Source organism: Acartia tonsa, chromosome 12 (assembly GCF_053477335.1).
Source record: "Acartia tonsa isolate MP-2025a chromosome 12, ASM5347733v1, whole genome shotgun sequence".
NCBI classification, from domain to species: Eukaryota; Metazoa; Arthropoda; class Copepoda; order Calanoida; family Acartiidae; genus Acartia; species Acartia tonsa.
Window position 1 is genome coordinate 39,601,488 of NC_137271.1, and position 144,179 is coordinate 39,745,666.

The following is a 144,179-nucleotide window of genomic DNA, read 5'->3' on the forward strand; positions in this document are numbered from 1 at the left end:
TAAATGAGACAACCATCTATAATACAAAGTAGAACGATGTCTGTCTGTATGTTTGTCTGTTTGTCTGTCTGTATGTTTGTAGCGAAGGATCTCGCTAACCGCTGAACCGATCGGGTTCTCCTTTACAGGGTAGCTTCTCATAGGTCCCGGGAAGGTTTATAACTATTTTCTTAGGGGGTGGGACACCCCGAACTCCCAAAAAAAAATTAAAAATACCCCCCCTCAAATTTTTTTTTCTTTTTAAAACTAAAATTAAAATAGTGGGGTCGATCCGCCCCCCCCTAAAAAAAAAATTTCTTCCCCCAAAATTTTTTTTTAAATTTTTTCTTTTAAATCTAAAATACGAAAAATCGGTTTGATCAAACCTCTTGGGGCAAAGCCCCTAGAGGCTAGGGGCGAAGCCGCTAGTTAGAAATAAAGAAAACAAATCAAAGGATATTTTCCAGGGCTCGGCAGCTGCGTGTCAGTCGCATGTAAGCCTCAGGGAAATTGTCATATTATAACTTTAAAACTCAGCTGGATGTCTTAACCTGTTACTAAACAGACAATCCATCTTTTCATAATTTTTTTTTGCACACATGCGGGTTTTAATTTGAGGCTTATACACGGCTGAGACGCGGCTTTTGAGCCCTTTAATTGTCATTTGCTTAAATATTTTCAGTTTCATGCTTGTTTCGGTACGCATGCCTTGCCGTACACGAAATCTTAATCTCCAAGCCCTCCGAATGACCAACATGTGAATGTTTACAAATGTGTATTTATTACCATGAAAACGGTGAATCTAAAACAAAAATATAAAAATTAATTACATAGTATTAATGGTTTATTATTTTTGTAGATCGAGGTTGCGTGATTTCAATTTAATTAAAAATATAAAATTTCTAAAAAACTTTAAATTGGCACGAAACATATTAAATAGCATCAGAAATTGATAATTTTAGATTCAAATGATCAATAAAATTAAGGAAAATATTCGTATGTCAAAAGTTAGCAGTTAAATGGTCTATTTGTTGAAAAATTAATGTTTTAAATTTCTTCGTAAAAATATACCATACTACACTTATTATTAAGAATTAAAGATAAATTCTTACCACATTATGATGTCAAACTAAGCAGAAGGCTTATTTGAGATATTCCACACATCAGAGCACATGTATATTCAAGCAATACATTATTTTCAATCACGTAGCTCTTCACGTGGGACTAATCAAAGGATAAGTGCGCGTTTCTTTGTCCGTTTACAAGCCACGCGCCGCGCGGAGATAGTTAGGAATGCCGTGTAACACACTCATTCTCTAGGAAATTTGGTGTAAGGAAACAGGGATTAATGGGTTCGAACTTGACAGGGAATACAGGAAATACATACCGAAACACACCCGTCTATTCACTGGGAATCGAACACAATACCTCATCTTTGCAATATGCGTGCAGACAGTGTCCACAAAATCACAATCTCACAACACATAAACCACAAGAGTTTAAAATGTTATGGCCATAAGGCCTAAAATTAATTAGGGTAACTCGCGAATACCACAATAACTCAAACCGAGTCCACTACCACATAAGGATAGGAATAAGGAATGGGAAAAGCATTCAACATTCATGAATTGCACATTTACCACTCACACATCTCATTAATCATGGCCTCATAATCTCAATTAAAGTTAGAATTACAGACCATGTAATTGCGAATACATGAATTAATAATCAATAGTACCTAAACTTTGATTAGGTACCTACATAATAATAGGCAAATGATTTTTATATTAAAAATCGCATCAATAATTAAATAATCAACTCAAACTTTTAATCAAAAGAAAGAAAGATTAAATAATGACATTTTTTTTCTACTAAATCTTTTTGCTAGAAAAGAAAAATAGAATTTTCATAAAAAACTTCTCAAAATTAAGCATTTTATCCAGCGGAAAAATACTCGGGCTTACATCTAGACATTCTTAGATAAAATAGGTAAATCCTTAAATCTAACATGTTTAATAAAATAGATACTTAAATCTAAATAAAATATGACTGTGAAAAAATCATCAAACATCGGAAAATTAAATTTCATAATTTTAAATCTTCGTGAATCAAAATTGCGTAAAATAAAATTGCAATTGAAATATGCAATTAAATTACCAAAATAAAACAAAAGCTCGATATAAGAAAAGAACTTTAAAATGCTGAATCTGCAATTTCTCTTTAGGTACATCAGTTCAAAGGTAAATAGTAATATTTTAATATGCATGTTATATTAAATTATTTATGTGATTATAATAAATCATAAAGAAATATTTAAATGATGTAAAACTCTCATTTTGTTAATTTCTTATCATATCAAATTTCAATCCAACAAGGATAAAAATGTTTATATCTGTGCAGGTACCTAGGAAATTTTCCGCGAAAAAAATCCCTGGTCCCGAAAAGACTTAAATCATTGAAAAAACTTGCGTAAACGTATAAAAAACTTAAGTTTGCATTTCAAATGAAAAAAATCTTGCATTGATCTGAAAGTTTAAACGAAATTGTATCAAAATTTGCGTTACTTATAAATCTTAAGAAATGGTTAATTTCTTTTTAAAATAAATACATTGAAGCAGTATTTTAATATATACGATAAAATGAAGGTAGAGTTAATTTAAAATATGCATAGTTTATCTTAAATTAATTCTGTGGCATTCAGATAAAATAATAATCAATATTTTAATAATACCATACATCGTGTTCGTTATTATAAATGCTAAACATGAACGAAAAATATATATACCTAGGAAAATAATTGCTATAAAATACTTTCTCAAGGTTTAAAATTGTCCGAAATCGCTAGGTACGTATATTACTACGAATCTCTGCTCTCGGAATGAAAAAAAAATCTTTACGCGTGGATTAGTGGAATCCCAGCTTCCGGAGTGAACAAAAAAACTTTGTACATGAATTGTTAAGAATCTCTGCCTCCGGAATGAAAGAAAATCTTTGATTTGCTTACAAATTTAAACAAATATCTTGATTTTTTGCGACAATCTTTTAAAATAATAATGAGGAATATCTTAAACATTATCATAATAATATTACATGTTGTGTTCTTTACTTTAATGCATTATTTCATATGAGAATCTGAGAAATAACATTTTTTAAGTAGACGTGAACCATAAAAAATACATTTTTCGAGGTATTTTTATTCTGCAAAAATCATTTGGTAGTTAATATACACGAACTTTTGCTTTTCAAAATCATACTTAAAGAAACAAAATCTTTTTAAAATCTGCTTTAAAAGTTTAAACAGTTTTGTAGAATTTTTGTGCTTAGGTATGAACAATAAAAATTAGTTGAATAATGAATACTTATTCTTTACAGAACCGATTTAGGTTCCTTTCACAAGCTCAACATAAAACTTGCAATATTTTTTCTAAAAAGATCATTGTCACATAAATAGTTTATGTTGTGGATTAGATATGTGTGGTTTGAAAAATTTCAATGACTTTCTGGCGGCAACACCCGCCATATTTCCAACCGCCATTTGCAGGCCTCTTACCCTGCGTCGGGCGGCCAGCTTGGCAGCAACCAAGTCAATTCTTGATTCATAACACCACCAGGGCACGTAATAAAAGTGTGGCTGTCATAAAACTTAGAATCATCTACTAGCTTTTGTCCGGCCGGAACCGAAACTCCCGTCGGCTCTTGTCCGGTCGAGACCGAATTTCTTATCGGCTCTTGCCCAGCTGGAACCGAAACTCCCGTCGGCTCTTGTCCAGCTGGAACCAAAACTCTGATCGGCTCTTGTCCAGCCGGAACCGAAACTCCCGTCGGCTCTTGTCCGGCTGGAACCGAATCATTCAGCGGCTTAACACCCGCCGTAACAAAGTTATCAACGACTACAGTATCGTTACCAATATCATCAGGAATAACTGTAGCACAACTAACATCATTATCAATATTAGCCACGGCAACACCCGCCGTAGCCATGTTGTCAACGGCTGCGGCACTAGCAGAACCAAAAGGTTCATCAGCCGCGTTAAAAGCAGAACCAACAGGTTCAATAATAGCATCACAAGCAGCACCAACAGTCGGCTGCGGCTGAACATCTGAGCAGACAACATACCTACTCTTTGCTAAACCATTAGCACTAACAGCAAAATATCCAGATCCAAACAGGCTGGAGTAAAGCATGGTTTCTCCTACTGAACGTTCAGAGTAGGGAAACATCGATGGGTGCAGGTGCCCTACGAGCAAATCAACCTGCCCATCAACCAAAGTAAAATCTTCAGGTTTCATATCAAACAAAACAGCTGCCTCCACAGGATTTATGGAGCAGATCGCCTCTTTTGGACCAATGAGAGGCACTACCACAGGTTCTAATATGTGATAATTCTTGTGTCGATCAATTAAACATAGCTTGACCGTCGGGAGACGTTTAACTTCACCGTCAGCTAGAGAAATTCTTGCTGAACGTCCAGTAAAAGGTAACTGAAGTTTATTAACAAGTGACTGGGTTACCATTGTGGTAGTTAAACCAGTGTCCCACATAGCGTTCACTGGGACCTTCTGGCGATTAATGTCAACGACGTCTAATTGTTGTAACATTAACATTAGGTTCGCCTCAGGGGAAGTATGTACTTCATAGACGGCGGCAGCCATATCAACACTCTCATGCAAGAGGTTGTTATGGGCCTGACCACAATTGTCCACTTTGCAGCCGCCTATTACATCTGCCTTCGGGCAATCCACAGATTTATGCCCTTTTTGCAAACAAATCCAACAGCAACCAGCACTCTCCACAATACTCTTCCTGTCTGACACTGACAGGTCATGAAATTTTGGGCACTTGTAAAGTAAGTGCATCTCACTACAGCCATTAACAAAACATGACTGCTTCATCTTAGATTTACCAGGTTTACCTACGGCGGTAGCGGCTGTCGCAGGGTTACCTTTCTTCTTAGAGGGGGTGTCCATATCAGTCGAACACCTCATTAAAATGGCGCCACGCTGTTCTTCAATAATCTTTAACAGCTTTGGGACGTTTGGGACATCCATCGAGCCCAATGATAAATTGAGCTTATCTTGAAAATCACGTGGCAACTTCTTGGATAACATCTCAAGAAGTATCACAGTCAACCACTGGCTAGTGGTAACTTCATCATCTTCATCATTTTTAGTCAGCTGCTCCAGCTGGCTAACTGCACCGCCAAACTCTGCTAAGACTGTCACAATCTGGTTGGAGTCCGACGGTTTAGACTTCTTCTCCCATTGGTTGAAAAGGCAGAGCATCTGACGTGTTTTGGACTTAAAACGTGCGTCAAGGTAGGCCCACTGAGATTCATGCGATTGAATCTGAATTAACTGGAGTCTCAGCTCTTTATTTTTACAGACCTTTTCACTGCTTAACAATAACTGTAAATACGACGGGTCTTGTCCTACAGTAAGCTTTTTAAAAGTGTCTTTAAAACTTACATAGGAAGCTTCCAGGCCGTCGAAAGATGGAAGAAGACGTTCGTCGACACGATTCATATATCCTGGCGTGAACATAGAACCGGCGACGAACTGTGGTGTGCCAAACGGTGACACAAATGGCGATGCTGTCGAGGCACCCGCCGTCGTCGTGGGTGGCTTCACAGGTTCAAGCTTAACCTCAGCCAGACGTTTCATCAAAGCAGACAAAGTGTTTATAATTGCATCAGGCAAGGGAAAGTATGGCCCTTTAATAACTTTCACAATCTTCAAACATCGATCATAAAGTTCAGCCTGATGGTTAGGCAAATTATCACCAACAACATCAACAACACTTTGAATGTCACTAAGCTCTTCTATAGCATCAAGAGCGTCTTTCAAGGCACTATAGTCTTTTTGTACAGTAACTATATCAGAATAAATGTCACTAAACTCATCAAGCTCTTGGATTCTCAACCCAAGCTTGCTAAAACCGACCATGATGCTGTCAAATGTCTCGAACTTGTCATGGACAAGGATTGATTCCTTAGTGAGATGTCTAACATTAAGTTCTGAAGTATCACTGACCAACTTCATCACTCTATTTAGCTCACTGGTTAGGGCATCAACGGCTGGACGCAGCCGCTTACTCAATTGTTCACCTTTATTCTTTTTAGGACCCATAATTGTCACTAAAGTTAACTGTACTGATTATGACTATAATAATAATGTGTGGTAAGGTATCACAACCAACACATTCACAAAACTTCACAGAATGTTCTTAGCTGCATCTGTTCTGTCTCGTTTTCATTGTTTCGGTACGCATGCCTTGCCGTACACGAAATCTTAATCTCCAAGCCCTCCGAATGACCAACATGTGAATGTTTACAAATGTGTATTTATTACCATGAAAACGGTGAATCTAAAACAAAAATATAAAAATTAATTACATAGTATTAATGGTTTATTATTTTTGTAGATCGAGGTTGCGTGATTTCAATTTAATTAAAAATATAAAATTTCTAAAAAACTTTAAATTGGCACGAAACATATTAAATAGCATCAGAAATTGATAATTTTAGATTCAAATGATCAATAAAATTAAGGAAAATATTCGTATGTCAAAAGTTAGCAGTTAAATGGTCTATTTGTTGAAAAATTAATGTTTTAAATTTCTTCGTAAAAATATACCATACTACACTTATTATTAAGAATTAAAGATAAATTCTTACCACATTATGATGTCAAACTAAGCAGAAGGCTTATTTGAGATATTCCACACATCAGAGCACATGTATATTCAAGCAATACATTATTTTCAATCACGTAGCTCTTCACGTGGGACTAATCAAAGGATAAGTGCGCGTTTCTTTGTCCGTTTACAAGCCACGCGCCGCGCGGAGATAGTTAGGAATGCCGTGTAACACACTCATTCTCTAGGAAATTTGGTGTAAGGAAACAGGGATTAATGGGTTCGAACTTGACAGGGAATACAGGAAATACATACCGAAACAATGCTACAAGATATTGGCCGAAGAAACAGATTGGTTTACAGCCAGGGAAAACTGTGCCGCCTTGAATGCACATCTTGTGTATATTCGTTCTGCTCAGGAAAATAAGTTTGTTAAAGGTTAGTCTCTACTTAATCATTATATGTGGTTTAACATACATCATCTATTTATATCCTGAATAAGGAAATTTAAGAAGAAAATTTCTAGTTAATTTTATCAATAAAACTGATCTTAAACATCAAACACAATCAATTAGTTTTAAAAACTCATGTTTAAATACAAAGAACATGTACTAAAAGAAGTGAATTATAGAGTAGCTTTGCTACTAAAAAAAACAACATCTTGAATTTTAGAGTTAGTCATGATGCAAGATGGGTTTCTTGGATTTTGGATGGGAGGCAATGACATTGACAATGAAGGCACATTTCAATGGACAGATGGGTCTCCAGGTAAGATCTGACTGGTTCTAATGAAATGGAGAAGATAAAACTTTTGTGAAATATGAGCCCCCAGCAAGACCTAATTATATTTTTAAAAGCGAAGCTTTCCTATAATTATGGTCGGTCCGTCCGTACGTCCGTCCGTAATGGATAGCTTTTTTTCGTTAATTTAGGCATGTTAGAATTGTCCTATTGATTTAAAACTTTGCATGGTGATTCCTGTAGTAGTTTGGTACAATTTAGAAAGCGTGGCAACTCTATAAACACTACCAGAATGTCCGTACATCCATTTTAAACATGTTGATTTTTTTACTTTTTTAACAAAAAAAATTTTTTGTGATCTAATTATCCGATTGATCTGATTTTTGGTATACTGATTCCTGGGACAAAAAAAGGACAATATTATAAGCGAAGCATCTCTAAAATCATGTTCCAAAAATGTAAGTATGTCCATATACATTATCCTGAATCAAGCAGTTTTTCAGCAAATTTACATACAATTTGTTTCGATTTTGTATATCCATCTTCTAATTATTCAGTTCTGACACTCCATAAGTTTTAATGTTCGTTTCTCCATTTCAGAGCTTCGCTTTTGTAGATGTTGTCAATCTTGTGAAAGCATTGATTTTAGTTTTTTTTTTCTATTGCCCTATTACTCAAATAAGAAATTTTGTAGCTTCATAGATTTAAATTAAAGAATTTAGTAAATATCAATATTTATACTTTGTCCATCCGTTGTCTGTAACACTCTTAAGGATAAATAGGACCTTTTCACCGGCTTTGAAGACAAACAGCTGAAAATTTCTGTTAAGATTTATGACGAACCCTAATCTGTCTTACTTTGAGAAAGACGATTCCAGTGACGTCATATACGTTTCGGGAAAGAAAAAGGGAAGGGGGAAGAATATCTCTTCAAATGAGATGGGAGAAAAGGAAAGAGATTTTCTTCCCCCCTTTCCTAAACGTATATGACGTCACTGGAATCGTCTTTCTCAAAGTAGGACAGATTGGGGTTCGTCAGATTTCTATATTATCTCTATTTCTTTTCTTTGTTACGATATCTAAACATCACTTTGTCCCTATGTCCATCCCATAATTTATTGCCTGCTACTTATGGGTGTTATTATCCTTGTTTTTTATCTTTCTACCCATATTTTACCTGTTCTTAATAATAACACATACCTAGAAAAAAGTATTACTATCAAATGCTTTGCTAATATCAGAGTGTTTTAATTCATAAAGAAGTGTGGCTCCCCTTCGCGATATTTTAGGCTTGATCCACTCTGAAATACATCAGCCAATTAGAGATCAGTCATACATCATCAAATAAACATTTGTAATAACATCATGGATAGATCTACTGCCAATTTAAACTTGATCGTTATTTAAATCTTCTCTTTTATATATCTTGGCAGTTGACTATTCTTCATAATTATCTCGTCGTCATTATTTACATCAGCCATGATTGTGAAGGGAATCTTCTCTCCTTGTTTTCTAAAAATAAAAATATGTAGATTGGCGATGGTAACCAAGAACTTTTCTTAACAACTTATATTTTTATTCGCAGTTACTTTCACTGATTGGAATAATGGAGAACCAAACAATGATCAAAATGATGAGGATTGTTTAATGGTAATAATCTAATAGTTTTCAAACAAAACAAATTTCTTAAAAGCTTTTCTATAATTAGGGTCGGTCTCTCCGTCTGTACGTCTGTCCGTTCGTACGTGATAGATAGCTTTTTTCGTTAATTTAGGCACGTTAGAATTATCCTATCGATTTCAAATTTTGCATGGTTCAATTTGTTTCGATTTTTACACATTATATTCTGATTATTCAGTTATTACAGTTATTACACTCTACAAGTGCTAATGTTCGTTTGTCCTAACGTTTCAGAGCTTTGCTTTTATGGATGTTGTCATCCTTGTTTTAACAATTTGATCTAGCTTATGAAAATTACGGTTTTTAATTTCAAATCATGATAGTAGCAAAAATTGAATTATTAATTAGAATCTTTGAAGGATCTTTTTAACCAATAATTTTAATCTTCAGAGGGGGTAATTTTGTTTAGCATAATCATGTCCTTCACTTTCAGGGATATCGTACAAACTGGAAATGGAATGACAACCCTTGCAGGGCCCGTAAACCCTGGGAAAAACTTCCTGCCATATGTCAGAAGTTGTAAGGTATAGTCAACATAATTAAAAACATAAGAGTGCAGAAGGAGTAGTGTGTTGAAATTAATAAGGCTGTCCTCCGCCATTTTCCACAACTCAAGGCTTGAAACACAACTGAGATGGGGTTTTGAAAGAAGAATGCCGCGTTTTATTATGAAATTATGACTCATAGGATTTAAACAGAGTATACAACTATTAATTTAATTATTACGCTTTTGTTGGTATGGCTTTTAAAGAAGAAAAAAAAATAATCTTAAATCCATTTTTGCTGTATATTAATTAATGCATCTTTTAAGAGCTTTATTAGACATTATACAAATGGCTGAAATAATAATCTTAAAATTTTGAATTCCTAAGTTGTATACTCAACTCTGTTTAAATCCTATGAGGCATTTTCATAATAATTTCATAATAAAACGCGGCATTCTTCTTTCAAAAACCCATCTCTGGTTAACTACTGTACATCCCACTGCACTGTTAGAAACAAGGGTGGTTACGTCTATAAGCAGTGCAGCTGAACAACTTAGAATTTATTGCAAATTGCAACAATACCAAAAGTTTTATAACCACTTCATCTTATTTGTTGGCTCAAAAACTTAAACTTTAGGTACTTTTATTAAATTTTGATTATTAAAACTAGCTGTGTGCAACCTTTTCAACCAATAATTGTAATCTAGAGTTGGTGTGATCTTTTCGTCATAATTTGAGATGTATTTTAAATTATCATATAAAATTGAAAAAGTTTAAAAATCCTTAGGTATGGAGTAGTTTTGATACCAAAATGTTTACAAATTTTGATATTCATTTTGTTTAGAATCGATAAAAGAAAAATGGAGAGCAGAATTTTTCATATTTATTGTAGTGTGAGCTTTTAGAATAAAACTATTGATATTTTATTTTGTCCAAGATTAATGAGTTATTACACAAATTAATTCAGATATCTTTCAAATAACAAGATTTTTACGACTTTAGCTGTAATTATTAATTTATATATTTTTATAATATAATTGAAAATCGCAAAACCTCTCAATTCACCCTACTAAAACATCCCAACTAAATAAAAAAAATTAATAAAGACTTAAATTAGTAATATACTATTGTTTAATAATACATTAAAGTAAAACACTAGAGGGAGAAAGGGTTAAATAACTGTATCTCCCCATCGCAACCACCTTGTACAACCTTTCTATTGGGTCATTGAAAAACAACCAATGGTGTCGTTTTTATTAACACAGTCAAGTAACAGAAAATAATTTAGAAGCAGACGAAAGGGGTCTTTGAAAAATGAAATACAATTTTGAACAGGATTTTATGGCTATATGATATATGAATTACTTTTAATCGAGGCGGGGGCAGCCGGATGCCAGCGTAACTAAGTCTTGAATTAAAATACGATTGGTTGTTTTGAATTTTTTTGGGATTGCTTTTTTTAGGTTAGGTTTAGACTTCCATCTGATTTCAAAATGTATAAGGTTTACTTCCCTGTGGCTTAAACGGTTGACGCCAGGTATAAGGTATAACCAACAAGCGAAATAAATCTAAAATTATATTTGGGGGGCAAATGGAGAGGTCGTCAATTTTACGATGTGTTGCCCCCAAACGACAGCTGTTGGTATAAGCTGGGTTGACGCGCAGCTGGGAGCCAGCCCTTTTTTTATCATCAAATATCCTTGAGTTTAGGAAATACAACTGAAGTCAACATATGACAAATTAAGCTTAGCAAACAAGTCTTACATCTTAATTTCATTATTCGACTCATGGGGTGTATCATTGATATAGTTGTCTTAGAAATATTTCAATTTTCAACTTTCCTATTTTGATTTTTTTTTAATGCTTTGATTCGCTTTTGTGATTGTTTCAATCCTAGTTAAAAATTTGTAGCTTAATTAAGAAATAAAAACATCATTTTAAATCATTTATTGTACTATTTTCTTGAAAATTTTAATTGATAAATTTAACAAGTGTATAACATATAAAAATTTCAAACATAACAAAATAAAATTTTACAAAAAATTGCTGAAACTTTAACAAAAATAAATTATCCAAATTTTTTTCATATAAAAAGTGACTGAGATTGAAACTATTTAAGTCTTTAAATTAATCTATTACAATACTATTTATGTACAATTAGAAAGAATTACTGTTTGATTAGGTACTTTTTTATCCGATTTATTTTAATAAATCTTTTATTTTATTTTAAAATATATTGATTAAAAATCTATGAAATAATTTTAAAAAATGCATAAGAATTTAAAGATGATGTGAAGTGTTGTATCTATAGAGCAATATCTTGAGAACTGATCTGTGTTTGTAATCCTCTTCTGTCATTCCTTTAGACTTCAGGTTATCTTTCAGATCATCAGTGTCATCCTTCACTGTTGGTGTATGCTCAACCCTGATTCTTTTTACATTATTATTATCATTTGAGTTATCTTTACCAGCCTCAGTTGGCCTTTCTTGGGTAGATTTGTCAGTATCATCGTCACAAATGCCGAGCAGGCGCTTGCGAAGAATGTTATTGCTGTTGGGATTTGTTTTAGCTTCAGGTAACTGGAAAAATGATGGATTTGCTGTAGAACTCTGCTGTTGTACTGGGCGGCTGTTTGATGTATTTGTTGATGTATTACTTGATGTTGATTCAGTATTCTTTAGCAGTAAGGCCTTCAACAATGAATTATCACCACCAGCTTCAGTGGTCTTGGTAGCAGAAGAGTTGCTATTATTGGTCATATCAACTGGCGTTGAAGATCTTTCATTGTTGTTATTGAGAACAGCTTGAGAGGCTTGAAGATCATTGGAATTATTATTATTATTGTTATCCATATTGTTATTTTCTGTCAATCTTCTTGATAACAACATGGAGAGAGAAGGTGAAGCTACTCTAGAAGCTACAGGGGAGTTTACTCTAACTGTGGCTAATGCAGGGGAGTTTACTCTTGAGATTGAGGGCGAGCTTCCTCGAGTTGTAGCTGGGGAGCTTCCACGACTTATGGGTGAGGGTGAGTCAAGAACCATTCTGACATTATTGTTGTTTGAATCAATGTTGGGCCGGTTGGCAACCAGCAAACGAATGAGCTCATGTCCGCCACTGCTTGAGCTAGTTGTTCTTGATCTGGACTCAATATAGCTTGGTCGACCCCTGTCACTCTCTGTTGACTTGCGTACAGAATAATCAATGGCTCCTGACTCCTCTGTTTGCTTATGAATCTGAACTGTAGGAGCCATCAGATGTTGAATCTGAGCAGTAGGAAGGGACGCCGACAATTGCCTGCTGGGCAAAGACGATATTTGAGTATTGTTATGCTGGAGTGATGACGACAATTGGCGAGAATTGGACGACGACATTTGAACTTGAATTGTTGGCAATGACGAGGCAAGTTCCCGCCTTGGTTCCTGGGTAAGGTAACTTTGTACAGAGCTCCTCATTGCTAACACAACATCATTATTGTTATCAGCAGTATTTTGATTATGTTCACCAGAAGCAGTTTCAGAGCAGTCCATCGGCTCCTCAATGCTTTCAACTTGATTGCTAACAGCTATTTCATGAGCTGCCACAGTCATCTCAATGCTTTCATCCTTGGGAATAAGAGCAGCATCTTGGCTAGAGATACCATTACCATCCTCTAAGTGTCTTCCTAGCTGTTTCTTCCACAGAACTTCCTTAACAGAGGCATCAATCTCTGAGAACCTGTTCTTGACCAGCTCATACTTCCAGAATTCATCAGTATTCACCTTGTTCCGGTGGTACATCGACACATGCTGAAAAATATCAAAATAATAATCCTTCTATAAAAGTAACAGTATGTTTGTTTGTCTGATGTTTATGATCTCTTTACCCACTGGACTGGACCCATATGGCTTTACAGTGAATCTGCCTTGAGTACGTCTTGGAGCCTCTAGGATCGTAGCCGCCAGATTTATTGAAAAGCAGTAATGTTTAAGAAATGAAATATCAGCGAATTTTTATTCCCCCCCCCCCCCCCCCCCGGCCCCATAAAGTATTAAAATATGTGTGGAATATAAAAGTTTGTTTTTACCTGTTTCAAAGTTTGTTTCCAGCTGTAAGACTTCTCACAGAATGGACACTTGAACTGTTTACCAGCAGTTTGCTGTTGGTGGCAATTAATCAAATTGACAGCCGCCAAATTGCCGCCATTAGCCGCTGTCGATTGTTGCACAGCTGCTGCCGCCGATGTTGACGCACTTCCAGGATTTGTTGGGAGCGATGGAAGGGTGTTTTGAACTACAGCAGAGCCGCCGTTGACCGCTGATGCTGCTTGTTGAAGCTGTTGGCGGGCGCGGTTACGCTCACACATACGCTTCTTGAGATGCTGCTTGAGGCTGGTCTTGTACGCGAACTCTCTTGAACAGTTGGGGCACTTTAGAGGTCCATCTTTACCTAAAATAAAAAATAAAAATTGAGAGTGGTTTTAAAACATTATAACTAGGACTAAATTTAAATTGCATTTTAGATTGTTTGATTTAACCTTCCTATTCTTGTTAAACATTGTAATTAATGTACTTTAAGTAAACTTGCAATAATTAGGCTTGATATAAGTATGCTAAATAACAAATAGTAGAACAATGGACATCTCATAATTGTTATAAGATTTGCCTTTAATAGGGGTTTTGCCAGGGGGTTGCACACCAAAAAAGTTTGACACCTTCCTAATGATTTTTGAGACCCCCATTAACCAAAAATGATCAACATTTGATTTCCCTTTTCTATTATTAGAGTAAAACACTAGAGGGAGAAAAGGTTAATTAACTGTATCTCCCCATCGCATCAACCTTGTGCAACCTTTCTATTGGGTCATTGAAAATCAACCAATGGTGTTGCTTTTGTTACCACAGCCAAGTAGCAGAAGCAGACGAAAAAGGCCATTGAAAAAGGAAGGGAGGTAGTTGTCTGTTGTATATACATCTAAACTATAGATTTGTTGTTCTATAAATTGTTTATGAGAATACATATTTCTGTTCTTATATAATGCATCCTTGTTACAGTTCATTTCCCTTAATCTCCTATTTACACTTATATACATGCAATGCATAGACGTCCAAAGGCAAAGGATAAAGGGTTGTTTACCCACCTTGAAATTATTGAAAATACATTAGATTACCCCCCTCAAATCTTTAAACCCATTTATTTTATCCTCCTTTAAATAAAAAGCTTGGATGTCCCTGTATATATGAATTTATTCCTTTTTCCCTTTTTAAAAAAACAATGTGCAATTAGATTTTTTAATGAGTTCTTTTTTTCTTTCATTTTTTAAAATCTTTCAACTAAATAACTCTTTTTTTATACAAGAATTCTTAAAATTATCTTTTAATTGAAATTTCCTCACATAAAATTTAAATGGTAAATCTATAAATTAATTTACACTAATCTCTTAATGTACCATTTTCTTATTTGTTGGCCTAACAACTTTGAACACTTTTCATAAATTTAGTTGGTTGGTTTATAAAATTGAGTGTTCAAACGTTTAAACCCCTAATTTTTTTCTCTCAAAATTTTGTGTATTAACATGCATAGAAGATGTACATTAATTTATCGGCCATTGTCTTATCCCTTTAGTTCCCTGATAAATTTGTGTATTATAATTTTGTATCTAAACGCATGGACAATCGTACTTTTTACCATCCTAAGTCATTATAACTGTCCTTACAACTCTCCCCCCCCCCCCTAATCTCCTTGACTTGCATGCAGATATGAAAGTGCATGTGTTAAAAAACTGCAAGTCCTTGAAAATTTATCCTGACCTAGCCCCTCACCCCCCGCCCCCCCCCCCTGATCTACATACCTGTATGCGCCGTTTGGATGTGATCATTCAGAAACCGTTTCTCCGTAAAATCCTTCTCGCAGTGCACACATGCAAACGGGCGTTCTCCCGTGTGCACGCGAAAATGCACGTTCAGATGCGATTTGCGCGCGTACGCCTTGCTGCATACACTGCACACGAACGGTTTTTCGCCTGCAAAAATTTAAAAAAGAAATTAAACGGGGTTAGGAAAATAAAAGATATTATGGTATTAAGGATATAAGGTACAGATAAGGATATCTATTCCAGAAAATAAAGTAAAATAAATATGTCAACAAAGTAGAAAAAAGTCTGCCTGTCTGTATCTTGAAGCTAAATATCTTGTAAAAGAGTAAATTGACAGGGCTCATATTTCTCCATTGTTTTTATTTTTATCTTTATTAAAGGAATTATATTAAAGCTAAATTTATAAGAGAAAATAAAAAAATTAAAGAATTGAAAAATTAAACTCACTAAACCTCTCATTAATTAATATCTTTTTTAGAATAAATATTATATATATGTTCATAAATAAGGATTACAACTTAATAAATTTACTATAAAATTGCATAAAAAAGCCTTTTGCCAATAATAAGATGTTTGACAGTTATAGGAAAATAAGTTTGCTCTCAGTTAAAATATTTGAAATTTTTAAGTTTTCAAAAATCACCAAACCTTTACTTTCTATTTCTTTATAATAATATCCCATTCTTGAGTTTAAAAAGGAGGGTAGAGACAATGGCAGTACATTAATATTGCCCCCCCCCCTGAATGTATAAACTAGTTCTTCCATTCATTAGCTTAAAAACTGTAGGAAAATTAGGTTGTAAACATTAATAGTGACCTAACATTTCCCCAATTAACCTACAGAAGGGGAAATTTTGTTTATCATATTTAACATTCATTGTCCTATCCCCGAAAATATTTACTGTTCTGAGAGCCTCATTTTAGAATTTAACAGTTGATCTATTTGAAAAACAGTTTGTACCTGTATGCATCCTCTTGTGCTCTTCCAGGGAGTTCTTATCATTACACGCCTTCTCACACACCTCACACATAAAGTTGGACTGCTTGGTGTGGGTCGTCATGTGCGCCCGCAGGGTACTCTTCCGAGCAAAATCTTTGCTGCACACAGGACACGAGAATGCCCGCTCCCCCGTGTGGATGACCACGTGGGAGTTCAGATGAGATCTGGACGTGAACTTTTTGTCACAAAAGTCACAGGTGAGTTCAGTGTTGTTGTTAATATTGGCAACAACAATGCCAGTTGAATTGCCAACGGTGGTGGGGGCAATAATGTTGTTGGCTGCAGGTTTAACAGATTTGCTGTGAATGCCCTCTGAATGCTGTTGTTGTTCTACCCTCACTGATCCTTCCTCCTTGGCAAAGTCTCTGATCTTAAGCTGTTGCAACCTGTCACCTGGCAACCCGTGCTCCTGTTCAGCTGGCAATGGCAACCCTTTGCGGACCACAAGACTCAGCGGCTCTTCGTTTCTGGGTTGCAGAGGAGCATCAGCCAACTGCTGCAGCCGCGTCTCAAATGCCTCTTCTTTAGTTTCAAGATTAAGCGGTTCGTTGTTGTTGTTGTTATCACTTATAACAACTTCACTAGCTCCGATAGTTAATGCTTCGTCGTGGCTGCCCCCCAGCACCTCGTAGTCATAAGAGTTGTCCTCGGAGGTAGCGGGTTCGTAGTCCTTCCTGACTGGGGACTCACAATAGTTGTGGATACTCTGGATCAGACTGTATCCAAACTGTTCTCCTACAAAAACACAGAATGATGAATAATTTAATGAAGCAATAGATCTCTGATTTTAAAAAAATATCTTATTTACTTAAGAATGACATACTTTTAAGATTCCTAATATAACTTATATTAGATTGTTGTAGTAGGTTATTGACGTACGTACAAACATATTCATAGAGTAGTTGCGCTACTTTAGGACCATAGACATTCAAGGGTGGGGGATAAAAGGGTGTTTACCCTCCTTCAACTTTGAAACCCCTCGTTTTACCCCCGTCAAAATTTAAAAATGCATTAGATTACCCTCTGAATCCTTCAAAATCCCTCCTTTAAACCCCTTTTTAAAAAGCTTGGACGTCACTGTTAAGGATAGTAGATTTACTGGTAATACCTGAGCGATCTGGATAGGGTGGTCTTGTTAGGTGATCTGGCATCCTGATACCTGCAACAATACGGTATAATTAACCTAATATCTTAGAAACAGAACACTACAGGGCATTCAAAGATTTTTTATTCCTTTTTATACAGATGTAAGTTTTAGAGAAGGGGTATGATGTATGTTGTATAGTAGACATGCTACGCATATTAATCTTTTATTTTAATTTCACAAGTAGTTTTTAGTAGCAAAGCTACTCTATAATTCCGAATGTCCGTCCGTCTGTCTGTCCGTCTGCCCGTGATTAATGAATTGGGGGAAACGTGATTTTCTCGGCTCCTATTCAAGATAGACAGCTGAAATTTTTAATGAAGATTCCCACTATATATGCCCATCTAATGTATACATTGTTTTGTCCGTCTGTTTGTTATTTGGGGTGCTAGATTGATTCCTAGATCTTTTAGGTTTTCATGGTTTTCTCCATTCCTAATCAGGATTGACGGTTGAAATTATCAGGGATTGAATATGCTCATGTTTTACATATTTCCATTTATTTCATTGTGTCTATGATTAGATTTTAACTTTTGAAAGAAATTACTTTTTCGAATTTATTCAAATAACAATTTAATCCATTCAAATGATTTTTTAAAACCATAAATATTTTATCATTAAAAAAACGTTTCTAAAATATTTGTAAAAAATAATTTAAATACTTGAAGGATTCATGTTATGTTAAAAGCAAGTCAATTTTAACATAAAGCTTCACTGAGACTTATTTTTTATAAAAAACTTAAACCTACCTATTTTGACAAGAAATCACTTGTTTACAAAAGAAATATTTATAACTTTTCAACAATCATTAATGTTTTTTCTTAATATCACATATATGGTTAACTTTTTAACTAAAAGTTGTTTTTTTTTTAAATTGTCAAGCGGTCATTGACCTTAAATTGTAACCATCTATATAATATATATATATGAAATATATTATATATTAAAAAGAATATATTTTTTTGATGTTTTAGTGTGAGTGAATGGTTTGTAACTGGCAAGATATCAAGGATACTCTTTTTTCATTCTCCCGTTTTCTATCTTTTCTATCTTCCTAACTAACACACAGACAAACTGCAAAAATCCTCAATATATGTGTGTGTGTGTGTGTTAGTGTGTGTGTGTGTGTGTGTGTGTGTTTAAAAGTAGAGTTCAACGACCCCTTGAAACATATATTATATATATGAAATATATGTATATATGGTTGTAAGATCATATGTGGATGTGTGAAGCGCGCTTCAAGAGGGAAACGCGCACAAACTCTTTCCATTTTCCCCCCCTCTCTCCCTCTCTCTCCCTCTCTCTCTCTCTCTATTTCCCTCACTTTCTCTCTCCCTCTCTCTCCCTCTCTCTCTCTATTTCCCTCACTTTCTCTCTCTCTCTCTCTCTCTAACTGAGAAACTCAGTCACTATGTCAAACAATAACTCTCCCTTTCTTTCTACTTTGAGATATATATGTGTGTGCGCGTGTGTGTGTGTGTGTGTGTGTGTGTGTGTGTGTGTGTGTGCGTGTGTTTAAATTTCTCTAACGGTAAATTTTACTTTTTTTCTGGCTAACCAACCCTCACCACCACCCCTTCCCCCTCCATCCATCCCCTGTGCACGCCTCAAGGTCAAGTGTAAGAGGGATGGGGGGTGGGTGCAGGGGGTGTAAGGAGAAATTATTAAGGGCGGGTGAAAATGAAAAAAATACGTAAATAAAAAAATGCTAGCGGTTCACAGACAATCAAAATTTACAGTATATATGACATTATCCTTTTTTCTTTGTGATAAAAAGGCACAGAGCTACTCTATCAAATTTTTTTTTGTAAATCTATCTGTCAATAGCGGCTACGCCCCTAGAGGCCTTTAGTTGGAGTCGACCATTCACTTTTAGTTTTGGAAAGAAAAAGTATTTTGGGGGGGAAAGTTATTTTTTTCTGAGTGGTTTCTCTTGGGATGGTTGAGACAATCTCTCCAATGATAGTTGTAAACTTTTCCTGGACCTATAAGAAAGTTCACTGTAAAGAAAAAACAATATCAGTCCAGTGGTTTGCGAGATATTGAGCTACAGAGAGACAGAAATACATCCAGCTACTTGTTTACATTTTTTTACCAATTTATCAGTCAAAATTTTTAGTATAACCACATTCAATCAATAAAAATTGGCTCTACCCTAGAATCTTGGGGGCTCTGTATTCAAAGAGGGAGGGAGGGGTACCACAAAACTAGCCTAAAACCTTTCAAAAACTCAGAAATAAAATAGCCTAGAACCATTTCTTTATGCGAAGCTTCCCCAAAAAGAAAACTGACATAGTAATATTGATACTAGCGGCTTTGCCCGTAGCCTCCAGGGGCTTTGCCCCAAGAGGTAATTTGAAAAAAAAGGGGGAAAAAATGGAGCTGCAACCACTAATTTCAAACTAATTTTTAAAAAATTGAGGGGGATATTTTGTTTATTGAAAGGGGTTGGGGGGTGTCCCACCCCCCAAGAAAATAGCAAAATTGCAAATAAGCGTACTTGTTTTAAAAGGATAATAATTTTATAATAATGGAAAGAAAAAAGTTCCAATTGAAGGTTACAAACTTACAAGATGAAAATCAAATTATAAATAAACAAGGATCACAACATCCATTAAAGCGAAGCACTGAAACGGTAGGACAAACGGACATTAACAATTGTATAGTGTCAGAACTGAATTATCAGATATAAATGTATAAGAGTCGAAGCAAAATTGTAAGTAAATTTGTTGAAAAACTGCTTGATACAGGATAATAATTATGGACATACTTACATTTTTAGGACTTGATTATAGAGTTGCTTCGCTCATAATATTGTACTTTATTATCTCAGGACTCAATATACCAAAAATCAGATCAATCGGATAATTAGATCACATAAAAATTTGTTGTAAAAAAATTTTAAAAAATCAACATGTTTAAAATGGACGTACGGACATTCTGGTAATTATTATAGAGTTGCTACTCTTTCTAAATCGTACCTACTAACTACTATAGGAATCACCATGCAGAGTTTGAAATCGATAGAACAATTCTAACATGCCTAATTATAACAAAAAAAAGCTATCCGTCTCGGACGGCGGACAGACCCTAATTATAGAAAAAGCTTCGCTTTGAACATAGTTGGATATTTTTAATAGCGAAGCTTTTCTATAATTAGGGTCGGTCCCTACGTCCGTTCGTAACGGATAGCTGGAACAACAAAGTATACTATTATAAGCGAAGCAACTCTATAATCAAGTCCTAAAAATGTAAGTATGTCCATAAACATTATCCTGTATTAAGCAGTTTTTCAACAAATTTACTTACAATTTTGCTTCAAATCTTATACATTCATATTATGATTATTCAGTTCTGACACTATAAAAGTGTTAATGTCCGTTTGTCCTACCGTTTCAGTGCTTCGCTTTTATGGATGTTGTCATCCTTGTTGCTAAATAAGGAAGTTACTGTCCAGATATAACGCAGCCAAAGATTATAGATTGGGAAAAAATCTATAATACTAAGTAGAATGATGTCTGTCTGTCCGTCTGTCCGTCTGTCTGTCTGTCCGTCCTTCCCTTAAGATCTCAGTAACCACTGAACTTATCGGATTCTACTCTTCAGGGAATATACCTACTGGTCCTGTGGTGGTTTTTGGATATTTTCTTGGGGCGTGGGACACCCCTAACCCCCCCCCCCCAAAAAAAAAAAAAAATAAAAAAACAACTCCCCCCCCCCCATTTTTTATAATTTTTATGCGAATTCGCAATTTTTTTACGAATTTTGCGATCCATTCGCATTTTTTTCGGCTGGGTAGGTTATAGAAGATGTAATTATACCTCTTGGGGCTTCGCCCCTAAAGGCTAGGGGCGAAGCCGCTAGTTTAAATATAGTGACACCATAAAAATAAAACCCCCACCTCGGGGTACCACAGGCTCCAACACAAGTTTTTGGGGCTCTGTTTTTTTAGGGGAGGGGGGGGGGGGGTAAAAATTCTCTCCCACCCCCTCCCACAAAAAAATGTGTTCAATGGTGTATTTTTTTATATTTTATAATACCAAAAAAAACGGTTTATCCTTTATAGGAATCAGTATTCCAAAAATCAGATGAAAAGGATAAGTATAAAATACTAAATTTGTTGTTAAAAAGTAAAAAAACAGCATGTTTTAAATTGACGTACGGATCTTCTGGTAACGATTTTAGAGTTGCTACGCTTTCTAAATATTACCTAATTGTTTTAGGAATCACCATGCAAAGTTTGAAAGCTATAGGACAATTATAACCTATGTAAATTAACGCTTTGAAAAAATATATTGACTTATAGATACTTATGCTTTAAAACGTTTAAACGTACTTACAAAAAATCTATGGAAGTATTTGAATTGTTATTGTTTCTTAGAGTAGCTTCGCTCATATATATTGTTATGACATAAGCGCTTTGACGTTGGTCTCTAAGTCAATTCGTTTAGCCAACTTTACACACAAATTTATACACTTTTAAGCACAAATAAAATATTTTCTATTAAACTTACCTATAATCAGGAGCCCAAAGGTCAGTTTTCCATGTAAATTCACATTTTTATTGTCTTTGTTATGATTTTATCACTTTAAAGTGTTTGAGTATTTGCTTGTATGTAAGTTACCATAGAGAAATTCGTAACAAAACTGAGAAAAACCATTGGCATGGTAGCTAACTTTCATAATCGTTTCCCCCCTTTTTCTTATTTATTTATGCTTTATAGTTTGGATTTACAACTACGTTTTATATACACACTTTATCATATCAAGAATGAATCTTTTTATAGAAAAAAAATGCTTTATAAAATGTAAAAAAAACGTTATTCTTCTTTAAAAATCGTTTTTGTTTTTAAAGTGAAAAATTACATTATAATATAGAAACAATTATTCTTATAGTTAGAGTAGAAAATAATCAAAAAGAGATAACTTTAAGTTTTAAATATTAATTTTGCATAACCTTTTTCATGAAATTTTAATGTACATGACTTTTGAAAGGGGAAAACCATAGTACTAATGGTTGGTTTCCCTGTCCTAAGATTTGAAGGTCTCAGCATAACTGTATCTGTGCTAGAAGCGTACTAAGGGGATGTCAGAGAAATCAATTTAGGCAAAAGGAGGGGTTAGGCAACCCCCTCTTTCCACCCAAATTGTTTTTGTTGTTACGAAATAAAATTTTGTATTGTAAGAGGGGATTTACTTGTCCCTTTATCTGTTAAGGAATTTGAATACCTCCAAAATAGCCTAAAACATGACCCAGCATGTCTAAACAATTTATGGAGAGATATTTTTCAAGATGCTATATCTTTAATAGGTTGCGTACTCCCTATCTCCAAATAGCCTTAAACCTGCAACGAATCAATACTAAAGTTTTGATTGACTTTATAAGGATAAACATTCTACTACTTTATTGTACAGAATGAGACCAATGAAAATTAAACATAGATGTAAAATATTTTTTTTCTTCCAAGTGCTCTATCAATTTAAAATAAAACAAGGATGACAACATCCATAAAAGCGAAGCACTGAAACGGTAGGACAAACGGACAACAACAGTAAGAACTAAATAATCAGAATATAAATGTATAAGAGTCGAAGCAAAATTGTAAGTAAATTTGTTGAAAAACAGCTTAATACAGGATAATGTTTATGGACATACTTACATTTTTAGGACTTGATATTAGAGTTGCTTCACTTATAACATTATACTTTCTTGTCCCAGGAATCAATCTATCTCTATGTGACGGTCGGACGGACCGACCCTTCGCTTTTTAAAAAGAAGTATGTAACGTGATGGATATAATATATGTGGATTGTAAGAGATATTGTGAGAGATTCTTGCAAACCCTGCAAAAATGTGTCTCCCAGCTGGCTAATATAATGTTACCCAATATAACCCCCTTATGACTTTACCCTATATCCCCTCCCCTAACCATGGAGGAACGTATTGACCAATATCTGAGGACTATATTAGCCACCTAATTACACGACAAAAGTTTCTCTGTCACAATGTCTTATATATCCATTAGCGGCTACGCCCCCTAGAGGCCTCTAGGGGCACTTGAGGAGGGGGATGTCGAATTTGATAACCCAATTTATTGTTTTAGACTTTAAAAGAAAAAGTAATAACAATATTTTTGGGGGTGAAATTTTTTTTTTTTTTTTGGGGGGGGGGGACGGGGTGCCCTCCCATCATTTTTAATTTTAGTTAAAAAATGTAAAAAAAAATTGGGGGGGTTGGGGGTGTCCCACCCCCCCCCCCCCCCCCAAGAAAATAGTTATAAACCTTCCCGGGACTTATGAGAAGCTACCCTGTTAAGGAGAACCCGATCGGTTCAGCGGTTAGCGAGATCCTTCGAGACACACAGATACACAGACAAACAAACAGACAACATCCTGTTACTTTAGTATATCCATTATGTTATATTTCCAAAATAAAAGATCCAAATGCGCCCTGAGAAAATGTTAGAAAACCCTAGAGAAACTTTCACTTAAATATTGAGGGGTGGTAAAATAGGGGCTGAATATGTACATGTGTGTGTGTGTGTGTGTGTGTGTGTGTGTGTGTGTGCATGTATGTGTGTTTGTCGGTCTGTGTCAAAGGGAGGGTGGCAGGAGTAGTGAGTTGTGTTATTGTGTATGCCTAAAAAGACCTGAGTTTTTTTTCTTGGCGAATATATTGAGCGAGGGTTATTGTGTGTGTTATAAAAGGGATAGGGACCAACTTACTGGATATGGAAGCGAAGCTTAAAATCAGAAGAAGGACAAAAGGACAATAACTCTTGTAGAGTGTCAGAACATAACGAGCATAACATTAATCAATAAAAAAATCTAAACAAAATTGTGCATAAATTTGTAGCAAAATTAAAGAAATACAGGATATCGTAAAAGGATTTTAGTGTGCTTCGCTTTTAATATTGTACATTGTTGTTCTAGGAATCATTATTCCAAAAATAAGATGGAAAAGATAAATATGTCATATAAAATGTTGTTAGTAGCAAAGCTACTCTATAATTCGAATTAGTAGCAAAGCTACTCTATAATTCGAATTAGTAGCAAAGCTACTATATAATTCGAAATGTCCGTCCGTCTGTCCGTCAATCACGAAGTGCGGGAAACGTGATTTTCTGGGCTCCTATTTAAGATAGGCAACTGAAATTTTAAGTGAAGATTCCTATGATATATGCCCATCTAATCTATACTTGTTTTGTTCATCTGTCTGTTATTTTGGGTGCTAGATCGAATCCTAGATTTTCAAGTTTTTGTGATTTTCTCAACTCCTTTTCAAGATACAGGGCTGAATTTTTCAGAGATTAATTATTTTTACAATATACATATTTTTACAAAGTTTTATTAAGATTTGTTTATTTTTTGCGGTTCTAGATCGATTCCTAAATTTGTAAGTTTTTATAATTTTAAAGGTTGCGTGATTTTAAAGGTGTCGTGATATCCCTATTTTATCAAGTTTAATGCTTATTGTATGACACTGCCCTATAATAATTTTTTTCCCAATATCCAATCATAATATTTGAGCTTCGCTACTTATGGATGTTGTCATCCTTGTTTAAATATGAACAGTTTAAATAATCCTTGTCCATGTCGTTGTGTGTATGTTATATAGCTATAAGGGGTGAAATCATTATAAACATGGGGGAGCGTAAAATTATATGAGCCCCTAAAAACGCTTAGAAATTAAAATGCCTTTGTTAGGGCCTATTCTAAAGGCTATTTATATTGTATGCTAATTACTAGGGGCTTTAAACAGGGAGGGAGGGGTCAATTGGCTGTTTATTACAATAGTCCCCAAAGTTTTATAAAAAAAAAAAAAAACTTCAGGGACTTGAATTGAATTTTGATTAGTTTGTTCATAAAGTCGAGTGTCCAATTTCATTCACTGACTGTAGTCTACAGAAGGGGTTATTTTGTGTATCATCATTAGGGATGTACATAAATTTTTCAGCCGTTGTCTTATCACTTAAGATCCCTGGGCTTTAAAAGTTAGTAAAGGGTATTTTAAAGATTGTTGCGTTCATAGAAGTCTGGAAAAGTTTTGTCATTCAATATATATTTGTGCTTCCTAACTTGAAGAGAGAAAGCCACTTTTTAGTCCCCCCCCCCCCCCACTCTCCACTTTATAAAAATATATAAAACCACCATTGGAGCAGTAAAAGATTCACTGAAAATCATATTTGACAGACAGACAGACATCTAGAGACATGTATAAACAAGGATGACAACATCCATAAAAGCGAAGAACTGAAACGGTAGGACAAACGAACATTAACACTTGTATAGTGTCAGAACTGAATAATCAGAATAAAAATGTATAAGAGTCGAACCAAAATTGTAAGTAAATTTGTTGAAAAACTGCTCGATACAGGATAATGTTTAGGAACATACTTACATTTTTAGGACTTGATTATAGAGTTTCTTCGCATATAACATTATACTTAGTTGTCCCAGGAATCAGTATACCAAAAGTCAGATCAATGGTATGATTAGATCATATAAAAATTAGTTGTTAAAAAAGTAAAAAAATCAACATGTTTAAAATGGACGTACGGACATTATGGTAATTCTTATAGAGTTGCTACGCTTTCTAAATAGTACCTAAATACTAAAGGAATCACCATGCAAAGTTAAAAATCGATTGGACAATTCTAACATGCCTAAATTAACGAAAAGAGCTATCTCTCTGTGACGGACGGACGGACGGACCGACCCTAATTATAGAAACGCTTCGCTTATAAAAATATATTGACTTCCCTAAACAGTGTAAACAACAATATATAATACTAATGACATCTAGTTGCTCTGTATTCGGAGTTTGGAAGGCAAAATAGCCTTAAACCTTTCTAGGACGTAATTTTGATTTAAAGCAGTTTAAAAACCATCTAGCTTCATTAAAAAAATTCTTAGTAGTTATAGAGAACTTTAGCATCACACATATAACCTTATCATTTTATCTAATACGATGGATAGTTAGGTTAATATAGTTAAAAGATTCTAGCAAGCCTAAAATTTGACAGATAGAAAATATAAAGATAACAGAAACAATTTATGTTAATTATTTTCAAAACAAAATTATCCCGTGTTGATTATAATTAGTGAGTGTAACGTTTGGACACTTGTCTTAATGAACCAACCAATCAAAGCGCAATAGAGTTGTTGAGCCGACTTTAGGAACTAGTGTAATAAACAACTATAATGTTCCCTTCCTCCATGAGAATAATTTCTTAAATATTTAAAATGAGATAAAACTATCAGGACAGACAAAACCTGATTTTAGAATTAATAAAGGGATTTTTAAATTGGGCAAAAGAATCAAAAGTTAAACATTCGTAAATTTTGATAATAATTAAATTTATTAATTGGGGGGGGGGGGGAGAGGGTTCCATAGAATAGTTTTTCTTGTACGTCTCTTAATTTTTTGGTCATTAAAATGAATAATAGAGAAGTGAACCTTACTTTTTTTTCCTGGGGGGGGGGGAGGGGGTGGTTGACATCCCGCTACACCACCATTCCCAACGACCTTGCCCCATAACATAGACATTTGGTTATGACTTGGACAATAAGACATGATAAATTAATAAAATATTTTTTTTTTGCAAATTTAAATTTTCTTTATCCCTTATTTATTATTTTGAGGTCAACGTCCTAGTGTACTATAAAACAAGAAACATATAGAACCCAAAAATTCTAACTTCTAACAAGGACAATTGTTTCCTCTAATAGCAAAGCCGCAAATGCACTTATAGCAACGTCCAACGTCCAATAATACAGAAGATTTGTTAAAATAAGTGTGTCTGAGCCGGGAGCCGTGGAGCCGCCATATTTTGCTGGAGAACCGGAGCCGTAATTTTCGTTAAAAACGGCTCCGGACTAGATATATAAAGAGATTTTTTATCTATAATACAAAGTAGCTTGATGTCTGTCCGTCTGTCTGTCTGTTCCTTAAGATCTCGGTAACCACTGAACCGATCGGATTCTACTCTTCAGGGAATATACCTACTGAACCTGTGGTGGTTTTAGGCTATTTTCTTGGGGGGTGGGACACCCCCAACCCCCCCAAAAATAAAAAAAATCCAACCCCCCAATTTTTTTTTTACATTTTTTGTAAAATCTCAGTAACTGCTGATCAAATTGGGCGCTACCCTTCTGGGAATATACCTACTGGTCCTCTGGTGGTTTTAAGCTATTTTCTTGGGAGGTGGGACACCCCAACCCCCCAAAAAATAAAAAAAATTAAAATATTTTTTTTTATTTTAATTTTTGTGTATGCGAACAACCTAGGTCTAATTTTTACGAATTGAAATTTTTTTGTATACGGCAAACAACCTGGGTTTAATATGTACAAATTAAAATTTTTGTGCATAAAGCGCACAACCTGGGTTTAATTTTATCACAGAGTAATTAAACAAAGAATATTTTTTTGAATATTTCTATTAAGGAGGGTTGACTTCCCAAAACTATATAGGGCGAAGCCCCTAGAGGCTAAGGGCGAAGCCGCTAGTAAATTATATTTGGTAACTCTGTTTTGTCATGTGAAGATGCCCTTTTTAAGTTTTTCAAGTCCATTTTTATCAAAAATTTAACTTTTAAAATCTTCAAAAGTCAAAAATAAAAAATATTTTTCATGGGGAAAGAAAATATGTCGAGTTTTTTACTTGATTTTAGGTCGGAGCCGGAGCTGGAGCCGGAGCCGCCTTCATCACAGACGGCTCCGCGGAGCCGGAGCCGCACCAAAATCAAACGGCTCCGAAACGCTGGTTAAAATATAAGTCAAAGAAAACATCAAACGTTTATTGAAGAAAGTATTTTCCAGTATTGCTTCGAAACCGAATGATATCCTTTAGATTGGAACCAGTTTTCAGCCTTACTGAAAAATCATATATTGCATCTTACAATTTACCACTAATATTTAAATAAAAATCATTAATTTAGATGAATTAGCAACTTTTCTATAAATATTTTCCAGGTATACAAACCAACCTATGCAGATGACTTATAGGGTTTTAAGCTATTTTAAATGAATTTTTTTGGTATATTAAACTTCTTTTTCCCTCGGCAAAGTCTTTTATTAGTATGTCTACAATCTAAATCCTAAATTTATTTGATAAGCATTTTAATTTATATCGTTGTATTTTAAAATTTTACTTTTGTAACTAAAATTTTACATAAGGAAGCTGTAGGTTTATGAAAATCCATCTATCTATGAGTGTGTGTTTGTGTGTGTGTGTGTGTGTGTAGTGCGTAAAAAATGCGTACGCTCTAAAATGGTTGAAGTGTCATTGAACTCTTGTGACTCGCATACATACACACTTACACAAACACATACATACACACACACAAACACCTACTTTTACACAAACACTTACATACACACACACACACACACACACACACACACATACACACACACTTACACAAACACATACATACACACACACACACACGCACACATACACACACACATACATACACACACACACACGCTCACATACACATACACATACACACACACACACGCACACATACACACACACATATAAAGAGATAAATTTGAAACCTAGCTACGTCTAAATTTCTGAACAAGGGCAAATCAAAATATGTGTAAATCCTCTAATAACTGCATGAGAATAATGGTACTTCAAAATGAGTTAGAAAACGGCTGAATGCAATACGCAGCCACCAGTAGCCAGCTGCGGCAAAGATCAATCCGCCGCTGAACAGAGCTAGAACTTTTAAGTAAACTATGAACTATACATATTGTTATGAATTATATTTAGATTAATATGCTTGTTTTACAGTGTCAAAGCTACTCTATATTTCACTTTGTCTGTCCGTCCATCTGCTTGTCCGTCAGTGAGTCCGTATCGCTATTGGAAAATTTTGTATTTCTCAGCTGTTATTAAAGATAGACAGCTGAAATTTAAGTGAAGAATCCTATGGAAAATGCGCATCTAATATATACATTGGTTTGTCCATTTATCCATTTTTTGTTCTCCTTTACATATGGATGTTGTCATCCTTGTTTATTTTGCTAAATTATGTATCTAAAACGTATTGAAGCAGACAAAAATAATGCACAGATTTTTTAAAAAATGAAATGTCATCTATATTGCTATATTAAGTCATTTTTAGAGAATTCTTAGTAGCGAAAAACTGTCTAATACATTGTCTGCCCGAAAAGGAAATTAACATTTCTCGGCTGCCATATAAGATAGAAGGCTTATTTTTAGGTGGATAGATGTTGATAAACAATTTTCTCTATAAATCACTTAGTCTGTTGGTATATCTGCAATGCTCTATTATGGACACATTACAAACTTTCCCGATTTTGTATTACTTTTGAGGAACATGATTCCAGTTACGTCACATTTTTCTTTCCCGAAAAAGGGAAAGGGGGAAGATAATCTCTCCCCTTTTCTACCATCTCTTTTTTCTTCCCCCCTTCCCTTTTTTTTCTTTCCCCCTTCCCTTTTTCGGGAAAGAAAAATATGACGTAACTGGAATCATGTTCCTCAAAAGTAATACAAAATCGGGAAAGTTTGTAATGTGTCTCTATTATGTACAACATTTAAAAAAAAATGTTTTTTTCTCAGATGTTGTCAAAGTGTCTGCTATTTTTTGTGAAGATTATTTTGACCTCTTAGCATCTTCTCTAAAACTATTTATATCCATCATATGAATAATAACTCTATGCCTATGACACTAACACTTTATTACGCACTAGTCCCAATGGTAGAAAAACAAGGATGAAAACATGCATAAAAGCGAAGCTCTGAAACGGTATGATAGACTAACATAGACTCTTGTAGAATGTTAAAACTGAATATACAAAATTTGAATATATAAGATTTGACAAAATTATACGTAAATTTGTTACAAAACTTCTTAAATACAAAATTATTTTTAAGGACATACTGACATTTTTAGGACTTGCTTAAAGAGATGCTTCGCTCAAATATTTTACCTTATTGTAATAGGAATCAGTAATCCAAAAATCAGATCAATCGGATGATTTTATCACATAAAACATTGTCGTTAAAAAAGTAAAAAAATCAACATGTTTAAAATGGACGTACGGACATTCTGGTAATTTGAAATCGATAGGACAATTTCAACTTTAACACGCCTAAATTAACAAAAAAAGCTATCCATTACGAACTGACAGACGGACGGACTGACCGACCCTAATTATAGAAAAGCTTCGCTTTTAAAAACAGAAAAGTATCATCAATACGCATTACATACCAAATTTTTCCACTCTTTCAGTTATTTCACAATTTGAGTCATAGTAAAAATTATACGCAAAAGATGATTTAACCTATGACGCATTTATCAAGGACAGGCTGTTGTATTCTGAAATACAAATAATGTAAATGAAGATACAAAAATTTATGAAGTTATAGAGTAACTGCAACCCAGGTTAGGAGGGGATATTGGTATGTGTAAATTAAAGTGGTACTTAAAGTTTTATAGCAAAATATTTTTTTGTTAGTTCAAAATCTTTGGATACTTTTATTGATTTCTGATTGGTTAGATCCAAAACATCTCAATAATTTTCATCTAGAAAACAGGTAAATTTGTTTATAATTATTGGAGATGTATATCAATTTATCATCCATTGGCTAATCTCCTCAGATCCCTTGGAACTTGACGTGAAATAAATCACCCATGTTGGTCAGACTGCTGTTAAGCAGCTTTTTATTTGTTCTTCTACTTTGCTGCTTAATTATGCATGATGTTACCCCAGTTAATTTTTCTTTTATTTCCTTAAAGCTTAAAAATGAGAATGAACAAAATCTTTGTATGTTTTGTTTTGTTTTTCAGAATAATTTCCCTATTCTTGTGTATTACGAATATATATGAAGACTATGAATCATAACTTTTACTTAAATTTGAGAACCTCCAAAGGAAATTCCACAAAATATTTATTTGCTGTAAAATTTGAGGGATACGGGATATACCCTTACTTAACCTAACCTAAAAACCTAAATTAAGTAAAAAAAATACGCTTTTATAAAGCGTTACAATTAAAATTACGTTTTCTTTTCTACAGAAAAAGGAGAAATATAAGATTGAATTTAAAATACAATAATTGTTTAATTTCCTAAAACATGTTCAAATGTTGAAGTGGAAATCCATCGGGCCAGCACAAAGAAAAAAAAACTATGAAGAAAAAAATTCCTAATTTTGAAAGTATGCTTGAAAGAGAATATTTAAAAACCTATTTTAGTTCTTTTAATGTTAGCTATGACGTTCTAGCATTAAATATATATAGCGGCTACGCCCACCCATAGAGCCTCTTTCACTAGGAAGGTTAGAGTTACCCTCTGCAAAAATAGTTATAAACTTTCAACGGATCTACATGAAACTTCACAAAAAGCAGAAGCATATCGCTCTAGCGGTTAACAAGGTTCTTTCGCTACAGAGAAACACCTTGATACTTAAATAAGGTTTGACATTTGTTTATTTTCGAAGGATGCTTTTTTTCTGCTTTGGGTGATTTTTTTTACAATTCCTGTTATTTCTGTCAAAGAGTAAAATTTTGGGTTCAACGTTCTCTTTTTCTGTCTCTCTCTCTCTCTTTCTCTCTCTCTCTCTCTCTCTCTCTCTCTCTCTCTCTCTCTCTCTCTCTCTCTCTCTTTTGCATATTTTTTCTGTCTTAATCTTATCCCATATTCTACTCATTTCCTATATTCAAATCTAATTTTAAAATCTTTTTTAACCATAAAACGTTTTTTCCTACTTTTTTTAGTTTCATCAAAAAAAGTTTCTAATGTGTCATTGTTCTAATAAAAAAAACCCTAGGTTAGGGATATTTTTATATAATCTGCAATCCTCAGGGGAGGGGGTAGGTCAAAGATGATAATACTCCTTTCCCAAAAAATGATATTTTCAAAATACTTTAATAGCATTGCTGTTGAAAAAAAAACCATTTATATTTCAAAATTTATCTAAATTTATTGGATTTGGAAAAAGTAAGTTTAACTAAACAAAGAACAGTATCTGTTTCAATATAAAATTACTAGTGACTGTATTTTTAGCATCTAGAGAAGGAAAGGCAAGAAAATATATTAAAACCATCCCATGACGAGTAAATAGTCTAAAACTATAAAGCATACTGAAAAGGGAGAACTCAATCGATCCAGTAGTTAGTGAGTGGTAAAGAAAATTATTTTGTTGTAAAATCTTTTGTATAATAATCTATTTCCTATAAATGTAATTTTATTTTGTTCAAAAAAAGAACATAAAATTATGTTAATTACTCATTAAAAGTACATAAATAGCACCAATTTACCATAAAAAATCCGCAAAAAATACTTCTTTACGCAAGATTAAAAGCTGCTTGACATAAATAAATAAATATACTATATATATGAAAAGTTTAAAACAGAGGTTATTGAACTCTGGAAACTTAAAAACCAGATTTTCCAACTTTAAACATTGATATATATTATTATATATAGGCCTAGTATCTAGTATACAGTAAGGTGTAGGGTTACAGACAATCAGGGCTATAAGGATCAGCAAATTTTAAAATTTATAAATGCTAATAAACCAAACTGTGAATAATTAATTGCTGATTTTAATTTTTTAATATGTTTCTTGTATATGAAGTTTTGTAGTACCCCCCCCCCCTCCCTTTTCTTTACCTGCCAATGTATAATATGAAACTTTCCTGAAAACATCAGGTGGCTTAGAAAATAAAGGAGGGGAAGGATAATTCCCCTTGTGGGGTGTAAAGGGGCACGTGAAGTGAACTCTGAAATTCTTTATGTGTTTGGGAATATATTAGAAGCAACATTTTGGCTAAAAATTTACCTGATTTTTTGAAAACATCCAATTAAATATTTAGTAAACTTTTTATTTGTACAATTGTTTGATTTATTTTAAGGCTTATTTTAGATTAAGTAAAATTTAGAACAACCCCGCCATGATTATAACTCGTTGGGATAGGACCCCGCAACTAGACATCCTTCTCCAGTGCCTATGTTTTTCAAGTTAAAAGAATATGGTGGGGGTTCAAAATGTTTGAGATTGAGAGAAAACATCAAAAACAGAATATCTTTAATACAAAGTAGAACGATGTCTGTCTGTTTATTTGTTTGTAGCGAAGTATCTCGCTAACCGCTGAACCGATCGGGTTCTCCTTTAAAGGGTAGCTTCTCATAGGTCCCGGCAAGGTTTATAACTATTTTCTTGGGGAATGGGTCAAACCTAACCCCCCCCAAAAATTTAAAATACCCCCCAAAAAAAAAAATTTCTCCCCCCCCAAAGAAATTTTTTTTTTAGATTTATTTTTTAAAATCTAAATTACGAAAAATTGGTTTGATCAAACTTCTTGGAGCAGTTCCTAGAGGCTAGGGGCAAAGCCGCTAGTCCTCTTAATAAAGTAACAGGTTATTCGTTTTCTGTCTGTCAGTCTGTGCCAACGGATCTAACAGCTGAACCGATATGGTTCTCCTTTACAGAGTAGCTTCTCATAGGTCATGGGGAGGTTTATAAATTATTTGGGGATATTACCACCAACAAAAATCGCCACCCCAAAAAAATATATTTTTACTTTTTCGTTTAAATCTAAAATAAATATTTGGATTATCGAATTCAATTAATATGTTTATGTTTTATATTTCCTTATCTCTTGATTGCTGAACATAATAGTAGATGTATGAGAGAGAGTAAAAGTGACGGAAGAGAAACCACTTCTAAACCAGAAAGAAAGAATGAAAGAGAGAGAGAGAGAGAGAGAGAGAGAGAGAGAGAGAGAGAGAGAGAGAGAGAGAGAGAGAGAGAGAGAGAGAGAGAGAGAGAGAGAATGAAAGATAGTGAGAGAGAGTGAGGGAGAGAAAAGAAAAATGACCTTGTAAACATATGAGTGAGAGTTTGAAGAGAGTTACAGCGCGCTTACTCACACATACACACTCACACACACACACACACGCACCTAGCACGTAAAATTGAGTGTGTGTAAGATCAGGAAACTGAACAATTCGCGTGCGCGCTTCACACACACACAGAGAGATTTACGTGTGTGTAGATTTACTACGACGATACACACAATTTTTGAGGGCAATGAACTCTTGGCTGGTTTCTACACAAATTTCAAACCATAACACCACAAAATAGTTCTAGCCTATATTCCATTTATTTGCTGTGATGTTACAAGCTAAAAACCCAACATATCTCATATGATAGGGGTGGCACAATATATTACTAAGCTAGAGGTTATTGACCCATGCAAAATAAACCTAGGCCTTATTTAGAATCTAACTGCTTTAATAACTAACCCTTTGGTCCTTGGTTAAAAAATCAATTGTTGGAGAAAATATTGCTACCTATGGACAACTAATATTCTTATTTAATAAACTGGTGGATTCTCCCCTAGCCTCTAGAGGTTACACCCCTTCAGATGAGGAACTTAGGAATGTTATTTTTGTAATATTTTTTGGTGGGAAATAAAATTGCTGGAAACCATCTCAAGACCAGTGTCGTTCTTCCCTGTAGAGCATATAAGAGTTGCTTCATACCAGACTCTAAGATCTGCTCCAAGTGAGGTAAACCTAAGGTAAAACCCTACCACATATATTATTATTTCACTGGGACATATTTCAAAGGGGGAGGAAGGAGTATTTCACCCACCCTCCCTGTAGCATAAAACCTGCCCTTTACCAAGTTTTTGTTTGCTTGTTATTTATTTTAGGTCAGGTTAGGTTGTATATATAGGGTGTTGGGTAGCCATACAGGGTTAGAAATAATAAATCAACTATTTCTACTTTTTTCCTTATTTTCATATTATCTTAAAAAACAAGAGGATGGGGGATAATTAGTGCTCAACCGGCACTTTGTGTGAAACCACCAATAAAATGTCTCTTCCTGATTAGAAGAAGTATGTATTGTTCCACCCCTATAATACAATCCTTTACAGGAGTTTTCCAGGGTTCAATCCTAGGAACTCTAGTAAATATTATATATACAAATGTATATGGTTTTAAAGCACTCTTGCGTGTGTGTATGTGTGTGTGTCTTTTAGATACTGGGTTCAATGAACTCTAGTAAATTTATTTATATATACTCGGCTCAAAAAAGGCCTATTATGTTGTCTTTTTAAATCTTATCAAAAAAGTACAAGTTAAGCTGAAATTTCAACTTTTTGTCATCTCCAAGGTTAATCTTATTTGCCAATTATAGAATATCTTTTAAGTTTTTTTTTGTTTCAAAACTTTTTAAGATTAATTTTGAAATAGTGTAATTTGTAATTAGTGATTCTTTGCTAGATTTATCAAAGTCAAATGAAAAGTTTTTCCAGTATGGCTTCAAAACCGATTTATATCCGCTGGATTAAAACCGGTCTCAGACATACTAAAATATAATGTATAGCATCGTCTTACAGACAATTTTCCACCAATATTAAAATATAAATTATAAAAATTAATACCAGTTTTGTAAGCCTGGGCCGACGGCCCCTTGTGGCTTACAAAACTGTTTGAGATAATCTCACGGGACCTTTTGCCCAACCTAAGTCTGGTTATTTGTGAGGTCTAGGAAAAAAATCAGACTTACACAAAAGATTATAATTATAATCTTTACACAGAAAAATGGCACGAGGTGAGAGTTTGAGGGGGCAAAATGAGCCGACCAGCGATTTTTGACGGTGCGCAGAGACGTTGTGCTTCATCCAATCCGGGATTTTTTTTTCTTAGACCTCACAAATAACCAGACTTAGGTCGGGCAAAAGGTCCCGTGAGATTATCTCAAACAGTTTGGGCGTGACGGCCCAAAAACCGCAAAAAATGGCCTAAAAATTGACCGGCCTGTCATTTCATCAAAGAAATCCATCAAAAAATCACAATTTGAAATTTTAATTAATTAATAACTTTTTTCTCATAAGAGATAATGACACAAGACTTTCACTTGGTAAAAATTCAGCATTTTGGGCCGCCTAGACTTTATATTTGGTGACCCTGGGGTGACGGGTTCAGTGCCCCCCACACCCACGAAGTGGGCATACTTTTGAAAATCACGTTTTTTCAGGTTTTCCCCTTTAAGTAGGGGAAGGAGTCGTTTTAGAGACTTCAAGCATCTCTTTGATATTGAACAAATTTTTGAGGCGGACATTTATATATTTATGTTTCATTCGCCTCCGGCTGACCGTTTAGCCGTTATTCGCCGCCGAAGGCGTGATTTTTGCCGATTTTTGCCGTTTCCGAGGTTTTAATGGACATTTAGGAGGTGAAGGAGTTATCCAATCAAGTTGATGATGAAGTACATTTTTGTAGGCAATTGCATTGGCTAAATTTCATGTGAAGTAAAATTTTTTGTACCTTTAACCGGTTTTGCTCCAGCTGAATCGATTTACAGATACCCCCTAAAAACCGGAAAAAAACGGTTTTTTATAAAATTCACGGCCGGTTTTGGCCGGATCCGGCTCAAATTTTGCATGGAGTCATCCTTTGATATTCCCAACAGTTGATACTTGACACAGCAAGATCCCAGAAAAGTGTGGTATATCTATCCCACCCCTACCTGGCTCTAACCCATGTTTAAGGATTTGAGATTCTATAATAAAAGTAAGAGGTTTGGTGATGATCATTATTGCAGTTTTAAAATTTTGTAATCAGAAGTGAGGTACTTTGTTAAAAGCGAAGCTTTTCTATAATTAAGAAGTTTTGCAACAAATTTAAATATAATTTTGTGAAAACTTATTAATTCATATTTTGTATATTCAGTTCTGACAATCTACAAGAGTTAATGTTCGTCTGCCACACCGTTTCAGAGCTTCGCTTTTATGGATGTTGTCATCCTTGTTTGATGATAACTGGGAAATTAACTTTGATTTTCAAGACTTTAGTTCAATTATTAAATGCTGATGATTTATCACATTATTACAGAACATTCTAGTTACGAATATAGAGTTGCTACGCTTTCCAAATCGTACCTTATTATTACAAAAATCACCATGCCAAATTTAAAATCAATCGGACAATTCTAATATGCCCAAATTAATATTAATATCTATCAGAGCTGGATCTTTAAATCGTTTTTATGGTGCGCTGAATCGGGGCGATTCAGAGGTGATTTGTAGGTGCGCTGGTGGTTAGCCACAGCGCGCCTATAAAACATTGATATTTAAAAGATTTTCGGCGCGGTGTTGTTAAATCGCTTGCGACACTCAATAAAATATCGATCCGCGCCAGTACAACTTTATTACATAAGCCGTGTCAGTAAGGCATTTTATGTAAAATTCCGTGTCAGCATGGTATTTTATATAAAACATTAATATATAATTTATTTTAAAAATAACTATAAAAATGTTTTCACAATAGTTTTGCAATAAAATATTAAAGTAATTAAAAAAAAATATTTATTTATTAAATAAATCACCCCGATTTAAACCGGCAATGCCACTCGGTGAGTGGCGTTGCCGCGCCAGGCCCGCGCCACTGCCCGATTCAAATCGCCCATGCAAATTCGATTTAAAGATTGATATTAATAATTTGATGGTGCGCCAAATGAATTGCCCCGGTTTAAATCACCTATAAACGATTTAAAGATCGAGCTCAGTGTTGGTTTTAACTAAAGAAAGACCACGTTTTTAAGCATTATCTTTCACAACTTTTTATTTATTAGAAGTGTAGGTTTGGTGATTTTTTAAGCGAAGCTTTTTTATAATTAGAGTCGTCTGTACGTCCGTCCGTGACGGATAGCCTTTTTAGTTAATTTAAGCACTTTACAATTGTCCTATTGATATCAAATTTTGCATGGTGATCCCTGTAGTAGGTAGGTACAATTTAGAAACCGTAGCAACTCTATAATCGTTACCAGAATGTCCGTACGTCCATTTTAAGATCTAATTATCCTATTGATCTGATTTTTTGTATACCATGATTCCTGGGACAACAAAATTCAATATTATAAGCGAAGCAACCCTATAATCAAGTCCTAAAAATATAAGTATGTCCTTAAACATTATCCTGTACCAAGCAATTTTTAACAAATTACTTACAATTTTGCTTCGACTGTTATACATTTATATTCTGATTATACAAGTGTTAATGTTCGCTTGTGCTACTGTTTCAGAGCTTCGCTTTTATGGACGTTGTCAACCTTGTTGTAACACATTTTTAAGACAAATAATTACTTGGAAAGTACAACTTTTTTGTTTCAAATGTTAAAAATTACTTTGAATGTTTTTAATATTTATTTTCAAAGAACGTGTCCTACCGTTTGTGATTTTTTTAACCCATTCGTGACAAGCTCCAAAATTTCAAAGTTTTGATTCAACGTTGAAAGGGGTTCAACAAAATAGATTTTTTCAATAATTACTCAACAGAATTAAAAAAGTAAGGTGTTAAATTAAAGATCTTAGTATTTTTGTTCATGATGGCAATTTTTCTTTTATGTTGCGTTTTATTACCTAAAAACCAAACTTAATTTTAAAAAAAAACTTAAATTAAAACATAAATAAAGTTTCTTTTTAAATCTGGATTAACTCCTTTAACAAGGATAACAACATCCATAAAATTGAAGCTCTAAAATCAAACAGTAAGACAACTTGAACTATTCCACTTAAATGGACTTAAAAGAACGATAGTGTAATTATCAGTATTTGTATAGTACTATTCAATGTCTTGTATTTTACTTTTTTGACACCTTGAAGTTAACAATGCATTTGAGCATTTTAGACAAAACTTTGTTTACACTATTATTTTTTAGTAGCGAAGCTTTTCTATGATTATTTCCGCCCATGTGATCTATAAAATTCATTTAATGGACCAACAGAACATATTTTAACAGATTTTAACATGCAAATTATGTTTTTAATAGCAAAGTTAATCTATAACTTAGTTTCTCTGTCTGTCCCAAGATAAAAATGTAATTTACTTGCCTTGTGTTAAATTAACGGCTGATTTTTTGTGCACTTAAGGTAGGTGGGGGTTTAATTCTAACCCCCATTTTTAATTTTAGTTTTTATTTTAATTTAAAAAAAAGGGAATAGAAGCTTCCGCAATAGTCCGTAAAATTGTGAGCAAGCTTCCAGTCAAATGCGCTTATTAAGTCTAACTATTCTTAAGGTTGACAAAACGCATAGTATAAACGCATATTTATAAACAGATTAACCGAAAAAGCGCATTTGACTAGAATCTAACTAACAACTTTACGGACTATTGCAAAAGCTACTACTTCCTTTTTTTTGAGAGGGGGATTATTTTTTTCTATGGGCGATTCCTCTTTGAATGTTGGAGGTACCATTTAACAAAAATAGTTAAAAACATTCCCTGGATCTATAAGTAGCTTCACTGTAAAGGAGACCCATAATTATCCAGTGATTGGCGAGATCCTTAGCTACAGACAAAAAATCTTTCTACTAGAAAATATCATAATTAAAAAACAATAAAAATATCAATTACATAATTTGTATTTCATCACATATAGTCAACAAATACGACAAAATATTATCACAAAAATTTTTTAATGATTGCTTATGAGAGTTTTACACATCGTCAATGTCATTCTTAATTTTAAAACTTATTGATACTATCTCTTGATATAACCTATAGGTGTATATGATATCAATGATGGTATACAATTACTCTACATCATCCCAGTCTTCATCAGAATCTATATCCTCCTGAATAATAAATATATCCATTAAAGTGTTCCGCCCTGGAAAAATTTTGATAAAATTTTTGCCCCCCGCCAAAATGTGGTTGTGCAAAAAAATGACCAATGCAAAATATTTTTTCTGTGATGCAAAAATTGCTACTTCTCGAGCACTGCAAATTGTCCGTTTCAGAATATCTCGTTCCTAGCCTGAGTAAATCTTGAAAAATCTATATATAAAAATATAAAATAAAAAAAAATCTATAACGAGATATTTTGAAACAGACACAAGTTTCTGATTCTACTCAAGGCCTTTCCTGGGAGCACCATGAAGACATAGTTCTGATTCAATAAATTTCAGGGTTTTTTTTTTGCAGATTTTAAAAACTTTGCAGTGCTTTGCAATTTCTGCATTACAAAAAAAAATATTTTGAATGGGTAATTTTTTTTTGTATGTCCTGTAAGAGGAAAACAAGGGGTTCATTAATTTCGAATTAATTTAGTTGTCAGTTTAGCTTATTGCTGCCATAAAAAAATATCTTTGCAGGCATACACATTTAAACCACAAATAGTGTACTGTTTACATAAATTCTTTTAAACCTGTTCTGGGTGCCAGAATTGAACCTGAGCACCTACTTCCATAAATACTATTTATACCTGTTCTGGATACCAGAATTAAACCTGAGCACCTGCTTCCATAAATTCTATTTATACCTGTTCTTGCTGCCAGAATTGAACCTGAGCACCTGCTTCCATAAATACCATTTATACCTTTTCTGAATGCCAGAATTGAACCCTAGCACCAGCTTTCATAAATTATATCTAAACCTGTTCTGGGTGCCAGAATTGAACCTGAGCACCTGCTTCCATAAATACCATTTATACCTTTTCTGAATGCTAGAACTGAACCAGAGCACCTGCTTCCATCAATACCATTAATACCTTTTCTGAATGCCAGAATTAAACCTGAGCACCAGCTTCCATAAATTCTATATACCTGTTCTGGATGCCAGAATTGAACCCTAGCACCAGCTTCCATAAATTCTATTTATACCTGTTCTGGGTGCCAGAATTGAACCCTAGCACCTGCTTCCATAAATTCTATTTATACCTGTTTTGGATGCCAGATTTGAACCTGAGCACCTGCTTCTATGAATTCTATTTATACCTGTTCTAGGTGCTAGAATTGAACCTGATCGCCTGCTTCCATAAATTCTATTTATACCTGTTCTAGAAGCCAGAAATGAATCTAAGCACATAATTCTATAAATAATATTTATACCTGTTCTGGATGCCAAAATTGAACCTGAGCACCTGCTTCCATGAATTCATCTTCATCCAGTTCATCTAAAAATTATGGATCTTTTGTAGCAAATAGCTTCGAAAAGATACCCAATCCTAATGATTTTTCTTACCAAATAAATTTTTCCTATATGTGTTTATATAAAACTACTGTTCAAATTTTAAAATCTTACCAAAATCTTCTTGCTCAAAAAGCATATCAATATCATCAACAATAATATGTTCAGCAGGAACATCTTCTGCGTTATTTCCAAACTCCTTAATATTAAATATATGATCAGCATTATTTGAGGTAAACTGATAAATACAAATGATCAAACATTGCATAAATCACATAATAAAACTGTGCAACTTTGCAAGTGTGATGTCTGTAAAATTGAATTAAACTTTGCTATATATTATTTCAAACTAATAATCAAATTATATAATTTATTTATTATGAATTTAATTAAAAACGTACAGAATTCATTGCAACTTTTTATCCAGTTGTTATCTATTGTGTTGAGCTCTTAAACAAACCATATATGTAATGGCCTGTTTTGCTAAAATTTATTGTAAACTTGCTATCTGTAATAAATGTAATTTATAGACCTGCATTTGTTGAATTTGATTAAGAACTTGCTGTCTTTGAACACTGAGTTGTTGATCTTGAAGATTTCTTCTTTTTAAATCCAGATACTCAACTTTGTTATCAATCATTCTAGAAATTGGTTAAAGAAAATAATAAGAGATGGAGAATGTCTTAATCTATGTAAGATTCTTTTAAAAACAAAAAAAAACTATGTTTGCAGAAAAAATACTATTTTTTTAGGACATATATTTTATAACATCGATATTAAAACCATTTGTTCCGGCAGACGGCCAATCTTTGATTATTTTTATAAAATGAACGCACAAAGCTCGATCTCATATTTCCAAACATTTGCAGACCGAAAAACAATAACATGTCAAAGCCACATCACACATCTATCACTACATATAAAGATTTTGGGAGATAAAATTGCTTTTGCAATGGGACCGTCAGATAGCATAAAACCTGCCAGCACACCATAGATAATTACCTGTAAAATTCAGTTGAAAATGCCTTGGTAGGAACAGTGATTGTTGCCATACCTGACCTCCTGGAGGGGAGTCCTCCAGCCAGAGTCCACTGCTTGGATTCAAAGTCATACAGCTCTACCTGCTGATAATCAATAAGGTCTCATATCTAATCCTGTACTACAGGGAGGAAGGGGACATTGAACTGTTCATTACAAAAATCTCTTAAGTTTTATAATAACGTTTTCTTATTTGTTGGCTCGACAACTTTGGGACTATTATTGAATTTGGTTGGTTGGTTAATAAAGTTGAGTGTCCAAACATTTCAACCACTAATTGTAATCTAGAGGAGGGGTAATTATATGTAACTTTATTATGTATGAACATCATTTTATGGACCATTGTCTTATCCCTTGTCTTGTATTGTAAACGGCCAGACTACTATTCCACAATTTTAAATGAAGTACAAAGTTTTTTTTTGTCTATATATTCATCTAAATGTCTATCTATCTGTCTATCTATCCATTCATCTGTGTATACCTGAGAGGTAGCACCATCAGCATCATAACCTCCAACAACAAGAAGTTTTTCATCCACATACTCCATTGTATGGTGACTCCTAATAACAAACCTTTGAAACAGCGTATAGTGTCCAATACAAAATGACGTCATAAAATACAAATGACTAATGATAGGCCAGCATACAATTTACCGTTGGTCAATTACAATGTATATTGTATACTGGCCTATCATTGTTTATTTGTGTTGTAGGGCGTCATTTTTTACTGGACACTATACGCTGTTTACAAAGCTTTGCTATTCATTTTATATAAAAACTAGCGGCTACGCCCCTAGAGGCCTCTAGTGGCACTTTAAATGTTTTTGTTTGTTATAGTTAATTTTTTATGTACGATACCACCTTATTTGACGTTGAAGTTTCCCCTAAATTTTAAAAAATTTCGATTTTTTTGTCATTTCTCTTGGGAGGGTGGTGGTACCCTCCCCCAAAATAGTTATAAACCTTCCCGGGACTTATGAGAAGCTACCCTGTTAAGGAGAACCCGATCGGTTCAGCGGTTAGCGAGATCCTTTTGGTACAGACTCACAGACAGACAAACATCCTGTTACTTTAGTATAAGGATATATAAATAGACAAATCTTAAACAATAACTTTAGCCAGCTTTATTTGAAGAACCAACTCTTTGTTAGTGCGACCTTTATATGTAAGTCCTAACCAGGGATAAGGGATAGGAAACCTGGCCATAAATTAGGTCTCGGCCTGGTTTTGAAAGGGATCATGCAACTTTTACCATTTGCCTAATTTAATGACCTTACTGGCGGACGGCTCATATTGGCTACCGCTCTAAACCAATAGTGTTGATGGCGGAAATTTTAGAAGCAGACAATTATAGAAAAAATAATGATTTCGTCTGCTACGAAAAAATAAATATAAATGGTGTTAGATCACATTAGTTTAATTATTAAATCTGCTTAGAGTTAAACATTAAAAAAGGGCCACAAAGAAAAAACAAAAATAACGGGATTATTTTTTTGGAAAGAAGGTAGCTACGAATTTTCATTTGGTAGTTTATAAATTAGATGTTGTATTTTGAATTTTAAAAATTTAGTACGGAAATGATACAACACCTTCACCCTAATTTTTGTACAATACAACACAGTACAGATATATCATTACATTATATCCAGTATAGTATCCAAAGAACTTGATAGAATGTTACCCAAGTGCATATTTATTTATTTATTTTGAATTTTAATTAGCAATGAAATTTTCAAATAAAATTTTTACTCATTAATAAAAATGCAAATAATACAAACTAAAATCTGTCTGAGGGAAACCCAACGATAGCTTTCTGACAGTTCAAATTACCAAAGTAAAAGATAAAAAATTTTGGGAGAGAAAAAACTTCATTTTAACAAAAGCCATTATTATATAGGTTTATAAAAAGCTATGTTTTTTACTTTAAACTAGCTACCTGAATTTGATTCTATACTTTATCTACACACACACACACACAGCTTTTTCATTAGCATTTTATACGAACCACTGCGCTATCCCAAAACTGGTTTATTAGGCTAGAAATAGGCCTAGGCTTGAAATAGGCCTGAAATAATATTTTCCTACGTTTCCCATCCCTTATCCCTGGTCCTAACAGTGTATGCTAATAAGTTATAAAGTCTGCTTTGGCCCAAAACATATAATCTATTCTTCCTACTTCAGTCGGAGTGCTGCCACTTCTACCACTAGCAAATATACAGTCACTGTGTTTTTGGCAAAAAGTAAATGTGTTTTTGTTTTCAATCGAACCTAAGATAAAATGGTACTTATAAATATTATTACTAAAGTTTTTATTAGAGTTTGGCTAAGATTCGAACCCCTGACCTCCTAGTGCTACGTGATATGCTAGACTCAAACATGGGCATAACATCTAAAATAAAGATATTATTTCAAGCCAAGTAAAGATTTTAAAAGCTCAATTAACATACATAGAGTCAGAGAGCCTTATCTTTATAAAACATGCTTTGTTTCTCAAATACCTTGCGATGTTTAGTGGAGCCATGCTTGTCCATGTTCCATACCGAATATCAAAGACTTCGCATGAATTCAACCTTCTAAATATAGAAAAGATTTAACAACTTATCAGTCTTTAAATAAACCAAGTAGGACTTTTCATTTAGATTTCTTGGACTTTTATATGAATAATGCAATTCTAGACCCGCAGCTACATGAAGTTACTGATTGTAACTGGGTGACAAAAATTAAACTACTGCCAAAAATATTTGCAGCAACACCCGTTTTATAAATAAATACCAAGCTGCCATCATGTTAATTATTTATAGAAAAATATTTATCATGTTACACTAACAAATAAGACTAGTTATTTATCGCATTTTATTATACACATCTTTCCGCGGATTATATCAAAATATAAAATTATAAGATTAGAACCATTTTTTTTAAGCTGGAGGGGCTGAAGGAAAGAGGCTTACAAAACTGTTATTAATGTTATTATCCAGCGAATATTAATCTGTTTCGAAGCCATACTGGAAAAAAAACTAATTTACCTGCCACTACACCATCCTCCAACGACATAGATTTTTCCTTATTATTGATTGACAATAAACAACATTTATAATAAATACTGTTGAAAAAAAAATTATTTTAACTAAAATTATAATAAAAGAATTGAAGAGTTAAGACTTTTTTCAGAATATTTGTGTGCTTTTAATTATGAAATCATTTTTTTAAGGTCTATAAAATACTGTGTTCTTGCAAGTTCCCAAAGTTTTATAATAAACTTTCATTCGTTGGCTTAACAACTTTTGGTTGGTTGGTTCGTTAAGTTGAATGTCAAGTCGTTTCAACCACTCATTAAAATCTACAGAAGGGGTAATTTTGTGTAACATCATTTGGGACGTGCATCAATTTATCGGCCATTGTCTTATCCCTTTAGATCCCTGTAACTAATATATTATGTAAGTAGATTATTATTAAGAACAAAATTTGTCTATTGTAATTTCCTGCAAGAGCAACAGCTTTACAAGCTGACCTCTGGCTTCTCATCCTATTTCGTAGTTTCTTCCAATGATTGGTCTAAAATTAAAAATAGTAGGTATTATAGACATCTTTCCGCGGTTACAAAAATAAAAATCATAAGATTTAAACCAGTTTTGATAGCCCCGAGGTGGCACAGGCCACTAGTTTTAATTTATGATTTTTTTTCTAACATTCGTATAAAATTGTCTGTAATACGATGCGGTACACGATTTTTCAATAGGGCTGAGAACCGGTTCTAATCCAGCAGATATTAATCGGTCTTAAAGCCATACTGAAAATACAAAATATCGAAACTATAACACCAATACTTTGTCACATATCAAGAATATAATAAAATAATAAAGGGAGTAAGGGAGGGGACAATTGAATTGATCGAATATTCAATTTTTAGGAGTCTCAGACTTTGGGTACTGGCTTAAAGGGAATGTGAAAGAATTTTGCAGTTTCTGACTGACTTTGGGTACTAGCGCATGAAATGCCGCTACTAGCTGTGTTAGTTTTGAATATAGCAGACGGAAGAATTTGTTATGACATGGTTGGGTTAAAAAAAAATTCTCAAAAAAAACCTATCATTTCATAGATAAAAACTTTATTGTGATATTTGTGTAATAAGCAATCTAAGAACCCTAATCTAACAACCTAAATTTAATTCTTGTGTATAGTGGCATTTAAAATCTAGAAATATTGGTTGAACTAGTTTCAGGGAGATTTTTCTAGTAATTAATTACAGAATGGTTACGTCAGTCTGATATACTGGTAATCTGATTTTTAAATTATTGAATTTTTTCTTGGAACTTTTTTCTTATTTTATAATTTTCTAAATCTTATTAATACACCCTTTACAATTTCCTCCAAATTTTCTGGATTAATCTGGATTTCATGGCCTTTCTTTAAAAACTCTTAAATTGAATTAATTGCCCATTGTCCCCTCCCTTACTCCCTGAAAATAATATCAATAATTTCGTCTATTTTTCTGGATATCTATATTTTTCAATTTTTGCAATAAAAAAAATTCCACATTTGTTGATGTGTTACATAATCTATTTGTGAATCTAAAGATGGTTACCTCCGTATTGAATTCTTCAATAGAATCATGAGTTTGAAACCTGCCCATACCACCAATAGCATACATAGTACCACCATACACCACTAGAGCATGGTCAGATCTTTCAACTGTCATGGCGGGGGATTCGAACCATTGGTTTGCGTGGAAATCATAGCGCTCACAGCTGCTCTTCTCTACATTCTAGGTAAATTTCATTATTAAGGTCATATATTGTTGAAAATTAGTTATATGAATTCATTTACTTATCTTTTTCATGGCATTGGCCAAAGTTATGCTAATGTTATGGTTAAGATGATAAGCGCCACGCCTATCTTTTAAAAAAGGATTCAAACATCCATAAGTAGCGAAGCGCAAAAAAATCATGGTTAAGAATTCGGACAAAGAGATTTAAAGATAATTTGTTAAAGTCAAAAATATATTTATTGGGTAAAAATTCTCAAAACCTTTCACATCTTTTTATTCAGTTTTGCAGTCAAAGTAAATTATATAGTTAATGATAAGAACAAGGGAAAATATAACTTTGATACTATAATCTAAAAATTTTTGAAAATTTAACCAAAAACAAAAATGGTATTAAGGGGTGGGTGAAATGTGAAAGATATAATAATAGCCAAAATCCTCCTTAAAAGCAGTCCGACCGCCATGGATGTTTAATAGTTAATTATGTTATGCTCCATTACAATGGAAATGATGACAACAAGTTCCAGCCTTCTATCTTAAATAGAAACCGAGAAAATTATGTTCCCCCCCACTTCATGTGTTACGGACGGACAGACGTTTGGAATTGTAGAGCAGCTGTGCTACTCAAAAGCTGATAATACCTGAAAAGTGCCACCAACAGCATACAAGCTTCCATCCAGATAAGCCGCAGACAGATAATTTCTAGTAAACCTCATATTGCTGAGCTCACTGAAGGTCAGACTGGAGAGGTCAAATTTGAGGAGCTGGGTGGAGGGAGCGTGGCCAAATGATCCATGACCACCAACAAGGTAAACACTTTTCTGATAAGAATTAATAATGTTTAATTTTTATAAATAGATATGATATTCTAAAATTACCTAATAATTATTTCAGTATATGCTTCGAAACCGATTAATATCCGCTGGATTAGAACCGGTTCTCCTCCATATTGAAAAATAATGTATGGCACCGTATTACAGACAATTTTCCACAAATAATAAAATACAAATCACAAAGTTAAAACCAGTTTGCTATTCCAGACCTATCGCCCCATCACAGCTAACAAAACTGTATAATATCTATCTAACCTGATGATAAACAGCGCCCATATAGGCTCTGGGAGATTGAAGCTTTACATCAATTTCTATCAATATATCTATCTATCCATCTAACTATCTACTAAATATCTATATATTCATCTGACAATCTATCTATCTAACCTGATGGTAAACAGCTCCCATATAGGCTCTGGGAGATTGAAGCTTGACATCCATTTCCATCCAAACATCAAATTTTGGATTATACACTGAGATGTTGTCTATTAATGTGCCTAAACATAGAAATTATTCTTTCAGTTAGTTTTAGTAACTAAAGGGATGGGACAATGAATCTAAAATTAAAAATTATCTTTGACTTTGGGTTCTGGAACTAACGCAACTTTTCTTTTTCTGGCTAATTTTAAAGACGTTGGGGACCAGCGCACATAATAACGCTAAAATTCATCTGAAAGCAGACCAAACTCAATGAAAATAATCAATACAAACACAAGCACTATAACAAAATTCATATTGAGCAGAATTACTTAATTTGGTTCCAACATGAAGGTTTCTTAAATGATAACTTGAAGTTACAGATAACCACACTCTTACGGAGTTATAAATCATAACAATAAACTGAAAGAAAAATAGTTTCTAGTGGTGCACTATCCCTATGCATAAACCTAATCTTTGGGAAGCTTAATCACCCTGACCTCTTAACATTTACTTGTTATAATTCAATAGTCATACAATTTAATAATACCAGCGACTTCGCCCCAAGAGGTTTAATTGTGATAGTCCGACAGACTGTCGCTTCCTAGAGCATGCTTCGCTCCTATTACATAATCAACCTATTTTTGTGTTATGTAGATTTTAAAAGAAAAAGTAAAAAAAATTGGGAGGGGGGAATTTTTTTTATGGTGGGGGGGGGGGGGTATTCGAACTTCCCTTTTTTTGATTTTAGTTTACAAATTTTTTTTTTTGGAGGGGGAGTATTTTTCATTTTTTTAGGGGGTGGGGTGGCGGTGTCAAACCCCTAAAGAAATTAGCTTAAAACCATCCCAGGACCAGTAGGTATATTCCCTGAAGAGTAGAGCCCAATCGTTTCAATGGATACTGAGATCTTAAGCTTCAGACAGACAGACAGACGGACAGACAGACATTGTACTACTTTGTATTATAGTTACTGCTTCTCAAGACAGGGTGTAATCTGTCACTGAATAAATGTTTTCTTATGTTAGGCTAATTAATTTACCTACTCCCCATCCACCAAAAGCTAGGACTACATTCCTGGCATCTCTGGGCTGCGCATATGAAGGAGTTCTAACACTCTCCTAAAAATTAAAATTTTAGATTATTTACAAGTACAATATTTTATGATGCAATTCATTATACTTTTAAAAGAATATGTAGCTGGATCATGGACAGAAAACGTGAGTATTTTCACAGTAGCTTTAGATATGTTATATTTTAAATTAGGTAAATGTTAATGATTACCCCACTGCTACTAGAAATAGGAGAAATGCTACTGTGAAAAAAAGACGAATCCAGCTACTTTTTTTTCTTCCATTATCCGAATAGCTTATTACAAGACGTAGAAAACTTTAGATAAAAGAAAAAATAGGAAAAAACATGGTATTTTAGGCATAAAGAATAAACTTGTAAACAAGGATGACAACATCCATAAAAGCGAAGCTCTGAAACGGTAAGACAAACGGAAATTAACACTTGTATAATGTCAGAACTGAATAATCAGAATGCGAATGTATAAGAGTCAAAGCAAAATTGTAAGTAAATTTGTTGAAAAACTGCTTGATACAGGATAATGATTATGGACATACTTATATTTTTAGGACTTGATTATAGATTTGCTTCGCTTATAATATTGTACTTTGTTGTCTCAGGAATCAGTATACCAAAAATCAGACCAATCGGATAATTAGGTCACATACAAATTTGTTGTTATAAATGTAAAAAAATCAACATGTTTAAAATGGACGTACGGACATTCTGGTAATGATTATAGAGTTGCTACGCTTTCTAACTCGTACCTAACTACTAAAGGAATCACCATGCAAAATTTGAAATCGATAGGACAATTCTAACATGCCTAAATTAACGAAAAAAACTATTTAAAAAAGTAAAAAAATCAACATATTTAAAATGGACGTACGGACATTTTGGTAATGATTATAGAGTTGCTACGCTTTCTAAATCGTACCTAACTACTAAAGGAATCACCATGCAAAATTTGAAATCGATAGGACAATTCTAACATGCCTAAATTAACGAAAAAAACTAATTAAATTTTTTTTTAAAAATCAACATGTTTAAAATGGACGTACGGACATTTTGGTAATGATTATAGAGTTGCTACGCTTTCTAAATCGTACCTAACTACTAAAGGAATCACCATGCAAAATTTGAAATCGATAGGACAATTCTAACATGTCTAAATTAACGAAAAAAGCTATCCGTTACGGACGTACGGAAGTACGGACGGACGGACGAACGTACGGACGGACCGACCCTAATTATAGAAAAGCTTCGCTTTTAAAAAATGAAACTGTAAAATGTAGTTATACCTCGAGCTGTACAAGATTTGGTAGGAAATCTTGAAATCTATCAATAACTTCTTTTATGTCTGAAATCAAAGAATATTCTAAAATTTCCAAGCAATAATCCAAATCATTCTAGCAAAATATATATATTTAATAAGAAAGACAACATCCATAAAAGCGAATTTCTAAAACTAGATGGAAGGACAAACAAACAATGACTCTTGTAGAGTGTCAGGACTAATAAGTAGAACATTAACATGCAAGTCATTATCATCATCGCCATTTATCTCTTCTTTTCAGAACATATGCCAAGCACAATGGTTCTCCATTTTTCTTTGAATTGGGCCTTAGTAGCGGCATCATTGAAAGATGATAGATTCTTCTCTTTCAGTTCATCCAGGAATTCCCTCCTCCAGGTTGTTTTTGGTCTACCTGGTTTTCTCTTTCCCGTGAAGGGGTTCCAAGTCAAGGCTTCATTGGTTAAGTCATGCCCTTTCCTTAGAGTGTGCCCCAACCATCTCCATTTTCTCTGTTAATATGCAAGTGTTAACAAAATTCTACATAACTTTGTTGCCTCAGGAATCATTATTCCAGAAATCAGATGAATAGGATAATCATAACATATGATAAGTTGTTGTCAAAAAATATAAAAATCAGCATGTTTTAAGTGGACGTACTGACTTTCCGATAACGTTTATAGAGCTGCTGCACTTACTAAATAATACCTACTAACGGTTTTAGGAATCTACATGCAAAGTTTATCTTAAATTTTTTTACCTGTTCCCTTGAGAAAAGGATGCAGAGCTATCTGTCTACGGAAAGTTTGTGTCTGAATAATACCAAATCTAACAGTAGAAAGTAGAGGAATGCTGGAACCACACTTGTTATAATCACACCAGGATAAAACCAGGTTCCATACATTAACCTCATCAACCTTCAAAATTAAGTAGGCTCATGGAAAGAAAACGAAGTAGCGGGATTCGACGGTTTTTTTTACAGTAGCTTTTGAAAGATTATTTTAGGTCAGGTTATTTAAATGTTAATGAGTGCCTCACAGGGTTAGGAAATAGGCCCTGCAGGGTTAAAGCCCCCCCCCCCCTACAGGGGCTAGAAATATGAGAAAAACTACTGTAAAAATAAAAACCAAAATAATATGTTTAAAATTTTATATAAAAAAAAACATACATAAATGGATATATTATTACTTGGATCTTATACCAGATTTCATGTTCTCTAATAAAGAAATACAAGCGGTGGGCTTACCCTCCTACTGGATGAACGTACTGGCCAATAAATCAGTTCAATGTTTTTTATATCCAAGTATATTCTACATACATTCATTATACATATTAAATGACACCCCCAACCCCCCAAAAAATGAAAAATCTCCCCCCCCCCTAAATTTTTAAATAAACTTTTTCCTTTAAAATATAAAATAAGAAATTGGGGTATCAAATTCGACTCCCCCCTCCTCAAGTGCCCCTAGAGGCCTCTAAATATAATCCATCAAATAAACGTTATGAACCTGTAGCCCATCGGCAGAGAGAATTTGGATAAGTAAATCCTGTGGAACCTCCAATATTTCTTCTTCAGAGCATATTTGCCTAAAGAAATATTAATTATAAAAACTAATAATCAAGGCCTTGTACATAATTTTGGGTAAGTTGGTAAAATGGCCATTAATTCTAAAAATAATATTTGTCAGATGAAATGTAAAACTTTTTCTGTTCTTTGGGTGTTTGTTGACTAACAGGAACCCTCCCTTCCCCTTGTAGACGGGACATGTACATCTACGGACCCAGGATTATTTGCATTTTGACCTTCGGTAATGGTGTACTAGTACCCAACCTCTCCTTGTGCTCGCCTTCCCAAAAATAACACCAGTTAAAAAAAGATACAGATAACTACTAAAAATATCATGATGATAAAAATTTTTTGTTTCCGAAGAACTTTTAAATTCTTCGTTATAATGTTATCTTCATGCCTAGCAGACCTAATGATCAGATCTAATTTAGAAAACCTTTGCTACTATGATAAACAACCCTTAAAAACAATAACACTACTAATACCTGAAATGTGTAAAAAAAAAATCTTGAGCAGCAGGGCCAAGTTTCTGCAGATTAAGATCTCGAGAAAATCTAAACAGAAAAGTCTAGTGTGAGCAAAGCTAAATCATTATATTATAACTTAAATTCGGATGTATAAACCTGTTCCTATACAGACAATGCATCTTTACAGAATTTTATTTTTTTAACACAGGCGGGTTTATGTTTGAGGCTTATGCGCGGCTGCCGAGCCCTGGTATTTATAATCTAGATATCAAAATATAGTGTGGTTATGTTTGTTAGTAGCTAATCAGATTCAAAAGTCGAACTATCGACAAGAACGGGAAAATTAAATTTGATAATAATTCTGGAGATATGAATTTCAAGTTTTTTCCACGAGATCCAAAATTTTTAAAGATTACATTTTAACTAATTATGCGCTAATCAGTAACTCTCTCTTGTTTTAGATAACCAAGAAGAACCATCAACTGACTATCAAAGGCCTCGTGAAAGTCTAACAAACATTAAATGGATAATTAAATAATAAGTCACGAAACCTTTGCAAAGACTCACAAAGCCTATCTGCAAATAAGAAGCACACAATACCTACATATCAGGATGGCGCTTATTTCTCTAATTTGACTATTGGATGTATAATTATGGAGATCTCAAATACGTTGCTGCTTTCAGAACAAGCTTTTTATAATGACCGGGTGAGTTGAGTTTTTGTCTTATTTATGTGGTGGCAGCAATTTTTCTAGAAATTGTACGAAAAATAGTTATCTATCGCATCGTATTATAGTCAGTTTTTTGTGAATATTTAATTTAAAAATATAGATTTTTAACTAGTTTTGCTAGCCCCGAGGAACCTAGGGTCATGGTTAACAAAACTGGTATTCATTTTATGATTTTATTTTAATATTCGTAGAAAGCTGTCTGTAATTCGAGGCTAAACATGATTTTTCAGCATGGCTGAGAACCGGTCCGAATCCAGAGGATATTATTCGGTTTCAAAGCCATACTGGAATAAGTAATAATTTACCTGTACATGCCAACAGCATTTTCAGCTTCTAATCTGTTTATTAAATAATCCTCACAGATTCCAACTATTGAGCTCAAACTAAAATATTGAAATTTATTAATTTATTTAAATTTATCATAAAAATTTTACCTATTTGTAAAAAACATCCTCCGTGAATCAGTTTGAAATAGTGATTGAACATTTGTTTGGACTTTCTTGTATACCATTGTATTACAGACAATTTTCAACAAGTATTAAAATAAAAAATTATATCAGTTTTGTTAGTCCGTCTCTTCAGCCCCTCGGGGCCAATAAAACTGGTTTTAATCTTATAATTTTTCACCTTAATATCCGCGTATAGCTGTCTATATTTATACGGTGCGATAAATAACTATTCTTGTTCTAGATGATGGTTAAAAAATGGGAAGATTTGTGCGACTGAGATGTTGTAAAATTTCAAATTCTTTTAATAATAACCTACCATGCGATTAAGTGTCAAAATTTGTAAAAAATTAAATACTCTAGAAAAAGAATATTATGAATACAAAATTTTCATGATATTAACAATGCATTTGATGAATATATAAATAATAAAACTCTGTTTATAAAACTTATTTTAAAATAAAATTTTTCAGAAACTCCAACCTCACCTTGTGAGTTACAAATGTCCAAATGAAGGCAATTTCACTGTTTCAAATCATGTTCCAAAGAATGGGAAGAACAATGTTAAAAAGGGGGGGGGGCGAAAGTGACACTTTTTGAAACCAAAACTAAAAGTCAACAAAGGAACTCAACTAAAAAAAGAGTTACAGGTCCGAGATTTTGCATGTCAGTTGCTTTATAGGGGCAAAATATGGAACTGTGAAGAAACGGCGACGCAACCGCCGAAAATCGCCGTTTCCCGCCGAATTTTTTTTTGCCTTTTCTCAACGGTTTTTGGCGGTTGCAACGCCGTTTCTTCACAGTTCCATATTTTACCCCTATAAAGTAACTGCCATGCAAAATGTCAGACCTGTAACTCTTTTTTTAATTGAGTTCCTTTGACTTTTAGTTTTGGTTTCAAAAAGTGTCACTTTCGCCCCCCCCCCCTCCCCCCTTTGAAATGTCTTACCCTAGATAGTCAGCAGCCAACAAAATATTTTCAACAGTATTATTCTTTAGCTTCAGAGAGTCACTAGCTTCAGTATGAACATAATTCAAGATAACCTCAACAACTAGAAAATTTTAAAATTATTTGATTTTGATAATGTATCCTTATAATAAAGATACAGGATCTGTGTGTGTCTGTACCGAAGGATCTCGCTAACCGCTTAACCGATATGATTCTCCTTCACAAGGTAGCTTCTCATAGGTCCTAGGAAGGTTTACAACTATCTTGGTGGAGGGTACCACCACTCTCTTAAAATAAATCGCCCAAAGAGAAAAATGCCCCATTTAAAAATTTGTTTTACTTTTTTCTTTTTAAACTAAAATAGAAAGGGGGGTTGTTCGACTTACCCAACCCCCTTTTCCCTCTCCTAGGGCCACAAAAAGCCTCTAGGGGCGTAAACTATAAATTGTTCGATTAATTTTGTTTACGTTAATATCTTTTTCTTGGTCTGTGTGTAAAATCCTTATAATAAAGTAACAGAATGTCTGTTTGTCTGTGTGTTTGTACCGAAGGATCTTGCTAACAGCTGAACCGATCAGGTTTTCCTTTAAAGGGTAGCTTCTCATAGGTCCTGTGAAGGTTTATAACTATTTTGAGGGAGGGTACCACAACCCTTCCAAAAGAAATCGAACCCCAATTTTTTTTAACAAAAAAATAAAAGTGAGGGAGGTCACCCCCCCCAAAATTTTTTCTTTTTAAATCTAAAATAAAAAAAAATTGGTTATCAAATTCAACTCCCTTCTCCTCAAGTGCTCCTAAAGGCCTTTAGGGGCGTAGCCGCTATTATTACTTATTGCAAAATAAGCCCTTTTCCTATTATTTAATAAAAGAATTAATTACGATATATTTTATAAATAAAGAATACCTTTGCTGTCTACTTGGCTGAGTGGGATTTCATTAATTCCACTTAAATTTGTATTATGAAGACAATTCTTCAAATATATTTGGAAGAAAATTGAGTTGTAAGCCAGCAAAAATCTGTTGCTTCCAAATCTCTTCCCATCACTCGTGTAAAGAATAACATCAGTGCAATCCTCAAAATTATCTTGAATAAACTCACGGTAACGCTGTATCTGAAAACGAAATCTCATAAAAGCACAAAATTGTTAGTACCTATAAAGCCCCCTCCCCTTCTCATCAAATTTCCCATGTGGGGTCCATATCCTAGCGGGGCTCCTATAACCATTGCATAATTTAACCTAACTTAAAAACATTAAAAATGCGTATTTCTTATTTTGTTTGTTTTTCCTTTCCTTTATATTCCAACTAGCGGCTTCGCCCCTAGCCTCTAGGGGCTTTGCCCCAAGAGATGGTAAAAAAAGTGTAAGGTGAAATTTGTAAGGGCCAAGGAAATCTTCTACAAAGGAAATCTTCTACAAAGGAAATCTTCTACAACAGAAATCTTCCACAAAGGGAATCTTCTACAAAGGACCAAGGATATTTCTTACAAAAAAAAAAAAAAAAAAAATGGGGGGGATTTTTTTTGTTTTTGGGGGGTTGGGGGTGTCCCACCCCCCAAGAAAATAGCTTAAAACCACCACAGGACCAATAGGTATATACCCTGAAGAGTAGAATCCGATCGGTTTCAGTGGTTACCGAGATCTTAAGGGACAGACAGACAGGCGGACAGACATCAAGCTACTTTGTATTATAGATTACTAGCGGCTTCGCCCCTAGCCTCTAGGGGCTTTGCCCCAAGAGGTGATAAAAAAATTAAGGCGAAATTCGTTAAAGAACCAAGGAAATCTTCAGCAAAAAAAAAAAAAAAAAAAAAAATGGGGGGGGATTTTTTTTGTTTTTGGGGGGTTAGGGGTGTCCCACCCCCCAAGAAAATAACTTAAAACCACCACAGGACCAATAGGTATATACCCTGAAGAGTAGAATTCGATCGGTTCAGTGGTTACCGAGATCTTAAGGGACAGACAGACAGACGGACAGACAGACGGACAGACAGACATCGTTCTACTTTGTATTATTTACTAAGTATATTTGCGATTACTTTTATTTTATGAAATCTTCCAATTTTTAACATTTACAAAACAGCCTACTTTATTGCATCAAGATCCATGACAGATCTATATAGGAAATAAACGTCTATAAATGAGCTCGAGTCTTCCAATGGTTAAGTGTTTAAAACTCATAGTGCTCCAATAATCCTCATTAAACTCTCATTGACCAAAGCGATAAGACCTTTATTCTATTTGTTTATGGAATGAATTAAGTTTTTCACTTCATGTAGATATTTGAATTACATTGACGTATTTAATCCTTATTTCATAAATAAAAAATATACATTCATAATAGAGTAAAACTAAGAAAACTGTATTTTAAAAGAATTCGATTGTGGCGACACTTCCTTAGTGTTAAAATATTAAAACTAAAATTTTAATCAAATTAACCCTTTGGTGATGGTAATGTGAAAAAAATATAATTGAAAAAATCTTTTTAAAAAATTAATAGATATTTACTTCTTTATTTTAGATAGTAATGGCGGGGAAGGAAAATTTATTTATTGAGAAATAGATAAATAGATATGTACTTATAGAAAACTAGCCAATAGCGATATAGTAATATTGAGCCAACTCTAGTAGATAGATATGTCCAATAATTCTTCACTTATCAGATAAGTTTTTAAAAATTAATAACATTAAATAAGATTTATAACATTATTTTTAAGGAAGAAAAAGAGAATAGTGGACCAACATATAGACGGCATCAGTTATTTGCAGAGTAGCATTTCAACTAAAAATATTACAAACCTACTTAATTACCAACCTTCACCTAACCTATATCAATATAGAGAATTCATATGCTGCCACAAATCCCCCCAACTTTTAGACAAAAAATACAAACACATTTATCCTTTTAGCCTATTTAATTCTATTTGCCTAATAGAAGAATTAAACAAGGATTACAACATCCATAAAAGCGAAGCTCTGAAACGATAGTACAAACGGACATTAACACTTGTATAGTGTCAGAATTGAATAATCAGAATATAAATGTATAAGAGTCGACACAAAATTTGTTGAAAAACTGCTTGATACAGAATGAAGTTTATGGACATACTTACATTTTTAGGACTTGATTATAGAGTTGCTTCGCTTATAACATTTTACTTTGTTGTCCCAGGAATCAACATATCAAAAATCAGATCAATCGGATGATTAGATCACATAAAAATTAGTTGTTAATAAAGTTAAAAAGCAACATGTTTAAAATGAACGTACGGACTTTCTGGTAACGATTATAGAGTTGCTTCGCTTTATAAGTCGTACCTAACAGTTATAGGAATCATCATGCAAAGTTTGAAATCGATAGGACAATTCTAACATGCCTAAATTAACGAAAAGATCTATCCGTTACGTTCGGACGGACCTACCCTAATTATAGAAAAGCTTCGCTTTTAATTAATAAATAGTTATTTATCACATTGTATGATATACACTGATACAGTTTGTCGCGGCCGATTTTGAACTGAAAAATGATAACATTATACCAGTTTTGTTTTAATATTCGTGTAGAACCGGTTTTAATACAGCGGATATTAATCGGTTTCGAAGCCATGTGCTGAAAAAAAAACAATTATTAGTGATTTAAAGAATCTTACCTCCGCCATTCTCTTGATATAAATCATAATTTAGATTTAAATTCGTGGATTTTTCAAATTTTTGTTGGAGGATTTTTTTTATGAAATAATCTAGTTCAAAACTTTCATAAAAATAAAGTAGAATACATATTTACTTTGATATATCACAGATAGTTGCCCACGGATAGAAAAATAATTTTCCAAAAAAAAACAATTAAGAACTGTATATTTTTAAACAAGGAAGCCTACATCCATAAGTAGCGAAGCACAAAAAATAAGAATAAACAAACGGTCAATGTGAGCAGTGGCGTGCGAAGCACTTTGTCTAGGGGGGGGGCATTTTGAAGATTTTGTAAAATTTTGGCCCCCCCTAAATCAAAGTGCCCCGGGGGGGCACTTTGCTTTAGCGGGGGGCATTTTGATTATATATACTAATTTTAAATAAGGGCGTTTTAGGGGTGGGATTATTTGATTACGGGCATTCTAGTCCTTATCCCTTCTTCCCCATACCTTCACCCATCCCTATTTCCCATTTATATACCCCATCTCTTCCCCCCCCATCTCTTCTCCCCCATCCCTTCTCCCCACCCTGCAATGACAACAAGCATGACAACATCTTTAAGAAGCAAAGCACAAAAAATCATTAATAAGAATACAGACAAGTAGATTTAAAGAGCATCTGTTGAAATAAATATATATTTTAGGTAGAAAAAGTCACAAATCCTTTTTCCTGTATGTTGTGTGATGACAGTCAAAGTAAATTACATACTGGATGCTCGAAACAGCGGGAAATTTTATTCTTTTTAATATTATGATCCACAAAAAAATTTATTGTACCATAAAAATCAAAGATATAAAGAACTATGTAAAAAATAAAAAAAATTACTTGTCTTTTCATCTACAGATATAAAAATCTCTTAGAAATATGGAAAACTTTGGGGTATAGTCTCTTTTGTGGCAACGCCTCTTAAGGGGCATTTCGTCGTATTTTCATAGTAGCTTTAAATAGGTTATTCTAGGTTAGGTTAGGTCAGGTGATTTCCCCGCAGGGTTAGGCAATTGGCCCCGCAGGAGCTATAAATAGGTGAAAAGCTACTGTGAAAATACGACGAAATGCACATTAACCCATTAGTGACGAACCGGCTTTTAACGCCCGGTTCCAGAAAATGCCGAAAAAAACCGGTTCTCAGTTTTAGGATTGCATCATTCTCAGTATGAATCCCCCCTCTACTACCCTGGTTTTCATTTCCCCCTGGAGCAGGCAGATTTGCTTACTTCCGTTTGCCGGTATAGCTCAACAAAATTTGAAAACCAAGAAAAACAAGGTGATTTTAAAATACCCCTCCTAACTTTTTTGTTTATGAAGTAAAGTTAGTGATTTTTTTCGTGAAATTTAAAGTTTATTGGCATTTACATTCATTTGTGAATTCGTTTTATTCAAATTATTATTTTTTATATGATTTTTTTATCGTTTTTTTACGTTCTATATAGACCCGGCTCGGCATATGGGGGGAAAGTCTGAAATTTTCATTACCCGGTTTTACTAATAGATCTTTTTTACAACAACAACAAAAACCGGGTTTATTAACCAAAAAGGGGTGGTACCTATAGCCAAAATCTTAAATGTGATATAAATTGTTTTGTATGTTAGTTGTAGCTCTATCAATTACATGAGGTTATGTAGTTTTCAATTACGGATCGTATCGTAGTTTTAAAAAGTGTTCATCTCACTTTGGGCGTTCAAAAATTACATTTTTAATTTTTTGGGCCAAATAACCGGGTATTTAGGTCGCAAACGGGCTTTAATCCCGGGGGAAAGCACCAAAAAACGCCAAAAACGGTTATTAATGCCGCAAGGTTTTTTTACTCGCGCCGAACCGGGTTTTATTGCAACTTTCCTGTGCACGCCACTAGAGCAAAACAAAAAAAATGGAATTCCGTTTTTACCATTATAAAGCTTCCCTGAGATTTTCAGCTCGATCGGTCCATAAAAGTGGCGCTCGGCACTAATGGGTTAAGAGGCAATGTCTCAAAAGGTACTTTACCCGAAATTTAAAAGATACAAAAATAGCCAAAAACGTCCTGAAAAGCAGTCTGACCTCCATGAATTTTTAATAGTTAATTATACTCCATAATGATGGGAATGTTAACATTAAGTTTTAGCCTTCTATCTTTAATTGCAGTTGAAAAAATCACATTTCCCCCTTAGCATTACGTACTGACAGCCATAGTAAATTATAGAGAAGCTAAAAAGTTATATCAACATATCCTACCCTCTTTAAATGGCACTTTAAAACTCTGTTAATTTTTGATTAAGTGGTGTTTCCAAGGATTTATAAGGGCGGTGCGTGAAGCGCACCTAAAAATATTTACTCCCCTTTTGAACTAAAATCAATTAAAGACAACAAGAGTGGCGTATTTTATAAAGTTAGGAGTATAGAGTGTAGTTAGTTTTAAGGGTTTTTAATTAAAATTACCATAAAAAAACATGTCTTTTTGTAAGGGTATGTACACAAAAAAAATGATAAACTTATCCTGAAAATAATATGACATCATATATAGTTATTCATTTAGACAGACTTACAGTGTTGAGAAAAAGGCTTAGATAAATATCAACGCTGTTTCTTTTTTATATAAAATAACTTTTTGAGTAAATATTTGTTGTTTACACATGTTTTTATAGAAATAAAAACAAAATATACAATGTGATAAAAAGCAGAAACCATTTGGAAGGGCGCGAAGCGCAAATTTTTTTCTTCAAATATGCAGGGAGGTTTATTACACTAGTCCCCAATATTTCATATATTTCTTATTTGTTGGCTCAACAACTTTGGGGACTTTAATGGAATTTTGATTGGTTGGTTAATTAAGTCGAGTTTCTATACATTTCATCCACTAATTGTAATCTATATAAGGGGTAATTTTGTGTATCATCATTGGGGATGTACAAAATTTCTTTGGTAAAAAGTTTATATTATACAAAATAAAATACTTCCTATTACCTGGTTTGTTATGTTCAGTGAAAAAAGATTATAACCTAATTTCAACACTAATTAAAAAATTTGGTAAGGGTAATGAATAGTAACTGTCTGTTTGGCGCGAAGCGCAAAATTTTTTTTTTTGAATATTTCTTGATCTTTTTTTTGAAACTGGGATAGTTTTGCTTTTTGTAGGGTAGGGGGCAAAAAGGGGCATTTTTGTTGACCAGGGGGGGACAAAATGGGCATTTTTCAACATTTAGGGGGGGGGGGCAGGGGGGGCGGTGGCTAGGGGGGGGGGCGTTTTGGTCGCTAGGGGGGGGGGGCGATTGCCCCAAATGCCCCCTTCGGTTCGCACGCCACTGAATGTGAGCTGCAAGCAGTGACGTGCGAACCGAAGGTGACATTTGTTGCATATTTCTATTCTTTACATTAAAGGGCGAATATAGGTTGGATATGATATGAGCTAATATCAAAGGTGCAAGTATATACATTATGAATAACTCAAGCAAATAAAGATATTCCATTGGATAAGGCCATTATAGCTAAAAACCTAGCCAATTGGGCTAATTTGTGACGTCAGAGGAGTGGTTCCCTAACATATTCAAATACCAATATTCACAACAGGATGCGTGTAGAGTTTGCCTAAATACTGTTGTTATTTTGCAGTACAAATAAATGAGAAAAAGGTTTCGGGAATTAATCAGGGGTAAATATACCCTCCTTCTACCTTCATACAAAATATATAAAGTAAAATATTTAAAAGTTAAAAAAACATCAAATAATGTAAAAAATAAAAAATAAATAATCAATAAAATTTTCTTGGAGGAAGAATGATTTCAAATCCCTGTTTTTTTGTGGCCGTGTGTGTGTGTGTGGAAAATGCGTAATTAAGGGTTGTTTATATCATCATGAATTAATCAAAGATCTTTGTACAGAAAATAAACTTTAAGACGTATTATTTACCCTAGTCAATAGTCCTGACGCCCTTCTACGCAAATTATTTTTATGCTTTTTAAAAATGAAATAAAATAGTATTTAATCTAAAATAATAAACATTTAAATTATCTTTTAAGGTGCGTGCCAATGTAATAGTCAATCAAACTTAAGCAAAATAGTCAAAAAAAAGTCTTGTAAAGGGCTAAAATAAACGATTTTGTCGGCATTCTCATTTATTATATGTTCAATTGAATCAGAAAATTGCAAAATCTACTTAAGGATTTTTTTGAATTTTTAAATTTGGCATAGATATTCTAAAAGTATGTAATGGCACCTTTGATATAAGCTCATATCATATCGAACCTATATTCGCCCTTTAACGGTTCCTTTCAAAGAGGTGTGAGGTTCATCTACAAACGTTACATTTTTAAAAGCGAAGCTTTTCTATAATTAGGGTCGGTCTGTACGTCCGTCACAAACAGATAGCTTTTTAAGTTAATTTAGGCATGTTAGAATTGTCCTATCGATTTCAAACTTTGCATGGTGATTCCTTTAGTAGTTAGCTGTTATGTTTATTCCTGGGACAACAAAGTATAATGTTTCAAGCGAAGCAACTCTATAATCAAGTCCTAAAAATGTAAGTATGTCCATAAACATTATCCTGTATCAAGCAGTTTTTCAACAAATTTACACTTACAATTTTGCTTCAACTGTTATACATTCATATTCTGATTATTCAGTTTTGACACTATATAAGTGTTAATGTCTGTTTGTCCTACAGTTTCAGTGCTTCGCTTTTATGGATGTTGTCATCCTTATTTTGGTTAGGTTTATTTTTTAAGATATATATTGATGGTGGAGAAACCCTCAACCCCCCCCCAAAAAGAAAAAAATGCTTGCTAAAAGTTTAAAAGACTATTAGCTTGGGCACACTATTAAATCCATTTTTTTTAAATTACCATTTTCTATGACAAATAAATATTGAAGAAAAATAAGACAAAAAATATGAATTTAAAGTTTCAATTTATTATTTTCTGATTTATTCATTGTATATAATTAGTAAAAGCAATCTATCAAAATATCTTGGCAATTTATTAATGTTATTATTGTAAATGAAATTTATAAGAAGTAAATTATTTAAAAGAATATTTACATTCTTATTTTTCTTCACAATTTTAGATTTTTGTTTATAAATAAAGAAATTATAACAAAAGTCGGTTGCTCTGTCTTAAATATTTAAATGTAAAGAAAACGTTGTTAACCCTGTTATCATTTAAGGGGGGAGAGAGAGAGGAGAGAGAGGGGGGGGGGGTGAGGGAGGTGCGGCCGAGAAAGTGCTACCTGCCTTTGTTTCATTTCTTCTTGCAGATGCCTCGTCCATTTAAGATATAAAAATGTAAATAAGCGCTGTTTTGTAGTTATTTTTGCGTTTTTAGCGCTTTTTATTAAATTTTAAGTAATCGCAACTTTTTATAGCATTAAATTATTTATATTGCATTGTTTCAGATAAAATAGAATAACAATTTTATGGTTGTCAACTAAATTATCTTAGAATTGGTTTCTTAATTCTAAAGTCCAGGTAAATATATTTTTAAACATTTCTGTTCTAATTTTTTAAATTTACAGTGAATTTTTATGATTTTGTTTTGGATTTAATATCCATTTGACCGCGCGCTAAAAGAGTATTTTAGGATATTTAAGCCTTTGGATGGTTTTAGGCTATTTTTCTGCTATAAATTTCCAGATTCTTTGAATATAGAGCCCATGCATATAGATGCTATGGGCTGGATCGAACGCTAGAATTAATCTCAAAAAAGTAGTAAGCTTTATTTGTCTGTACCGAAGGATATCGCTAACCGCTGAACCGCGAAATGGTTCGCCTTTTCAGTGAACCTTCTTATAGGTCCTGAGATGGTTTTAGGCTACTTATTTTTAATAAATAAATAAGTCAGAGTATGGTTTTAGACTTTTTCCTGCCATTCCATATCTCTTCGTATATAGAGCCCCTAGATGTTAGGGGCTTAGCCGCTAGTTATATATAAAGTTTTTAAACAAGTAAATGTTTAGTTTGTTTGAAGCTTAAGATCTTGATAACTGTTGAGATGATTATGTTCTTATTTTAGGGTATCTATGGTCTTGGGGTGATTAAAGGCTATCTTATTGTGAAATTTAAGTTTAAAGATGGTTTTATTCTATTTTTTTGTCATATCCTACGAATTCTAATACAGGGTCCATAAATGCATAAATCCACCAGTATAAATATATAATAAAGCTCATTTTCTAAATTATTTTTGTATTCAGAGCTGAAATGAATACAAAACATATGTACGATGATCGACAATAGAATTACATTTTTAGGGGACTGAGAACTGATTGATTTCCTGTCAAACAATAGGTAAATTTTAATTTTTAAACAATTTTAAGGTTATCATTAGATCTCCAATTACCCCTAATTTTTGTTTATTACCTAGTCTCTCAAAGCATTTTATATTTTCTTACTTTATTATAACAAACAGGTTTGTACTGGAAAAAAAACTTTTAAATTTTTAAAATGCCGTTACTTAGGTATATTTTTATTTTTGTTCTAAAAGCACATTTGTTATTTTAGGGTTATATTTCCTAAAAGGCAATATAAAGTATTCTGTAAAATAAATGGAGTTATTGTATTTTTATGCAAAAATCATCTCGAGTACCTACCATGTTCTTATTTATTTTTCAGTATACTTTTCTTCCTTATATTTGAGAAAAAGATCTAAAAAGAAAAATTCTACCTGGGTTTATTTTAAGATATCTGTAAAAAAAAGCTTTCAGGAACTAACTTTAAATTTTCAGTACCTCTTGGGCGTACTACTCCCTCTCTAACTTGCTGTGTGTGTGATGGGGACTTGCTAAACTAGCAAAGACACATGTACACACACACACACACTCATACATAAAGTGAATACAAATAATAAGAACTTTTATTTGCGTTCCCAAAGTTGGTGTATCCACCTCGATGTATATAGGTATGTGTTTGTAAAAGTGTATATTGTCAGAAATTACCAACAGCTGACGTTAGTATACACATTACGCATACAGCCATCCATCTATACACCAATTTGATAAAAGTTATGGGTATAAAAGTGTGTGTGATCTGCATGTTGTAATGTTTTGTAGAAAATTCAATAGTTGATAATCCTACCACTCAATTATCCTATCAATTATTGATCACTTACTTAATGGACATTATTGTTTAATCTTTATAAATAAAACGACACAGTTGTGAAATTTATACAAAAAAAACTGTGTCCCTCTCTCTAGTTGTTAGCTTAAGATTAAAAATAAATATAGACTTAAAAGGTCTTTCAATGTTAAATATATATCTGATTCATGGTAATTAAAAGGTAATCAAATTTGTGGACTTTAATTTATTAAATGTGATAAAATGAAAGGCTCCAAAATGGACCATGCTATTATGGATGCCTTTCTAAATAAGTCAATGGTTTGTAAACCATTAAAAATCTCTACCAAGAGAATAATGTGCAAATTAAAAAGAACTTTTAATAAATGGAGTGATTATTATAATTCAAAGAACATTTTATGGTTACTATGCTGGATTGGTTGGAGAATTAAGGTTATATTTTTCTTTTCTTTTAGTTTCTTTTTTTCTTTTTTATTCAAATAAGATTTTCAGGGTTGCTGTGTTAGCTTAGCAAAAGCAAATGAAAGCTTAAATTGCTAGCAAAATGTTCATCAATTGTCATCAAAAATAATGGCATAATTAATGCCATAGCCTGCTTTATAGAAGCATAAAAATGCAATCTCAGTGTGTGATTTGATTGAATTAAAATCAAAGCATACTGGCACGCAGAAGATAAAGCATTTGTGAACATTTCAGTTTTGTGATCTCTGTAGTTCAACCCATCATTTGTACCTGGATCAGTTTCCTAGAACCGGTAGGGAATTGGCTGTCTCGCTGACTTATCAAATTCTTCCAAGAATCGCCTGAAAATATCCTCAAAATACTGCTCCTCCTCCCAAGGTTGAAAGGAAACTCCTCTATGATCAAGATCATTATACAGTGCTGAACTTCACTTAGCCGCCATGAGTGAAGAAGTTGATAAAACTGACGTAGCTGTTGCTGCACCCGAGGAAAAAACTGTTATTGAGCAAGAGGAAGAAAATGATCTGTTGAGTGGAGAAGAGGATCTCAACTTTGAGGCAGGCCACAAAAATATTGTTGTACAATAGATTTTTTATATTAGACAGCTTCGTTTATTTTTGCTTTTTTTGTAGGTTTGTTTTAAAATATTGCTTATGTGCCTCCCCCCCCCCCCTCCTTCCTTTTTATCCTTTTTAGATTTTGTTATTTTCGTATTTTTTACTGTAAGTTACTTTATTCCATTTCCATTCAAAATTATCATAAATCGTATTTCAGTATAGCATCGAAACCGATTAATATCCGATGGATTATAACTCATTTTCATAGCAATACTGAAAAATCATGTATAGCATCGTATAACAGACAATTTTCAATGAATATTAAAATAAAAATTATACCTACCAGCTTTGCAATTGGGCCCTCGGGCCTGACAAAACTGGTTTTAATATTATAATATTTCATTTTAATATCCGCGTAAAGCTGTCTATAATACGACACGATAATAAAACTTTTTATTAAAGAAAATAATTTTCTCGTATTCATTCGAATCCGGTGGATAGGAACCGGTTCTCATCCATACGAAAAAACTATGTCTAGCATCGTATTATATCCAGCTTTCTACGAATATAGAAATGTACAATCATAAGATTATAACCAGTTTTTTAGCCAGTGCCTTCGGCACCACGGGGCTAAAAAACTGGTTTTAATCTTATAATTGTACATTCTATATCCGCGGAAAGCGGTTTATAATACGATGAAAGAAATAATTATTAAGTTATTTTATAAAACCAAACCACTGTTGCTTGCTTTACAATATTTTTCATGATGTACATCAGGAATCCTCTGGGAGTGAGGATGAAGATGGCAATGAAAACCAAAATGAATCTCTTCTTGACGAAACAGATGACAAGGATGAGGATATTCTAGATGATTTACTTGCTTCCAAAGGTAGGATTTCACTTGTATTGAAAAGGTGTGAAGAAATTCAATTTGCTTTTTTTGAAATCAACAACTTTAAGCTTATTTGTCCATTAGGTAATGTTCTTATTATGTGCATGTAGATTTAGACATCTAAACTTTTGATTATTTCACATTTGTCTGAAAGTCGTTAAAGTGAATGTTAATAACTTGCACCTTTTTAGTCGCCAAGGTATAACATGCACTCGTGTTAACAACACGTGTACGACATAGTAGAGTCGTTATTTTTTCTTAATTAATAACACATATTTGACTGAGACTCAAACTCATTACCTACCTCATCTGAAAATTACCTTGTTCTTTTTAATTGTGGAAAAGTTAAAAGCAAACCCCGTTTAACTTACTGAATTAGTCCAAAATGTACAAAAAGTGTTTTTATTTCATAAAGGGGGGGGGGGGGGTTAATGCAACCATCTCGTAATCAATGTATAAATGGCACTTAGAATTCGAATTTTTATCTGAAATTTTGCATGAGTGATCCTTGGTAGGTCTATTTTCCCTAAATCGAAGAAAAAGTTGGAAAAGTAGCGGCTAACGGCTGGCGGCTCTGCCGTGTAGACATTTGTTGGGTATTTACAAGAGAAATAAGTCACGAAACCTCTCTCCACATAATGCTTTTTTCCGCTCCAAAACGTTTTCAAACGGTTCTAGCCGGTAGTTGCTGGTACTAGAAATCTAAAAAATGTTTTTTTTATCATTTCACATGATTTAAAGCAAAAATGTGTTTCAAAAAGTTGATTTCTACGTAATTAATGACAGATTTGCCCTAAAAATAGCTAAAAAACGGCTAAACGGCTGAGCCGTTAGCCGTTACTTTTTTAACTTTTTGTTCGATTTAGGGAAAATAGACCTACCAAGGATTACTCATGCAAAATTTCAGATCAAAATTCGAATTCTAAGTGCCATTTATACATTGATTACGAGATGGTTGCATTTAAAACCCCCCCCTTAGTGGCTGCATAAACACTACTATAAAGCACAAGCAACTGTGATGCCAAAAACCCTGTAAAGTGCAAAAATACCTTACTTCGCATATTCATTCATATCCTTAAATCTCATTTGTGGAAATATCCCTTTTAACTTGTTTCTATTTTTACAGGAGATGAAAAGTTTGAGGATGCTGATCACGAAATGCAGGTGGAGCTTTATTTTCTATTTTCAAATTGCATTTATTTCTTACCGTTTCCAGTAATTCAATAATATTTTGATGCTTTTTTATCTTTTATTGCCCATGGGTTCTCCAATAAGTTTGTCTTTCACACTTTTTAATTTGACCTCACTTTTATATCTTAGCTCAATTTGTATTAAATTATCTTATCTGCAAAAGTAGTAGGATGTAGGTGTGTCCGACAAATATAATATTAAGCACCGAGACATTCTAATACTAAGGACACACTTCCTAATACTTAGTTTCATGTTCAGGATGAAGATGAGAAAGATGGGGGCGGAGACCATGAAGATATCTCCGGTGATGAACACGAGGAATGAATTTATATTAACTTGGATTAATTGGAAATTCGATAAGTGTTTATTAAATATTTTCTAGATTAAAGTTTCTTATTTAATATATTATGCTCACTCTTAATTAGAAGCTGAGACAACTGAAAGCTTCCAGCGTGGCTCTCTATTAAAATTCTTTATATCAGAATTAGGGTTGGCAATCCGGAATCCGCCCAATTTTTTGGCCAATTTTGGAATCCGAATCTGGATCCAGAATCCGTTTTTTAATAGCGGATTCCGGATTCTTAATTGGTATGCTAAAATTAGCGTCTTAAGTTTTTTCTTTCAACTCTCACTTTTTGAAGGAAAAGATTATCATCATTACATATAATTTTTTTTAAAATCTGGTTCGATTCTCGGAAGTGAATTATAGAGAACACCAAGAACATTAATTTTTAGGACATATGTAGCACTTAATTTTTTTAAAAGCCTTTAAAAATACTGCTAGAATCCGGTATCCGAATCCGGAATCCGCCAAAAATAAGAATCCGGAACTGCAAGGAATCCGCCATTTTTTTAACGGATTCTTTTAAGAATCCGGAATCCGAATCCGGCCCAAAAATTCGACGGATTGCCATCACTAATCAGAATGTACCTAATATAAAAAACTAGAGTTGGCTCGATATAATTATCTCCCTATTGGCTAGTTTTCTATATGCATATCTATTTCTCAATAAATCTATTTTCCTCACCCGGCATTACTATCTAAAAGAAAGTAAATATTTAATAATTTAAATGATTTTTAAAAGATTTTTTTAAATTATATTTTTTTCTTTACATTACCATCACCAAAGGGTTAATGATGATGATTACAATTTTAGTTTAATATTTGAACACACAAAATGTCGCCACAATCGAATTCTTTTAAAACATAGTTTTCTTAAATTTATCATATTATAAATTTAAATTTTCTTTTTTATGATTAGAAATTAAATACCTCAATATAAGGTAAATAGCAACATGAAATGAAAAAAATGAATTTATTTTTAATAAAGTAAAATAATGGGTCTTATCGTTCTGGGCAATGAGAGTTTATTATGGATTATTGGAGCACTATGAGTTTTAATTATATATTCTTTGGAAAACTTGAGCTCGTTTATAGACATTTATTTCCTATATAGATCTGACATGGATCTTGAAGCAATTAAGCAGGCCGTTTTGTACATGTCAAAAATTGGAAGATTTCATTAAATAAAAGTAATCGCAAATATACTTAGTAAATAAGAAATGCAAAGAAAAAATATTATATAGTTTCGCTGATTCGTTCTGTTATGCATATTAGAATTGTCCTATGGATTTACAACTTGGTATGCTGAATCCTGTAACAGTTAGGACAATTTAGAGAGCGTAGCAGCTCTAGAATCGTTACCAGAAAGTCTGTACGTCCAGTTAAAAAACATGTTCATGTTTGTTTGTTCTACCGTTTGATTTCAGAGCTTCGCTTTCATGGATGTTGTCATCCTTGTTTTGTTAGTTGTGTAATATTGAGTAAATAAATCCATGGCCTGTCAGGACATATCAGAGGACGAGAATGACCAATTGAAGGATGAAAATCATGATGAACCCAATGATAAAAGTAAGAAATTAAAAAAAATTTACCAATAAAGAATTAAACATGTGTTTATCAAATTAAAATATAAAATACATTGCCCCTTGATGGATATATGTCATGCCATATAAATGTAGTTTAACCATTTAACCAGGATTAAATATGCAGTTCACTAAATTAAGTTCAAATGCATTTCGTGAAACTACCCCTTTAATTATTGTATATTATAAAAATATATCAGCAAATAGTTGAGATAAAGCATTCATTTTATGCAATTAAGGTAATGAAAACGGCAAGGATGAAGCAGTTTCTGACATTAGTGACACAGAGGACGAACAGCTGGCAGGTTTGTTTTATATATAGAGTAGTTTTGCTGATTCCAAACCTTTTCGTTTTGATTTTTGTAATTTTCAGTTTTGGCTAAAAATTAAGATGATTTTTTTTAAAGTTTATGACAATAGACGATTATTTTATGCATGTCCTGAAATACATTGTATGATGATAAAAGTTCTCATGTAGATAAAAAATATTTGTTAAAAGGTTAGGACACTTCTAGTTTAAACAAACCAATTAACCTTTTAAGTACCCAAAGTTTTAATCTAGCGAATGATAGTGAGTGCTTGAAAAAAAAGGAGGGGGGGGGGGGGCAATGCAACCATCTCGTAATCAATGTATAAATGGCACTTAGAATTCGAATTTCGATCTGGAATTTTGCATGAGTAATCCGGCCTTGGTTAGGTCTATTTTCCCTAAATCGAACAAAAAGTTGGAAAAGTAAAGGCTAACGACTGGCGGCTCAGCCGTTTGGCCATTTTTAGGCTATTTTCTAGGTAAATCATCACGAAACCTATCTCAACATAATACTCTTTGCTGCTCCAAAAGTTTTCAAACGGTTATAGCCGGTAGTTGCTGGTACTAGAAATCTAAAAATGTTTTTTTTGTATCATTTCACACGATTTAAAGTAAAAATATGTTTCAAAAAGTTTTCAACTTTTTGTTCGATTTAGGGAAAATAGACCTACCAAGGATTAATCATGCAAAATTTCAGATCGAAATTCGAATTTTAAGTGCCATTTATACATTGATTATGAGATGGTTGCATTAACCCCCCCCCCCCCTTTACATTCCATTCCCCTGTCCCTCCCTCCTTGGTATTAATGCATCTTTTCTTTAGGTGAAAGTGAAAATGGGAATGACACAGCGTCCAATGGTGATTCCAAAACTGAGTCTAGCCCCACCAAAAAGATTAAAGTGGAGAAAAACACAGATTCAGAAACTAAGGTGAACTTATTTCATCCGGATTTTAACGGCGTAGCTGTTCGATCACTTTTATATATCCTTATATAAAAGTAACAGGATGTCAGATCAGGGGTGTATATTCTACATGGGATCCCCTGCTCAGGGGGGGGGGGGGGAAATAAAAAATAAGTGGTTGGAGGGAAAAAAAATGTAAAAATTAAGAAAACTGAAAACATTTTTTCCATCTCCCCCCCTCCTTGGTAAAAAAACGTTTAAAAATGTGTGGTAGGAGGGATAAAATAAATAAAATATAGTGTTCTTTAAATATTTTTCCATTTTCCCCCTACTTGGTAAGAAAAAACTAGGAGGGGGGGGGGGGGGGGGAAGAAAAATAAAAAAATTTGTAGCAGGGGAAAAAAAATAAATCTTGTGCAGAATATACACCCCTGTGTCAGACTACTGTCTGTCTGTAACGAAGGATCTTGCTAACCGCTAAACCCATATGGTCTGCTTTACAATTGTAGCTTCTTCTAGATCCTGGGAAGGTTTAAAACTATTTTTTTCAATAAAAATCCCAAAAAATGACCCCCCTTCCCAAAAAAATATTTAATTCTGTAATGCAGTACCTAGGTAATGGTAGGTATATTGTTTCACTTTAGATAGCATTTTATTTGATGAAATCTTTATTGTTAGGTTGAAACCAAATCAAAGAAAGTAGACACAAAGCCCGCTGCAAGGAAACCGTCACCAATCACTGCCCCTGCAAGCACACCTACTCCACCAGAAGTTAAAGAGGTAAGTTGGGGGAGGAATAGTTATTTATCGCAATGTATTTTAGACAGCTTTTCCCGGATATTAAAAAGAAAAATTACAAGTCTGGTATTATTTTTATGATTTTTATTTTAATATCCAGAAGAAGCTGTCTTTGATACTACTCGATTATTTGTGAAAAATTATCAGTAATACGATGCTATACACGATTTTTTAGTATAGCTGAATACCGGTTATAATCCAATTAGTCGGTTTCTAGGCCATAATGGAATTTTAGTTTTCAAATGTGATGATTCACTTGGTGGTACCTATGTTAGATATAAAAAAATTTAAAGATACTAAAATACATACGAACTTATGTTGTAAAGTATCTACACTCCGAAAACTTTGTGCAATAATAAAACTTCACAAAATGTACCATGATTGCAAAATAATGCTTAAAGTGTGCTGGGTACTTAAAATGGATATAATTATACAAACCTTTTGGGGGTTTCTTAAGTTTAGATGTTTCTTATTTTCATTTTTTTAGGAGCCAAGTGATGATAAAGATGGGAAGAAGAGAGGAAGCAAGAATTATGATTACAACACAAAATTAAACTATCTGTTTAGGTACGTATTTAAAAAGGTTATATCGACGAAGGCTAGTTAGTATACTAGTTAAACCTTCATAGTTAAGTTTTATAAGATATGAAAATAGTCGGACGAATAATTTTTTATCTTCATACTTGGGGGAGGGGGGGGGGGGGGTTATATAAGTACTCTTCTGTTTAACATTTTCATAGCCCTGATAACGATACAACTTTTACTTTTTATACTAGGGACAATGAAATTGAAGAGGGGTGGTGGAAGTCAGCCCCCCACTTTAATTTTAGTTTTGAAAGAAAAAGAACTTCCTGTACCTATAAGAATCTAAATTATAATGCTCAACAGCTACCGAGATCTTTTTCTACAGACAGACAGTCATTACATCCTATTACTATTATTATATGAATTCTTATTTATTCAGGGATACTCGATTCTTTTTGGTGAAATCAAACAATTTGGAAAATGTTGAACTTGCGAAGGTGAGATTTTTTAAAAAAAATTGTCTAGGTACGTTATTGTTGAAGACAAGCGGCTGCGTGGACATTTTTTCGGGGGGGGGGGGGGGATTGCTCAGCTCATTATTATAATGTCAATTTATTCCCTTCAATATTTTTTGACCTTCCCAGGTACCATTAGAGACTACATTTATTAAAGGAGAATCATATCGGTTCTACGTTTGGCAAGATGCTTCATTACACTCAAGCAGACACACACAAACACACATCCTGTTACTTATATGTAAGGATATTGAAACGGCAATCCTTTCGAAGTTGTTTTTTGTATTCTAAATAAAAATTGTAATATGATAATGGATAAAGAAAATACTTGGACATTACGACAGGAAAAAAATTGTCCTCAATTTAGGGCGCGATTTCCCCTCTCCTTTATTGGTCTGGCTGTTTATCCAGTAGTAGTGGAGGGGGTGGGGTAAAGAAGGGGGATAAGGGGGAGATCGTTATTTTAGCTTACTACAGCACAACGGTCTAAGGGTGGAAATTTGGCAAAAAAGTCATGATCAAATTTTCTTATTTTAACTAGATATTATTGATTTACATACCCCAGCCCATGCATAATGGACAAGGAAAAGAAAAAATAACGTTTGGAACTAAGTTTTTTTTTACTTCAAAGTTGGGTCAAATCAATATTTTTTGAAGGTCAAAAATCTACTTTTTATTTTCTACCTAGATATGAAAAATAATTTTTTTTTGCATAAATATCTATTAAAAACTAATTTCGTTCATATTCTTTACAAATATATATACCAAATCAATAAATAAAAACATTTTTATTATATATTTTACCTTAAAAGTGTTAATTTTATGCTTTGAAAGTAAATTTATGAAAAAATTTTCGTCATTTTTTTACTGAAAAATTTAGCAAAAAAAATTAGTTTTTCTCATTTTACTCCTAGTTGCGCTACCGACCCCATACCAAACCATATATGATTCTAAATTTTGAGAATATAATACAACTTTAAGTGAAGTTTCCAGAGTGGGGTCGGTAGCGCAACTTTAAAAATTTTTAATCTGAAAATTGCCTGTAAAACCTAAATTTGAGGGGGGGGGGGGAATTACAAACCATAACAGCAATCTTAATTTCTCTGTTATTCCATTACTATTAAAGATAATTGAGTAAAACTTTTTAAAATTAATCAGTAATTACTAGAGGAACAATAATTTTAAAGGAAAACCGCGACTTACCCGCATTTCCCGCAAAAAAAGCCGCCGCCCGCAGATTTTAAAAAACAAAACATTTATTGCATATAGGTCATTTCTTTTTTGATTTTAGTGTTTAGGGAAGGTGTTTGCAACTCTAGTCCTTAAAAGGAAAGTGCAAAAGTGAATTTTGTAGTAGCGTAGCTACTTTCAAATTCGCAAAGTCCGTCAGTCTGTATGAATCGATATGTAAACATCGTGAATTTCTTTGCTACGACTCAAGACGGTTGAAAGAAAATCTTTTTATGAACATTATCTGTACAAACAACCATCTACTGTAAGATTTATTTGGTCCGTCGGACTGTTGTTAATTCTCTTACAGACATAAGATATCTGTAGGGAATATTTAATCTACTAAGCAGTTTTATTTTGTAAGAAAGCTGATTTTTTGGTGATCGTTAAACTCACCAACAAGCATCTACTCTTTAGTTCACTTGGTCCCCTCATCTGTCTGTAAGAACATTAAGATTTCGAAGACTAAATGTGTTCGTTTCTTCTGTCTTTTTTTTTGTAAGATATGTTATGATTTAGCTGGCAAATACTGTTTTAGTCTATTACTTGGTCTACCGGTTTTTTCTTACTGTTCTAAAATGAATTAAATTTTGTTTGATATCAATTTTATGATGGTTATCTTATTTTTGGTTAGATAGGAGGGGGGGGGGAGGGGGGGGGGCATAGATACAAAAAAATATTTTGGTCAGTTATGAGAATACTTTTTTCCTTTTAAACTATAAAACCTTTAAAAACAGTAAAATTTTAACTTCTGGTTTGGTAGTAGAAAGAGGGGGGGGGGGGTGGCGGTGTTGGCCACTGTAGGCCCTTGAGGGACAGTACTAAATTTAAATAGATATTTTTAATGGTAAACTATACAAGTAGAAAAATACACATAAGATACTTTACAAAAAAAAATAATCAATATCTTTAATGGGAAGCTCGATTATCCAGTCTCAATATTCATTTCCTTTAAGTTTAAAACGACCTAACCTCTCTTAAATAAATTATAAATATTAAAAAGCAGTTGTAAGTGGATAGTAAAAGGTGTTTTATAATACTTTTATTTAAATATATCACTTTTTTTATTGACTCCAAACAGCCAAATGAGGTAGCAAATAACACGGCGGAATTCGGCGGTAGACGGCGATTTCGGCGGGAAATCCCTATTATTTATTAATAATCGTTTATCTAGGGTAGTAATTGAATCAGGTTAAAAATTTGGTTCAATTATCTTTAAAAATAACAGAGTAGTAACAAAAATTATATTTTAAAAATCACCCCTTTTTGGTTACCCCCCAATCACATTCCTGTGCACGCACCTATACATGACCAACTTTAAAAAGTTGCCTAATGTAATATATTACTCATAACTTTTTATTTTAATGAATTCGGACTGGTAGAAGTGTAAATATTTAAATTTGATTAAAGCTATACCAAATTTCCACTAAACCCCTTAAATAGACCATAGTGTACAGAGTTCACTTTATTATAGAACATAAAAATCTGATATTAGATCCAAATAATAATATATCCATTTATATTGTAGACCCGAGGTGTATGGAGTACCCCGAGCACAAATGAAACCAAGTACAACATGGCATATGGGGAGTGTAGGAATGTTCTGCTATTATTCAGTGTTAAAGTAAGTTGTTAATAGCATTGCATTACAGACAGTTTTCCTCGGATAGTTAAATGAATTTTAAGATTTGAGAGCATGCTGTCAAACCTTTTTAAAAGCGAAGCTTTTCTATAATTAGGGTCGGTCCGTCCGTACGTCCGTCCGTCCGTCCGAGATAGATAGCTTTTATTCGTTAATTTAGGCATGTTAGAATTGTCCTATCGATTTCAAACTTTGCATGATGATTCCTGTAGTAGTTAGGTACGATTTAGAAAGCGTAGCAACTCTATAATCATTACCAGAATGTCTGTACGTCCATTTTAAACATGTTTATTCTTCTACTTTTTTAACAACAAATTTTTTATGTGATCTTTTTTATCCGTTTGATCTGATTTTTGGTATATTGATTCCTGGAACAACAAAGAACATTATTATAAGCGAAGCAACTCTATAATCAAGTCCTAAAAATGTAAGTATGTCCATAAACATTATCCTGTATCAAGCAGTTTTTCAACAAATTTACTTATAATTTTGCTTCGACTCTTATACTTCTATATTCTGATTATTCAGTTCAGACACTATACAAGCGTTAATGTCCGTTTGTCCTACCGTTTCAGTGCTTCGCTTTTATGGATGTTGTCATCCTTGTTTACTAATTGAGCACTGAAGCAAATTACATATCAATTAAATGCTCTCATGAACATGAAATTTATACCTTTTACATTTTTAATTATTAATGTTCTAATGTTTCATAGGTTGATAAATTCAACAGAAAAATATATTTTTGTTTCAATTTCTAGGAATCTGGACGATTTTGTGGACTAGCCCGTCTGCAGGGAGAGGCTAAACGTGATGGACCCAAAATTCCTTGGAATTTACCACCAGGCCTTAGTGCTAGGGCGCTAGGCGGAGTTTTTCATGTAAGATTTAGTTTCATCTTTGATTGGGGATATTTTTAGCACGCAGCGCGTGCTCTATAAAGCCTTGCTTCCTTCACTATTTGTGATTAAATGGATAAGTATAGATTTATAACCAAGACAAACCTGGTTTCAGGGGACCTTTTTTCGTCTGATATTAAATTTCCTTTTGCTTTTTTTGATTGATTGATTAGCCATAGTCTCTTAGCCTAAGTAGTCATGGAGTAGGCTGAGACACTTTTATATAGCCACTAGGGCTATCAAGCTCCACGTTCAAGCACATTATGACTTGACCCGCTATCTCATGAGAGCTACTCATTATTACCTCACCCTCGCCGAGTATGGCAGGTGTCCCAAATTAAGTCACCGTAATGAAAGACGCTCTCCGCAGAGGAGCTTGGGATAAGGGTAGTACTGATACTATGTACTTGACTATTAAGTATCCAAACTTACTTAATAATCCCCTTCTTACACAACCAGGGGAAGTTGCGTGAATGTATTCAACTGAGAAATTCAAGTTTCCACACGGGGACTAGAACTCAAACTCTCATCACCGTAACTCAGTGCGTTACCACTGAGCTACGACGCCCCTTCTTTTGCTTTTGCTTTTTTCTAGCGACTTGGCTGTGTTAATGTTTTCGACGTTATTAGCTGATAAAAGACCCAGTTGAAAATCGGCACTCAGGTCAACCCCGTGAACATGTAGTTATTTAACCCCTGCTGTCACCCTTTATTCTTTTACTTTAATTAGTAGTCTAAACTATTTTCTGGTTTTTTTTATAAAGATAAATTACCATGAAGCGCATTATTTATTTTCATTCAAGACCTAAAAATCTGCAGTTTAAACAAATGACCTAGGTAGGTACTAAGGTTTATTGACTACTTATTTTTTTAGATTGATTGGGTGTGCAAAACCGAGTTGAGTTTTCAGAAAGTTCAGCATCTCTATAATCCCTGGAACGAGGGGAAACCCGTCAAAATTGGTCGCGATGGACAGGAGATTGAGCCGAAGTAAGTTATATAGAGTAGCTGCGGCATGGACTTGAAAGAGAATAAGAAAAAGGGACTTCTAGATATTAAGAGTTAAAGACTCTAGGGGGCTAGGTGTCGCTTCGGGTACTAGACCTTTCTCCACGCACCTTGAAACATACATACAATACTTATGATTGCGTTGTAAAGCGTCCATTCACCCATCAGACAACCAACTCTCTGAGATGCACGACCTTTGTCTGAGAAGTCCCAACTGTGCATGGTAGCGAGTTGCGCCTGTTTTGGGCCAAGGCATTCCCCCCACTCTAATTATTTACGTCGCGCATCTGACATAGTAGCAGTGGGAACCATTTTTAACGTCTTTAGTTATGACGCGGTGTCGGACCGAGATTCGAACCTATCACCTTCCCGACGACGAGCGGATGCGCTACGTGTTGAGCCACGGTCGCGGGTTGACTTCTAGATATTGGTCTTGAAATTAATATTGCCAAGTATGGCTCTGAGTTTATGTTAATTGCAGGGAGGAAGGGGACATTGAATTGTAACTAACACTGGAGCCCAGACCTTAAAAACCTGTTTCTCATTCGTTGGCTTAAAAACTTTAACTTTGGGTACTCCTGTCAATTCTTATTGGTTAGTTCAACTTTTCAACAATATTTTCAATTTACAGAAGGGATAATTTTGTTTATCATCATAAGGGATGTATACCTACTAATTTATCGTTATTATGTCTTATCCCCTAAGATCCCTGTTAATATGTCTCCTTTTTATACACCATCAACAACACAACAGCAATCAAACATTGAAATGTTTTCTATTACGGCTTCGAAACCGATTAATATCCACTGGATTTGAACCGACTCTGCGCGATACCAAAAAATCAAGTATAGCATTGTATTTCAGACAATTTTCCACAAATATCAAAATAAAATACATAAGATTAATACCAGTTTTGTTAACCTAGGCCTTCGGTCCCTCGGGGCGAACAAAACTGGTTTTATTCTTACTTTTTATTATAATATCCGCGGAAATCTGTCTATAATAAGATGAGATAAATAACTATTATTGTTTAGAGTTGCCCAAGAGTTGTGTCGACTATTTCCCGAGGATAAAAGCATTGACATGACACCGATATTGAGAAGAAGCAAGGAAACCGCCAGAATTTTGAGGCAGGACTTTGTTAGTTTTGTAAATTAATAAATATTAAAAAAATATAAATTGGATGATATTAGCAAAAACATAAGTTCTTACAAAAAAAAGATAAAAAAAAGTTTAAAAATCATCATGTTTTTAATGGACGTACGAACATATTTGGGACGCTTATAGAGTTGCTACGCTTTCCAAATCGAACATAATTGTTTCAGAAATTATCATTTAAAGTTTAAATTCGCTAGGGCAAATCTAACATGCCCAAATTATTAACATGAGCTTACTGACGTACGGACGGGTGGTTGTACGTTTACAGGCCCTAATTATAGAAAAGCTTCGGTTTTAAAAATACCCATATTGATAAGAAAAAATACATTTTTGATACCTAATATTTGATAATTACAAAACCAATAATTGTTCAGAACTAAAGAACCATTACCAAACAAAAAGCCTGGACCATTAAGTAAGTATTTATATTTTTAATTTTTACAATTTTTAAAGTAATAAACTTTCTTATAACTGAATGTTTAGATTGGATTAGAAGAGCATTTCACAGGGGGGTATATTCTGCAAATTTGACCCTGCTAAACGGGGGGTAAAAAAAAATTTTAAATTTGTCGTTGGGGGGGGGGGGGAATATAAAAATCAAGAGAGCTGAAAGCATTTTTTTCCATTTCCCCCCCCTTTTTGTTGAAAAATAACTAAAAGAATATGTGGTACCTAGGGGGGATAATATGAATAAAATAGAGAGTTATAAAAATATTTTTCCATTTAACCCTTTCCTTGCTAGAGAAAACTAGGAGGGGAAAAAATATTAAAAATTTTTGCAGCAGGGGGAAAAATGTATCTTTTGCAGAATATACACCCCTGGCATTTCATAAAAAATGTAAAAAGAAAAATTAGCTTTAACAACATAGTTTGTTATTCAAATATTTATTAATAATTTTTAACTTTAAAGGTTCGAAAACCAGCAAAATGTAATTTTTACAACTTTTAGTGCAAGAAGGCGGAACCCGGGAGAGGGGTTCAATGAGGGACAGCAGGGGAGTGGCTGGGGGTAGAGGAGGGCGTGGTGGAGGGGGTAGTAGGCTGGTCAGAGGAAGGGGTAGGGGCGGTGCTGGGGATAGAGACAGGGGGGACAGAGACCATCCTAGAGGAAGAAAAAGGGGAAGGTAAGCTTTTGATTTGTGTTATTTTTATCTTAAACACTTCATATTTACCTATAATTTTGATGTATTTTTTCCACCCTAATGACCCCTTTTTTCAAACTGAGAAATAGACAATTTAGAATCTTCTAATTTTATTTTAATGTTATACTCTGATCTACCTTTTTTTTAAAAAAAATAATAGATATAAAGAATTAGATATAGATTTTTATTTAAATGGCGCCTCCTAGTACCTGTTTCTATGAAACTTTATAGTTCCATTTTCAGCTCTCAGAAACTTATATGGTTTAAATTTTTCTGTTTATTTTCTCACGAAATTTAATTGCTTGACTGATTTTCCTCTTTAGATCTGGTGATCGAGGAGGTGGTGGAGGTGGCCGTGGTAAACTGGTCAGGTACGATGACAGAAGACGACCTCCACCTCCCATGCCAAAGGTATAGTATTATATCCCGTATCGCTTCGAAACTTCGAAATTAATATCCGGTGAATTAGAACGAGTTCTTAGCTATACAAAAAAAAATATGGCTAGCATCGTATTATACCTATCCAGTTTTCTTCGAATATAAAAATGTACAATCACAAGATTAAATCCAGTTTTTATCCCATGAATCTCAGGCATCACAGGACTAAAAAATAGTTTTAATCTTATAATTTTACATTTTATATCCACGGAAAGCTGTTTTTAATACGATGCAAGAAATGAATGTTATCGTATTTTCGTAACATTGATTATTTGCTGGAATGGGTTTTTCAAATATTCTAGCAACCTAAGTAGAGGTTCATTAATATAAAATAGGAAGACAGAAAGATTTAAATTAAATAATAGACGTTTGTCGTAAAAAATTCGAGAATTTTGTGATATTAGAAAATATACCTACCTATTACTTATTTTATTTATCGTAGGTTTCATAGGCAGCTTACATATACCGTGAATATTAAAATTAAAAACTATAAAATTTAGTTTTTCTAGCCCCTTAGGGCCGAAGAGCCAGGCTAACAAAAGTGGCATTAATTTGACGTTTTTAATTTTTAATGTATTAATCGTGGAAAATTGTCTGTAACACGAGTTTTCAGTGTGCGGGAAGGATGCTGTATCCCCCTTGAGGCTTAAGACTTACAGACAGGGTAGTTATAGAGCAGCTTTAGCAATTATTTTCTACCTGTGACTGCAATGCAGGGAAGGATCAAATTACCACAAGAATCCAGAGGTATCCAGGGGATGCGCGGGGCCAGACGGGAGGGACTGTTGGGATCTCCAGGTAGGCCTTGGTGCATTTATGGATGGTCTGTAATTTGTGGAAGTGTTGATGTTTAGGCCTAAACAAATAGAGTTATATTTTGGGAAATTTGGTGGAAACCTAAACTTCACCCGGCCTAAGCTATTGTCCTATCCTCCCCCCAATTACATTATTTGTTAATAGGGAAAGGTGGAAAGGTTAATAATTTGAAGAACTAAGCTGTACCTGGATGTTAATTCTGGACAGCTTAGTTTTCCAAAGAGCCGGCAGACATTATAATTAAGCGGTCTGAAAAATGAAAATCTTTATTTGCTGTTTGCAACCGCGAAATTAGAATGTCTGCCGCAGTGAGCCGCAGGCAACCCGTTGTTCTTCTCCAGTGGACTGGTGGCCTGAAAGTGTACATACATTAGTGTACATGACACTCCCGGCAAGAAAAAGAAGAACATAGGGGTGCGGGTTGATCACTGCAGTTTACAGAAGATAGGAAGAACGATACGCCCAGCAGCAATAGCCTTTAATGTGTTTTTTTTTTTTTTTTTTTTTTTTTTTTTTTTTTTTTTATGGGGCGTATCGTTTACAATGGGTTAAAATAAATAAATAAATAACTATTTTGTAAACAATTTTAAATTTACAATATATGATTAATACTCCAGGTTTTCTTCGGCTGGAATCAATCCTCATAAGTGGGGTAAACTTCTTGGGGTAATCAATCATTTAATAATAAGATTATTAAAGACATTAGGCAGCATCTACTTGTTGTAAGATAACATTTAATAATGAGATTATTAAAGTTATTAAAGGGAGTGTGAACCTTTAAGCAGGATTTTTCTTTTGTAGTAATTGAATATTTAATAATGACATTATTAAAATCAATGTGCAGGATTATGTAGTGTAATGAGGTAGGGTTTTTTATCTTCGGCACTTACAGCCTTTATTAATAGCAGAGTTGAATTTTGGACATGCATAACATCGTAATGCTTGTCGGTTAAGTTATATTTTTTCGGCAATTACAGCCTTTATTAGTTGCAGATTTGAAATTGGAAACGCAAAACATCGTAATGCGTGTCCGTGAGGTTAATTATTATCTTCGGCAAATTCAGCCAAAGTTTAACGGGTGTAACTCATTTGCGACGCATTGTGTTAACCCGTTTCAGGAATGGTTTTATTAGGTTTTTTGCTCTGAAGCGTATGACTCGTCACACTTGGAGGCTGCGGACCTGATTTGGTCAACTAGTGCGAGCTCGTCCTCGGAGAACAGGATGGCGATGTGCCGGACACTCCTTCTGGTCTCATGAAATTCTTCCTTCCAGTGTTTCCGCCAACGGATAACTACCTGACGGACAATACCATCATCAGAAGTGATGAGGTGTAGGACCTGACCAAGGCGCCAGAGTTGATCGCCAATCAACTCATCTGGGGACCGGAGGAAAACGACGATATCCATCTCCTTTGGTTGTGGACCTGTTTTGCCAAATTTCTTTGGTCTTGGGATGTAATCTGGAAGGCGTTCATATAGCCAGATCTGCCACCATGATTGGTAGAGGCGTTCCATCTGTTCCAAAAGGCGGGAGGGTTGTTCTACCCTCATTGGTCCAGTGGGGGCACGCCTGTTATTTCTGCCGTGTATCAGACGGTTCGGCGTGATAAGGTCTGCGTGACCTACATCCTCCGTTCTGGATACCATGCAGATCGGCATGTTGTTGATCTCATTTGCTATATATGAAAAGGCAGTTTCAAATGACATGACATCCAGTTTGAGACCGTTAAATGTTGCATGGAACAAGGTTTTGATTTCTTTGATTGAGCGTTCCACACAACCTTGATAGTTGTGAGCAGCAGTGGGACCGACCTCGTACTCTATGCTGCAACTTTTTCCATTGAGCGTTTTAGTGATGTCAGCCATGGAAAACTCCGATTTTGCTACGCCTTTTATGAGCTGTGCTCCTGGGTCAATGAAGACCTTTTTAGGGTAGCAATAACGATGAACGAATCGTTGGAATGCTTGGAGAAAGGCGTCTGTGTTATACTTAGTCATAACATAACACGCTGTTGCGGATGAGGCTGGGTCTCTACAGACTAGACCCCAAACCTTGACTGTGGACCTGTGGTTGTGTTCACAGTGAGCCAAGAACGGACCCATCAGGTCAAGTTGGCAGTAGTAGAACGGGGGAGCAATGGTCAATCTGTTTTGGTGGATTGGTCCCATTTCAGCTTCTAGAAGCTTGGCCTTGAACCTACGACAATGTGGGCAAGCCGCTCTAATCTCTTTGGAGAGATCTCTGCCATGGAGGATATAGGCGATGTGCCTAGATTCTAAGAGTGTTGCATTTACATTCCTGTGTAGTGCAAGCTCTTGGTGGGCGTATAGCATAACGGAGTATGCTATCAAGCTATACCGATCAACTATCGGTCTAACAAAGTGGAGGGGAGACAAATCAGGCATGATATTGTCAACGTCCTCAATGCTGGTGCCCTCGACAATACGACCATTGTATTTGATAATGCCGTCGTCAGTGACAACATTGTTGCCGTGGGCCTTAGAGTTGGAGAATTTAAGCACTTCTTTAGTGGCGAGCCTAAAGTAGTATTTCTCCGCCTTCTGAACTTCCTCGTCCAAGAGTTGGACAACCCGAGGAGTGGGTTGTGGAAGTGATGCCTTGTTGTGATGGTATGATTTAAAGTCGAAAAAGCAGAATTTTCGAACGATGGCCATGACCCGGAGAGATTTTGGCCATGACCGTTTACACGGGTCGTAGAGATAACTCGAGAACTTGGTTATCTCTGCCGTTCTTTCTTGGGGTGATTTCGTATCACCATGGAGGATTTTGACCTCTTGGGCAGCGGCCTGTTTCGCTTCCATTGTTAGTTTAAGATCTTGGAAGGATTGGGCTGGCATGTCCTGGTAATCAAGATACATCCAGGGTTTGCCATTTTGCCATTCAGATTTGGCGTCGATGTCCTTAATAGTGGCAAGGAACCGGGTGCCTAGATCCGCGATGTTGTTTTCTGACTCAACATGACGCCATTGATCCGGGGATGAGAACCGTCGAATTTCGATGACGCAGCTACGTACGCCCAGAGAAAGAGGACGTGCGTCTTGGTGAAGCCATGACAACACAACAGTAGAGTCTGTGAAATAGGTGACTTTGTCGACCTTGTCTTTGAGATTCTTGGCAACGGTTGTTGCAAGAATGGTGCCTACAACGGCTGCCCTTAGCTCTGCTCGAGGGATAGTGCTGCCAGTCACGATCTTTGACTTGGCAGCGGCCAATCGGACAGTGACCTCCCCCAAGAGAGATGTTGACCTAACATGCACACACACGATTGCCATGTTTTGGCTAGCATCAACGGATACTAGCAGATCAACTTTGGGTTGGGAGTTTGCCGGGATTACCGACCGTGGACAGGAAACTGACGCGAGTTGTTGCATCGTTTCAATGTTGGTCACCCATGTTGGAAGCAGTTTGGTTGGGAGCCCATCGTCCCAACCAGTAGCGTAAGAGAGGAGATCGTGATAGTCTGCTTTGAATTTAGCAGTCACGGGGGTGCAGAATCCGAGAAGGTCGAAGTTTGAGGCAACTTGCGACAGGATGGTTCTTTTCGTGAAACTGAGTAGAAGAGCCTCTTCAAGACTGCCTTCTACTGGCGGGGGTCTTTTCCCTCGTTTTGTTTTGCCAAACGACAGGGGTTTGACATCCAAGCTGAGAGTGTCAGCTAGTGGGGCCCAGCGATAGCCGAGGTAGCTAACATGTGTGCCGTCGTTGGACACGGTGTCTTCAGGTACAGCTGAAGATTTGACAAAGCTTTTGACGCTCATGCCTGCCAAGTCAAGAGTAAATTTGACTCCCGCAATGATTTTGTCTAGTTCAGTTGCGGAGTCTGTTGAATCAGAAGTATCATCAACATAAGTTTTGGTTCTGAGAACCTGGGCACCTGCGGTATGTTCAGGGTGGTTGTCCATGACATACTGAGCTACCTGTTCAAGGCCTTCTGCAGTTTGATTGCCAGAAGGTTTGACCCCATAAATGATGGTACGCATGATGCGCGTTCTGACAGTGCCACCAGGGGTAAGGCTATCAACCCACAAGTACTTGTGCCAGCGGAAATCAGATGGATCCAACTTGATCTGGTTGTACGCCATCCGTATGTCGCATGCGAAAGCATGTGGTCCTGCTCTGAAGTTGATGTCCAGAGCTAAGATTTTTTCGAGCCTGTTTGTGCCCTTTGCCAGGACATCGTTCAGACTTTTACCTGAGGAGGTAGTTGCAGACGCATCAAAGACAACTCTAACTGGAGTGGAGAGAGAATTTTCTTTAGTGACGAAGCGCCAAGGGAGGTAGTATTCTCCTGGCAGATTGTCTACTAAGGCTCGTTCCTCAGGGGACAGGTCATCAATGTCACATGAATAGCCGTTTAGTGCCAACTTGTCATGTGATGCCATAACTTGCAGTTTGGCCTCTGGATCTTTCTGCAGTTTTCGCAGCTGCGATTCCAGAACTTTGAGGGCCCTATTTTTGTTTGGTTGTAACTCCTTGACCGGATCAGCAATGAAGGGAAGAGATGCTACGATCCGGCGTTCGTCAGGTAGGAATTTGACGGACTTTTTTATTAGGAGTTGTTCGGCCTCTTCTCTGAGAGAAGTTGCATCCAGAATGTCTCCGTTTTTGCAGTCATTGCATCCACGGCATGCTATGCAACGGTAAGGTGCTTGAGTGCCTATGTCTTCACTCTCAAGATACTTCCGTTCATGTCTTTTGACGTGTTGAATATCGGAGCTGTATGTATGAACATCCAGCGAAGTGTCCTCCTCTGTTTTTTCCTCAACAGTGATTGGATGGAGGTATGGAAAGGTGTCGGTTAAGGAATCCGCGCACCAATTCCTACCACTGTTCAGAAGTGTTTCAGTGGTATAGCGGTAAGCAGACAACTCGTTGGTGAAAAAGAGAGCAGCACCAACAAAGTTTACAGTCTCAGCTGCTTTGGCCCAAGCCTTGTGGGGACCACCGAGTACACCTGTGTGGCCATCAATGCCCTTGAGTGGGCTTCTGTATAAGGATAAGCCACAGGGCAGTGAGCAGATACGCATTGGGAACAAGTAGTTGTACTTGATCCCCAAGATTATGTCGACTTGGCCTCCGCCAATGACATCTGGTACAGTAGGGAGAAGCTCGTGGCCTTTGTAGTGATTTGCGAGGTCACCATAAGGCTCTGTGAGTTCCCAACGAGGAAATGGGGCCGTCAGTGTGTCCATTTTTGCAGCAATTATAGTTGCGGACATGGCACTGTCGACTAATGGCAGTGTGAACTTGTCACTGCCATAGGGAAGATGGACGACTTTACCACCTGCTACATTCATGAGGGTGGGTCCAGGGCGGTGTTCTGTGGCATTTAGTCTAGCCGCTGCAGAAGCTGAAACTGCGGCTGTACCACAACCGCTGTCGTAAAAGACAAACAGCGGATTGCCGGAAAGATCAGGGACGTTTTGGCACATGAAGATGCCTGGGGCAGCAACATCAGGGAAGGTGTTGGGGTCGGAAACGTCAGGTGTGGTGTCAGAGGTTTGGAGATTCATGGTAATATTATCCATGAACAGAAGGTTGCCAGATGTTATAGGAACATCCTTGGGCAATGACTTGCGGAAATCGTCTAACCTCTTTTTATTCTGCTCGACATGAATAGAGCAGGCGAGGATATGCTTTTGCACGCGATGAGCAGACGCGTACTGGCAATTGTCAGCTTGACAGTAAAAGGTGGTGCGACAGTCATTTTTGTGGTTGTTCCACCATTCGTCAATATTGTCGAAATTGACGCTGGCGTCCATTCTGAGGCACCTGTGACAGGCTTTTGTCTTGCCATGGAGTTGACGTTTCTCCTTATGTGGTGTATTGATGTACACCTGGCATTGGAACAAATATGTGTGTTTGTTCTGACAAAGCGTGCAATCAGTTGGTACAGGCTTAGAAGCAGCGCCTGTGTATGTTAAAAGTGGAATGGGTGTCTTAGCGGACTTATCAGAGGCCCTGCCTTTAGGGCGTTGTTTTGGGTCCTCTGAGGCCGAGAAAGTGGAGGCCGTGTAAGTTTGAGAGGCTGGTTTACTCCGGTTCGAGTTTTTCTGACCAGGGTTGTTACCAGTCTGGTTGGACTGTCTATTGCCGGAGTTGCCGCTGCTCAAGTTGGTATTGTTACCACCAGAGGATGCGGTACCAGTATGGAGGGATGCTCCTTCATGCTGGTTAAGTTGGTATTGGAGCTGACGTAGTTCGCAATCCAAGAAGAGGAGAAGTTGCTCATAGCAGTACTGGCCATCTTCCTCCCCATTTTCGTCTGCGCTAAGCAGGAATTTTTTAGACAACTCCTTAAAGTAGTCCCCTTTAAGAAGGTTCAGTACAGAGTTGGCGATGTCCGTTTTGCCGTGGTACAAGGCTTGCTCTGCATCATTCTCTTTTGCAAATTCTTGGGTATCAGCAAGTAATGAACGGAGTTTTACCATCCATGTGATCTGCTGTTCCCAGTTGTATTTAGGGCATGGTCCCAGTTCCATGATTTTAGCCTTACGTTTGGCTATGATGCTGGTTTTGCTGCCGTAGTGGAACGACAGCTGCTTCATACAAGCCTTAATAGATTTTTCGGCTGAGCACAACATCTGCGCATTGCCCTGGAGACAGTTTTCTTTCAGGATTTCCAATGCTTCGACTTCTGCTATAGACGGCATTGAGTCGATATAAATCTGGAACTTCTTTTGAAATGTAAAGAGGTCAAGTTTATCTGTCTTGGCCCCGGAGAAGTGAGGGATAGGGATGTTGGAAGAGCGCTGATTGAAGGAGTGCCCTGAGATAGGTACTCCGAAACGATCCCTCAAGCGTTCAACGTAAGATTCCACGCTGGATATTTCCGTTTCAAGCGTGGTGGACTGGGCATCTAGTGCTGTTGCATCTTGCTCCATGTCCGTAAGCATTGCGTCCTCACACAAGGTTTTGGCTTTATGTAAGGTGCGCTGTGCCTTATCAAGTAGCTCTTTAAATTGAGCATTGAGCTTATTGAATTGACCTAACTGCTTAACTTCGGTTGCTTTAAGATCGCCGAACTTTTCGCAGAGGTCATCAAGCTCCACAAGCATGGGGTCCCTTTTTTGTTTTACCCTTGCTTGTTTTACCGCGTATGTCGTAGGGTTTATGCGGTTGGGGATGGGAGCTGTTTGCTGGAGCATAGTTGCAGCAGGAACAGCTGTGGCCTGAGTCGTAACTGCTGGAGGCACAATTACTTGGCCATCACATGGTAAGGTACCTGCCTCGGATCCGACTGCTGAAGTGGTAGTCGAGTCGTCAGAGCAAGTAGAGAGAGGTACTGCTGGAGCAGCAGTTGTCGTAATCGGTTGAGCTTTCAAACGTGATGTACGATGGTCATGAATGAACTCGATTTTTGAGCGCATGGCTATACGTAGCTGTAATGCTTTGTTCATGTCAGCTTCGGTGACCCTTGGGTCTGGGCTGTTGCGAAAGAAAGCTATGATGTGGCGAATTGACGAGGCTTTTTCTTCCAACAATGATAGACTATTGTCTAGCTTTTCAATGCTAAACCTGTCAGGGTTATTTATGATGCCCTGACAGTCTTCGTCTATCATCATGCACTCATCGCATTCGATGATGAGTTTGGTTGCCTCATCAGTCATGGTTGGGGTTTGTGTTGTAACAAGCGCAGATAGATCGACACTAATATTGTGTGTCGATGTGGAAGCGTTATAAGCAGAGCCTGGGAGGTGGTCGTGTAATGGGAACTGTTCAGGGTTATAAAAAACCTCGTCCTGAACCTCTTTCTGTAAATCTTCAGAATAGAGTTGTTCCAAAGCTTCTTCAAGAATTGAAGCTGATTTTTGGAAGGATGGTATGGGGGAATAATTATCCCAATCTAGTTGCTGTGGGGCTAGCTCAAACTCTTCAGTATCTGTAGGGGTTGTGGGGGTTTGTGGTGAAAGGCCGTTATACGGATGTATAACGGGAAAAGTTGCCAGTGGATCAACAGGTGAGGAGGGTAAGTGGGGGGCTGCAAGTAGTTGGGGAGCTGCAGGGGGTGTAGGGAATCCTCGGATAGGTGACGGGGATGGGCTACGGTGGTGGCTGTTTTGGCCTGGGGGGGTGCGACTAACGCTGGGCCTGCGTGAGGAAACGACGGGCCTGGAGTTGCGGTCAACCGGTTTTTGCCGTTGAAGTAGCGCTTTTTTTGTTTTAAGGAGTTTTTTGGCGCGTAATTCAAACGGGGTGTTGAGTTTATGTTTTTTGGCTAAAACTCTGACGGTTTTAGGCCGACGACTCGCAACAGTCGCAGAGTCGGATTGTGAACGTTTGGTGTGAGAAGGGGTGGGGTGTGAGTTAGATGGATGATAGAGGGTGTTATGCCTTGAGCGTGTAATTGCTCCGGGCGGTTTAGTGAGGAAAATCTCCTTCATTGACCACTGAATGCTGTTGTTAATTTATTTATTTAAATTATAACCTCTCTTTAGCTTATATTTTTTGGTGTTTTTATATTTTTGTGTTTTTACAACAAATAAATGATGAGGGGGGAACCTTCACCGAATTTTTGTTGTCTTTAATATGGTGCAGTATGGCAGGGACCGCAAGCTATCAGGGAGATGAAAAGGGGTAGGGGGGAAAACAGGTTCAGATTATTTAACAGCTATATTGTTAAATAAGAGGACAAGGAGTTGTCCTATGGGTAGGGAGAAAAACAGGTTCGGATTACTTAACAGTTATTGTTAAATAAGAGGACAAGGAGTTGTCCTATGAGTAGGGAGAAAAACAGGTTTGGATTACTTAACAGTTATTGTTAAATAAGAGGACAAGGAGTTGTCCTATGGGTGGGTGGCACTTAGTTGTAAAGCACCTCAGCAGCTGTACAGGATTAACAGTCTGTAAACATCAATGTGCGGGAAGGATGCTGTATCCCCCTTGAGGCTTAAGACTTACAGACAGGGTAGTTATAGAGCAGCTTTAGCAATTATTTTCTACCTGTGACTGCAATGCAGGGAAGGATCAAATTACCACAAGAATCCAGAGGTATCCAGGGGATGCGCGGGGCCAGACGGGAGGGACTGTTGGGATCTCCAGGTAGGCCTTGGTGCATTTATGGATGGTCTGTAATTTGTGGAAGTGTTGATGTTTAGGCCTAAACAAATAGAGTTATATTTTGGGAAATTTGGTGGAAACCTAAACTTCACCCGGCCTAAGCTATTGTCCTATCCTCCCCCCAATTACATTATTTGTTAATAGGGAAAGGTGGAAAGGTTAATAATTTGAAGAACTAAGCTGTACCTGGATGTTAATTCTGGACAGCTTAGTTTTCCAAAGAGCCGGCAGACATTATAATTAAGCGGTCTGAAAAATGAAAATCTTTATTTGCTGTTTGCAACCGCGAAATTAGAATGTCTGCCGCAGTGAGCCGCAGGCAACCCGTTGTTCTTCTCCAGTGGACTGGTGGCCTGAAAGTGTACATACATTAGTGTACATGACATTCAGTATGGCTGAGAACCGGTCACTAAATAGTTTCGAAGTATTATATCAGTACCTAACAATATTTTCTAAATGTTTTAGTATCGTGAAAGATCTCCTCTGTCAGATTACAGATATTATGACACACAACCAACATATGAAGAATATTTAAGGTATATTATTGGTACACCAGCTACTCTTCAACTAGGGCCTTCCTTACTGCAGAGAAGTCAAAGACTTTATATTTTGAATGGGGTAAAATAAAAGGTTTGAGTGGAGGTGTATTTAAAAAAAAACATTAAGGGTTGAGGGGGGGTTAAAATTAAACACCCCTGTAAACCCTACCCCTGGACGACGTCTATGCCGTAATGGATAGAGTAGAATCGTTCTTAATATTCTAAACTTAAATGAGGATTCCTGTAACTATAAAGTACAATTTTAAAAGCGAAGCAACTTAATTTTTAAGCATCTAGATTCTTAACCTTTTTCTTACCAATCTTTTTAATGATTAAATTATCCGAATCATAGAAAGAAAGTGAAGTAGTGGTGTTTTTCGTATTTTTTCAGTAGCTTTTGATAGGTTAGGTTAGCTAAATGTTAATATTGTCCCGCAGGGTTAAAGCCCCTGCATCTAGATATGGGAGAAAAGCTATTGTGAAAATACGACGAAAACGGTTACTTCGTTTTTTTTTCATAATCAAATTATTATTATATATTAATGTACTACTACTAAGAGATACCATTGAATTTCAGGGCTATGAGCTCACGACCACCTCCACCGCCCCGGGGCATGTACAGTTCATCCAGTGGGAGCGGGGGCAGGCATTCTTCACACCATCATTCACAGTACATGTCATATTCACCAGAGTATTTGCATAATCCACCAAGGCAGGCAGTTTAAGATACTAGGAACGGCGGTTTCGAATGTCTTATTTTTATTCTTTGAAAGGGAAGCTTTTCTATAATTAGGCCCGTCCATCCGAAACTCATGAAACTTTTGTGTAAGATAGGACATTAGGTGATTAATTTCATCTTCCCCTCAAAAAATAATTAAATGTAAAATTTAGACTTTGGACAAATGCGAAAAGAACGAAACGTCGAATTGGACACCCAACATAACATGTTTAAAACCATCATATAGATTTTTAAAATTCCTATTTTCTTCGGGGGCTATATGAATATTTTAACCTAACCTAACCTGTATAGAAATACTCGATATTTTAGACACACCTGCGTTTGTCTGGAATCATTTGTAGTAGGTTAATTTAACCATCAATTTATCACTCCTTCTTTTAACCACATTCCAATAAATATAATTGTATACATTACATGAAAGTTTCCCTTTTAAGGTATTATGATGGGCCACCTAGTAGTGGGATGTATTCACGAAGAAGGTCACGCAGCCGCAGCTATGACAGATCTGTCGAAGAATTTATCAGAAGAACAAGCAGAAGGTACTATAAGGGTAGCAAATGTATAAAAACTGTTTCATCGTAAGTCCGTGCAGCCAGTAAAGACACAAATAAAGTGTATAAAGTATTATTCAGTTTGCTGGACAAACTCGCTTTCAAAATCTATCAATTTGCTATAAAATCACCGCATTATGCTTTGTAGATTATACGTTAAATATGCTGAATATTTCATCATAATCTACCTCTATGTTAACCATGCATTTTTAAGTAGTAAGGTTTTCTTCTGAAGCTTTGATCTCGGAAATTATTAGGTTGGTTTTTTTTTACTTTTCAGGGAAGCTTTATGAATGTCTGATCTCTCCCACCCTCACATAGCACAGTGCATTCGAAGGTGCTTTGACTTTTGTCTCAGAACCTAAATTAAGACATAGTGCATTTCATTACCCTAGGTTAGGTAACTTCATTTCACTTTTCAATAAAATCTAAAATTCAGCCGTTTTTGAGAAAATTAGATTTGAAAATTTTAAGTTCAATTTTCAACCACTAGGAGTTACCGCAGAATCATGACAAGAAAAGAAAAGATTTTTTATCTAAAATTTTGAACAAGTTTGCTTTTATGAAGTCTTTCATAAAACCTCTCTATATATGATTTATTTAAGACTGAATTTCCGTGACCTTAACAAAGCAACTGATAAAAATGGCCATTAATTAACTCCATTCAGAAGTGGTTTTATGAAAAACTTTATAAAAGCAAACTTGTTCAAAATTTTAAATAAATAATATTGGCTTTTCTTGTCATGATTATGCGGTAACTCCTAGGGGATGAAAATTGAACTTGAAATTTTCAAATCTAATTTTCTCAAAAACGGCTGCATTTTAGATTTTATTGAAAAGTGAAATGAAGTTGGTATTATCCTCTTAGAAATTTTTTTTTCAATATTGAAAATTTGAGTACCCCCCCCCCCCCCCCCCCCCGACAGCGAACTATGAACTCTGGCCGCAGCGCTCGGCTCCCTAGCCTGCCTAGCCGCAGCGCTCGGCCCCCTTGCCTGCCTAGCCGCAGCGCTCGGCTCCCTAGCCTAAAACCTAACCTAACCTAAAATAGTTGTTCGTCGGTAGTCGGGGGGGGGGGGGGGGGGGGGTGTACAAAATTGAAAAAAAATTTTCTAAGAGGATAACGCCATGAAGTTACCTAACATAGGGTAATGAAATGCACTATGTCCCAATTTAGGTTCCGACACAAAAGTCAAAGCACCTTTATACGCATTGTGATAGAGTTTTTGATAGTTAACAAATTTTAATCTTTTAATTTCTTGACGATATTTATGACCGAAATTTTATATTTTCAAATTTTCAGGTCTCGTGAGAGAATCAGCAGTAGACGTTCACGCACCCGGTCTCGCTCACCAAGATCTCGGTCACGGTCCAGGGGATCCAGGTCCCGTTCCCCTCCTCCCAGGTATGACAGCAGCTGTTTAGTTAGGCGCTTTATAGCAATAGCAAGTGTAAGTGTTGAATTTTATAGTACCTTTGTAATTAGGCATAATTCTTGGGGCTATCTATTCGATCGAAGGGAAAGATAGGGGTCTTTTAACCATTCCATAATCTAAAATAGCCTAAAACCATCACAGGACCTTTGTTGAGATTGCCTAGAATTCAGAACCTAATAAGTTCAGTAGTTATTGAGATCTTAAGCTTCAGTTAGAAAAATTCTTACTACTTTATATATTTCAGGAGACGTTACAAGATTTAAACAAACAAAAAGAGAATTCATTCTTTACACAGATAAATCATCTCGGAAAATCCACGAAATTGGTTTTATGGATTTGTTTTGTAAATCTCATTTTTTTTGTGTGTATATATCCTCGGTGTTTATTTATTTATATATATGTACCTATGTTAATTGTAATCTAATATACAAATAGTAAAAATACATTATTTCTCAAAATATGTTTTTTTTGTTTATTTATTGGTGTTATTTGAGGTTTTTCAGATAAAAATTAAAATACATATTTAGGTACAATGTTAACAATGTCAACTAAAGTTAATATGGTTTTAAATGCTGTTACTATTCAGAGAGAGAGAGGGGACAATAGATTGTTAATTAAATTATTACAATAGTCCCAAAAGTTCTATAATGTTTTTTTATTCGTTAGCCTAACAACTTTGAATTCTTCAATGAGTTTTGATTGGTTATTTCACTAAGTTGAATATTCAAATGTTTCGACCACTAATTGTTATCTTCAGAAGGGGTAATTTTGTATATCTTCAATAATCAGTTGTCCATTGTCTTATCCCTTAAGATCTCTGGTTACTTTCAGTGGCAAAATATTCTTTCATTGGATTCAGTATCTCTAGTTGTAATAGTAATAGGTTTCGAAGCCATACTGGAAATAATCATCTTATAACTTTTTCAGTTTTCTGTCTGCGGAAAACTATCTATGAAACAAGGTGACAACTATAAAAGCGAAGCTCTGAATTGGTGGGACAAACGGACATTTAACACTTGTATAGTGTCAGAACTGAATAATCAGAATATAAATATATAGGTAAAAGTTGAAAGAAACAAAATTGTAAGTAAATCTGCTTAAATACAGGATATTGCGCATTGATAACGAGATGTTTGCCTATTACCCCCCTTTAATGTCCTATCCCTGTTGGTAAAAGAAGTCAAGGATGACCTGTAGCGAAGCACAAACAAATCATGGATAAGAAATCGAAAAAGGAGATTTAAAAAGCATTTGTTGAAACAATTACAGATTTTTTTGAGCGTGGGAATCACGAAACCTTCTTCAAGTATGTTCATAGTTTCTAATTATATTTTGTTTCATGATTGACAGACTTATTGTTAAAGTAAATTCAGTTCTGGATGCTCTGTTAACCAGGGGTAAGCAGCCGCGCGCTGCTACTAAGGATGCAGTGGTTGTAAACAAGATTTTACCTACGGCTTAGGATGGCTGAGGCTAAAGGTGTCTTTGTGTGGCTTCGGCTGAGATCAACTTTTGCTGCAAATGATTCTTCCTCAAATCTGCCCAGCTATCCCTAATCAGTGCAGTTAGTTGCTGCTGTTACTTTAGTTTTGTCAAAAAAAAATTATTTTACAGAGAAAGTGAGATAAAGTGTAGGTCAGGTCAGGAAAACCTTTATCTGAAAATTCAGCCTTTTGTCTCCAATAGCAGCCGAGAAAAATAAACTCTTCTAAAATTGATTAAGAGTCAGAGCATTACTAAAAGACTGATGGACCAAGTAAATTATGTATATACTAGTTGCCAGCTTCTACCAACATTGAAATTAATTCGAAAAAAAATCACGAAACCTGTAGGTGTTTTCAGCTCTCATTGGGGGTCAACACATGGTAGAATTGACGACCTTTACATATAAGCCCCCCCCCCCAAAAAAAAAAAAAATTATTTTAGATTTGTTTCTCTTGTTGGTTATACCTTATTCCTGACTGGATGCTTTTTGGTATACAAATATACACAAAAAGCATGCCTACTGTTTAAAACAGACAGGTGGATATTTTGAATAAAAGAGTAGCTTCGCTACTAAAAATATGTGAAGTTTTTATTATACGGGTATAGATTCTTACTCTGTTGACTGGACTCAAAATTGTTCAGCAGTTTAGAGATCTTACGATACACACTCACAGCTTAAAACTTTATGAATTTGGACGAGATTGAGAATTCTAATTGTTCTAAGTAAGTATGTGTATTGTGTGTGTGTGTATGAAAAATTTTTAGTGTGTTTGTGTAAGTGAATCGTGTGTGTGTGTGTGTGAGTTTGCGTAAGTGAATCAAGTGTGTGTGGGAATTAGTGTAAGTGAATCAAGTGTGTGTGTGAGTTAGTGTAAGTGAATCTAGTCCGTGTGTGTGTTAGTTTAAGTGAAACTAGTGTGTGTGTGTGTCAATGTAAGTGAATCTAGTGTGTGTGTGTGTGTGTGTTAGTGTAAGTTAATTTAGTGTGTTTGTGTCAGGTAAGTGAATCTAGTCTGTGTGGTTGTTAGTGTAAGTTAATCTAGTCTGTGTGTGTGTTAGTGTAAGTGAATCTAGTGTGTTTGTGTGTTAGTGTAAGTGAATCTAGTGTGTGTGTGTTAGTGTAAGTGAATCTAGTGTATGTGTTAGTGTAAGTGAATCTAGTGTATGTGTTAGTGTAAGTGAATCTAGTGTATGTGTTAGTGTAAGTGAATCTAGTGTATGTGTTAGTTTAAGTGAAACTAGTGTGTGTGTGTGTCAATGTAAGTGAATCTAGTGTGTGTGTGTGTGTGTGTTAGTGTAAGTTAATTTAGTGTGTTTGTGTCAGGTAAGTGAATCTAGTCTGTGTGGTTGTTAGTGTAAGTTAATCTAGTCTGTGTGTGTGTTAGTGTAAGTGAATCTAGTCTGTGTGTGTGTCAGGTAAGTGAATCTAGTCTGTGGGGTTGTTAGTGTAAGTAAATTTAGTCTGTGTGTGTGTTAGTGTAAGTTAATCTAGTCTGTGTGTGTGTTAGTGTAAGTAAATCTAGTGTGTGTGTGTGTTAATGTAAGTGAATCTAGTCTGTGTGTGTGTTAGTGTAAGTGAATCTAGTTTGTGTGTGTGTTAGTGTAAGTGAATCTAGTGTGTGTGTGTGTTAGTGTAAGTGAATCTAGTCTGTTTGTGTGTTAGTGTAAGTGAATCTAGTCTGTGTGTGTGTCAGGTAAGTGAATCTAGTCTGTGGGGTTGTTAGTGTAAGGGAATCTATTCTGTGTGTGTGTTAGTGTAAGTGAATCTAGTCTGTGTGTGTGTTAGTGTAAGTGAATCTAGTCTGTGTGTGTGTTAGTGTAAGTAAATCTAGTCTGTGTGTGTGTTAGTGTAAGTAAATCTAGTCTGTGTGTGTGTTAGTGTAAGTAAATCTAGTCTGTGTGTGTGTTAGTGTAAGTTAATCTAGTCTGTGTGTGTGTTAGTGTAAGTGAATCTAGTGTGTGTGTGTGTTAGTGTAAGTGAATCTAGTCTGTTTGTGTGTTAGTGTAAGTGAATCTAGTGTGTGTGTGTGTCAGGTAAGTGAATTTAGTGTGTTTGTGTCAGGTAAGTGAATCTAGTCTGTGTGGTTGTTAGTGTAAGTAAATCTAGTCTGTGTGTGTGTTAGTGTAAGTGAATCTAGTCTGTGTGTGTGTTAGTGTAAGTGAATCTAGTGTGTTTGTGTGTTAGTGTAAGTGAATCCAGTCTGTTTGTGTGTTAGTGTAAGTGAATCTAGTCTGTGTGTGTGTGTGTTAGTGGAAGTAAATCTAATATGTGTGTGTGTAAGTAAATCTAGTGTGTGTGTGCGTGCAAACTCATCTAGGTTCAATGCCCGAACGCGCTTTTTAACCCCCTAAGTATATTCTGAACACAAGAATGGGTTAGTGAAATAAATTAACCCCCATGTCCCTTTATAATCAAACTAGCAGCTGCGCCCCTAGCATCTTTTGATTTATAATTAGTGGAGACAGGAAGGACAGAAAGATAGCCTAAAACCATCTGAAAATAAAAAAGCCTAAAACCATACCGGGACCAATGTAAAGCTTACCTTAATAGGAGAACTTGATCGGTCCAGTAGTTATCAAAATCTTGAGTTACGGACAATAAAACTTTACTACCTCATATATAATAGGATAACTTTTAAATAATAGAATAAATTTTTTAGAAGTTGGAGTGGGGTATTTTTTAGATTTTTGCCTTTTAATCCGTATAATAAAGTAACAGGATGTTTGTGTGTTTGTATGTTTGTACTGAAGGATCTCGCTAACCGCTGAACCGATCGGGTTCTCCTTATCAGGGTAGCTTCTCATAGGTCCCGGGAAGAATTATAACTATTTTCTTGGGGGGTGGGACACCCCAAACCCCCCAAAAAATGAAAAATCCCCCCACCCCCCAAAAACAAAGAAAAGAAATTGAATTATTAAATTTGACTCCCTCCTCCTCAAGTGCGCTAGTTATCTTTATAATATAGCTCATAAGAAAAATTGTTCAGAAACCATTCTTAGATCGCGGTATTTTAAATATAATTGTGAAAAATAAGGTACTAAGTATATAAAAGTTTATATAAACAAGGATGACAACATCTATAAAAGCAAAGCTCTGAAAAGGTAGGACAAAGGGGCATTGACACTTGTATAGTGTACGAACTGAATAATCAGAATATAAAGGTATAAGAGTCGAAGCAAAGTAAGTAAATTTGTTGAAAAATTGCTTGATGCAGGATAATGTTTAAGGACATACTTACACTTTTAGGACTAGATTATAGAGTTGCTTCGCTTATAATAATGTACTTTGTTGTCCCAGGAATCAGTATACCAAAAATCGGATAAATAAATCATAAAAAATTTTTTTGTTAAAGCAAAATTTCAACATGTTTAAAATAGACGTACGGACATTCTGGTAATGATTATAGAGTTGCTGCGCTTTCTAAATCATACCTAACTACTACAGAAATCACCATGCAAAGTTTTAAATCCATAGGATAATTCTAACATGCCTAAATTAACAAAAAAAGCTATCTGTCTCGGACAGACAGACCCTAATTATAGAAAAGCTTCGCTTTTAAAAATGCCTTATATATCTTCAGAAAAATATTTTAGTTTATTTCGTATTGAGGAAAGGTAGGGTGGTGAAAGGGTAAAATAAGTTAGTACATGACATTTCTTTATAATGAAAACTCAACAATGTAAAAAGACTCCCTTTCCATGCACATATGATAACCTTTATAGTGATATAATCAAAAGCATTTTATCAGTGGATCTTTATTAAAAATCAAGTTTTTACTACTAAAATATTATTATAAAAGGAAAGGATATAGTGAATTCTAATTGTCATACATCACAACTGTACTTAACTTCGGCCAAGTCTAAAGCCTTAGGGTATATCCCTGGATATATTCCCTCTAACAATCCTATCTGTTTTCCTTACAGTTTTGGTTTTTGATAGTCCCATCTTGGTAGATGAGACTGGCCTAGCTTCCTACTCTTAGTCAGTTTTTATGTGTAATAACGATCAGAATTCACTTATATACAAGGAATCTAGTGAGGATATCTTAATTATTTTTTCTTATTTCTTTGCCTTATGTACAAATAAGAATTTACATTTTTATAACAAAGTTGTATCTAATACAGTGAAGGAGGCAAGGGCCCTGGTTTTAACGACGTTGTTTTGTTAGCTCTGTCTGTGCGAGACTCCGTGGATCTTGTAGACACACACAACCATCAAACCATCATCTGTGTGGGGGAGAGTGAAGATGGGCGTGGGTTCAACCCGGAGCACGGGTTGGCTGTGTAACTCCATTTCATAAAATTAAACATACTTTTATGTTATTTTAATAAAATAAATCTTTTATAATATACTTTTTTATCATTTTATCAAAACCATAACAATTTAGAATTTTCTTCTTATAGCATAAAATTAGGAGGAGTTGTTAAATGTCGTCTTTCCAGTAGGTATATTATTTGTGTTGTAACAGTGGAAAGGCTATGGAAGTATTAAGTACCCTTTTAACTGAAAATTATCCATATATCAGTTAAGGAAGAGAAAATAACTATGTGAAAGTACTTCTAGTTGAGTACTAAATTTGCTAAGGGAGGACAGGTACATCAGTAAACCCAACACTCCATTCAAGATAATCTTTTTCTTAAAGAAAGTAAAGACAGCCAATTGGTCGAAAGGGGGGGGGGGGATCAAAGATTGACAGATAAGATAGAAACCAATCCTTTGTTTGGAAGTCCTAGCTGTACATGGTAATGAGTTGTGTCTGTTTATAGCCAAGTTATTTCTCCCAGATCTAACTATTGATATGTCTCACATGCCTGACATATCAGCAGTAGGTACCATTCCTCTCTAATATTCTAAGTGATGTGGTCCAGATTTGAACCTGCTAAAAAGCCAATATGATACAAGTTATGCTAACTAATGCAGCGGGTAAGGGTTAACCTTCAAAAATTGCGAGATTACTTTGAAACCCTTTTTATGGTTTTTATAAACCATACTTCAAAACCCCAACTGTATAATACATTTGCTACATATTTCAACAACAATCCATAACCCCCTTTGAAGCCTATTTTCTCATCCTTACAATTTATCTATCTATCAACTAAGGCTTGTTACACGTGACTTACCACGTTCGCGTGGACATTTAGGCCAAAATAAAAAAACAAGGATGACTACATCCATAAAAATTATGATAACTAAATTCTATGACAACTTCCAAGCCTGTGTTTCAGTTGGAAACAATAAGACATCTGATTTCTTTAGAATAAGCACTGGAGTTAGACAGGGATGCATTTTATCACCTATTCTATTTATATTGGTCATTGACTGGGTGATGAAGAAAACCACAGAGGACAAAAAACGTGGTCTCCAGCTGGGCATACTAGGACACCTAGAGGATCTGGACTTTGCTGATGACCTGGCACTGATTTCAGAAACAATCAAACATCTACAAGCTAAAACAGATAGACTAGTCAAATATGCAGGACAAGTCGGGCTCTTTGTCAATGTCAAGAAGACCGAAATTATGAATATACCTACAAACCCTGATCAAAATATAACAATAAATGGTGAACAATTGAAACAAAGCAACAAATTCACCTATCTGGGGAGTGTTATCAGCAACGAAAATGGCTCAAAAGCTGATATTAAGACCAGGATTGATAAGGCTAGGGTTGCTTTCAACAGTCTACACAACGTTTGGAATTCAAAGAAACTTGCTCTGAAAACAAAAATCAGACTTTACAACAGTAATGTGAAATCAGTTCTTCTTTATGGAGCTGAATGCTGGAGAACTGTGAAAACTGAAACAAATCAACTTAATGCATTTCACAATAGCTGCCTAAGAAGAATTTGCAAAATATTCTGGCCAAACAAAATATCAAACATTGAGCTGCATGCTAAGCAGGGATAAGGGATGGGAAACCTGACCGAAAATTAGGTCTCAGCCTCCTTTTTAAAGTGATGGGGCAACTTTTCTTTTTTGCCTATAAAATCAACTCATTTTCGCCAGTTCATTATTGGCTGTAGGCTAATATCCAATAGCCTGAAACTTGCTTTTAGCATTAACCAATTAATTAATAACCAACGCTTCCCCCAGTTCCTAATTGGCTAAATTCATTCAAGCAAACATAAATTTCTGCTATTAGAATGACAACAATGGAAATTTTCTGCTATCAGAATGACAACAATATATATGACGTTCAATCACATCAACTTATTATTAAATCTACACATTAATAAATGTCCATATAGCAAAACATAAACAGAGAGATCGTTTTTTGAAGACTGCGTAGGATTCAACATTTTATACTTCAGAACAATGTGAAAAACTCATGTCTTTAGACAATTTAAAAGTTATATTTCATGTGGAATTGATAACCCACCTAAATGATTACAAATACAAAACTAGTTCAATATGTAAATAAAAAGTGTACTGTGTTTTGTTAAAAAAAAATTTCATTAATTTTGGTAAAAATTATTGCACACTTAACCCATTAGTGCCGAGCGCCACTTTTATGGGCCGATCGAGCTGTAAGTTTCAGGGAAGCTTTATAATGGTCAAAACGGAATTCGTATTTTTTTGTTTTGCTCTAGTGGCGTGCACAGGAAAGTTGCAAAAAAACCCGGTTCGGCTTGGCCATAAATACCAACCAGGCATTAACACCCGTTTTTGGTGCTTTCCCCCAGTTTTAAAACCCGGTTGACCTGTATAAACCCGGTTATTTTGACCAAAAATCGAAAAATGTAATTTTTGAACGCCAAAAGTGAGATGAACACTTTTTAAAACTTTGATACGATCCGTAATTGAAAACTACACAACCTCATGTAATCTAAAGAGCTACAAGTATAATACGAAGCGATTTATTTCAAATTTAGTGTTTCGGCTATAGGTGCCGCCGTTTTCGGGTAAAAAAACCCGTTGCTCGAAGTTTTAAAAGACACACACTACAAAAAAAGAACATATAAAATTTGGGTGTTACATATCAGAAAACGAGCATAAAACTATTGGGTGACACCTATAGAGATTACTAGGGCTTTTAGGGTGGCTCAAACTCTTACTAATGACATAAACTGTTATTTTTATTGGTTGAAAAGTTAAAACCGGGTAATAAAAACCGAAACCGAGCCGGGTTTTAAAATTTTCGGGTATTTATGGCCAAGCCGAACCGGGTCATAATAGGGCGTAAAAAAACGATAAAAAAATCATATAAAAAATTATAATTTGAATAAAACGAATTCACAAATAGATGTACTTGTCAATAAACATTAGATTTCACACAAAAAATCAGCGACTTTACTATAAAAACAATAAAGTTAGAAGGGGTATTTTGAATTTTCATGATTTTCAAATTTTGTTGAGCTATACCAGCAAACGGAAGTAAGCTAAACTGCCTGCTCCAGGGGGAAATGAAAGTCAGGGTAGTAGAGGGGGGATTCATTCTGAGAATGATGCAATTATGAAGCCGGAAACCGGTTTTTGATCCATTTTTCGGAACCGGGTTTTAATGCCCGGTTCGGCACTAATGGGTTAATTAAACTTTTCTGTTAATTTTTAACGTAAAATTATTTTTTTTTAAATTCTTAATTTATATGTATGCTATGGAACAATTAGTTGATAGAATGTTACCCATGTACTTATTCAATTCTACTTAATTTATTTATTAAAGCTGGGGGGCTAAAGCGGTGTTTATTTCTATATACAAATTTTGGGGTGAAGTAGATCCCCCCTTAAAATGTTTGAAAATAAATCAGATTTAACCATCTCAAAAAAAACTTTTTTTTAATGGGGGGGGGGGGGTGGCGAAGTAATGACAATCTTAACGGGATTCTACTTAAACCCACTAACATATTGGTTCTTTGAAAAGTTTTTATTATATTTTATGCTAGGTGGAATCAACTACCTGAATTCTATTCTATACTTTTTTTCTTTGCATTTATATAATAGCTATTTCATCATTGTTCATAGTTTTCAAATCTAACTACTGCGTCATCCCAAAACTAGTTTTTTCGGCCTAGTTGGAAAATAGGCCTGGAATAATTTTTTCTTACGTTTCCCATCCCTTATCCCTGCATGCTAAGACGAAGTGCAATAGTATTGAAGCAGAAGTGAAATATAAAAGACTAAGGTGGCTAGGACATGTGCTCAGAATGGAACAAAATAGGTTTCCAAAAAAGTGCTTAAAATGGAACCCCACCACTGGTAAACGTAAACGGGGACAACCAAAAATGACCTGGAGGCGGAGCACTGAAAAGGACCTCTTTGATTTGGAATTAACATGGGGAGAAGCTGAAGCACTTGCCAAAAAAAGAAATTCATGGAGGAACAAGGTGTCCGTATTCTCTGGACTCAACAGTCAAAAAGAGAGATGCGCCTGATGATGATGACATCCATAAAAGCTAAGCTCTATAATTACAGTAATATAAACAAATATGAATCAGTATGTTTTAAACGATTTTTTGGTAACGATTATAGAGTTGCTACTCTTCCTAAATCGGACCCATCTGTTACAGAAATCATCACGCAAAGTGTGAAGTCGATAGGACAATTCCATCATGCTTCAACTGACGATATAGAGCTAACCGTTACACGTACGGACGGGGCAGACCCTCAATAAAGAAAAGCTTTGCTTTTAACAAGGATGATAATTATCATAATTAGAGAGGTATTGGGAATTCGTCTTTCTATTGAGAATTGTTCATTCGTAATTTGTAAAAAAAAATACGAAAAATAAATTTGTGGGGGATTATTTTCACGGGGACTTCCCTACAGGGTTTGGTGGGGGTTCCTTGTCCCGCTTATTTGTTTTTGTTTCCAAAAATAGTGGGGGTAGTGTCCAACCCCTAAGAAAATAGCCTAAAACCACGGACCAGTAGAAATATTACCTGAAGTAGAACTCAATCGTTTCAGCGGTAACCGAGATCTTATGTTTCAAGACAGACGGACGGTAAGATAGACATTGTTCTACTGTGTATTATAGATATGGGTGGTAAAGGGCACATCACATTTTACTTGACAAAGGTACCACAAATATGTGTATTTCAAATTTTGGATCTACTGCAGTTCACGGTAAAATATTGCTGGTAAGCAATATTTCCAAAAATCTATGAATTTTAAAGGCTGCTAGCTGCCAAACGGCTGAACGTACAGATCATGCCCGCACACTGCTTTAAGCAGCATAAGAAGGCCTACAAATAATCTGGAATAGCCATAATTCAATAATGCATAATTATCTCGCAGTGCAGAGAAACGCGCTAAAAATACCTATTTTACGCGTTTTTTCTTCAGTGAAGCTTTCCCTGTGCATAATTGGATCTTGGCTATTCCAGATTATTTGTAGGCCTTCTAATGCCGCTTAAAATGGTGTGCGGGTATGGTTTGTACGTTCAGCCGTTTGGCAGCTAGCAGCCTTAAAAATTTATAGATTTTTGGAAGTATTGCTTACCAGCAATATTTTACCGTGAACTGCAGTAGATCCAAAATTTTTATTCAATCCTGCACCGAATGATGCAATCTTGTCCTAAAAAAGGGCGGCAAATTGATAGTGACCCATTTTGTTGAGTATTTGGCGCATTTTTAAGCATAAAATGCTCTCTAAATAATATTCCTTACTCTAAATTCAATCAATACCATCCCCTTTTCCTTTTAAAAAAAGAGTCTTCTAATGTTTTCTTTCCCCCAGGCATAAAAAATCCCTTCCTTAGTTAGTTTCTCTATCTGTAAAAGTGCACGTTTTGTCGCATATGTCACCTTGCGTTTGGTGTGCTGTGTGTGTGTGTAAGCGTGTAACCGGCAAACATGGTCTTTTAAACTCAGCGCCGCTGATCTTCTCTCTTCCTCCTTCTCTCTATCGCTTGATGCTCTTTCCATCCCTCTTCTCTCTCTCTTCTCTATCCCTCTCTCTGACACAAACACAACTTTTACGGCCTTGCCTCCGGCAATTTTGAAAGGGGCAGAAGGTGGTTGGGGTCAAAACTTTTGATAATATTACTAGATTTGTTTTCAATTAAAAAGACTTGGTGGGAGGGCGCCTCCCCCGAACCCCATTTTTTATTTTCGTTTGTAAAAATATTTAACTATTTTTTTTGGCGGGAGTATTTTTTTTCTAGGGCCGATTTCTCTAGGGAGGTTGGTGGTATCCTCCCCCCAAATAGTTTTAAACCTTCCTGGGATCTATAAGAAGCTTCCCTGTGAAGGAGAACCCGATCAGTTCAGCGGATCCTTTTTTACAGACACACAGACAAACAAACACTCTTTCTGTTACTTTATTAGAAGTACTTTAAATTTTTTTTTGTATATTTTATCGCTTATAAAACTACTTGGGTTTCTATACAAAAGAGGTGGGGGAGTTGGCTGAAAATATAGCCTAAAACCAACCAAACATCTTATTTATAAAAAAAACTGAAACCTATGTGAAGATTCCCTTAAAAGGATGCCTATATTCGGTTCAATTATAAGCGAGATCTTAAAGAACAGACAAAAATAAATACTTTGTAAGCTGAGATTATTTTTTTAAAATTCCAATATTTCTTTCAAAAGTTTTGTCCCAGTACATCCGTATATATCGCTCTCCTCTATTTTCTTTCCAGTTTTTTAAAGACAAATCCAATAATTAAATATTTCTGAAAATACGATTTACTATTGTTCTCATTTCTTTACTTCATAAAAAAATAAAATAGAGATATTTTTTTAAAACGTCGTTTTCTCGTTGTACCTTTGTTAAAATTTTTATAAAACCGTGCCAAATTTCTTTCGCGCCAAAAGTGGAATTGTTGCGTCAGATTATTTTAAAAAAAAAACATAAATCAAAATTCTGTTCGACTAATTTTATTAATATCGCTTTTTTCTTACATAAAATTAATTTTTGATATGCAAAAATTAACTTTTTATCGACAAAAATTACGTTTTAAATCGTCAAAATTGAAACAAAACACCGACCAGCCAATAGGAGTTGTTATGTACCGGCAAAGCCGGGTACCCTCACCAATCACAGGCCGTTACTAGTCACGTGATAGCAATTCTCCTCTTTCATTAGATTAAATCTTGACCAATAAGAATGAAGAATGTTGATCACATGACCAAATTCTTTCTCCTTGCCCCCTTTCCCCCGTCTCTTTTCTAGCCATTTTACCTTCTCTTTTCTCTCTCTCCCTTTGTTTTGTAAAAATCTGGCGCTTTCTTTCTTTTTCTCGACATTTCAAAATCTTTGCTGCTCAACCTTTGGCGTAAACACACACATTCTTTTTGTGCTCTTATTACTCTAAAAGACAAACCACATCTAATTAAAATGGCTGAACAGACCGAGACCCCCGTTGCTGCTACGTAAGTGTTTTAATTAATTGATTTAATCGTCTTGTTTATTTCAAACCTAAATTTATCTTTGGATTATCAAGATAAATTGGATAATATTAACATTTAATTATTGTTGTAATAGAATCTTGCATGTTTAAAAAAGACGCACTATGTTAAGTTTGAAATCTATATCGCCATTTTAACCTTTTAACAACGGACATTCTGTTACTCTCGTAATGTGACTCTACCAAACCTATTTATTTTAGTGAGACCGTCGCCGCCGAGACCCCGGTTGAGGCTACCAACGGTGCCGCCGAGGAGACCGTTAAGGTATGAATTTACTTTAATATATAATACAAAGTAGAACGATGTCTGTCTGTCCGTCTGTATGTCTGTCTGTCTGTCCCTTAAGATCTCGGTAACCACTGAACCGATCGGATTCTACTCTTCAGGGTATATACCTATTGGTCCTGTGCTGGTTTTAGGCTATTTTCTTGGGGGGTGGGACACCCCCAACCCCCCCAAAAACAAAAAATCCCCCCCCATTTTTTTTTTTTTTTTTTTTGCTTAAGATTTCCTTGGTCCTTTAACGAATTTCGCCTTAATTTTTTTTATCACCCCTTGGGGCAAAGCCCCTAGAGGCTAGGGGCGAAGCCGCTAGTTCGTATATAAAGTAGCAAGGTTTTCTTTGTTTCAAGCTTAAGATCTCAATAACTATCCTGGTTTTAGGCCATTTCAAATTTAGATCTAAGTCGTGGATTGGTTTAGGCTTTATTTTTTTTTTTTTCATGGATTGTTCGATATTTAAGTTTGTCTGTTTTATATTATATTAGAGCTGTGCCTTAGCATTTAAGGACATATTTACAGAACTAGGAAAATAGCACAAAACCACGGTAGGCTATTATTTATTTGATCCTTAACCTTTAAAAAGATAAACACACAAAATGTTATGTGGCAGACAATAAAGCATTTTTTTTTCTTAAAAATGTTATCCTTGTTTGCTGTCGGGATGAGGACGTCCAAGTTTTTATTAGGGGGTAAATGTGGGGATTTAAAGGTCGGGGGGCGGGGGTAAAACACTTAACACCCATATATTGTAGAGGGTATTTTATTAATCCTTTCCACGTGAATTTACTAAATTATTGGTAATTGCCCGTTTTTTATTGGCCCTTGTTTATTGATTCAACACTTTGGATCCTAAGATAATTATTAATAAATAATATCTTAATCTCCTAATTAACTAAAGAGGGGGAGGGGTAATTAATCCTGAAATTCTAATAAATTCCCGCCTTTTCTTTCCACTTATTTGTGGGGGGGTAGTGCATATGGTCAAAATAATTTGCCTTAATAGTCTTTATGGGGTGGAAGGGGACAATCTTTTATTTCTTTTAATACTGATAGGAAGTATAATAATTAAATGCATCAACTTTCCCTATTAAATCTACAACCAATGCTTACCCCCCCCCCCCCCCCCAAACTTCATTTCTTATAAATTTGCATTGCGGTTTGAACTTGGTATCTTTGTATTCACCCGGTTAAAATATGCATTTTTGCTCTTGTTTCCCCCCCCCCCTCCCTCAAACTTTCTTCCTTCATGTTTTGAAAGATATAAATTTCCCGTAGTGTTGTGCGTGTGTGTGTTTTTAGAAAGAGGGGTGAATAACCCCACACCACCACTGCACGGGTTTTCTCTTCCCCGGTGTGTTGGTGTTGTAACTTGAAAGCGTGTAGAAATATACTTTCCCTATTCTTCCCCCCCCCCCTTTACTTCTCTCTTTCCCTCTCTCTCCCTTTCTCTCATGTTGTTGTGTTATGATTTTGGCTTGGTACTTGTTACTGCAAATAAATAGAATGCTAAGAGTGGTGTGCACAGCGTTTCATCAGAGGGGTTTAATTTATTAAACTAACAATGGCTGAAGAAAAAGAAATGCCTTCATATTTCAACAAAATAGGTTATTTCACTTTTGTCGCACAAACTGTTTGCATTTTATTGTTGCGCTACTATAGTTGAAAGCTACGCTTTTCTATAATTAGGGGCTTTCCTTATGCGAGGGTTAGCTCTTAGTTTTTTTTGACACTTACGAATTGTCCTGTCGATTTGAAACTTATCAATTATTGTGTTTTAGAAAGTTGTGCAGCTATACAATATAGTGTTTTCAAGATTTTAATCTTGATAGTAAAATGTTTTTAAAAATAAGGAATTTTAATTATTTTATTTTATATTTAGGTGTTTATGGGGGGGGGGGGTAATTGCTTATTTAGATTTCTAGCTGTAATACATGGTTTGACATTCAAAGGTTTTAATGTCTTATGACGGGCCATCTCAATTTAATTGGTCATAATGAAATATTATTTTTCAGGAAGTCCCCGCTACAAACGGCACAGCTGCCGAGGAGACCACTACTCCCGCCGAAGAAGCCACCAACGGCGATGCTGAGAAGCCCGCCGAAGAGGCCACCAATGGCGACGCTGAGAAGCCCGCCGAAACTGCCACTGAGAAGCCTGCCGAAACAACAGAAGCTGAGAACGGAGATGCTCCTGAGAAGGAGGCCGTTAAGCGCAAGGCTGACGAGACCGCAGAGGAGACTCCCGCAGACAGTGACGCCACCGCCGAAAAGATTGCCAAATTGAAGGAGGTCGCCGCCGAAAAGGTGGAAGAGTCCAGACCCGAGGAGCCCAAGAACGAGGAAGAGGCTAGACAGCCCGAGGAAACTGCTGCTTAATTCCGCCTCAGCAATGGGGAAAGACTGTTCAATTAGTGAAGAATCTCAATCCTTAAATTCACGGTTGTTGAACGGACACTTTCCTGTTATATTTGTTTTTAATGTTAGTTTTTAATTATTCCTCTTTATGTTTATCATGTCACAAAAGTTTATAACCATCAAAACAGTGAATAATACATTTTGTCTGCAAAATGATTATTTTCACCGCCAACAATAACATCTGATGATGTGCAGCTATAGACATGATAACAATAACCTCCCCAAAAAAATTGTAAAACGGTTGTACAATAATCTTTCAACCAAATATTTGGTACCGTGATATTTAAATAGTAATAAGTAATTTTGCCATTTTATTACTTATCTTTTAAAGGATATTTTAATTATCTTTAAAAATACCTTTCAAAGTATTTTAATGGTAATTAAATCATCTCTTTACAGAGACCTGAAAATTTTCAGTATTTTTAACCAATGTAACTTTTTTTCTGTTAGGCTTTAATTTAAATTGTAACGTGTAATGTAATCACGATCTTTATAAGATCAAAACTTTTTGAGCACAAATAGAATTGAATTTAGGCTAAACAAAAATTCCTTCAAATTCAGTTTTTTAACTACTCAAAAGCATTTAACAGTTAGTCAAATGTAAATATATAATAATACTGTCTTAGGGATAGAAAATGATTTTAATTGTATTTTACTTAAGTTTTTTTTCACAATAAACAAGTACTTTTTCTATAAAGACGAAACTGTAAATAACCGACCAAAGGTTTTTTTATCAAACATTGAACTATATTAGTAGCTTTACAAATATGATAATCTCAATAATATTGCTATTATAGTTATGTCTATAATCATAATTCTTAATAAATATTGTGTTTCTAGATATGTATAAATTTTAAAAGCAAAGCTTTTCTTTAATAGAGTTTGTACGTCCTTCCATACGTCAGTTAGTCATTGGTATTTCCATAAAAATAGAATTTATTGCTTATTTTGACGTCTGTTTTAGAAGCTAAGATACTGTACAATTCCAAATGTCCGAAACTAAGATGGGACAGACGTGATTTTTCTTTGCTCATATTCATGTTACAATGCTGAAATTTTAAATTATATAGAAAACATTCGTAGCGGTCGGACTGAATTTGACAAGCTTAAATAATCACTAAATTTTCCATCCATTCACGGCTGTTGGACTGCTTTTGCAGGTTATTGGCTATTTCTATAATTTTAGCAGCGAAGCTACTCTATAATTGGCAATGTCACTAAGTGGGGGAACTGTGAATTTCTCTGCTCCTTTTAAAGATAGAAAGCTGAAATTTTCAGGGATTTATTATGTTAGTTTCTTTATAATTTCACTAAGGTTCATTAAGATTCGTCAATTAATTGGGATGCTAGATCGATTCCTACATTTTAAAGGTTTCATGAGGTTAGCTTCTAAAAATGTTACTATTTTATCAAGTTTCATTGTATATGACACTGCTCTATATTAATTTTGTAACTTCATGTTATTCCATTAAAAACGTCTTATTTCGTTTCCTTATGCTACAATTAATATTTTTTATCGATCGATATTCCATAAATCACTAAAGAATCCGTCGAAAATAAGCTAAAAGAGTTTAAATATTGGGAAAATTCGAAGAATTCGATAAGTATTTAGGAACCAATCGAAATGAAAACGAAGAAATTCGCGAGAATAATCGGATAAATAAAACCAGTTCGAAATCGAAAAAATTTTATGGTAGGTAGTTATTAAAAAATTCTTTTTTCTTAAAAAAGAAACATTGTAAGTAATCTGAAAAAATACTGAGAAAAGAACTAATATGCAATTTAAAAAATTTCTGTTTTATTTAAGCATTTTTAAAATGAAAAGCATAAATAAAAATAATACAAAGTATATAATAACTTAGTTCGGCAGAGTTACTATGAAGGTCTGAGAAGACTCGATGGCTAGGAGGTCCTCGCCGTTGGCTCTAACCTCCGGAACGTCTTGAGGGAGGGGGTAACCTTCGTTGTTGAGAGGGCATCCTTGGGGGTCTAGATAGCCCGAAGCTAACAAAATCTGGAAGATAAGAGCGCGGTTCAGAGGCGCTGAATGGGCTGATGACCAAGAGGGAGTCGTCCGTGAAGCGATGGAATTGGAGGCTTGGTCTGTAAGGGCTGCTAAAGACCTGGGGACTGCTGTACTCGAGGATTTTAGCATAATCTTGGACAAAATTTCAATGAGCGTTGTATCATCAATAGCTCGATAATGTTGAGCTGTAGCTATGGAGCGCCATCTGCCTAAGACTCGGATATGATCATCGCTCATACCTAATCGAAAGGCAGATGACACTCCTAAGCTTTTAGCAGATTTAGATGTAATTTTATGCTTAAGTCCTAAGTTACTATAAATTAAGTTTACATCCTTCATTAAGGTGGAAGCTGAAATGGCGTAACGTCCATCTGCGACTAGGATTCTAAAAAATATAATTACCAATAAAATTTGTGAAAACTTAAAAAAGGAATAAGAAATGTATGAATGTATTATGCTTAAAAACTCGCCTAGAAGATTTCGAAGTGGTACCATTCCCTGTACGGGGCAGCAAATAACTCGTATCCAAACAGGAAGTATCTGATGAATATAATCGGAGCCTATTGTAATACAGGACCAGCAGTGAATAAAGACAATACTCTGATCCATTGAAGATCACGTAACTGGTGGAGCCCTCGAATCTAGAAAAATAATATTTATGTTTTTGTGTAAAAAACAATGATATTCTAAATGAAATACAGAGTTGAAGAATGTATAAAAAATTTGGAATTTTGAAAAAAGATTTTTCTGGAATTTTCTTTAACAATTTTACGGTAGAGGAAAATAGGTAATAGTTAAGAAATCGTTTGTAATTATAAACATTTCAAACTAAGACATTAAAAAACTTTGAAAAACTTTGTTTTAAGATAATTAGAAATTATTTTGCAATTACACTGTAATTTCCAATTTAATAGAAAGTAAAAATAGGTAGAAAAGAATGTCGTATGATTTTTGAAAACTTCTGGAAAAAATTTTGGAGAAAAGAAGAATTTAAGAAAGATTTTCTTGTTAAAATAAGTACCTAGGGTCAGTCTTAGAAGATCTGAAGGTTATGCTCATTGCTGGCGTGTCTCCTAGTGTGGTAACCGCTAGATCACAAGCTCTCAATCTCAACAGGTCAGATATGCGCGCGCACAAGCTGTACTGAAGGTGCTGAGCCACGATTGCTCGGAGGGTCACAATTGGAATCTTAAGAAAACAAGGTTTCTATTAGAAAACAATATTAATGGAAATTACAAAAGTGTAGAAAACTCCATATCTTAAAATAGTAGGTCCGAAAAACTAAATTTGAATTTTTTTTTTTTTTTTTTAAAAATAAGATTTCTATTAGAGATCAATATGAATGCTAGACAAAAGAAAGAAAATGTAAAAAACTCCGTATATTAAAATGTAGTTTGGTCCGAAAAACTTAAACATAGCTAAGTAATAAGTATTAATCAAAATTTATTCGAAAAAAGGATTTTTGATTCATATGAAACAAGATTACCTGATCTGGATTCTTTAGAAAAGGTGTCACGTGCTTATCGATGGCCAAAGTCAGGTATTTTATGGGCAGTTTAGGCGCTTTCTTGGTCAAAGGCTGTTCTGCAGAGGCTCTTCTCGTGATACCCTGATACATTCTTTCAATTTGGGGAGTCCAGGGGGATTTCATATCTAAAGCACTGGCGAGAAAATCTATCGCGCCTGCCAAACCGACTACGGCGGATTTTTTAGCTGCGGAGTCCTCTAAGTATTCTATGTAGGCGGCTAAATCCTTTTTTGAAAAATTTAACAGAGTTTTATTTCTGTTTTCGCAAAAAATTTCAAAACGGCGTAAAGTACGGTTGTGGAGTAGTTGCGTGGACTTAGTTCTTGAAGACGCTGTCAATTTTATATGGCGTTTCCTTTTTTCTGTAAGGTTGTATTTCTCTAAAACTGACGGAAAATAAAGAGGGCCTCTCTTTTCTAGAGGTCTATTGTCTTTAAAAGTTTGTAACTGAGCATTAAACTTATGATAATTTACAGTTGAATGTTTGAAAGACGTTCTCATTGTAAGGATGCTGAAAAAATTTTGTACAATTCATTAAAAAACATATTGATTAAAATTGTGGTAAAGGAATTGCATAGTCTTTACCGGTATGAATCAATAAGGCGAGAGTTTTAAACGTCTTATGACCGTTGAAAAAATTATTTGGTGTAGAAGCAATGTAGTAAGGATCCCAGAGCAGAAAATTTTTCACAAAAGAATTAAAATAAGATCCTTTAACAATACAATTCCAGAAAGGGTATGTCGGCCATAAGGGCAAAACTACCACTGCTGTTATATCCTCATATAATTTTAATTTATTAAAAACACGAGAAAGGAGAGAAATTGGGGGGTGGATGTAGTAGCATTCTGAACTGGTCAGGGAAACTGTGAAAAAATCAATATCGAAACAATTTAGTTGAGGGAAAGGGGAAATGAATTTCTCTACTTTACAATTTTTAGATGTTGCGAAACAGTCAAGTGAAAATTTGATAGAAAAATAACTTTGAAGAAATTGAAAATCGTTAGAACTAATCCCAAATTCATTAGAGGATTTAAAAAGCTTAGAACCTAAATCTGCTAAAGTGATGAGTGAGCTGTCTCGGGGCATCCATTTAGGTATAATACGGATTGCGTATTGGAACTCTAGGATTTTTAATTGAATTAATAATTTTTGAATAACTAAATTACGGCTTCCAATACGCAAAAAAGAGTAAAGGCACATGCTATCTGTTATCCAAATAACCAACTGTCCTTTAAGGGTGGCGAAATAATTGCTATAATGTTCAAAAGCTTTAACAATACTTAAAAGTTCTCTATGGCCTGAAGATAATTCAGCCTCTTGTGGAGTAAATAAATAATCAGAAATAATCTTACAGTCTCCAGCTTTGAATGAAAAGGCTGAGTGGTCAGAGGCGTCTGACACAAAAATATTACAATGTTTGTTTAAATCATTAGGGTCAATGTTGTCAATTAAAAAAGATGTTTGATGGGGGGAAAAAACTTCTATTGTTTTGGATTCAGTACGAATGGGTTGTCCGTTTAAAGAAACAAAATGTTCTTTACAGAGGGACAACTCTTGAAACATATCTGCATTGACAAACAAAGCTCCTTTCCAACCATACTGTGAGGTGTAAACACCAAGAGCATGATTAGAGTTTCTAGCCACAACACGAATAAAATCTCCATGACTAAAATATGCATGACATAGTTTGCCTAAAAAGGAGGCTAACATAGTAACATCTACAGGATCATTAGAATCAAAAGCAGCTAAAATTTTGTCAAGAAGAAATAAAACTTTCTGAATTTTAACGATGGGCAGGGAAATTATCATTTTACTACTATCAAGAATAAAACCTAAATATTGTATACGACGAACAGGTTCTAGTTGACATTTAGAAAGTTGAAAATGCCAACCTGCACATAGTAAAACTGATAGGACAAAGTGAGTACTAAGAAGACATTTAAAATAATTTAATTCGACAGTCAGGCCGTCATCAATATAGACACTCACGTCTATATTGTGACGGTGACAAAAATGTTTAACTGGGCGTATCAAGGCATCAACTAGAAATACGGCTGAGGCAACCCCGAAGGGAAGCCTTAAATATTTGTAAAAAGAGTAGGAATTATCAGCATTTTTATAACAAAAACCAAAAAGTTCAGTAACGGCAGGATGTAGATGTACTTGATGGTACATGCCCCGCAAATCCCAGGATGTAAAAAATACATCCTGAGAAATGCGAGGCAGCACTGTCTTAATGTCATTTAAAGAGACGTTCTCCGGCTGGAGAAGTAGATTAATGTGGCGGGATAAGTCGATGCACAATCTAAAAGCAGGAAATATTTCGAAAAAATTTAAAAGGGGGGGTAAATATGAAAAAAATTTTTGAAAAAATGAATTCAAACAAAAAATATTTGAGAGGTAGTGAAAAGAATTGAAAAAGAAAAGAATATTATATAAAAAAGGTAGAAAAAAGAGGGGAATCAAAAAAAGAATTGAAGGAAGAATTTGGAATAATATTTATGTATCGAAAAATTTCCTGAGTTTAGTTGTGTTAGTTAAACTACAAGTTCTACTAGCTACCGTAAGAGGTGAACAACAATAAGGCTGATGATCGATTTGAGCAATAATACCTTTGTCTAGCAAAGATTGAATTTCTTGACGAACAAATTCTGGATTGCGGACAGCGCTATTGTTGTTCTTCTCGAAATACGGTAACACTGGAGATGTAAAAACTTAAAAAAGATAGATTATGGAGAATAATTGTAAAAAGAAAAAAATTTTGTGGAACAAAAATCATATAATAAATAAAATGTGGAAAGAATTATTCTCAATAATCTACCTGGTTGATATCCAAAAGTAAGGGTTTGCAAAACAAAAGATGGTGCATTAAGAATATTTTTATAGAAATTAATTGCTGTAAGTGAATGAATAGAATAAGCTGGAGAATAACTAGATAAAAAGTCCGATTGGACATCATATAAACGTTTATAATGTTCATAATCTTCTGTGAAACAAAAATTTTTTAGAGAAGCGATATGAAAATTTGGAATATCTGAGGTAGGTATCGGTAGGTTTAAATCTTGAATAGCGTAAAGCGGGGTAGAATTATTATTTAGGGTTGGCGGAAGGACAGTCGTCGACTTTATGTCCTTCGCCGTTACATCCGTGACAGCGAAGAGATCCTCGACCTCGTCCTCGGGATCCTCTGCCCCTAGGGTTTGAGCCTCCATTTGAGTTAAACCGGCCGTTAGAGAAGCCGCCACGTGCTCCTCTGCTATAGTCCCCTCGAAAGTCAGGCAGGGAATCCGAGATACGCTGCTGCTGGGTGGTAAGGTAGCGTCTGTTACCTGCTAGAGCTACCCGGTTGGCGTGGCCGATGTTTTTCGAAAAAGCCAGTTCGATGTACCCGATGGAGCTTTCAGCTATCTAGATAAAATGAAAATCTTGATAATTTTGAATAAAATATGTTGATGTCTAGCTCTATGAAAAGAAAAGTATCGTAGGAATTATCTTTCCTTTACATGACAAATAATGAAACTGAAATGAAATGAAAAATAATGTAAATGTCACAGAATAATAGTATAAAAATCTTTTCTGTGGTGCGGGAGCTAATAAAACTGGTGTTAATCAAATATTTGCACGTCTTCTTTAAAAAACAAATTTGAAAAAACTAAAATAGATTTCATAGACAAGAAACGGTTTCTATTGATCGAATTTGCACGGAAAATAAGAAAACTAAAAAATGGCATAGGTTTAGTTATTATAAAACGAAAAAGAAGAAAAAATTTATGAATTTCTTGCCTTTATTGCTTGATAGCAGGCTTGCAACGACTGCTGTAGGTCATATAACAAGTTCTTGGGGGCCTTCAACGCCACAAGACGCTTCGCAGCATCCTCGACATAATTCTTCGAACGGCAGGTGTCTCTTAAGACGCATTTTAAAAATGTGAGAGAGACGTCATTCTTTTCATCCAAAGACTTAATAGAAAAAACTATTGTGAGATTTCCAAGAAAAGAAATTCAAATTTGAAAAAAGATAAACATGGATAAAGAAATGAACAAAAAAAAAAATTAATAGTTGAAATAACAAAAATATTCAAAATGTTGAAAAGAGAAAAAAAAAAAATTTTTTAAGGAATTTAGAAAAAGAAAATGCCCTTGACCCAAAATAACTGCCCTTTTTTTGTTTAAATAGACTAAATAACCCCTACATATATTAAAAAATATATGTTTGATCAAAGAATTTTTGTTAAAATGTTTTTCTTACGTTTAGATGTTCGAAGAGGCGTTCCCGTTCGGCATGTATGTCTGCTGACGTCATACCTATCCAAGCAGGTGGGTCTGACAGTATTTCAGCTGCTCGCCGGAGGCGACGTCTAGCTTTTCGGCCGCCTACTAGTTGGCTGCTACTGTCAGAATCGGAAGAGTGCTTCTTGCTCTTCTTCTTTTTCTTCTTCTTTCCTAAAGAAAGAATGTATGAAGACATGATAATCCGAAGAATGACGTCAAATATTCAGTCGGTGTTCATAGAAACAAGAAATTTATCTTTCAAATAATTTAACCAAAATAAATTTCTGTAATAAATATCGTAGAAATTTTTAAAAAAGTTCATAAATGGGAGAAAGAAAGGATTTTTTGTCTAAGTATTTAAAAAAGTACCTTTTCTTTTCCTTTTAGGTTCATCTGATTCCGTAGAACTCGAAGATGAAGAGAAAGAACTGGAAGAAGAGGAACTACTAGAGTAGCGTTTCTTCTTTTTTGACTTCTTGCGTTTAGGGGAAAAATCGTCTAAAAAAAAAATAGAAAAGATTTAAAAGAAAATAAAGCGGAAAAAAAGGTTTATAGCTGTAAGAAAGGAAAGAATAAAAAAGGGGGGGGAAAAAGTTTAAAGTTGAGAAAGGAAAAAAAATTTTTGTAAGGGTAAAAAACTGCCAAGAAGACAAAATTCATATGAACTTCAATTTCTAAATCATTGAATCAAAATCATGAGTACTAAGTATGAATTTTACCTGAAGACACTGAAGCATGTCTGACAGGCATCTTAACTTTCTCAGATTCAATGTGGGGAGCTGCTGACACTGGTGGTCGCGCTGGAGCTGCAGACTCTTGAAGTCGCGCTGTCATTTTCGGCGGCTGATTAATTTGTGGCACAAAACCTATCCCCGGCAAATATGAGCCGGCTGGGGGAAGGTTATTTAACCCCAATGGATCTTTAGGATCCTGGGGAATAATCGTTTGTGCGACCGATGACGGACCTGGAGCTACAACCGACGAGGGAGCTGAGGTATTGACTGGAGCCGAATAGGATCTAGACAAATTTGTGGTAGGAACCACTGTGGAAGATGCGGGGGGGGGGGAATTATCCTCATCTGAGGAGTTGTGCGAATGTCCTGTAGGAACAGGCATTTTTAGGTCTGAAGAGGAAATTCAAATTTAAAAGAAAAATTTAACAAACAAATGTAAAATTAAAAACATTCACGAAAAAATTCATGCAAAAATATTAACAAAATAAGACATGCTGTAATTTAAACAATCAGTATTTTTTTAAGAAGAAAATCTAAAGAGGAAAAAATTGAAATTAATTCAAGAAAAATAGTGTCTGAACATTAAATGAAGAAAAATAAGAATTTTTTGGATAAGAAAGAAAAAGAAAAAATTTAGTAAGTTAAATCAATCAAGAAGTGACAAGGTGTTGCGACATTCTGCTTCAAAATCTTTGAAAGACTGGCCAAAATTATCATAAACAGATTTGGCGGATAAAAAACTGTCATCTAAAGTATGATTAATTTGTTCTAATTGATCTTTAAAACAAGATGCACGATTAATCAGCTCTCTGACTACTAAATGTTTATCAGTTTTACTTTGATAAACGACAAAATAATGCAGGTTTAAACCTAAAATCTGCTTATAGGCAACGATATTGTGAGCATGGAATGACTTAACATTCCTGAGTTTATAGTACTCGAATGGTGTCATGATCACAGAGGATTTAAAAAACGTTGATCTGAAAAAAATGTAGAGACATGAATAGTTAAGTATGTCAAATTAGAAAGAACAATATCAATATAAAAATACAGGAATTAGAAAAGCAAAAAAGTAGAAAATTTCTAATAATAAAATAAAGGGTTAGGGAGGGTGGGTGAAAACGTATTAAAAAGCGATGTAAGAGAGAGTACTATCTCTATCGGTGGAATGAAAACGAATGAGAATATAAAAAACGTTTTGTTTTAAAGTAAGTTTTAGGAGATTTCAACTCGTGTGCCGGCAGGCTATAAAAACGTGTGACGCGCAATTTTCAAGAATGCTCCGTGATGTATTTCAGCAATCGATCAATAAAATAATATCAATATTCCTCTTAATTCAACAAAAAATGGCCATTTTGTAACTTCATGTTATTCCATTAAAAACGTCTTATTTCGTTTCCTTATGCTACAATTAATATTTTTTATCGATCGATATTCCATAAATCACTAAAGAATCCGTCGAAAATAAGCTAAAAGAGTTTAAATATTGGGAAAATTCGAAGAATTCGATAAGTATTTAGGAACCAATCTCCATTTACTATTGAAATTCTCCTGAATAATCCCCAAATGCAAATAAAATCCCCAACTGAAAATAGTAAATGAAATAATACGTTGAAAAAACATATATAATACACTAAAAAACTAAAACTTACTGTTGAAAACGTATTAAAAAGCGATGTAAGAGAGAGTACTATCTCTATCGGTGGAATGAAAACGAATGAGAATATAAAAAACGTTTTGTTTTAAAGTAAGTTTTAGGAGATTTCAACTCGTGTGCCGGCAGGCTATAAAAACGTGTGACGCGCAATTTTCAAGAATGCTCCGTGATGTATTTCAGCAATCGATCAATAAAATATTATCAATATTCCTCTTAATTCAACAAAAAATGGCCAATATTTCCCGATATCCCTTCATCATTTTTGAGCTTCGCTACTTATGGATGTTGTCATCCTTGTTTAAAAGGAAACAATTTGACATGTGACATTGCTAGGATTGAGGATAAGTATACTAATGTAACAGGATGTTTGTTTGTCTGTGTGTCTGTACCGAAGGATCTCGCTAACCGCTGAACCGATCGGGTTCTCCTTAACAGACACCCCCCAACCCCCCCCAAAATTTTTTTTACATTTTTTAACTAAAATTAAAAATGATGAGGGGGCACCCCCCCCCAAAAAAAAAAAAATTTCACCCCCCAAAAATATTTTTTTACTTTTTCTTTCAAAATCTAAAATAAGAAATTGGGTTTATCATATTCGACTCCCCCCTCCTCAAGTGCCCCTAGAGGCCTCTAGGGGGCGTAGCCGCTAGTAGGTATATAAAGTAAATTCTATTTTATGTTTAAAATCCATATAAATAAATCATTTGATGAAAGAGATTATTTGCATTCTAGACATGGTGTAAAAAGATATATTTTAATGATATTTTAAGTTGAAAAAATCTTGCAGCTAGGACTTTTTGTTAACAGGTTCTACACTAAAAAGGCAAAATTTTCTAAATATAACATAATGTCATATATTTATGTTGTGATGTCATATATTTAAGTTTGCAGACCATATGTTAATTGTTACTCTTAATTGCTCTTTAATTGCTCTCAGAAAGAATAAAGAGAAAATATATTTAAGTCAGTTGATATTGAGAGTCCTAACACAGAACATTATCTGGTTTGGGTTCGAGTCTTTATTAAGACCAATACAGCTATTTACAGACATCCTATTACTTTGTATAGTTTGCCTAAGCAGATATTCTACCCCTTCAAAGTGCATAGTTAATTAATACATTGTATTAATTAAACAGACAGTCATCCTGTTGTTTGGTGTCCTGATATACAGACAGACATCCTGCTACTTCAGAACTATCCAGCTTTAAATAATCAGTAGTTTTGACTTATTAACATATTTAATCATTTCTAAATATAGTATCAATATATAATCTTATTTACTCAAAAACTGCATTTAATCCAATATAATAAATACTTAAAAATCTGATTGCATTTTGAATTGAACATTAAGTCTACTCTATCATTAGCTTATGCTGTTTGTCTATATCACATTTGGCGCAGTCTTATTGTGCTACGTGTTATTTAGACCTGCTGCTGAGTTAAGGGTGGGGGAAGTGGTGTTTAATTTGAAGTCACTCACTTTTTGAGATATTTTTTTTTATCTCGGATTTTTCACAGTTTTGTTTTAGTTTTTATATTTCTAACTTGATTTTTATTTCAGGTTTCTGTGGAATTTCATTCTTTAACTCTTTTGATCTAAATTTCACGGCGGATCTAGTTCCAGTGCTCGGATATGGCTGATGGAGAAAAAGGGGAGCGGGGTAAAACTGAAGGCAAGCGTGGACGGCCGCCTAAACGTCCTCGGGAGAATGACAGTCAGGATGATGATGGAACTCCCGAACATTGGGAGGAGGAGGATGCTGCGGCTGAGGATGCTGGTGCAGGTGCCAATGCGAATGTGGAGTTGGCGTTGGGCGAGGTGGAGAATGACGTTGTGCCTGAAAGCATAAAAAAATATGTTAGGGCAATGTTGCAGGAGCATACGACTGTCAAAGATCAGGTGGATAAGTTAACGGCGGCGAATAAACGGCTGGAGAATAAGGTGAAAGAGTTTAAGAACTCTGATGAGCATAAGAAGTTAGGTTATGATGTTGATTTGGCTACTATTAAGAAAAAGGTGGCGCAATTGCCAGTGGATGGGGATATTAGCGGTTTTTTGTATGAAACAAGTATGGGGGCTAGTGTATCTGCAGTCAAGGCGACGGGGGATGATTCGTTTAATACATCTTTCATTAATCGTTTGAGTGTGGAGGCTAAATTGGATTCTACAAATTTTGAGGCTAAAAGAGGGAAAAGTGCTCCTGGCCATTTGAAGTTTTCGCAGATTGAGTTTTTAGGTCCTGTTGGGAATGGAAATTGGATGAATGTTCGTGAGAGTTGTTTGACCGAATATGAAAATCAATTGTTGGATATATTTCCTTTAATTGAGGAAAGGGCTGACGTGCTTAAGGCCTATAAAAAGGTGGCCGGCGGTAGTGTAAGCCAACAGACTGTAGAGGAGCAGTTTAAGGAGTTTTGTCTTGTAAGAGGAGTCAAGTGGGATAGTGATTTTGTGCGGGATGCTCCATTTTGGGATGGAAACATTGATTTTGAGGATTATTTCTTATCCTTATGGAGGGTTGCTAGGTTCGCAAAGTTGGAGGATCCTATGCTTTTCAAGGACATCCTGTACAATAGGATTTTTGAGTGCAAAGGGAAGAAGATGGGGAGGTTGATTACGCCGGAGGCTAATGCTTCCTTAAGTGCTTTAGGTTATTACCTGTTGATAAGAAGGTTGGTGATACCCTTTGCTGATACAGAGTCGGCTACCGAATTCTTTTACGCCCTGAAACAAAAGAGTGGTCAGAATGTGGATGTGTTTTTCAATGCTAAATTGCGTCTGTTTAGGCTTATGCATCCTGGTCAAATTTCTAGACAATCTTGGCGTGATTTCTATAATAATGTGGCTAAGAATTTGCTGTTTTCTGATTTAGCTAGAGATATGGCTAATTTCATTGAATCTATGCATTACCTGGAAGATTACAGTGCTTTCTTGACTTATTTGATTCGCAGAGGTCAGCATTATGTAAGCTGGGCTCGTTCTGGACACGTATCACCTGAAAATGTAACGTCCTGTTATTCTCAGGCTATGGAAGGGTTGAGGCTAGAGGATTCTAGGGAGGTGAAAGCTAGGCCTGTAATCAGTGAAGTGCATGTATCTGATATGGAGGGCAGGACTGAGATTGGCGATAATAATGCGTGGATTGAAGGGGATGATGATATTCCTTGGGATCAGGTTGAGAACGTGATTGGGGCTCTGAATTCGAAGGCTAAAACTATGATTTGTTGGTATTGTGGGAAAAAAGGTCATGTAGTGGCTAGTTGCTGGCAGAAGAGAGATGGCAAGCCGCCAGCTCCTGATTCTCGCATAGGAAAGACCAAAGCTAAGTTTTTCTCAGCCGGTAGCGAAAAGAAAGAGGGTCCTGGAGTGCCTAATAATAGGGTAATACCTGAGCAGTTTCTGAAGAAGACAGTCAATCAGGTGGGGCCTGTTGTGGATAGGTGGGGCAATCAGGTGGGGCCTGTTGTGGATTCTGAAAAGAGCAGAGATGAGAAACAGTATGAGGCTATGATTGCTGACATAGCCAGAAACAATTTCCAGCAATATCCTATGTAATGGATATGATTGATTTGATGTATAAATCTCATTCTAGGATGAAATTTATAGATCGTTTTTTTTATTCATATTCATTATATAGGCTATAGTACTGTAAATAGTTAATTTTGCTGTCTTGTATTTACATTATTGCTTTCAACTTTATAAAGCATTACTGTCTTGTTTATTCGTCAGTCAAGGTGTGATCGTGTTAATGAAAACATTATATATATATATTTATATATATATATATATATCTACTATATATTATTTTTTGATAAGTACCTATGCAAGGTTGAATACTTCGAGAGGTACTTACCTGTATAAAAAAAAAAAAACTTGGAGTGTAGCTGTGTGATGCTGGTAGTTTGGGAGATGTACAGGATTTCATAAATTGAACAGTATGTTGGCGGCTGGTGACAGATGAGGGGCTGACTGCTGTGTAGTGGAATGATGTATATCTAAAATATATGGATATATTAATTATAATGACTAGTGTTTTCAAGAGATTGTGAAGTTTTTGAAGATAACGAAAATGCCTATTTGTGCGGATTTAGAATTTCTTGTGCCTGGGGCTGATATTCCGGTGAAGGAGTTAGGAATTATTGATACAGGAAATAATTTTAATTCTTTGATATCTAGAGAAATTCTTGATAAACATGGAGTTGAGTTTTGTCCTGCTAAATTATCAGCATATTCAGTAGATTTAAAGAAAGTTAATATTATTGGATATGTTGAGTTGAAATTTAGATTTGCTGGAACTCAAGCTGTGTTTACGGAGATATTTTATGTACCTGAGGTGACGAGTAGGTTGGTAAATCTTGGATCTGATTTCCTGAAAAAGAATAAAATTAATATTTGTTTGGATGAAGATAAGTTTGAATTTTGTGGGGAATCTGTTCCTATTAATTCCTGTTTACAGAAACAGGTGGTGGCAGAGATACAGAAAATTCCTATTTTGTCCGGACGAATGAATTCTGAAATTCCATCTAAACCTACCTTGCCAGGGATAAAGGAGGGGGGTGGGTTTGGAGAGTTATATTCAACGAAGTATAATGTGAAGTTGCTGGATAAAACTATTTTTATCCTGGAGGATCTACCGCTGTGGTGCATGTGACTGGATTAAAGAATGATGGGCTTTGGTACGTGTCCCCTAATTCTTCTAAGATGACAAGTGGCAATGGGATTATGATTATTGAGGGGGTGTATCAGCCACGGAAAGATGGGTCCTGTGTGGTTAATGTGGTTAATGCGTCAATAAAACCTATTACCTTGCTGAGAAATGTGAAGATGGGGCATTGTTTCATCATGGATAATCAAGATGTTACCTGTAATAAAACAATTAATGAATTGGATAAGCCAGAAAAGTTGTCGGGGCAAAAAATGCATGAACGGGTACAGTTTATTATTCAAAAATTGAAGTTAGATGAAAACCAGATGATTAAGGAAAATCCAGAATTGAAACCCAGGATTATTAAAATTTGTTTGGAAAATTTTGATATCTTTTCAATGAATGATTCAGATATTGGAGATTGTAGATTAATGACATATAATATAGAATTGTTACCTGGAGCTAAACCTGTGAAGGCCAGAAATATTCCTTTGAATCCAGAGTACGATGCTAAATTGAAGGAACAGTTGACCAAATGGCTGGATGCTGGCATTATTGAGGAGGGTTTCTCGGATTGGTCCAGTCCTATCTTTGCTGTGAAAAAGAAGGCTGCACCTGGAGCAGAGGCTAAGTTGAGGTTTGTCATCGATTTCCGCAACCTCAACAACGTGACTAAGCGGGTGGCGTGGCCGCTGCCACTGATCTCGGATAATTTGACGAAGCTGGGTTCTGGCAAGGTGTTCAGTACTCTTGATTTGACAGCTGCCTACCATTCGATGACTATGGATGAAGACTCTAAACCGTTAACAGCTTTTAGTGCAGCAAACAGGATGTATTTGTTTAACAGGTTGCCATTTGGGTTGTGTAATGCACCCAGCCTGTTCTGTGCTCTGATGGATAAGGTGCTGTCTATCTTGCCAGGTATGTATGGATTCTGTATCAGCTACTTGGACGATCTGATCGTGTTTTCATCAAGTCCAGAGGAACATGTAGAGCATCTGCAGGCACTGTTTCAAGTTCTTCGGCAGGTCAACCTGAAATTAAATTTAGATAAGTGTGATTTATTGACTAGAGAATGCCATTATTTGGGACATATTATTAGTGCCGATGGATTGAAAATGAATCCTGCATATCTGGAACGGATTAAGGATTGGGGCAAGCCTAGAACAGGGAAGGAGTTGCAGAAATTTTTGGGATTTACTAATTATTACAGAGGATATTTTGCTGATTATGCCAAGAGGTCGTGCATGTTGGATAGTCACAGGAATGACACTATAATAAAGTGGACAGAAGAGTTGAACAGAGTATGGACTGAATTTATGGAAATGTTCAAGACTGAAATGTGTAAAGGCTATCCTCAATGGGATAATCCTAATCTTTTTATTGTGGATGTAGATTATAGTTCTCAGTATTTTGCAGGGATTGTTCGCAAGAACAGGATGGTGTGGAGAGAGTGTTTGGTGTCTGTAGTAAGAAGTGTAATGCTGCAGAACAAAATTATCCTTCCTATAAAGGAGAATTAGGTGCATTAGTATATGCATTAAAGAATTTTTTACACTTTTGTAGGTTTCGTGAGTTTTTGGTTCGGACAGACAGTATTTCACTAGTGCATTATAAACGTTGGGCTAAAGGATCAATAAACGGTGTCACCTATCGATGGATAACTTTCTTGCAAAGTTTTGACTTTACAGTTATCCATCGACAGGGGACTAAGCATGTGAACGTAGATTATTTGTCGAGAACTGAGTTAGATTGTAAGAATCATCGACTGAAGGATTGTCAGGAGTGTAGAGAGACAGATAATAAAATTTTGGATCCTTACCTGGATGATTCACCATTTCTGGATCAAATCTACTCTATTATGCAGGTACATTCTGCAGAGGATGAGGCGGATGTTGAGTTTGTCTGGCAAAGTAGTCTTCAGCAGGACGAGATCCTAAATGAAATAAGGTTATGGATATTGGAAAGGAGACAGTTGTCGTCTTATGAGAGGGCGGAGTTATCGGGCAGAAAAGAACTATTGTACAATCTTATTGGCCACATGTATGTGCTAGAGGGGGTTGTAATTTTCAGACAGCCTTTGGCCGAAGGGGGTTTCGTCGAGAGGCCTGTAGTGCCTCTTTCTTTATACAATGATATATTTGATTCAGCTCATGGTGGATACGGTTCTGGACATAGAGGTGTGCAGGAGACAATACGTAAAATAAATGAGAGATTTTTTATGCCTGGCGTGAACAAGTTTGTGGAATCGAGAATACGAAGTTGTATTACATGTTTGAAAAAGGCTGGAAGTAATCCTAAACATGTTTCACCTATAACTCATTCTGTTCAAAGTAGTGAAGTTTTTGCTAATATGTCCGTAGATCTGGTTGGACCTTGGACTCCATGTTATCATCAGGGACAGACGGTTAAATTTGTCCTAATCATGGTTTGTCTATTTTCTAGATATGTTTTTACATGTCCGTTGGTTGATGCTAAAACTGAAACAACTGTAAAGGCTATATTGGAAAATTTTGTACCTACCTATGGTTTATTTAGAGCTTTGAGATCGGATAGAGGTACAAATTTTACAAGCAATGTGTTTAAAGGCGTGATGAAAGGATTGGGGGTGGATACTGTCCTAATTCCCCCCAGGAATCCAAATTCGAATCCTGTAGAGAGGCAAAATCAAAGTTTGTATGCTGCTTTGAAAGTAGATGAAAATCATGGAACAAAGGACTGGGCTAAAAAATTACCTTTGGCTACGTTGGTGATTAACTGTTCCAAGAGTACTAGAACTGGATATTCTCCATTTTTTCTGGTTTTTGGTCGGCAGCCACGTATTCCTCTCGATTTCCTATCACCAGTTCCGTCTGCTGAATCTTCATCCTCGCGGTCGTATTTGGAATTTCTGAAAAATATGGAGGATGTAATTAAGAGAATTTCTACAAAATCCAAGTTATATTTAGAGGTTCAAAATAAACACAGAGTACAGAGGGAAGCATTAAGAGTTACAGATGTTTGTTATGCTTTCTTTAATATTGTAAAAACTGACGTGTCCAAGAAATTACAGTCTTTCTATGGAGGGCCTTTTATTGTGGTTAAGAAATTTTCGGATGCATTGTATGAGTTGGCACCTTTTGGGAATAATCCCATCAAGAAAAATCAGGTTGTAGCTAGGGATAAAATTCGAAAAATTCATGCTCGAACGGAAGTTCTAGGGGAGGAGGTTAATTTTAACGTTTTTCCTTTACCTGAAATTTGTCCGTCCGATGAGATATTTTTGGAGGTTGACAATATGCCTGTAGAGAAAGAAACTGTAGAGGAGAGAGAGAGTGAAGATGTTGTGTATTTGTCATCTGAAAATGATGGTTTTGAGTTGGCAGAGGAAAGACAGAGTGACGAGATTCAGGAGAAGGAGAGTGAGGTTGAGGTTGATAATGACAGAGTTTCAGAGAATGAGAATAGAGAAATTATACCTGTAGGTGAAGGAGTAGAGGTGGGAGTGACAGATGAATCTGTGGTGCCTGCTCCTGTAGTTGAGGGTAATTTTGACGAGGTTGAGCTTCCATCGGAACAATCGTTTTTGACTACGGCGCCGCCACAATCTTCACCTGAAAAATTAGTTACAATTAAGAAAAGTGGATCACGGGTGGCGAAATATTTATGGGACACTGGGAGGAGGTTAAGATCTCAGGTAGGGGGTCCTGTGGTACATGTTCAGATAGGAACTCGAGGACGGAGAAAGTAGGGAAAGGAGAGCTGATAATAATTATTTTTGAGAAAAAAAAATATTATTAAAATACATATAAATATTTTAAAAAAATATATTATAATAAGAGTTCATGAATTGTTATTTGATTATTTTAATAACAAATATGTGCTGACAAAGCTAGTAGGTAGAAAGTTGCCCTGCAATGAAAGGCTAAATCAGTTGATATTTGCGGGTGAATTGGTGAACAGTTATCAGCTAATAATGTCTGGTCATAATAATAAATTTAAATCAGGTAAATATTTTTTAATTTGGGGATTGTGTTTGTTACCTTGTGGTGCTGATGTGATATCTGTGCAAGTAAAGGAGTGTGTTGGCGACGGTCCTGAGTTGAGGGCTTCAGAATGTACAGTATTTGGTCAGCATGAGTTTAATGGAACAGTCAGCGGTCATCTGTTAAAAAAAGTTGGAGTGAGATTTTTGCCCGCGGTACAATGTCACGTCGACAGAACGGTTCACACCTGGTATTGCGGCAAATATAGCCATCTACATTTAGGGGCACCAGCTGTTGTTAGTAGTGATGAGTTAATTTCTAGTGAAGATTGTAAAAGGATGGAGGAACAGAGGGTGTTAGACATAGATGGACGACGGTTGCCTGTAGCGTTTTATGACCGGTCACTGACTTATTTCATAAATGGTAGCATCCTGTATGATGATATGATGACGTATGGGATTGACCCTCAGTGCAGAGGAGATGGTATTTATTTAAATAATACCTTTGTGCCTAATACTTTTCAAGAAGTTCAGATTACAAGTTATTTGAAAAATATACAAATTTCAATGTTACCTGATAACAGTTGTTTTCTTGAGGACCAGTTCATTGGGGCACACTGTCTGGAGTCTGATCTGCGGCTTGGGCTTGATCGAGTGATAGTTCACAATAGATCACAGGAAGATAGACGTTATTTTAGTTATTTTCGGACTGTTGAAATTGTGAATTTAACTTTGTTTACATTTTCTAATATGGCGGATGATGCTAATAATCAGGGTGGCCAAAGTTGGTTGGCGATTTCTCCACAGTTTTCGTTGGGATTAAAACTGGGGAAAAAAGTGGAGTTTTCTGACTTTCTGACTGATTTGCATTATTTTCATACCAACGTTCCTGATGTAGTTTTGTGGATTACAACTGCTAAAAAGAATTTCTTTCCTTGGATGCGAAAAAAAGAGGAGGATGGTGCTTTATTATTACAGTTAACTTCTTCCTATCATCAAGTGGAAAGGATTTTACAGGCAGAACAGGGGTGTTGGGAGAATAATTTGTTTCATTCTAACATCAAGCAAGTCGGAAATTTGTTGGTACAACATCTGGGGGAGATGGAGCTTGTGTCTGTATGTAAAAAAAGATGGTTGAATGTGACTATAGGAGCAGATTTGCCGTGTTATCTTGGTCATTTTTCTCTGTTTATGGATGATAGAATTGTTGCTGTAGAACCATTCACAAGATTAGTTAAAAATGTTTCCTTGTTAATGGTTGTCGAGTGTAGGAAAAATCCAGTATTCGTGAGAGTTAAACCTGGATTATATCTAGGCAATAAGGGGGCAGGAATGCAGCTGGTTCAGACTAAACGGCTGGAGGATAGTTGGTTGAAGGTACCATTGAATTTTGAGCATCTGCTGGATAAGGGAGAGAAAGGACAGGTGTTGGAGTCTGTGGAAGAGGCTAAACTTTCGGAATTGGCTGCTAATTCAAATGCGTTTGTTGTAGAGGTGACAGAAGATTGGTTTGTACATTTGTATAATTCCTCAATTGATTGGTTGACTAATAGTTGGCAGCATTTTGTTATGGCGGTGATGGGTGCTGCTGGGGTGGTTATTGGATTGCTGTGTGTTGGTTGTCTAGGCAGACTGTGTAATTGCGTCAAATTTTCGCGCTATCGGGAAAACAGTAATTAAAATTTGGCATCCCTGATAAATATAATTTATGTAAAGTATTTCGTTTTGAATGTCGTCTTATATATGAAAAATGTTAAAATATTAAAATATTAAAATGTTAATATTTAATTATTGATTATTATCAGGAAATGGAGATGGAAACGAAAGGCGGTATCAGCGGCCGTCTGCCCCACCTCGGCGGGAGGAGCGTGAACCGTCTGTTGAGATGTTGGAAGCTGGCAGATCTAATCGGCGGCATGTTGTGTATAGAAGAGATGACAGGAGGCAGTATGCTGTAGAATCCCCCAGGTATGAGCCTGGATATGATGATGAGGACGATGTTGGCAACGTGAGTCTTGAAGTTGAGCTTGATTCCAGGGATCGTCTGCCCAGTGATCAGAGTGGTTCGGAGATAGACAGTTGGACTGAGCCTACTACGGACAAGCCTGAAAAGGTGGCAGATACTGGTTCTGGTGATGGACGGCGCAGATTTGGTAAGTTTGTGCCAAATCAGACTGCTGGGTCGGTCAGGTCTAAGGGAGCCAGCAAGGCTTATGATGATGCTGGGGAAGGTACTTCCAGAAGGGGAGCCAGCAATGCTTATAATGATGCTGGGGAAGGTACTTCCAGAAGGGGCGTGGTCAAGCGGCCTGCTGGGGCAGATTCTCTTGGGCCTAAACAAAAGAGGGAGTTACCAGATTTACGTGCTGAGGTTGAGAGAAATAAGGCTGAGCGCAAGAATGACAAACGTGGCTTGGCGCCGCTCAGTGATGAAGATATAGGTAAAATCAGTAATTCTGTTGCTGTGACTCTAAAGCCTATGATTGAGGAAAAAATTCGTGAAGCTGTAAGAGAATCAGTCAAAAGTTTGAACACTGCACAGAAACTTTGGCAGACGGACAGTCATAATCGGATTAAAGATATGTTGGCCTCGCATAAGAGGGATCTAATGGACTGTATAAGGAAGGTAGATACAGAGATGCAGCAAATGGTGGCTACTACTGCACAGCAAAAGACTTCTTATATGGTACAAAGTGTACAGACAGCAATGACTGATAATTGGGAAAGTAGTTCAGCCAAGTTGGGACAGCAGGTGAGCCAACAAGTGGAAAGTGTTTTGGCAGGACAGGGAACTAAGGTTCAAGAGGCTATTACTGAGATGGCGAAAAAAGAGGCTGAAGTGCAAAGGCACCTGTCCAATATTTTTAGTGAGCTTAGCGAGATCCGGCGCAGAATAAACAATGACTTACCGGCGGCGTCATATTGGCAGTTGCAGCAGGCTGGAACTTCTGACGGTGCTGGGGCTGGCAACGGAGTGATGATGGTCTCGGGAGGTGTTCAGGTCACTGGTGGCGTTGAGATGGAAGTGGCAATGTCGGCAGATGGGCCAGCGGTTGCTGCAGAGGTGGCTGTTGCGAATGATACCGCCTCAGCGGTAAATGATGCTGTGATGGTGGCGGTAGGAGGGCCTGTAACTGCTGCAGCGAGTAATGCTGTCATAGCGGCAACAGTGGGCGTTTCGGCTGAGGTTGGTGGAGGGGCGCTGAACACTCCTCCTCCAGTGGGTGAAGGAGAGGAAGGACTGGAGGCCGGGGTTAATTTCGATGTAGGTTCACCCAGTGAAGACATTGATCCTAGTTTATTGGATCAACCTGATGGATGGTGAAACCATGCTTAGCTGGATGGTTTCAGAAGGGGGTAAATGTCATATATTTATGTTGTGATGTCATATATTTAAGTTTGCAGACCATATGTTAATTGTTACTCTTAATTGCTCTTTAATTGCTCTCAGAAAGAATAAAGAGAAAATATATTTAAGTCAGTTGATATTGAGAGTCCTAACACAGAACATTATCTGGTTTGGGTTCGAGTCTTTATTAAGACCAATACAGCTATTTACAGACATCCTATTACTTTGTATAGTTTGCCTAAGCAGATATTCTACCCCTTCAAAGTGCATAGTTAATTAATACATTGTATTAATTAAACAGACAGTCATCCTGTTGTTTGGTGTCCTGATATACAGACAGACATCCTGCTACTTCAGAACTATCCAGCTTTAAATAATCAGTAGTTTTGACTTATTAACATATTTAATCATTTCTAAATATAGTATCAATATATAATCTTATTTACTCAAAAACTGCATTTAATCCAATATAATAAATACTTAAAAATCTGATTGCATTTTGAATTGAACATTAAGTCTACTCTATCATTAGCTTATGCTGTTTGTCTATATCACAATAAAAAGACGAAGTTTAAGAAATATTATCCAATTATGAACATTGACATATGGCATTGTAATAGCTAAGACCAGGGCCAAGTAGTTGTCTTGTTTATATATCTATTTTTATTACATCTATTTTATACATTATATTTCACGGTTTGAATAATTTAACAGTAAATACGACATTTGCAATCTTAAATATTTATATCACTTCTAGCAATAGTAAGACTTATTAGACTATAATCAAATATCCAAGTACAGCTCTTATCAAAAACTCAAGATTGTTGTAATTTATCTATATTTAACATTAATTCTTGAAACTTGTAACGCGCATCTAGAGACTTTATAACTAAGAAATTATAAAGATAAAAACCTTCCTGAAATGAAGAATTGAATCGGCCTATTAGATGGTAAAAACTTATGAATGGACATCGGGAAAAATTTACATTTTTAACAATTTCAACATTTTTAAAATTAACATTATTACTTGATAAAAAAAATCACGAAACCTTTATAATAGAGAAAACTTAAAAAAAACAGGAATCGATCTAGCTTCGCGATTAATAGACAAATCTCAATGAAACTGTGATAAAATTTGTAGAATGTGAACTTATTTACTCCCTGAAATATTAAGCCGTCTATCTTGAATATAAGTCGAGTAAATCATGAAAACCTAAAATCCCAAGGAATCGATCTAGCGCCTCATTTAACATACAAATCTTAATGAAATCTAATGAAATTATTTAGAATGTGGATTAATTAAACACTGAAAGTTTCAGCCCTCTATCTTGAAAAGAAATTGAGAAAATCAAAAAAAAAACTAGGAATCGATCTAGCACCCCAATCATTGGGCAAATCTAAATAAAAGTCAGTTGAAATATGTAGAATATGAAGTTATTTACTCCCTAAAATTTCAGCTGTCTATATTGAAAAGGAGCTGAGAAAATCACGCTTCTTCCTTTAGGTGTCAGAAGGACGGACATTTAGAATTATAGAGTAGCGTAGTTACTAATATAAAACCATCTCAGGTCCTATGCGAAGCTTCTCTAAAATAGAGAACCTAATCGGTACAGTGGTTAACAAGACCTCAACAGACAAGGCAAATAAGATTTTACCTTTTAAAAGCCAGTCGCTGTCCTTCCTTTAAATTAAATACAATTTGAAAGATCAAATAAAGAATTTAGTAAATGTTTTATGCTAAATTCTTTGTCTTATATTTCTTCTACAAAAGAGTCCTTGTTTTGAAAAATTTTGACCCCTTTTTAGTAGCGAAACTACTCTATGATTCTAAATATCCGTCCGTCAGAGACAGAAAGGAGGAAACGTTATTTTCTCGGCTCCTATAAAAGATAGAAAATTGGAATTTTCTGAGATTAAATATGTTATCATTTTTCATATTTTCACCAAGTTTCATTGAGATTCAGAGTCAATTGATTGTGGTGCTATATCGATTCCCACATTTTTATAATTTTCTCAACTCCTGTTACAGATAGACGGCTGAAATTTTCAGGGATTGAATACTGTAATATTCTGCATACTTTTATAAAGTTTTATAGAGATTTGCCTATTTGTTTGGGTGCTAGTTCGATTCCTAGATTTTAAAGTTTTCATGATATTGTGGTATCCGCCGAGGATAAATGGCAGACACCGGAGTTCAATTAGATTACGGCAGTGTGACAGACGTGGACACCTTACTATAGAGAAGCTACGCTTCTCTAGCATTCACTAGATAATAATCAACATCTATTTCAGTTGTCACTTTATTGAAGGTTTAAAGGATACTAAAGCTATATACAACAAACAATAACTACATGGATAGGAATAAATAATCATAACATAAAAGCATTATAATACATATACAATAGTCAGTTTGGGCAATAATGATCCCCCATCCCTGGAAAGGGTGGGGGGAATTAAGAATACAGTTAACCATAATAAAACATGACAGATTCAATCATTAATTCTAGGCATAGGGAGGGGGTCGTCAGACCCCTTCCCCAGGACTCGGGGGAGGGCCATTGACCCTCCACCGAACCCCGGTCAGGGGTGCCATATGCATGGCTCACGGTTGCCGAATACCACAACTCTCCCCTCGGAAGGCTGGGAGAGGATTCCCTACCAGACTTCCGACAGTGGTTGAGGCCTTCGGCCCGCTTCCTTAGGGCTAATATATATATACAAGCGATAATGATTCAATGGAATCCTAGTGGTGAGTGTTTCTCAGGGTTGGTGGGCTCCCAACGTGGGGTAAAATGCAGAGGCTGGCTTTGGTTGGACACGTTGTTCAGCGCCGGCAGGTGGCAGGTTGGCAGGTGGCCCAGTTGCTGCTGGGACAGTCAGCAGTGGGGCATGCTGGTTGTTGTTGGCCGCGGCTGGGGCACTGGCGGCCAAGTTGACCGTCTGGGCAGCGGCCTGCCCTCCCGTGGGGCCGCGGGGTCGGCCAGAGGGCGGTCCTGGCCTACCTGGGCGGTCATGCCCGCTATCGGTGGATTGCATGGACACCATTTCCTCGGCTGCTTCCCGGCCGATGGGTATGGCATCCCAGTCTACTGAAAAGTCCCGGGACTTGGCATGGGGGAGCCTGGCTCTAGCCAGGGCCTTCCTATACAAAGCTGGATGGTACAGGAACACTTGTGACACCGCATTCAAGGCCGCTCGGACGCCTCCCTGTGCTGCTGCCAGGGAAATGATGGTTAGGTCCCCCAGCAGTTTGAGGATCAGCAACAGCAGACACAATATGGCTGCGCCATCTCCCCACTCGTGAATAGCTTGTCTGAACCCAGCCCAGACATCCAGGGCGGCCTCTCCTTCCTCCGCCAGTCGGTCGATGTTGTAGGACACTATCCCATGGTCGCCTGTGGCCGAACAGCTGCCTTGCTGAACGCATGACCCATAGGACAGGCCGGTCAGCATGGCGCTCTTATATGCTGGGAACGCCAGCAGCTGCTGCCAGTCGTCCAACTCGGCCTGCGAATACAAACCCCCTGAACTGAAGTCATCCAAGGGTTCTGTCAACAGCTGCCTGGGCGTATCCAGCGGGGGTGGCCTCTTCTTAGGAGCGGGGGTTAACTCTATCCAGCCTTCCTCCGCGTGCACAGTCAGGGGGTAGGTGGAGGAGCAGGGAATCTTGGTGGCGTGGCCGCTGTACACCCGGGTCACGGCGTCTACAAACCCTGTGGGCTCTACTGGCACTTTGTCCCAACACTCCTTGTGTTCACGGACAACATATTTGTTGCGTTGGCAGGTAAGCTGGAGCAGGACATCTCCCCTCAGCACCGAGAACGTGCTCCCCTGGACGCGCACCGGGTGGGCCGGGTCTAGTTGCTGGAGCTTCCAGCAGTTGGCCGCCACTTCTTCTGCTGCTGTGCTTTTCATGCGGGTCTCCAGAGTAAACCCAATATAACCTGCATGTATCTGGGCCTGCAGGGGAACATCCACATCCCTGGCCGATACTCTGGGTAGCGCTGCCGCGGCGGGGTCAGCTGCCACAAACAATGCTGGGTGGTTGGTGGCATGGGCCTCAAAGTTGCAGTTCACTATTGAGGTGGGGTTGGTCATGTTGATGAAAAACTGGGCCTGATGGTCAACCAGAAACGCATCCATCACTAGGCTGGGCTGGAGGCTGCGAATCAGCCTCAAGGGGCAATCTCTTCCCAGGTGGTCCCACACGTAGGTGGCTTCCCCAGTGATGCAGGACAGCTCTGAATGGGGACACTCCAAGGTCAGGTGGTCAGATTGGGACTCCACCCGTCCATCCTCTACTACATAGGTCTCTTCCTTAACCAGCAGCCGTCGCTCCTGGAGCACTAATTCATTGCGGTACAGCTGGCCCTCGAAGTGGACGTCCTCCCCCTCACAACCCACCCCCTCGGGGCTGTTGACGAGGGCGCCCACCATATCGAGGGTGAAGAACAGGGGATGGTTCAGTTGGAACGTCAGTGGCTGGGTCTTGCCTGGCAGCGTGTAGACACGGTTCCTGGCCAGGTCTCGGCACGTTTCTGGATCTATCTTGGTTGGCCTCATGAGGGTGGGGACCGAGGTCACCTTGAGGTGACCCCATACCCCACACCTGAATGTCCACTGGGACACAGTGAGCTGGCAACTGTATCCTGTTGTTTCCCTCACCTTGACTTGCTGCAGGACGTGTACTTCATGGCCCAGGGGCACCTCCTGGTGTAAGGGTTCCGTGTTACACATCTTCTCCTTATTGTAGGCTGTGACGTGGGTGGGGTTGGCGCAGTCCCATCCCACCAGGACGTAGCTGGTTGTAGGCCACACGGCTGCCAGCAGGAGGCCCCACAGGACCATCCACCAGTGAGAGAAGCTTCCAAGCAGCCATCTACCTCGCACACGCGGCTGGGGATCTTCGGCTCGGGTCACGGCTGCTTCTTGGGGCTGGACACGGCTGGGCTGCTCCTGGCTAGATACAAGTTTCCATTGAGCGTTATCTTTGTGTGGCCGGGGCACCCCGATACCCTCCCCAATGACAGACTGGCAGGCGACTGGCACCTGCCTGGGTGTCGGCTCCCCTAGCCCCAAGTGGTCCCTTCCCTGGTCCAAGACATGCCCAGTGGCATGGGGCTGAAGTGCATGTGGCACAGGCTCGCCCTTACTCAAGTCCCTCCCCTGCCCTAGGAACTCAGGTGCATGAGGCACAGGCAAGTCCTTATTTTCCCGAATTTCAATCTACCCAGCCTCTGGTGCAGGGGGCACAGGCAAGGCTGGGGTTTTACAATGGCTTGGATACAACACATTTATCAAATTTAACTTATCCTGGCTCGACTGGGGCTGCTGGGTAGTTGGATTCCTTCGGCTGGCAGGGGGCTCTGGATGGCACGTAGTTGGGCTCTCCCTGCAGGCTGGTGGCGCTGGCTGGCTGGGGGTGACGGGTGTCACCCCTTCATCTGGGACTGCTGGCTCGTTCCAGGACCCAGGTCTCTCGGTGGCGGCGACGGTTGTCGCCCCAGGCACCAGGTTGGAGGCTGGCTCGTTCCAGGATCCAGGTATCTTGGTGGCGGCGACGGGTGTCGCCCCAGGCACCAGGTGGGAGGCGCTGGATAGCACCCCCCAGTCATCACAGGTGGCGGCGCCGGGTGGCGCCCCATACATCGATGTTGATGCGCTGGCTAGCGCCTCCTGCCTCTCTCGTTCAGCGGCCGCCAGGGCCTCCCCGTACATCGTCTCAGTGACGCTGGGTAGCGCCCCTCCACTCTTGCTGGGCAGGCTCGGCCGAGCAGGCTCCATCATGTTGAGGCTAAAAGGCTGGGGCCTCAGGACCTCTGGCTCGGCGATGTTGTAGGGTTGCACCAGCTCCGGCCCCAGGTGGTTGAGACTGAAGCCCAGGCCAACCCGGTTGGGTTCAGCCGCGCCGCCCAGTACGTTGATCCTGGCTGGAACGGTCCCAAACTGCGGCATCCCGTCGGCTCGGTCCGCGGCTCTGGGGGCGGCTGCTTGCTGCGGTGGTGCTGGGGGCGCGCTCCCTTCCATGTGGGCCACTCTGCTGGGCTTCCCTGGAGGGGCACCCTAGTCGGCGGTGCGCCTGCGGCTGGCTACCTGGGCCCAGTCAGCTCTGCACTCGGCCGCCGTGTGGCCGTCGTAGTGGCAACGCTCGCACTTGGCAGAACGGTCACGGCGTGGCTGGGTGCGTCTCTCCTCTAGACTAACTTCCATCGGCGTCGGGCAGTCTCGAGCTCTGTGGCCTCTCCCCTGGCAGCGGAAGCAGCGACCTGGAACCTTGTCATCTGGAGCGACCCTCCCCATCTGGTGGAGACCCGGAGCCAAGGCGCCAATCTCCATTGGCTCCGACTCGTCATATTGGGGCAACTGGATGCAGGCAGATCCAGTCAGCCCGTCGGTCGAGTCCACTAAGCACACACCTTCCTTCAGTTGCTTGGTAATCATGGTGACGGTAAACATGGCCTTACGAGTGTACTCAGGTACACTCGTAATTTCATGGCCCATCATGATGCGTTTTACATTGGCGTTACGAATTCCACGATTTAATTCGTCCACCAACAACTCGAGATCCTCATGGTTGTAGGCGTCCCTATACAAGGCGCACTTAGTTGATATGTACGCTTGTATAGGTTCTGTCGAGTGTTGCTTGTAATCCCTAAACGCTTGTTTAAGCGTTTGGGATTCAAAAGCAGGACGAAATAGCAATTCACACTCGGCCTTGACCTGTTCGTAGGTCAAGGCTTGGCCTGCCTCGCCAAACAGATGGGACGCCATTTCCGCCGCTTGCCCTACCAGTGACAGTAGAAGGGCGTTGCGGCGGTTGAGGGAGTCATGGGGTGGCACGCGGTAAGCCGCCCATGACATCTCGAGTCTGCGGATATGTGAACTCCAGGATTGCTTGGGCGGTCCTCTAAACTCTGGCAGGTTACTCAGCATCAGCTTGCGGTACTCGGCTGGAGCCGGCTGAGGGTCATCCTGGAGCCATACTGGGGCTTGGTCACCTCCTGGCGCTTGCGGCTGTTCCATCGGGGCAACGGTTCAACGGCGGGACGCCAAGTTATAACGTAAATAGAATAAATGGTTTGTCACTAGAGGCTTTCTAGCCTAACAGCCAACACTGTTTTTATCACTAGGTTGGTAGTTTAGTTACAAAAATATAGCTTAGCTGTGTTTATCACTAGTTGGATTCTGAGGTGGTAGAGTAGGCTGGTAGGGGTAGATAGATGTTGAGGGTCTGAACTGCTGTCAAGAACTGATTTGGTTTTCCTCTATCACACTATAGCTAGGGGGAGGGAGCTTAGAATTCTTTATTTTTTTCTAAAAATATCCCTGTTATCTGCTATGGAGTAGCTCCGCTCCGGTGTGTGTGTGTGTGTGTGAAATCTCCCGTCCTTGCAACGCGCTTACGCACCGTCAAATCCGCGCACACGGGTAAAACGCGCACTTATCCCTCAACTCGCTCTCTCATTGGTCCGCTTGTCCGTTGAATTTTATGATATTGCCGCACTCCGTTGCGCTGTCCGTAAATGGCGCTCTGTGTTCCCGGTCACTAGCTCCACACCGTCGACGGACTTGGGTTAGTGTGGGTAGGAGGGGGGAAGCGCATGAGGGGACGGGGGTAAATCCGTCCGTTCCCCCTGTGAGGAAGGGGGGGAGTGCTGTGGGTTTGAAATAACTGTGTGATGAAGTAATGGTGCCTTTTCTCCTTAATCCTAGGCTTATCTATTATATCACCTTGATTGTATTTCCTTCAGTGGAGAGTGGGCTCCTCCCTTTCCTCTGGAATAAGGGGTGTATTGTTGTTGTGCTGTAGGCTTGAGGTGATTAGATTGTATATCAGGGGCTTTGTTATATTACATTTAGCTTCTATTTGTGTCCTTATCACAATTACATAACAGATTTGTTTGCCAACCCTGTTCTATTTTTAGTTGTTATCACAATACACAATAAATCCAAGCCTGTTCTATTTTTAGTTTTATCACAACACAACAATTTATTTACCAATCTTTGCTCATAAATCTATTGTTTAGCCATCACACCAGGGTGGTAATCCCTGCAAATGTGATATAATATCTGTTTTTCTAGATGGGCGGCTGCGTTGTAGCCTCTCAGGATACTTGGAGTTGACGTAGTTTTCTCTGTTTTGGTGCACTACACTCGTATGTTGGCTCGCAGCTCGCAGCTATGTGGCATGTTTCAGCCTATCGCGGCAGGGAATGTCCCGTCCTGCTAGCGCCGCTGATCCAAATCCGGCTGATGGCGGCAGGGAATGTCCCGTCCTGCTAGCGCCACTGGTTCGGATCCTGCTATCTCTTGCAGTAAAGTTGGCCTATTTTCAGCCGTTTACACTTATTTGGCTTGTTTCAGCCGGTCCGCAGGCCTGTTTCAGCCCTTTGAGCGCTCAATTCTCCGTTAGATGTCGGCGCTTCTCGCGGTTCTTCGTCAGGTTTCGCTGTCTCGCTTCCACAACTGCCGGATGCAGAGTTAGACTTTGCTGTCCAGGGTGGGTAATTCAGGTTGCTTGTGTCAGTTTTGCCAGTTTCACTGCTGGGAGTACCTTGGCCTCAGATGCGCGTCTGCTCTACACTTGTGGTTTGCCGTAATCTCACACAGCTGTCACCAAAAGTTGTGGTATCCGCCGAGGATAAATGGCAGACACCGGAGTTCAATTAGATTACGGCAGTGTGACAGACGTGGACACCTTACTATAGAGAAGCTACGCTTCTCTAGCATTCACTAGATAATAATCAACATCTATTTCAGTTGTCACTTTATTGAAGGTTTAAAGGATACTAAAGCTATATACAACAAACAATAACTACATGGATAGGAATAAATAATCATAACATAAAAGCATTATAATACATATACAATAGTCAGTTTGGGCAATAATGATCCCCCATCCCTGGAAAGGGTGGGGGGAATTAAGAATACAGTTAACCATAATAAAACATGACAGATTCAATCATTAATTCTAGGCATAGGGAGGGGGTCGTCAGACCCCTTCCCCAGGACTCGGGGGAGGGCCATTGACCCTCCACCGAACCCCGGTCAGGGGTGCCATATGCATGGCTCACGGTTGCCGAATACCACAATATCTTAACTCCTATTTGAGATGGACGGCTGATATTTTTAGCGATTAAATACGTTCAAAGTTTACATATCCCCACAAAGTTTTATTAAGATTTGCTTATTGGTCGAGGTGCTAGATAGATTCCTAGAGTTTCACGTTATAAATCTTACAAGGTTTCGTGCTTTTTTTAGTTTTTTAATAAAACTGCTCTATAGTTCATTTTTTCCGGATATCCATTCATAATTTTTGAGCTTAGTTACTTATGGATGTTGTCATGCGTGTTTTCAATATATCTTTAAAATAAATAGACGTAATCATAATCACACTGGCAAACACGAACACTCACGCACACGTACATATCCTTGCGTAAAAAAAAACTCTGTCCGTCAATTTTAGTTTACTACTGATCTCCTAGTGTGCTTGAGCGCACGGATATAAGCACAGCGCACTTATGTTGGAGATATGTGCGTATAATAGAGAAACATATACAATAATATAAGTAAAAGTTACTAACTGTTATTACTACATATAAAGTATAGCGGTATATTTCATACATAAAACCGGTAAAGAAAGTAAAAGTGAGATAAAATTTGTTAAAGAAAGTGAAATTTTAGTGATTTTAAATAACAAAACTTTAGTGAAAATTTCAGATTTTTATTTAACTAAAATAAAAAGTATTGTTGTATTCTAATAATGATTTTATTATGGGTTAAACCTTAATAAATGATAAAGTCTATACCTATTATAAAATCTACAAAAAAAATGAAGGAAATTGCATTATCTATTAAATTAAAAGCAAATATGATATATATGTTTCAAATCAAATAGTTTAAACTAAAAGTTGGTCTACCATTAGAGTAAAACACTAGAGGGAGAAAGGGTGAAATAACTGTATTTTTCCATCGCAACCGCCTTGTGCAACCTTTCTATTTGGCTATTGAAAATCAACCAATGGTGGCGCTAATATTAACACAGCAAGTAGCAGAAAATTATTTTATAAGCATACGAAAGAGGTATTTGAAAAAGGAAGGGAGGTAGTTGTCTGTATATACATCTATACTATAGATCTGTTGGTCTACCTGTAAATATTCCTACCTCTATATCATTTTCTTCCATTGGATTAAAACCGGTTCTGAGCTGTACTTAAATATCAATTATCGTATAAGCTTAAGCTAAACAATTTGCTCCTACTGCCAAAAAAAATCAATGCATAAATTGACATCTAAATTTCTTAAGATGATGCAGTTAAATCTGTAGAAACCTATTTTTGTGATGTGCCTTTTGGCTCTTCCTCTGCATGGGTAAGTTTTTAGAGATTTAGCGTATTTTAGGATGCTATCATCCTTGTCAGCAGGACTCGGCAGCCGCGCAACAGCCGCCTGTAAGTGTCTGGGAAATCAACTTTTTACAATTTTAAAAATTAGCTAGAAGTCTGAACAAGACCCAATTGTGGTGATCCATATTTAAAAAAAAACATTCAAAGCAACAGGTTTAAATTTAAGGCTTTGCTGAATCGTAGCTGCCGAGCTGTGCTTGTATGTAACTACTTTATAATTTTTCCAAAAATAATTTAATAGACTGGGGTAAAACATGACTTATTATGGGTTTAAACTCTATCAATCTATTTTTTATACATACATGTTTAATGTTAAAGTATAATTAAAATGGGATTTGAAGCAGGTTAGTGGATGGATTGATAAGTCTAATCATGGGCTACTATGGCGGAGATGTAGGGATTTAAGGGATAGGACAATAGAGGAAAAAATGATATAAATTCCCAATGATAATACACAAAATTACCCCTTCTTTAGATTACTATTAGTACTTGAAACGTTTGGACACTAAACTTAATGAACCAACGAATCAAACTTCAAAAAAAGTCTTCAAATTTGTTAAGTTGAATAAGAAAACTTTATTGAAACACTTTTAGGACTAGTGTAATAAACAGTGCTAAATCTTTATTCCCCCCCCCCCTTAAACTATACCTAGATTCTAGGTAATCCAAATGTAAACGGTCAATTATAAGTTTTCTTTCTTCTTATTTTCATGAATTGTTAAATTTTAAGACTTTAGATCCTTATAGTTGTTGTTTATACTATTTAAAATGGTTTAAAACCATTCTATAATTTTGTTATTAAAACATGAAATTAAAACAAAATATACTATCTAATACAATTAAGTAGTATTACTCAACACATAATATGTTTTGAAAAGATTAAAATGAGTTTAATAATTACACAAGAGCGTCATATTGTAATATTTGGAAAATTAAACCTTTAAATTATCAAAACAAATAGTTTTTACAAACACCTTTTCTCGCCCATACACTCTAGAAATAATTCCTATACAAAATGACGCCATATGATACAAATGACCAATGCGATGGTGGCCCATACACAGACTAAATCACCAATAACAGACCAGTATATATTTTGATTGTCCAATGATAGGCTAATATGCGTAATTTTTTGTAAGCACTATAAATAGCTTACAAAAAATATTTTTAGTTGTTTTTCTGTATGCTATGATTACATTGTTTAGTTATTAGTGCTACTATTATTATTTAGATGGTATTTGTTTGTCTGTATTTGCGCTACTTATGGGTATTCTTTTTCTTGTAAAAATCATCCCTACTTCATAAAAAAACTGTAAGTTTAAAACTTTTTCCAAATAAATTAGAATTAGAAGATTATATGGCCTAAAAGTAAGTACATTCGAAAGGTTTATTTCAACATCGATTCATTTAATTGATAATTAAAAAAAGAAATATAAAAAATAATTAAAATTTTATGATGTTTATTTGATAATTATGTACGGAAAAGCCAAAAATTGACAATTAGATTTCAATTTGTT

The 144,179-nt window shown here is 36.0% G+C and overlaps 9 protein-coding genes across 10 annotated transcripts in view; 4 read left to right on the forward strand and 5 right to left on the reverse strand.

Annotated features, from left to right (window-relative positions):
* LOC145333557 (uncharacterized) overlaps window positions 1-1,828 on the forward strand; it is a 6,442-nt gene extending 4,614 nt beyond the window's left edge. Inside the window, exon 6 of the mRNA XM_080178721.1 lies at window positions 662-1,828. Coding sequence (XP_080034847.1) covers window positions 662-729 — 68 coding nt within the window. The 3' untranslated portion in view covers window positions 730-1,828. The remainder of the gene's footprint in view (window positions 1-661) is intronic.
* Window positions 1,829-6,914: 5,086 nt separating this feature from the next.
* Window positions 6,915-10,445, forward strand: LOC145333558 (C-type lectin mosGCTL-1-like). The gene is made up of 5 exons (XM_080178722.1): window positions 6,915-7,051; window positions 7,286-7,381; window positions 8,940-9,004; window positions 9,468-9,558; window positions 10,364-10,445. Exons 2-4 carry the CDS (start codon window positions 7,294-7,296, stop codon window positions 9,555-9,557), a joined length of 243 nt encoding a protein of 80 aa, XP_080034848.1. The 5' UTR covers window positions 6,915-7,051; window positions 7,286-7,293; the 3' UTR covers window position 9,558; window positions 10,364-10,445.
* A 1,005-nt stretch (window positions 10,446-11,450) lies between these two features.
* LOC145334821 (uncharacterized) lies at window positions 11,451-22,167 on the reverse strand. Of its 2 annotated transcripts, none has more exons than XM_080180448.1 (6): window positions 22,033-22,167; window positions 17,483-17,533; window positions 16,336-17,109; window positions 15,351-15,521; window positions 13,587-13,948; window positions 11,451-13,308 (listed from the first exon to the last, which is right to left on the reverse strand). In XM_080180448.1, exons 2-6 carry the CDS (start codon window positions 17,523-17,525, stop codon window positions 11,800-11,802), a joined length of 2,859 nt encoding a protein of 952 aa, XP_080036574.1. In that variant the 5' UTR covers window positions 17,526-17,533; window positions 22,033-22,167; the 3' UTR covers window positions 11,451-11,799. The 2 variants fall into 2 exon arrangements, with proteins under 2 accessions (XP_080036574.1, XP_080036573.1); XM_080180447.1 differs by lacking the exon at window positions 22,033-22,167 and adding an exon at window positions 18,268-18,577.
* A 17,758-nt stretch (window positions 22,168-39,925) lies between these two features.
* Window positions 39,926-58,722, reverse strand: LOC145333333 (kelch-like protein 41a). The gene is made up of 21 exons (XM_080178454.1): window positions 58,714-58,722; window positions 55,969-56,176; window positions 55,065-55,167; window positions 53,975-54,052; window positions 52,957-53,025; window positions 52,413-52,491; window positions 51,665-51,821; window positions 50,912-50,970; window positions 49,582-49,660; window positions 48,510-48,619; window positions 47,931-48,110; window positions 47,110-47,289; window positions 46,003-46,079; window positions 45,551-45,583; window positions 45,023-45,097; window positions 43,007-43,085; window positions 42,490-42,608; window positions 42,020-42,128; window positions 41,602-41,686; window positions 41,409-41,473; window positions 39,926-40,154 (listed from the first exon to the last, which is right to left on the reverse strand). The coding sequence occupies exons 1-21, from the start codon at window positions 58,720-58,722 to the stop codon at window positions 40,113-40,115; spliced, it is 1,995 nt and encodes a 664-aa protein (XP_080034580.1). The 3' UTR covers window positions 39,926-40,112.
* A 5,390-nt stretch (window positions 58,723-64,112) lies between these two features.
* Window positions 64,113-95,007, forward strand: Ythdc1 (YTH domain containing 1). Its single transcript, XM_080179758.1, has 24 exons — window positions 64,113-64,188; window positions 64,968-65,004; window positions 66,487-66,809; window positions 67,587-67,698; window positions 68,828-68,865; window positions 69,151-69,208; window positions 70,739-70,804; window positions 71,058-71,123; window positions 71,952-72,058; window positions 72,710-72,811; window positions 73,317-73,396; window positions 73,794-73,851; window positions 76,628-76,723; window positions 77,500-77,619; window positions 78,512-78,627; window positions 79,680-79,775; window positions 80,178-80,218; window positions 80,753-80,927; window positions 81,269-81,356; window positions 91,748-91,818; window positions 92,399-92,533; window positions 92,995-93,099; window positions 94,415-94,516; window positions 94,792-95,007. The coding sequence occupies exons 3-24, from the start codon at window positions 66,693-66,695 to the stop codon at window positions 94,808-94,810; spliced, it is 1,968 nt and encodes a 655-aa protein (XP_080035884.1). The 5' UTR covers window positions 64,113-64,188; window positions 64,968-65,004; window positions 66,487-66,692; the 3' UTR covers window positions 94,811-95,007.
* LOC145334394 (uncharacterized) lies at window positions 82,210-90,606 on the reverse strand. Its single transcript, XM_080179848.1, has 2 exons — window positions 82,386-90,606; window positions 82,210-82,239 (listed from the first exon to the last, which is right to left on the reverse strand). The coding sequence occupies exon 1, from the start codon at window positions 90,604-90,606 to the stop codon at window positions 83,329-83,331; it is 7,278 nt and encodes a 2,425-aa protein (XP_080035974.1). The 3' UTR covers window positions 82,210-82,239; window positions 82,386-83,328.
* An 11,567-nt stretch (window positions 95,008-106,574) lies between the features above and the next one.
* LOC145334022 (uncharacterized) lies at window positions 106,575-110,918 on the forward strand. Its single transcript, XM_080179299.1, has 3 exons — window positions 106,575-107,347; window positions 107,584-107,647; window positions 109,678-110,918. The coding sequence occupies exons 1-3, from the start codon at window positions 107,313-107,315 to the stop codon at window positions 110,038-110,040; spliced, it is 462 nt and encodes a 153-aa protein (XP_080035425.1). The 5' UTR covers window positions 106,575-107,312; the 3' UTR covers window positions 110,041-110,918.
* A 1,010-nt stretch (window positions 110,919-111,928) lies between these two features.
* LOC145334023 (uncharacterized) lies at window positions 111,929-119,684 on the reverse strand. The gene is made up of 7 exons (XM_080179300.1): window positions 118,626-119,684; window positions 118,276-118,404; window positions 117,884-118,077; window positions 117,418-117,594; window positions 113,592-117,042; window positions 113,127-113,293; window positions 111,929-112,746 (listed from the first exon to the last, which is right to left on the reverse strand). The coding sequence occupies exons 1-5, from the start codon at window positions 119,020-119,022 to the stop codon at window positions 116,725-116,727; spliced, it is 1,215 nt and encodes a 404-aa protein (XP_080035426.1). The 5' UTR covers window positions 119,023-119,684; the 3' UTR covers window positions 111,929-112,746; window positions 113,127-113,293; window positions 113,592-116,724.
* A 4,476-nt stretch (window positions 119,685-124,160) lies between these two features.
* Window positions 124,161-126,881, reverse strand: LOC145334024 (uncharacterized). Its single transcript, XM_080179301.1, has 4 exons — window positions 126,766-126,881; window positions 125,400-125,977; window positions 125,104-125,160; window positions 124,161-124,667 (listed from the first exon to the last, which is right to left on the reverse strand). Exons 2-4 carry the CDS (start codon window positions 125,587-125,589, stop codon window positions 124,606-124,608), a joined length of 309 nt encoding a protein of 102 aa, XP_080035427.1. The 5' UTR covers window positions 125,590-125,977; window positions 126,766-126,881; the 3' UTR covers window positions 124,161-124,605.
* Between the last annotated feature and the right edge of the window lie 17,298 nt (window positions 126,882-144,179).

Bases quoted from the DNA above. Each gene is read 5' to 3' on its own strand.
- LOC145333558 (XM_080178722.1), top strand. From the start codon at position 7,294: ATGATGCAAGATGGGTTTCTTGGATTTTGGATGGGAGGCAATGACATT. The intron at 7,382-8,939 runs GTAAGATCTGAC...TTTTATTCGCAG, and splicing joins ATGGACAGATGGGTCTCCAG to TTACTTTCACTGATTGGAAT. The intron at 9,005-9,467 runs GTAATAATCTAA...CTTCACTTTCAG, and splicing joins ATGATGAGGATTGTTTAATG to GGATATCGTACAAACTGGAA.
- LOC145334821 (XM_080180448.1), bottom strand. From the start codon at position 17,525: ATGCCAGATCACCTAACAAGACCACCCTATCCAGATCGCTCAG. The intron at 17,110-17,482 runs GTATTACCAGTA...GTGTTTTTGTAG, and splicing joins ACCCTATCCAGATCGCTCAG to GAGAACAGTTTGGATACAGT. The intron at 13,949-15,350 runs GTATGTAGATCA...TTTTTATTTTAG, and splicing joins CATCCAAACGGCGCATACAG to GTAAAGATGGACCTCTAAAG.
- LOC145333333 (XM_080178454.1), bottom strand. The intron at 52,492-52,956 runs GTATTAGTAGTG...ATATTTCTTTAG, and splicing joins TTTTTTTTTACACATTTCAG to GCAAATATGCTCTGAAGAAG. The intron at 46,080-47,109 runs GTAACCATCTTT...TTTTAATTTTAG, and splicing joins TTGAAGAATTCAATACGGAG to ACCAATCATTGGAAGAAACT.
- Ythdc1 (XM_080179758.1), top strand. From the start codon at position 66,693: ATGAGTGAAGAAGTTGATAAAACTGACGTAGCTGTTGCTGCACCCGAG. The intron at 66,810-67,586 runs GCAGGCCACAAA...GATGTACATCAG, and splicing joins AAGAGGATCTCAACTTTGAG to GAATCCTCTGGGAGTGAGGA. The intron at 80,219-80,752 runs GTAAGTATTTAT...TACAACTTTTAG, and splicing joins CAAAAAGCCTGGACCATTAA to TGCAAGAAGGCGGAACCCGG.
- LOC145334394 (XM_080179848.1), bottom strand. From the start codon at position 90,606: ATGAAGGAGATTTTCCTCACTAAACCGCCCGGAGCAATTACACGCTCA.
- LOC145334022 (XM_080179299.1), top strand. From the start codon at position 107,313: ATGGCTGAACAGACCGAGACCCCCGTTGCTGCTAC. The intron at 107,348-107,583 runs GTAAGTGTTTTA...TATTTATTTTAG, and splicing joins GAGACCCCCGTTGCTGCTAC to TGAGACCGTCGCCGCCGAGA. The intron at 107,648-109,677 runs GTATGAATTTAC...ATTATTTTTCAG, and splicing joins CCGCCGAGGAGACCGTTAAG to GAAGTCCCCGCTACAAACGG.
- LOC145334023 (XM_080179300.1), bottom strand. From the start codon at position 119,022: ATGCCTGTTCCTACAGGACATTCGCACAACTCCTCAGATGAGGATAAT. The intron at 118,078-118,275 runs GTACTTTTTTAA...TTCTTTCTTTAG, and splicing joins ACCTAAAAGGAAAAGAAAAG to GAAAGAAGAAGAAAAAGAAG. The intron at 117,595-117,883 runs GTAAGAAAAACA...TTTTCTATTAAG, and splicing joins GCCTCTTCGAACATCTAAAC to TCTTTGGATGAAAAGAATGA.
- LOC145334024 (XM_080179301.1), bottom strand. From the start codon at position 125,589: ATGACAAACCTCAACTTAGCCTCTGCTCCAGGTGCAGCCTTCTTTTTC. The intron at 125,161-125,399 runs GTAACAATTCTA...GTTTTATTACAG, and splicing joins CTTCACAGGTTTAGCTCCAG to GTAACATCTTGATTATCCAT. The intron at 124,668-125,103 runs GTAATAGGTTTT...ATTCTTTTTCAG, and splicing joins TCTTCACATTTCTCAGCAAG to GAAATCAGATCCAAGATTTA.